This window comes from Elephas maximus, chromosome 19 (assembly GCF_024166365.1).
Source record: "Elephas maximus indicus isolate mEleMax1 chromosome 19, mEleMax1 primary haplotype, whole genome shotgun sequence".
In the NCBI taxonomy this organism is placed as follows: domain Eukaryota; kingdom Metazoa; phylum Chordata; class Mammalia; order Proboscidea; family Elephantidae; genus Elephas; species Elephas maximus.
The window spans coordinates 79,103,209-79,247,387 of record NC_064837.1 but is presented as its reverse complement, the minus strand read 5'-3'; the positions used below and the strand labels follow the sequence as shown (position 1 = coordinate 79,247,387).

At 41.8% G+C, this 144,179-nt stretch overlaps 1 long non-coding RNA gene and 1 other non-coding gene across 4 annotated transcripts; both read right to left on the bottom strand.

The window, feature by feature from the left end:
• Positions 1 to 64,954: 64,954 nt before the first annotated feature.
• Positions 64,955 to 135,183, bottom strand: LOC126062691 (uncharacterized). 3 transcript variants are annotated; one of them, XR_007514116.1, is made up of 6 exons: positions 135,063 to 135,183; positions 129,935 to 130,047; positions 97,601 to 97,786; positions 95,931 to 95,996; positions 85,492 to 85,623; positions 65,349 to 65,375 (listed from the first exon to the last, which is right to left on the bottom strand). It is a non-coding gene; the product is annotated as an uncharacterized LOC126062691 (long non-coding RNA). The 3 variants fall into 3 exon arrangements; XR_007514115.1 differs by lacking the exons at positions 65,349 to 65,375; positions 85,492 to 85,623 and adding an exon at positions 64,955 to 65,038; XR_007514117.1 differs by lacking the exons at positions 65,349 to 65,375; positions 85,492 to 85,623; positions 95,931 to 95,996 and adding an exon at positions 96,211 to 96,976.
• A 4,079-nt stretch (positions 135,184 to 139,262) lies between these two features.
• On the bottom strand, positions 139,263 to 139,380 carry LOC126063425 (small nucleolar RNA U3). The gene has a single exon (XR_007514365.1). It is a non-coding gene; the product is annotated as a small nucleolar RNA U3 (small nucleolar RNA).
• Positions 139,381 to 144,179: the final 4,799 nt, after the last annotated feature.

Sequence of the window (144,179 nt, the reverse complement as noted above, 5' to 3'; positions counted from 1 at the left end):
TGCATGAAGTTTTTATGCTAAAGATGGCTTCGATGAATTTATCTAAGATTAACTGTTAATCCTAACCAGGGCTGAGGAGTGCTCCATCACGTCAAGCAGGGAATGAATCTCATAAATGTCAGAAAATATTTAGAAGTCAGGGGTGAACATAGTTTGACAAAATAAAAATTGACGAAAAGGGCCTTAAATGGTTATGAAAAAAAGATTCAAAAGGCTCTCTGGACATCAAATAATTCTTTTTAAAAGAAAAAAATTGTGGCAAAAATATACATAACAAAACAGACGCCATCTCAACCATTCCAATTCACAATTCAGCGACATCGATCACCTTCTTCAAGTTGTGCGACAATTCTCGCTCCCCATTGCCAAATCCTTCCACCACCATTAACATAACCTCAATGTCCTCTAAGAAAAACTCCCCCTTTCCCTCTCCCTCCCACCTCTGGTAACCACTAATAACCTTTGATTTGTATGTATTTGTTTATTTCATCTAAGTGAGATCATACAGTATTTGTCTTTTTGTAACTGACTTATTTCTTTCAACATGAGGTTTTCAAGGTTCATCCATATGGTGAAGCGCATCAGGACTTCATTTCTCTTTCTGGCTGAGTCATATTCCATTGTATGAATATGCCATGTTTTGTTTATCCAGGGACATCAGATAACTCTTACAGTCAGTCCTCGAGCTGTGACTCTGAAACCCTGAGCTCACCTCTTTCTTTCACCACTTTGTCTAGTGAAAGTAGGACCAACCAACCAGCTTCCTTATGCTTCTCATTCTGACAAAACTGTAGAAAAGTATCAAATATGCAGTCACCTATTTTTTTTTTAGAGCCTAGTCTCATAAATATTTGACCCATTGATGGTGATATTTTGTGGATTTCTATTGCCACCTCATGCCAGGGATTAGTAGTGCCCTCTTTACTGCTGGAGGCAGAGTCATCAGCACCTTTAAGACTAGTCAGACTTGGGAACCAATTTAGAAAACTCATCCTTACAATTTTGTTCCTCTAGAACCTCTCTCAGTACCAGATGTCTTAGGCTGGATTCTCTAGAGAAGGAAAACCAGTGAAACATATATAAATAGATATAAAACATGCAGACCCATTGCTGTTGAGTTGATTCTGTCTCATAGTGATCCTATAGGACAGAGTAGAACTGCCCCATAGGGTTTCCAAGGAGTGTCTGGTGGATTCCAGCTGTCGACCTTTTAGTTAACAGCTGAATGTTTAACTACTGTGATACTAAAAAGGTCTCCATAATTATATAGAGAGACATTTAATTCAAAGGAACAGCTCACATAGTTGTGGAAGCTGGAAAGTCCCCAAATCTGTGGGTCAGGTGTCAGGCTGGAAGCTTCTCTTTACTGACAAAGTTGCAGGGGTTGATGAACACAAAATTGGCAGGTCAGACAGCACGCTACTGGCTCATGTCCCAAGAACTGGGGGTCAGATGATGACGAGTCCGATGCAGGATTCAGAGTGAGCATAAGCCTTGCTGAATCATCCATTTATATACTGAAGGTAGGTCACACCCCCAAGGAAACTCTCTTTTCAACTGATTGGCTGCTCATAGTAGATCTCATTATGGAGGTGATTATATTATAGCAGATCTCATTATGGGAGTGATTATATTATACTACATTATGTAAGAGCAATCAGTGCAATGTCTGCCAAACCACTGAAAATCACAGCCTATCCAAGTTGACACATAAAATTAACCATCACAATCCATATTGTTGCTTGCAGCTCATCCTTGCTAGTTTTTATTGCTTTATCGTATTAGTAAGACCAGAATTTTCCTTAGAAATGATGATGATGAGACTTCAAATCAATTACTTTGGACATGTCATCAGGAAAGACTGATTGCTAGATAAGGATGTCAAGTAGAGGGTCAGCAAAAATGAGAGAAACTCTCAACAAGATGAATTGACACAATGATGGTCTCAAACACGCCAGTGATCACAAAGGTAGCACAGAACAAAACAATCTTTTGTTCTGTTATACATAAGGTCACCATGAGTTGGAGCCAACTCGATGGTAACTAACAACAACATAGTATTCCATTGCATAGGTGTGTCACAGTTTATTTATCTCTTCTATTTTTACTTAAACTTGTTTCCAATTTTGGCTGTTACAAATGGTGCTTCTACAAACATCCTTAGATATCTTTTGATTCTTCTTTGTGTGCATTTCTGTTGGGTAGATATCCAGGAGTATAATTGGTGGCTCATAGTTTTTTTGTATGTTCAAATTCTGTGTATTAGTGTTTCTCAAAGTGTGGTTCACAGATCCTGTGTCCCTGAAACATTTTCAGTTGTCCATGAGGACTATTTTTATAATAAGTATTATTATAAAACTATTTTCTTAATAATACTAAGAAAATTCAGGCCTTTTTTCACTGTGATGACATTTGCACAGATGTTAGAAAATCACGGTGGGTAAAACTAGTAGTTGCTCAGCATGGCTCAAGACAGTGGCACTAGACTTTACTAGTGGTCATTGTATTTTTCACTGCTATGCACTTGCAGAAAAAAAAAAAAAGCCAGTTTCACCAAAGGATGTCTGTGAGAAGCAATAAAAAGTATTCATTTTATTAAGTCTCAATCCTTGGGTACACATCTTTTTAACATTCTGTGTCATGAAATGAGAAGTATACAAAAAGCTACGCACCAAAGCATGGTGGTTCTCTTGAGAAAAAGTTTGTTAGAATCTGGAGAACTTGTATCCACCGCCATGAGTTTGGTCAACTTCCTAATAATGGAAGACCTTTTGATAACATCAGTGATGGTAGTAGCAAAGGTGATTTTTTAATAATATGTGATGGAATGTATCAATATTTGGAAGACCTATATAAGTTAGTGAACCAATATTTTCCTAATGAATGATGTACAACATTACAAAATCATGTATGGTTAAATGATCCATTCAAAGTGCAAACTAGACCAGTGGATTTTAATGTAACAGAGTACAAAAGTTTCATCAATATGGCTTCTGATTCCACATTTTGACTAATCTTTAAGAAACTGCCTGCTTGTCAAGTTTTGATGTAGCATCACAGAAGATAGCCTGATTATCTGAGGAGGCTTTTAAAATACTCTCCACTTTTCCAATGACATATCTGTGTGAGGTTCGATTTTCTTTACTTACTTCAGTCAAAACAACATGTTGCAGAAATTTTCAAGATGGCGTATGTTTTGTTATATATATTTTCACCACAATTAAAAAAAAAAGCCACCGGGGACTATAGTTTCAGAGGATATCTATGTTGACTGGCATAACATAGTTTAAAAAGAAAATGTTCTACATCCCACTTCAGTGAGTAGTGTCTGGGGTCTTAAAAGCTTGCAAGTGGCCATCTAAGATACATTTATTGGTCCTATCCCACATGAAGCAAAGGAGAAAGAAGAAAACCAAAGACACAAGGAAAATACTAACCCAAAGGACCGAAGGACCAAATGAACAAGAGACTCTACCAGCCTGAGACCAGAAGAACTAGATCGTGCCCAGCTACCACCAATGACCACCCTGACAGGCAACACAACAAAGAGTCCTGGACAGAGCAGGAGAAAAACGTAGAACAGAATTCAAATTCCCATAAAAAGACCAGATTTAATGGTCTGACAGAGACTGGAGGAATCCCTGAAACTATGGCCGCTAGAAAAAAGAAAGGAAAAAAAAAAGAGGAAAAAAACAAAAGCCAAAGAAAATCCCAACAACATATTGCTAAATGGATGGGCAGATACTTCGAGTGGTCCATATGATTCTCACCTCTTGATATTCACATCCTTGTGTGATCCTTTTTCCTCAAGTGTGGACGGGACCTATGACTTGCTTCAAACCAATAGAATATGTCAAAGATGAAAGGATGTACACAATTGTGTGTACATGATTACGTGATTATATCACATGAGATTTAGAGCCCATTTCTGGGGCCTCTCTCCCTTGTTGGCTGTGAGGAAGCAAGTGTTCACCTTGCAGAACACCAGATGTCTAGCAATTGCAGGTGGCCTCTAGGAGCTGAGAATGGCCTATGGTCAACAGCTGGCAAAAAGCTGAAGCTCTCAGTCTGACCTTAAAAGTAAATCCTTAATAAATATATATTTTTAAAATGTCTGAGTTTTAATTTCTAATGTGGTAAATACTGATGGATAAACTCACAGAAAAAAATGTCCTTTTGAGTAGCTAATAATTCTTAAGAGTGTAAAACATTTAAGGACTGCTGTGATGGACAATGCCAAGTTGTTTTCTAAAGAGTTGTGACACTTTACACTCCCACCTGTAGTGTGTGAGTATCCCAAGGGTTCCACAGCCTCAGCAAAACTTGGTATTGCCAGTCTTTTCAGTTTAAACCATGCTTATTTTAATTTGCATTTCCCTAATTACTTATGAGGTTGGGTACTTTTTTCATTCTTCTTATTGGCCATCTGTTTGGAAAGTGCCTGTCAAATATCTTGACCATTTTTCTATTGGGTTATTTTTATTTTTCTAATTGCTTTGGAATTGATCATATTCTTGATACAGGCCCTTTGTTGTTTGTATATGTTGCAAGTTTCTTCTTCTACTTTCTGGCTTATGTTTTCATTAACTTATTGGTGTCTTTAGATAAGGAGAAATTCTTATTTTTAATGTAGCTCAATATATAAAACATTTCTTTGTGGTTTGTATTCTTTGTGTATTAAAAAAAAATTCCTTACTACAAGGTCAGGAAGTGATTCTCCGATACTACATTCTAGAAATTTTATTGTTTTTCCTTTTGCATTTTGGTCTGGAGTTAAGTTTTTTGTATGTCCAATTGTCCAGGCAGAATATAGTGGAAAGACTGCTCTTTCCCCCTGCTCTGCTGTGCCCTCCTTGCAATGTACCAGATGTCTGGGCATGTGAGGGTCTTCTATTTATTTATTTTTGTCATTTTTTTATTGTAGTAAAAACACACATAACAAAACATTTGCCAATTAACAATTTTTGCATGTACAATTTGGTGACATTGATTACAATCTCCATGTTGTACAATCCTTGTCACTATATTGTTCCAATTTGTTCCACCGCCATTAGTATAACTCAGGGTCTCCTAACCAGTGACTCATCCTCTCCTCTCCCTCCCATCCCTCTTAAAAAAAAAAAATCCTCTTAACCACTAGTAAACTTTGATGTCTATATACTTGGTGAGATCCTCTTTTTGACTGCTCTGTTGACCTGTTTTTCTCTCCTTATGTCACTATCGCATAGCCTTAGTATTTTAGTCTCAAGATACCTCTGATACCTGGTAAAGCAAGTCATTTTTTCTCTTCTTCAAGATGTCTTGGCTCTTCTTAGTCCTTTGCATTTCCATTTTAGTTAGTTTCTCAAGTCACACACACACACACACACACACACACACCCCATTGGGATTTTGATAGGCATTGTATTTAATCTACAGATGATTTGGAGGGAGAATTGACATTTTACGGTATTGAGTTTTCCTATCTACAAACATAATAGGTTCCTCCACTTATTTATGTCTTTTTTAACTTCCCTGAATAATGTTTTACAGTCTTTTGTGTAGTTTTATGCATTTTTATTAGATTTATACCTAGCTGTTTGATGTTTTGATATCATTGTAAGTGGTGTATTAAAAATATTTTCTAACTCCTTCTTACTGATTTATGGGGATAAAATTGATCTTTGTATATTGACCTTGTATCCAGAAAAAAAAAAAACTCACTAATTTTTAAAAACATTTTTATTATAAAAACTTCAAAAATATACAAAAGTAGTCACAGTAGCATAGCAGAATCTCATTACCTAGCTTCAACATGCATCAAATCATGGAATCCTATTTCATTTATAACCGTACCAACTTCCCCTTTCCAAAATACACAATGGGTATTGTGGAAAGAGCACCCTGATATCCTGTTATTTCCTCTATATCTATGTCAATATTCATTAAATTTATTAAAATATATTACAATATATATGTAATCCCTGTGGCTTTTCTTTATGTAAAATCATTATTTGTGAATAATGAAGTTTGTATTTCTTACTTTCCAATGTGTATACATTTGACTTATTTTTTTTTTTGCCTTACCACTACACAGGTTTGATCATCTTTACAGTGTTAAACAGAAGTAGTGATAGCAAATATCCTTGTCTCATTTCAATTACAAAAGGTGAGCTTTCAACATTTCACTATTATGTATGCTGCTTGCTGTAGAATTTTTATTAATACTTGCCTTAGTTATCTAGTGCTGCTATAAAAGAAATACTACAAGTAGATGTCTTTAACAAACAGAAATTTATTCTCTCACAGTTTAGAAGGTTAGAAGTCTGAATTCAGGATGCCAGTTCCAGGGAAAGACTTTCTCTGTTGGCTCTGGGGGAAGGTCCTTGTCATTAATCTTCCCTTGGGTCTAGAAGTTTCTCAGCACAGGGACTCCAGGTCCAAAGGATGAGCTCTTCTCCTGGCTCTTCTTTCTTAGTGGTATGAGGTCCTTCATCTTCTCTGCTCAATTCTCCCTTTTATATTTCAAAAGAGATTGTCTCAAGATACAGCCTGATCCTGTAAATTGAGTCCTGGCTCATAAACATAACTGCCACTAATCCTGCTGCATTAACATCATAGAGGTTAGGATTTACAACACATAGGATAATCACATCAGATCACAAAATTGTAGACAACCATACAATACTGGGAATCACGGCCTAGCCAAGTTGACATGCATTTTGGTGAGACACAATACAATTCATAACAATGTCCTTTGACAGTAAAGAAAATTCTTTTCTATTTTTAGTTTGCTAAGGGTTTTTATCAAGAATAAATATTGAATTTTATCAAATGATTTTTTTATACATCTATTGAGATATTCATATAGCTTTCTTCTATGCTGTTAATTTAATCAATTGATTGATTTTTTTGAATATTAAATAAACCTTGCATTTTTGGAAGATACTCAACTAAAATGCAACTTACTATTTTATTTTATCAGGAATAGGTGTGCTAACCTTTGGTTTAGAAAGTTATGAGTGAGACAGCTCCATAATTTCCCTTTTTGATAAAATCTCTGTCATAGTTTTCGCATTGAAGTTATACTGGCCTCCTAAAAAGAGTTAGGGGAGTGGAAGAGTTTATGTCTAGAAGAATTTTTCAAGATGTGAAAGAACACAATTCAAAACATTTTCATTTCTTTCCAAAACGTTTATTGTTGCTGTTATTAGATAACGTTGAGTAGATTTTTGACTCACAGTGTCCCCATGGTGACAGAGTAGAACTGCCCCATAGGGTTTTCTAGGCTGTAGTCCTTATGGAAGGAGCCCTGGTAATGCAATGGCTAAGTGCTGGGCTGCTAACCAAAAGGTTGGTAGTTGGAAACCAGCAGCTGCTCCACGGGAGAAAGATGTGACAGTCTGCTTCCATAAAGATTACAGCCTTGGAAACCCTAGGAGGCAGTTCTACTCATCCTTTAGGATTGCTATGAGTTGGAATTGACTTGATGGCAATAGGTTAATCTTTACAGGAACAGATTGCCAGGTCTTTCTCCCGTGAAGCTGCTGGGCAGGCTCAAACTGCAAACCCTATCAGTTAGTAGCCGAGTGCTTAACCATTTGCACCAGGCAAAAATAAGTTTTTGTTATTGTTCTTTGTCTTTTAAATAAAATCATAAGAATTACTAGCTCATTGTGTCCCTAATCTATGAAACAGACCTCTTGGGAGTGTTCTAAAATCTTCAGAAAAATGAATTTGTTAAGTTCCTAGTGCAATTGTCCTAGACCTCACCTTAAAGTTCAGGTCTGATGATAATAACAGGTTGAATATGTCCTTATCATTAGCTTCTATTCATCGAATAAGTTGAACACTCCAAGAACACTGGGAAAGATATCAGCATAATTTAGTATATTCTCCCTCAGCCAGGACTGAATACAGACACACTAGACAGTTAAATATCTGTACCAAGTTAAGCCATGTGGAAAATACAAATGAAAAATAGGAGAAGATTACAAGTTTGATGAAGAAGAATTATTCAAAATAATATTGAATGTTATTGTTATATATGGCATTAGTTTTCATTTAGCATGTTCTCTAGGAAGTAGACCCTACATCAGCATGAATTCTGAATTCTTATTTTTCTGATGTAGCTGAAAAGTCCAACTATAGAGTTAGACACTGCTGAGATTGCACTTAGCTCTGTTGCTTAATCGTGTTACCCAGGGCCAGTGACTTACCTCTCTGTAGAATGGGCTTGATTCTACAGTGTTAATGCTGAATGATTACATGGGGTGGGGTGGGGGTGGTCTGTGAGGGTCCCTTGCAGTGTCCTGAACACCCACCCCAGAAGGACTAACCCTGACCACCCACACACATAACAACATGGAGGCCCTGAGCTTCGGGATTCCTGGCCCTCTCTCTCCATGGTCTCCCTCTTAGAGCCAAAGAAGGGGACCTGTTCCTGTCCACTGCAGGAGCTGGCCTGGGGGTGGGGAGACTAGACATTTGCAGTATCAGTGCTCAACAAGGGTTGTTATTTTTCCTGTCATGTTTGTTGGGGTCCAGCTCAAGTTTGTTTTTATTGCAGAAAGACAGGAAGGCCAGCTTGGAACACACACGGCTCACATGTCATCGATGAGGACTTGGCCCAGCCCTGGGCATTGGCTCCCTGACAGTTAAAAGGCACAGGGTGGGTGAGACCCTGTGGCCAGCCCTGAGGAACAAGGAAAAGGAGAGAGAAAGCCAGATCCTTATCTGCTCAGGCCTCACCAGCCCCTCCATTCTTTTCCCTGCTCACTCCTCCCTCCAGGGACTTCTGGCTTCAGCTCACACAATCTGCCGCCTGGAGGGGCCCTGCTGTTCTGTGGCCGCCTCCACTGTCTGTTCACATCTTCCTCTGACTGAATGCATGAGGAAGCATCCCACCCTAAGGAGGGGAACAGTCTGGTGAGCAGAGATCCCTTCAGTGGCCTTGTGGGAGGTACAGGCAGGAAGGCTGGAAAAGAGCATTTTCAAATTTGGTCCCAAGAGAATCATGGGGCTGTTTGAGAAAAACTTGGTGTTTTTCCATGCAGACTTGAGTGGCATTGGCAGTCACAATATAGAAGTTATCACAGGTTTGAATGTCTGGGTGCTGTATGAGGTCATGTGCTTTTGAATACATCTGCGGATACTTGATGAACGTGGCCCAGTCTTAGCATGTAAGGCATCAGGGGTTCCGAAGATGGAGTCACAACCTCACAGGCGAGTGAGGGGTGCTCTCACCCCAGTGAACCCTGATGTGGCAAAATGTGAAATTAAAAAATGTAAACTAACATCTCTGAAGCATGTTCTGATGTTCTTGGTAACTAAGGCTTCCTCAGTCGATCTATTAACAACTATTTCAGGAAGCTGATGTTGCTTTGAGCAAGTATTTACCCCTCAAAGCATCAGTTTCCTCACCTGTAAAGTGAGTAATAACGGGACCACCTTACAGGGCTTTGAAAGGACTCAGAGATAATGTGCTTGGCATGGTTCCTAACACAGAGTAATCTCCCCGAAAAAATTAAGCTGATTTTGTGATTGCAATGTGTTCATCACTTCTCCTTTATAAATTATGGTGGTGGTAGCTAGAAAGCAAGCAGCCACATGTGTCACCACTGGCAAGACCAGCAGAAATACAACCCAGCAGAGCCCAGCCCAGGTTGCAGAATCATGAGCACATAAATAGTTACTGTCTTAAGCTTCTAAGCTTTGGGGTGTTTTGTTATGCAGCAGCAGACAGCCAAATCGCCAGATAAACTAATGTTGAATCTTGGTTGAATTATTTTCAAATGTTTAGTGAAAACGGTCTGTAATAGTTTTTTTTCCCCTGATTCGTACAAAGTAAGATCTTGTAAAGACATTGTACTTGACATTTTTACAAGTTCTTATAGATTTTATAGATTTACCAATTAGATGTGTCTTTCTTGTATACCTACTCCTCACTTGTCAACATGGTTAGGTTCCAAAGACCAGGTCATTGTGTAAAAGTTGGCGTTACGTGAAAATGGAGGATGACCACATCAGATCACAAAATTGAGGATGAGTATGTCATTATGTAATTGCCAAACTACATCCTTGCATAAGTGCCAAGCCACTGAGAATTATGGCCCAGCCAAATTGACACGTAACCTTACCCTTCACAACCAGTGATATTCTTGCCTTGCACCTAGTTTATTACTAAGCAAAATAGTCAGGTAGTAGATTTTTTGCTATTGTTGTAAATGTGAAATGTCAGATAGAGACACAAATTTAAAAAATAAGTGAGAAGTGAGTATATTTTTAATTGTCCATTTTTTCTGGTCATTGTACAATGCAGTGCAAAGTACTTTCAAAGTGTGGGTCCTAATTTTTCACAGTAAATATTGACCATTTTGAGATTTCTTAATGATTTTTTCCTCTATTTAAATTATTCTGGATATTTAGTGTACCCTTAAAACACACCCAAGTAGAAGATGAACTTGCTTTGTAATTTTTCCTTAGAAGTTGGACGTTAACATGAGCTATTAACTTAGTAAATGTTCCATTTTAAATGTTGATGGAAATAGCCACATTAAAAAGAAAAATGAAGTTAAAAAAGAGCTCATGAAAATGTTTTGAACTCCCAAGAAGCAAAATAAATATAAATGCAACATAGAATACAATTCTTGTTATTATTTTTCCTTTTTTAAGAAAAAAAAAAAACCTTGGTATCATCTTTCCGTTAAACTATCATTGGTTTTTTAGCTTGAGAGAACTCCCCATTCTGCTATAATTTACCCCTTCTAAGCTCAGAGATGCCATTTGGATAAATTCAACTTGCAGTTTACAAGAGGAATTTTCTTTATCATTACTACAGCTCCCATTAAGCCTATTAAACCACCTATTTAACTTCTTGCTAAAATCGTGATTTTTATCTCACTTTAGTTTCCTTCTCCCCTGCAAAAAGTTGATTGTGAAGCTGAGAATATTAATACAGAGGTAACTATAAAAAGCAAAACAAAATAAAACAAAAAACCAGTTGCCATTGAGTTGATTCTATCAGAACTGTGCTCCACTGCTGACCAAAAGGTTGTCAGTTTGAGTTTACCCAAGGGTGCCTTGGAAGAAAGGCCTGGTTATCTACTTCCAAAAAAATCAGACACTGAATACCTTATGAAGCACAGTTTTACTCTGACTCACGTGGGGTTGTCATGAGTTGGAATTGACTCAACAGTATCTAATTTGGTTTTTTGGTTTCCTTCTTAGAATGTCTAGTAATTTTTTATCGTATCTTGGGCATTAAGGATGATATATTGAGGGGCATGTGGATTATGCTGTCTTCTTTGAAATGTTGTTGAGTTTTTTCATAGCAGCTAAAGAGCTAGTAGGTCTTATTGCTCCTATCAGGTGGGTCTGTTTCTGTTTTGTCTGTAGTCCTAAGGTCTGGCCCTTAAACTAGGGCATGTTCTTTACTTATAAATCCTGGTCTTTCTGGGATCTGAATTGAATGTTCAGAAAAATTTCTCTACTTTGATTGGGCTGGAAATCCAATGTCTTCCAGCCCTGTTTGACCTCTGGAATCTCTGTGCAGCCCTCAACCCTGAAGCAGTTGTTCTCTTCTACCTCTTAGAACTTTGCTTTGCACCTGTACAGCCAGCCCTCAGCTCAAGACCCATGGAGAACCACAATCACCCCCAGAATTCTGCCACTCCCTTCTCCCCAGTACCTTTCCCCATAATTCCAGCTGCTTCGCCTACCCCAACTGCAGTATCTGTTTCCTCAAGTCATAGATATTAGAACTGTCTGCTTGGGCTCCATCTCGTGTACTGCTGTATGGAAATTGCCCCCAGGCTGAAAACCAGGGTGCTTAAGGGCTCATTTCAGAACTTCCCTTTTCTCTAGGATTGCCATCCTGGGCATCCTGTTGTCCAGTACTTCAAAATTCTTGCTTTATATATTGAATACAGTTTTATCGTTGTTTATGATGGAAAGCTAAGGCTAGTACAAGCTACTCTGTCATGGTTTGAAGCTGAGTCTGAGTGAATAATTTCTAAATCATACCAACTGATGTTTGGGAGAAGTAGCAAAGATGTGAGAAAAGGACCACTCAAGTTTAATTTAATTCTTTGGTACATATGATTTTTACAATTTTTGTATTGTCTTATGGTCTTCTGTTTACATAAAATGATAAGCTTTTATAGTTCGAAGCGATCTTAAATATCTTTTCAGCTCTTGCTTTTATTTTATTTTTTTAAATTGTGCTTAAGGTGAACGTTTGCAGCTCAAGTTAATTTCTCATTTGAAAATTTATACACATATTGTTTTGCAACATTGGTTGCAATCTCTACAATGTAATGGCATGCTCCCCCTTTCCACCCCAGGTTCCCTGTGTCCATTCAGCCAGTTCCTGTCCCTTCGTGCTTTCTCATCCAGATTTTGAACAGGAGCTGCCCATTTGGTCTTGTATATTTAATTGAACTAAGAAGCACATACCACATGTGTGTTATTTTTTGTTTTATCGGCCTGCCTAATCTTTGTCTGAAAAGTGGGCTTTGGAAATGGTTTCAGTTCTGGGTTAGCAGAGTGTCTGGGGGCCATAGTTTCAGGAGCTTCTTCAGTCACTGTCAGACCACTTAGTTCTTTTCATGTGATCGGGTCTTACTTTTAGAGATGAAAAAACTGAGATCCAGTAGGTAAAGATTTGTCAAGGTCAGAAGTTAGAGGATGGCAGTGGTGGCTTTATTCGATTCTCTTGGGTTTTGAATATAGTACTTCCTATGGAAGACAGATGCAGACAGTGGTAAAATTCTCACCCTTCATCTAGGAGATCTGGTTTCAATTCCCAGCCAATGTACCTACCCCATGTGCAGCCACCACTCATTTGTCATTGGAGGTTTGCATGTTGCTACGAGGCTGGACAGGTTTCAGTGGAGCTTTCCTACTAAGATGGACTAGGAAAAGCTTGAAAATCTACCTCCTAAAGCCAGCCAGTGTAAATCCTATGGATTTAAACAGTCTGATACCCAGCTGATCATGGGGATGGTGCAGGACTAGGCAGTATTTCATTCCATTGTACATGAGGTCACCATGAGTCAGGGGCCCACTCAGTGGCAGCTAACAACAACATGGAAGACAGAATTGCTTCTCTTCTACACACACCCATTGTCCCTTATTCTCTTTATTTTCTCCTTTCCTTTCTCCTCATCTCTACAAACTTTTAACCCCACCCACTCACCCGATTGCTGTCGAGTCAGTTCTGACTCATAGCAATCCTATATGACAGAGTAGAACTGCCCAATAGAGTTTCCAAGGAGCACTTGGTGGATTCAAACTGCCGACCTTTTGGTTAGCAGCCGTAGCTCTTAATCACTGTTATTTTTTTCTAAGACTTGGGAAACAAATGCCAACAGGGTCTGGATTCCAGTGAAGTCTTGGAGGAACAGAATTTGTATTTAAATAAAAAAGAGCAGTATCTGCTTGTATATTAAACTTGCAAACTCTGAGAACGCGAAAGCAAGTCAAGCAAAGACGACAAGCTTATTCTATAGGCTGTGCGAGCACTTCTAAATTCAAACTCTCCTAGCTAAAACAATGAAAATGTCACTAGAGATTAATTAAACATTAAATATTAGGTGGCTCTATCAGTCAGGAACCAGTCATGAAAACAGGAACCATGCCAGCTGTCTCAAAGAGAGGGATTTAATACAGGAAATTTGTTACACAGGTGTTGGAAGCCTGAGAGAGCAAAGTGGCCATGCTGAAGGAACCCAAATATTAGAAACACATCCTTAGAACCTGGGGAACACAAGAGAAGAGATGATGCTGCCAAGATATTGGAGCTCAGAGGAGGGGTCCCCCGTGACTGATGCTTGCACCTTTGAGGCAGCCCTTGTGGGGCTAGTGCTCAGATCACTGAGGGGGATGGCAGCTTGTGCTGGTAGCTCTGGAGGGCACAGAGAAGTTGCTGCTGGCTGCCAAGAGCACTGAAGTTGTCATTTTCCTCTGCTGCTGGGAATCTGAACAACACTAGAAAGAGAAAGAAAGTCCCTTCTGCTTTCTTGCTAATTTCCAGGTTCTTGTCTTGACTTCATTGGTAAGTAAACAAAAGTCAGCTGGTGAGGTAGCCTGGAAAATAGAGTTTGCAGAGTCTCTACCAGCAGAGCAAAGAATCACAGACCAGAGTATTGGGGGATGGGAGTGTCTTAGGTTGGGTTCTCTAGAAAAGCAAAACCAGTAAAGTATATAAATATAAAAAACCAAACCCATTGCTGCCGAGATGATTCCGACTCAAAGTGACCCTATAGGACAGAGTAGAACTGCCCCATAGAGTTTCCAAGGAGCGCCTGGTGGATTTGAACTGCTGACCCTTTAGGTTAGTAGCCATAGCACTTAACCGCTATGCCACCAGGGTTTCCAACTATATATAGAGAGAGATTTATATCAAGGAAACGACCCACGTGATTCTAGAGGCTGGAACATATCAAGTGGATCAGGATAGAGTCTTCTCTAGATTCACATACCCTCAAGGGCTGGTGAACCCAAGATCGGCAGGTTGGAGGGCAGGGCTCTTGCTCACAGGCTGTGAAGATCCCAAGAGTAGCAGGCAAGACCACGAGGCTTCTCCTCATTCACATAGCTGCAGGGGCTGATGAATTCAAGATCGGTAGGTAGGAAGGCAGGGATCCCCATCACAGGCTGTGAAGATCAACAAATCCTAAGATTGGCAGATAAACTGATAGCTCAAGTCCCAAGAACTAAAGGTCAGATGAACAGGAGGCAGCCTCAGGATCCAGAGTGAGCAAAAAGCCAGAACATCTGCTTATATTCGAAGGCAGGCCACACCCCCAGGAAACACCCCCTCAACTGACTGGCTATTCACCACATGGGAGTGATCACATATCATGGCCCAGCCAAGTTGGCACACAATCTTAACCATCACAGGGAGATAGATGGATTAAAAAAACAGATAGATAGAGCTGTTGTCAATTTGACTCTGACTCATGGTGACCTTATGTGCAACAGAACAAAATATTGCCTGGTCTTGCATCATCCTCATGATCACAAACATATTTGAGTCCACCATTACGGCTATCGTGCCAATCCATCTCACTGAGGACTTTCCTCAGTCTTGTTGGCCCTCTTCTTGACCAAACATGATGTCCTCTTCCATCGATTGTTCCCTCCTGATGATGTGTCCAAAGCAAGTGAGTCAAACAATGTTCTGTTGTGATCCATAAGGTTTTCATTGGCTAATTTTTATAAGTAGATTGCCAGGCCTTTCTTCCTAGTCTTTCTTAGTCTGGAAGTTCTCCTGAAACCTCTTCACTATGGGTGACTGTGCTTGTATTTAAAATGTCAGTGGCATAGCTTTCAGCATAACAGTAGCATTCAAGAGATCATGGTACAACAAACTAACAGATCGTGGTAGAAGCTGAGAGGCAATGGGTAAATAACAAGATAGTTGCTAATAACTGTAATTCTTACTTAAGCCTACTATTGCTTAGGATGTAATCATACTGTAGTAATGTTGATTTGTTATAGTTTCCTCATTTTAAGGCCTTTGCTCTTGGTGTATGGTACTGAGTTATAGCATATTAGCAAATCAATATATACCCTCACATACCATATTGTCATATGTGAAAACGTGGTGCTTTCATGTCAGGTCCTAGATCTGTTCTACGGAAGTGATCCTGCTTTCTTCTTGTTATTGTTAGTTGCCGTCAAGTCGATACCAACTCATGGCAACCACATGTATTACAGAGAACTGCTAGGGTTTTCTTGGCTGTAATCTTAATCGAAACAGATCACCAGGCCTTTTCTTCTTTGGTACCACTGAGTGGGTTCAGACTGCCAACCTTTATGTTAACAATTAAGTACAAACCGTTTGTGCCACTAAGGACCTTTCCTGCTTTCTAGGGGATGTTATAACAGTAAACCCCATTTAAACACACAGGGTTAGAGCATATGCAAATATCATCATCCTTTTGTCAATCAATATTTATGTAACACTTGCCATGTGCCAAGAACTGTTCCAGGGAAGCAGTGAACAGTGAGACAGCAAAAATGCCTGTCTTCTTAGCACTTCCATTCTAGTGGGGGAGAAAGAAGTGTAGCACCATGTAGGAAAATAAAGCTGGGAAGTGGATAAGGGTGTGTGTGGGGGGGAGGGGTGATGCAATTGTAAAGAAAGCAGTTGGGGATGATTTTACTGAGTGATATTCCAGCAAAGAATGCAAGGGGCTGCCAGGTGGAAAAGCATTTCAGGCAGAGGGAATGAAACCAGACTAGTGGGTCCACACCCGGTGTGCAAGAAGCCAAACTCTCAGACACTGGTTTTGAGAGGCAGAAAGAGTTTATTTCATAGGCTAGCAAGCAGGAACTCAGAGGTATCGACCTCAGATTGAGTTCCTAAATTTGAGGAAACATTCACATTTTATAATTATACATATTTCTATAGGGGTGGAGAAAGGTGGTGGGCAGGATCAAGGAGTTTTAACCACTCACGGTTTCTATTGATTTTTTGTTATGAGCTGGGGCTAAGACTCGGCACAGAAGTGGCCTATGGACTCTTTGCTTTTGACATAGGCTCAGCTACTGAAGATGACATATGTCCAGTGGTTTTGGTTCCTTGACATGAGTTCTCTTGTGTTATTGTGCATACATGGCAGCCCGGGGTTGTCCGTTGGTTATCTTTGTTCTGTGCATGTCTGACCACTGTGAGCTGGTTAGACTTGGACCCATCTGGGGCTCTCCAGCAGATCTGCAAAACAGCTGAAAGGAAGTGAGTGACACAGTGGGGAGGTGACTGAGAGTGGCCTGATAACTTGTGGAGTACTAATTAATTAGATGTCTTCAGTCTCTAAGGCCTCCTAACAGGAACCGTGAGTACCAAGGCCTGATTCCCTTCTGGTCACAGGTGAGGAACCAACCAATTGCTCTCTAGTCTATTCTGACTCATGGTGACCCCATGTGTATCAGAGTAGAACGATGCTCCATGGGGTTTTCAATGGCTGATTTTTCAGAAGTAGGTGGCCAGGCCTTTCTTTTGAGGTGCCTCTTCTGTGGACTCAAATCTTCAACCTATTTTTACCACTCAGAGACTCCATGTAAGAACAACAACAACAACAAAGTATGAAACCAGTTGCCCTCAGTCCATTCTGACTCATAGCAACCCTATAGGACAGAGTAGAACTGTCCCATAGAGTTTCCAAGGAGCGGCTGGGGGATTCGAACTGCCGACCATTTGGTTAGCAGCTGTGATGGTTAAGATAGTGTGTCAACTTGGCTGGTCCATGATTTTCAGTGTTTTGGCAGTTATATAATGTTGTGATCACTTCCCTGTCCAAATTTGATATGTGATCACCCCCATGATAGAATCTGCTGAGTGGTACTGGCAGGGGTGGTGCCTGTGGTGCTCAGCACCCCCTCAGCCTTCATCTCTCCACCTTCTGTTGCCCACTTCCTTTCTGCTTGCCTTGTAAAGGTTGTTGGCTTGCTCTGCATCCAGTAGCTGTCTCCTGTCTGACCTCTGGCTCTTGGGACTTGAGCTAGCAGCTTACCTATCCCTCTTGAGATTTGCCAATCTTGGCCTACTAGCAAGAGTCCTCCTCTCTGACCTGCCTATCTTGGGTTCTCCAGCCCCTGCAGCTAAGTGACTCAGGAGAAACCTTGCAGTCTTGCTTGCCGACCTCGGGGATTCCTTGACCCCTCACAGCCTGTGAGCAGGAGCCCCGCTCTATGACCTGCTCATCTTGGGTTTACCGACTTCTGCCACTCTGTGATTTGGGAAAGGCCTCTATCCTGATCCAAGGACTTGGGACGTTCCAACCCCCATAATCCCCTGAACTGTTTCCTTGATATAAACTTCTCTGTATATATTTATATGCTTTACTGGCTTTGCTTTTCTAGAGAATCCAGCCTAAAACAGCAGCCAAGTTCTTTGAGCACTGTGGCTGGGTGTGGAGAATAGAGGGGGGCAGAGGGAGCCTCAGGGCCAGCCTGCAGATGGGAAAATGGGGTCAGAGGCCCGGAGTGAGAGAGAGAAGCCATTTCCTGCTGGCTGGGATGAAGGAGCTGCCATTTTCCTAAGAAAGGGACGAGTAAGTAGGTTGGTGAGCAAGTTGGGTTTGGACACAGGGATATTGCATGGCAAATAAAACCGGTGCGGAGGTGCACTTGGGCCTTTAAACAGAACAGCTGAAGTCAGAGTTTAGGTTGCGATGGACTGGACGGAGAGATCGCATCTCAGAGGGAATGAGGAGGGTGGCGAAACAACTGAAAGGGAAGCCGTAGCACCCCTCCTAACTGCCCTTCCCTCCTGGCACAGGCTGGGAATTTACAGTCCCCTAGGTGCCTCCAGTACTGCACGCGCGGGCTCTGTGTCCTCTGGCACGTGGCTGGACCTCTCGGAACCTTGTTTCAATCCGTAAGAGGATAGCATACTCGGCTCGCGGGCTGTTAAGATGAAGGAGTACCTGGGTGCTGCTAACCCTAGGTACTGGCTCTCCTCCATCTCTCCTAGCGTGGGAGACACAGCAGGGCGCGGAAACGATGCCAAAACCATCGCTTTGAAAACAGTTTTTATAAGAAGCCAGGAGAGTTGTGGGGGAGACATTTTCACTTTGCTGCGCCTTTTCTGAGCCTTCATTTTTTGCACTCTGAGGCGAGGGTTGGGGTGGTGGTGGGTGGGGTTGGGGGGCATTTCTCTCCCTCCATCTTTCAGAAACGCATGCCAGAACGCCCTAGACCACGTTCGTGCCCTTAGCTGATTTCCTGCCCCTTCCCTTCCCCCGTTTCAAAACGTACCGGGTTTTTGTTCCAGTTTTCCAAGCACTAGTCTCACCTGGGAGCCCTGGTGGCTCAGTGGGTAAAGTGCTCCCTGCAAACGGAAAAGGTCGGTGGTTGGAACCCACCAGCCTCTCTGTGGGAGAAAGATTTGGCGGTCTGCTTCCCTAAAGACTCCAGCTTTGGAAACCCTGGGTGGGGGGCAGTTCCATTCTGTTCTGTATGTTCCCTACGAGTCCCAATCCACTCAATGGCAATGGGTTATTCTCACCTAGGTGCCAAGATCAACTGGCTAGTGGGTTAATGTGTTAGTGGCATTGGTAGGTATTTGGTTAAACTTCTGCAACAGCAGCTACTGGACCACTCCCTAAGCTTAAAGTAGGAGCTGCCAGAACCCTGCTGTTCTCAGGTGGGGTGGGGAAGGAGGTGACAAACAAGGAAGCCAGTCTTCTGGGAGCCTGTAGAAAAAGAGCAAAGATAGTCTATGTGCTGTGAAGTGGTTTTCACATACAACTGATAAAACCATGCTACTCTTGAAATTAAGACGTTGGCATTGAATAAGCACGAATCTAGACACATATGTGATTTCCTCACCCTGAGGAACAACCTAAGGGCCCTAACAATGGGGCCTGTGTACCAAGGACTGTGGACAGCTTGGTTTTGTTGCTGTGTTACAGTCAGGAATATCATAAGACATAGTCCAATTAATGCAAGAAAAACACCTTGAAGGTGAAGTGCTTTCTGATAGTATTTAAAACATTCTTCCAATGAAAAGAGGAAAAGTTTAGTGACGATGACACCATCACTTAAAAACAAAACCTATTTCTGGGGGAGCAGGAATCTCTTCTGTTTTAGCGGAGCAGAATGTTACAATGAACTTTGAGGATTTTACTCCTTGAGCTCAATTTACCAGTCAGGAGTTGGGCAAGCTACATTTTTGGGGGCAGATTTAAATTAATTCAGAAGCACATTCTTGGGAAAGCTATGCATGCTGAGGTAATAGATTTTTGCTGCTCAAAATCTCAAATTTTCTAAATTATTTTCCTGTGAAAGTCTTTGTTTTTTATTTTTATAAAAGGAACAGATGCTCATACTCCCCAAAATTTCAGAAAACACCAAAAACCAGAACCAAGCCTGCTGTTGTTGAGTCGATTCCGACTCACAGTGACCCTATGGGACAGAGTAGAACTGCCCCACAGAGTTTCCAAGGAGCGTCTGGTGGATTCAAAGTGCTGACCTCTTGGTTAGCAGCCACAGCACTTAACCACTACGCCACCAGGGTTTCCTCAGAAAACACAGGTAAACAAAACCAAAGCCAGAAAAGATGGATGGCCCCACCCCTTCAGGAGGTTGACTATTTACCTGAGACAATTCAGTGGTCACTGTGGTATTTGTCCTTTGAGAATTTTTTTTTTTTTTTTGGTAATAGTGTCCTCCTCCACAGAGTGGGATGAGTCCAGGCGTGTTGTGTAGGATCCTCCTTTCTCACTGTCCGCGTGCCCTGAGCTTGTTTCCAGACCTACAGGTGTGCTGGAGCTTCTAAGCCAGGCTGATGGACCAGTTTCTCAACATCGGACGAGACTGACACAGTCCCTGCTGTGACAGATCTTATAGCTTAATAAAGAACAAAGAGAACAGGAAATGATAAAATGCTACAGCATGGTGCGAAAGAACAGGTAGATGAAGGAAGGGGGGATATTTAAGTGGAGACTTGAGGGAGAAGTCTGAATTAACCAGACTGAGCGAGAGCAGAGGGCAACGGTGCCAGGTTAAGCTGCAAATGTGCCCAGTTCAGAAGGTATAAAGTTTCCAAGAGAGAAAAGTTGCAGTGGGCTTGAAGAGAAACCAAGCGGCGGTCAGTGTGGGCGCGGTCAAGGTATGGAGTTGGGGAGGCAGCAAGGGCAAAGGGCTGAGCCATGGCCAGATGTGAGGCGAGCACCATAGATGTTACGGAGCTGGGACTTTATCCTAAGTGCATTGAGAAGCCATTAAAGAGCTTTGAGCAGGGGAGCGACAATCAGATGTGAGTTTGGAAAGGTAAGAGATATGGAGAGAGGAGCCCTTGATAGAGAGAAGATCAATTCAAGAAAGGACGTCCCTGTGACCAGAGGGGCTGCTGGCCACTTAAGAGATTGTTTCAACTTCAAAGAGCCACTATTCCAAGGTCTTACCTTCCAGGGTAGCTCACATTTGATGATCAAGTGATGTGGAGCTTTATATAAGGCCCAGGCTGGATGTAGGACAACTTTCACAGACCAATTTAGTCCAGCTTTCCTGGTGGGGTGCTTACTGGGCCCACCTGACTACTTGACTTCACCCTCTGTCCATCCTGCTTCCTCCCTCTCCTTCACAGGTGTGGACCTCAGAGGTACCCCCCAACACACACCTGAGCTTCTGCCTCAGACTCTGCTTCCTGTGACAGTGACTATGATGGGGGGAAGGGAAAGAAACACGAGGAGCTCGGGGCTTCCAGGTTTCTGGTTCATGGTGATGAGAACTCAGGAGAACAGGTTGAAGAGGACGCAGATAGGGAGCTTAGTGTGGGACGTGGTTGACTGGGGTGCTTGTAGCCTCTTCCCGTGGAGACACCCATAGGTCAGTCAGCTCGGTACTTGGTTTTGAAACTAAGTTGCATCTGCCTGGAAGCTATGGTCCCAGATGAATTTCTTGCCATCCTTTCCTGGCATTTCTCTGCTCAAGCTATTCTGAGGTACTTCCAGTTTCTTAACCATACTTTGCTCTCTTTTACAAGCTATTATCTCTGCCTAGAACATTCTTTTCTCCTTACTTTCTTCCCCTCCTTAATTTCTACTCATCTGGAAGATGTGATTTCTTCCAGGAAGTCCTCCCTGCTGCACCTGGGTCTGGCTTAGGTGCCCGACCAAATATGCCCCAAACATCTACATTTCCCACACCCGGGCACTTACCACATGATGTCATACTTGCCCATTTACTTCTTCGAGTTCTCCCCAAGTTTATAAACTTCCTGAGAAAAGACACTGAGTTGTTGAAAGAGTTATCTGTACACCTAATGCAGTTCCTGACACAGAGGAGGTGTCGGTAAGTATTTGCTGAGTGAAGGAATGAAAAAATGAATTTGCATCAGGGAGTTAACAATAGTAGTTAAAAGAAAGACTTAAAAAGAAGCAGAGGAATGCCCAGATTTAGTGTAAACAAAGATGCAAGAGGGGAAGAAAAGGCAACTCAAAAAAAAAAAAAAAAAAAGAAACTGGGGAGGAGTGGCCAAGAGGTAATGGTAATTTATTTACTAAATTTAACTAGAATTTATTACACTAATATCACTGGACATTTAGGTCCATTTCCATTTTCTTAACAATTTGCTGTTACAAACATTCTTTTACATCTGATTTTGTGTACCACCTTGATCAGGTCCTTAGGATAAATTGATAGAAGTGGAATTCTGTGTCAAAGGAATTTACATGATTAGAGTTTTGATATCTATTATTGCCAACATATCCTCTAGAAAGTTTGTTTCATTTTTGTGCTTACTTCCCAACACAGAATTATTTTAAAATTTTAATATGAAGCTCTTGTTTCTTTTTGGGAATTTATTGCATGTTTTTGGAGGGAATTTTGTGTTTAATCACATTTTTGTGCAACAAAGGGAATATTAAGAGACTTAAAAAATTCTGATTCTGCATTTGGACAATTACTGTGAACAATGGTTAATAATTATATCTTCATAACAAGGAATGGAGCTTTGAGAAAATAGCCTGTGGCTTCAGACCATAGGATAAATAGCCTTTAGGGTTTCACAGACCCAGTAGGGCATCCTTTAGCAATATTCAAGAGCTCCTCAGTCAATCCTAGGGATTTTTCACCTAATAATTTTTATAAAATCAGCAAAGACTAACACGTTTAGGAATTTGGAAGTCCATCCCAAACTAGAAATAAGATACAGATGTTCTCTTTGCTTTTGAGCTGAAACACAGAAATATCAATGAGGTGTAATGTATCTAAGTGGTAACCATCTAAGAAAATTGTAAAGAAAAATTAACTGTTTGCTTTGAAATGGCTTCCCAGAGAAGGAAGATTCATCCTGAAGATTGTGTTGATTTTTTTTTATTTCCACAACACCCCTGGTGTTCCCGTGGAAAGTTGGAATAACCTGAGGATGAGACACTGAGATCAAGAGGAGAAGGTATTTGAGACTTGATAGAACTCCTGAGATTAAGGTGTATCGGGAGACCCATCCAACACAATAGCAATTTGCAGCTCAGCTAATTGTGGGCACTTTCCTATCAGTCCGCTAGAATTACTAAGCAAAAAAGCATTGTGTTGAACCCTGGGTATAACAAGAGGGAGGATTTATGGAGGATTAACAGTCTTTCATCTTTTTACCTTTTAAAAAGGGGAACATTTTAAGAAACTGAATTAAGGGGAGGTGCCTCCCCATAGGCTTTGAAGTTTTTTCTTTGCAGAGTTGAAGTGTTTTGAGCCCTTTCCCTTCAAAGTAAAGGCCCTGCAAGCAAACTTTCCTTTATGCATTTCCTGCTGTGTGTGAATTAAAAGAAGCTTTTAATACAGTAACAGGGTCTGATCGGAGTGGGGGCAAGCCAGCCCCTTCAGAATATAAATATACGTTGACGAGCACATATAAATAATAGAATGATCTTTTCTTAATGATGAAAAAGTTTTCCTTCTGCGCTCTGGAAGCATTAAAGCCTAAGTATAGGGATAAGGTTACCAGAGAAAACATCCAAACGATAATATCATCCTAGCGTTTCTGTGCTATTGAAATTCAGCTAAATACTGTCTGATAGTAGTGCTTTCTATGCTTCAGTCTTCACAAAAATAAACAAAACCACATGTAAAATGTTCCACCCTGGCCAAAGTTGGCGTCTTAGGTAAGTTCACAGTTTCCAGGGCCACGCTAGCCTCAGGATAAGGTCTCAATGAAGAGCGCTCCCTATGCACCCCTATGCAGGCTCTGTCAGCTCTTCCACTATAGGGCCTCTCTGGGACTCAGTTTCCTCTTCTGTAAAACGGGGGTAATTTGAGTAGCTACTTCTGTGGGTGGTGGCGTGGATTGTAAGAGACATTCCCTTTATGTGCTTTTGATATGCTTCGCACCAATTTTATTAAAAAAAAAAAAAAGAGAGATCATTTGTGTTGAATATTAACACAGTAGGCTCCCCCATGGGAAGCTGTTGAGGAGGATGTGAAGCCACGTGCTAAGCCGATTGGCCCACAGCTGTGGGAAGAAGTTGGAAGGGCTCTGGCCTGGGACGGTGACACCTGGGTCAGCTGTCTGCTTGGCCTGGATGAGCAACCAGACCTCCTGGGACTAAACATCTTCACAGATGCCAGTATTCAAATCCTGAAAAGCAAACTGCTTCTTCACTTGAGTTGGGCCCGGGAAAGCAGGAAAAAGTTGGGAATTTTTTGTTGTTGACTGGGACCAGAAGGGGGAATCTGATACACGTTGAAAAGGTAAGCATTTCTCATGTGTCTGTGTGCTCCATAGGAGCCTGGGTGGCAAAACTGGTTTGTGGCTGGCTGTTAACCTAAAGGCTGGTGGTTGGAACCCCCCCACTGGCTCAAGGAGAAACGCTTGGTGAAGTGCTTCCGTAAAGATTATCGTTGTTAGTTTCCACTGAGTTGATTCTGACTCATGGCGACCGCGTGTGTGTAGAGTAGGGTTTTCAAGGGTGTGACCTTTTGGAAGCAGATGGCCAGGTCTGTCTTCTGAGGTGCCTCTGGTTGGATTCGAACCAACCTTTCAGCTAGTAGCCCAACACTTAACCATTTGCGCCACCCGTGGCCTCCTGTAAGGATTACGCCAAGAAAACCCTGTGAACCAGTTATTCTCTGTAATACTCAGGGTCGCTGTGAGTTGGGGACCAAACAGATAGCAGCTGAACAACAACAATAGTGTGCTCCATTGATTGGATGCCCTATGCATGCATTGTCATGACGGCTAGGTAAACTGAGGCAGCAACTGCTTTTGCTGAAGCTTAAGCATGGCTCCGCTAGGCCTTTCGGTGGGTGGGCTTTCATTCCTGGATTTTTTCTTCACCTGTATCTTTCCCCTCTGTTTCTCTTTTCTCTCTCCCCCATACCCATACACATACACAAATATATGTTTATCTATGTTACATTTTGTCTTAACTTTTTCTGTGTATAACATTATTTTTTAATAAATGTTTTAAGTTTTGGAATAATTTTAGACTTACTGAAAAGGTGCAAAGATAATACAAAATATTCCCATGTACTCCTCACCCAGTTTTCCCCACTATTAATATCTATATTATACTTATTTTTTCTTTTCGCTTAGTTTTTTGTTTACTTAATAGTAGCTCAACCCCTTGCCAGCTATATAAATCTTCTCTCAAGATGTTCAGACACACTAAGTAATCTATTAATTTGATATTTCTCAGGAATTTTCTCCAGATCCTTCTGGTCTACTCCAACCCCAATGGCTGCCCTTCATGCCTGAGTATCTCCTTCACCTCTCTTTGTTGGATTTCCTATTCCTAAAATGCTGATTTTCCTCTTTCTTGATTTATTCATTCATACGGTTTTTAAATAGCTCTCTGAGAAAGAATGCATGTGAAATAAAACTTTGCATGTCTAAAAATATTTTATCCTCACACTTGATTGTTAAGTTGACTATATAACAAATTTTCCTTCCAATTCTAGCGTTGCTAACAAATTTTCCTTCCAATTCTAGCGTTGCTGTCGGACACCTGAGGCCATTCTAATCACTGATTGATTGTGACCTGCTTGGCCCGTTTATTTTTCACTTTCTGAAAGCTTATGGGATCTCTTCTTTGTCTCCAGTCCTTTTCTCTCCATGTATGTTCATTTTTTATAGTACCTGTTCATGTTTCATAGTTGCAGTGTCTTCTCTTAATCTGTTGTTTCCTCCAAGTTGTTTTATCCATTTGTTTTCCTCTCTTTCTCTTCTTTTTTGTTTTTTAATGATAGATCATTCCCCCAGATGTTTGGTAATCTTGGTTGTGTGTTCATACTGAAGGAAGATAAAAAGTAAAGAAGTTGACTGGAAGCTCTGATGCATGAAGTCTTTGCTATTGGGTGGTGAATTTTGGCAGATGAGTTGTATAACCTCTGATATAAATATTTTCAGGTGTTTCCTCCTGAGCTGGCTGTATTCTTTACAGGAGAATACACAGAACCCAGTCTCCTGCCTGGAGGCTGAAACCTGCTGGCCAGTGTCTGGAGAGGACGAGGGGCCTCAGCAGCCAGGATTTTTTTTTTTTTTCCCCTCAGTTCCCAGTTCCAATGTTGTGTTGCCATCTTCAGCTGAGACTGGTACACCCAGTCCAGAGACTCTGTTGTAATTCTCTGCAGAAAATAAAGCTCCAGGATTTCATTCTGGTGGGGGAGGGTAATGGACGTTTTTATAGTTGCTTATGTAGATTTTCAATCCGTCCTCTACATTTAGGTCACCTCTTCACCCCTACTTTTAGAGGCCCCTGATGTGGCCAGCCCAGAGGCTTTGTTGGACTCATTAATCAGCTGGGTTCTCAACTCTGCCCATAGAGTTTAGTTGTCTTGGTTCTACTGATTCATTTGTGCTTCATCCATGTGTTTTCTAGCATCAAAAATTACTGTTATCTCTTCTCTGTTCACCCCTCTCTTGTGGGTTTATGCCTTAACAAAATCTGTTCCTGTCATTTTGGTGGGATTTCAATAGAACTGAGAGTAGATGCCTGTACTCCACCTGCTGTCTTTGCCGTCAATGGCCTCCCTATTAATGAGGATGATGACGATGATAATTATGATGACTTTCTTCTCTGGATGTCTTCATCTTTATTCTTGTTACGTGCCTAAGCGGGCAGGAGAGAGTTCTCTCAAATAATTCTAGATGAACAGTCTTCAAATTATAGATTTCAAGGCATTCAAAAATTATTTTGACTTTCATCATTTTAAGGATATCGAGACCAAGGAAAAGAAAGTAAGTGATTTATAGCAGAGCTGAGAAGGCGGTAAGTCAAATGTAATTAGACTATTCAATAAATTTCCACATAACAGCAAATTTTTGACATACTTATGTTCCAAATGAATGATGTTTGCTGTCAATAGATTCCACAGCAAAAATGCTTTGGGGTAATTATTTGCCTAGTGGAATAATACAGCATAAATCCTATACAGCTACGAATTGGCTATAGTTTTCTGACTTGTATTTTCAAAAATACCCTACCTCTGAAAGCTGTGATAAGGTGGTGATAAAAAAAAGTATTTAGAAAGTATTATAAAAGATAAGATCATCCTACAGTCTTACCCCTTGTGATACTATTTTAATCAGATTAATGCTTCGCCTAGGATACATACCTTTTGGCACACAGTTAATAAGAACTGATGTGTTTGAATTATGATGTTGGTGAAAAATACTGACTATATCATGGACTGCCAGAAGAATGAATAAATCTGTCCTGAAGGACATACAGCCAGAATGCTCCTTAGAAGCGAGGATGGTGAGGCTTTGTTTTCTCACTTTGGACATGTTATTAGGAGGGACAAGTCCCTGGAGAAGGATATCATGCTTGGTAAAGCAGAGAGGGTTATCAAAAAAGAGGAAGACACTCAATGAGATGGATTGACACGGTGGCTGCAACAGTGGACTCAAACATAACTACTATCATGAGGATGGCACAGGACTGGGCAGTGTTTCATTCTGTTACATGTAAGACTGATAGGAGTAGAAGCCCACCTGAAGGCACCTGACAACAACAACATGATACATATCAAAACCTATAAATAATTTTGTATTCTTGGACATTTGGAACTGCTGTTTACATTTTGGCATTAAAAAAAAAATTAAATGTGTTTTATGGTTTCATTTTCTCTTGAAACTTAAAAACATTTTGAGGACTTGAGGAAAACTAAGACAGCGCCAGAAATACAGGGGTTGTAACCGGAGCCCAGCACAACTAGATGGTGCCTGGCTACCATCACTGACCGCTCTGACAGGGATCACGATAGAGGGTGCTGGACAGAGTGGGAGCAAAATGTAGAACAAAGATCAAATTAAAAAAAAAAGACTTACTGGTCTGACAGAGACTGGGAGGAAGCCCTGATACTTTGACCCTCGGACACTCGGCTAGCTCAGAACTGAAACCACTCCCAAACCCACTTTTCAGACAGAGATTTGACAGGCCTATAAACCAAATAGGTTCTGGTGATGCGGTGGTTAAGAGCTCAGCTGCTAACCAAAAGGTCAGCAGTTCGTATCTACCAGCCACTGTTTGGAAACCCTATGGGGCAGTTCTACTCTGTCCTATAGGGTTGCTATGAGTCAAAATCAACTTGACAGCAATGGGTTTATTTATATATAAAGTATAATAGCAATTACCTGCAATAAAGATTAATCTGTAATCTGCACTTGGTGTGAGCAGCATACTCGTTAGGGGCTTGCTGTGAAGAGATATATGTACACACACACACGCGCACACACACACACACAAAACTACCCTCAAGGAAAACAAATCTAACTGGGAAGATAAAATATACAAATAAGTAAAGACAGTATGAATAGAAGCATTTGAGTGATTTGACTTAAAGAGACCAACTAAAATGAATGGGCAGCTAAACGGAAAATGAGTTAAACTATTAAATTCTCCATATTCAAGCAAAACTCTCCTGCCAATTAAATGAAGCCACGACAACCACTGGTTGGCTGTGTTCTGCTTATTTTTCAGTGCAAACAAAGCTGTATTCAGAATAAGGATAAACATATCCATGCTGATTTTATATAAGACTCTTCCTCATAGAGTCACTTTCCTCATTTTCCTCACGTAGCAAAGAGTGTGCTTCTTTGATCTCTTCCTGCCATCTAGGCACTGCAATTAAAACTGCCGCTTAATGTTCTTTGTGCTGGCTTATGTTCCCTGAAAGTGATGGATTACTCTGTCTGTAATCTACATCTCATCTGTATTTCTGCCAAGTCTCAACTCTTGTTTTTCCTACTTAGAGGTGAACCAAAGTGTTAAAGTGAAGAGTTTGATTAAAATCAAAGAGTTTAGAATTCCTGGGTAAAAAAAGTTCATTTAATGGCTGTTCTTGGAGGAGAGAAACTTGTCTCAATCTGACTTTTTCTACCATTTAGAATGATGTCAAATGCTGGAAGCAATCTCAGTAATTCTGGCATGATTTCAGCCAAGGACTGGTTCCTCTTGGCACCTCCCTGCACCTTCCCTCTTCCTCATTTTCTCATGCCTGAGACCCAGAGTAGAGAGAGTCCAAAACTTAGCCATAATTATACATTAATTTCTACCATTCCTAGGGACTTGATCAGTGATCCACAGGCATCGTTCATGAGGGACCTTTAAATTATTATTTTTTCTTTTCTGCATCTTCTTTCCTATCTCAGGCCCTTATGCTATTTCTCCAGAAGCATATTTTAGCCCACATTTTGGCTGACTTCCTCTACTCTCCTCTCATATCCTCTCTCCCCTCCCCCCCACCCCAGTGGGCTGATTATTTTGGTATCTTTACACTGGAACACCCCCACATGTCTGTCAGTTTGTCGTACTGTGGGGGCTTGTATGTTCCTGTCATACTGGAAGCTATGCCACTGGTATTCAGATATCAGCAGGGTCACCCATGATGGGCACGTTTCAGCTAAGCTAACCAGACTAAGACAGACTAGGAAGAAGAACCTGGCAATCTACCGAAAAGCATTAGCTAGTGAAAACCTTATGAATAGCAGCAGAACATTGTCTGATATAATGCCAGAAGATGAGCCCCTCAGGTTGGAAGGCACTCAAAAGATGACTGGCGAGGAGCTGCCTCCCCAAAGTGCAGTCGACCTTAATGACGTGGATGGAGTCAAGCTTTTGGGACCTTCATTTGCTGATGTGACATGTCTCAAAATGAGAAGAAACTGCTGCAAACATCCATCAATAATTGGAATGTGGAATGTATAAAGTATGAATCTAGGACTATTAGAAATCATCAAAAATGAAATGGAACACATAAACATCAGTATCCTAGGCGTTTGTGAGCTGAAATGGACTGGTATTGGTCATTTTGAATCAGACAACCATATGGTCTACAATGATGGGAACGACAACTTGAAGAGGACTGGCGTTGCATTCATCATCAAAAAGAACATTTCAAGATCTATCCTGAAGTACAACGCTGTCAGTGATAGGATAATATCCATACACCTACGAGGAAGACCAGTTAATATGACTATTATTCAAATTTATGCACCAACCACTAAGGCCAAAGATGAAGAAATTGAAGATTTTTACCAGCTTCTGTAGTCTGAAATTGATCAAACATGCAATCAGGATGATAATTACTGGTGATTGGAATTTGAAAGTTGGAAACAAAGAAGGATTGGTAAATGGAAAATATGGCCTTTGTGCTAGAAATGATGCTGGAGATCACTTGACAGAATTTTGCAAGACCAACGACTTCTTCACAGCAAATACCTTTTTTCACCAACATAAGTGGTGACTATACACATGGACCTCGACAGATGGAATACACAGGAATCAAATTGACTACATCTGTAGAAACAGACAATGGAAAAGCTCAACATCATCAGTCAGAACAAGGCCAGGGACCTACTGCAGGACAGACCATCAATTGCTCATATGTAATTTCAAGTTGAAACTGAAGAAAATTAGAACAAGTCCGTGAGAGTCAAAGTACGACCTTAAGCATATCCCACCTGAATTTAGAGACCATCTCAAGAATAGACTTGACCTGTAGAACACTCATGACCAAAGACCTGAGAAGTTGTGGAATGACATCAAGGACATCATACATGAAGAAAGCAAGATGTCATTAAGAAGACAGGAAAGAAAGAAAAGACCAAAATGGACTCCAGAAGAGACTCTGAAACTTGTTCTTGAATGTCAAGCAGCTAAAGCAAAAGGAAGAAATGATGAAGTAAAAGAAGTGAACAGAAGATTTCAAAGGGTGGCTCAAGAAGACTAAGTAAAGTATCATGCTGACATGTGCAAAGAGCTGGAGATGGAAAACCAAAAGGGAAGAACATGCTCGGCATTTCTCAAGCTGAAAGAACTGAAGAAAAAATTCAAACCTCGAGTTGCAATAGTGAAGGATTCTATGGGAAAAATATTAAACGAAGCAGGAAGCATCAAAAGAAGATGAAAGGAATACACAGAGTCATTATACCAAAAAGAATTGGTTGACGTTCAACCATTTCAAGAGGTAGCATATGATCAGGAACCGATGGTAGTGAAGGAAGTCCAAGCTACACTGAAGGCATTCGCGAAAAACAAGATTCCAGGAATTGATGGAATATCAACGGATGCAGTACTAAAAGTGCTCACTCGTGTATGCCAAGAAATTTGGAAGACAGCAGCCTGGCCAACCGACTGGAAGAGATCCATATTTATGCCTATAAATTACCGAACAATATCATTAATATTACACGCAAGTAAAATTTTGCTGAAGATCATTCAAAAGTGGCTGCGGCAGGATATCAACAGGCAACTGCCAGAAACTCAGGCCGGATTAAGAAGAGGACGTGGAACCAGGGATTTCACTGCTGATGTCAGATTGGTCCTGGCTGAGAGCAGAGAATACCAGAAAGTTGTTTAACTGTGTTTTATTGACTATGCAAAGGCACTGGACTGTGTGGATCATAACCAATTATGGTTAACATTGCAAAGAATGGGAATTTCAGAACACTTAATTGCACTCATGAGGAACCTGTACATAGATCAAGAGGCAGTTGTTCGGACAGAACAAGGAGATACTTCATGATTTAAAGTCAGGAAAGGTGTGCGTCAAGGTTGTATCCTTTCACCATACCTATTCAATCTGTATGATGAGCAAATAATCCCAGAAGCTGGGCTGTATGAAGAAAACAGGGCATCAGGATTGAAGAAAGACTCATTAACAACCTGTGTTATGCAGATGACACAACCCTGTTTGCCGAAAGTGAAGAGGAGTTGAAGCACTTATTGATGAAGATCAAAGATCACAGCCTTCAGTATGGATTACACCTCAACATAAAGAAAACAAAAATCCTCACAGCTAGACCAATAAGCAATATCACGATAAATGGAGAAAAGATTGAAGTTGTCCAGGATTTCATTTTACTTGGCTCCATAATCAACACCCACGGAAGCAGCAGTCAAGAAATCAAAAGAAGCATTGCATTGGGTAAATTGGCTGCAAAAGACCTCTTGAAAATGTTGGAAAGCAAAGATGTCACCTTGAAAAGTAAGGTGTGCCTGACCCAAGCCTTGGTATTTTCAATCGCATCACATGTATGCAAAAGCTGGACAATGAATAAGGAAGACTGAAGAATTGACTCCTTTGAATTGTGGTGTTGGTGAAGAATACTGAACATGATCCATGGACTGCCAAAAGGACAAACAAATCTGTCTTGGAGGAAGTACAACCAAAATATTCCTGGGGAGGATGGTGAGACTGCACCTCACATACTTTGGACATGTTGTCAGGATGCATCAGTCCCTGGAGAAGGACAACATGCTTGGTAAAGTAGAGGGTCAGCGAAAAAGAAGAAGACCCTCAGTGTGGCTGCAACAATGAGGTTAAGATTAACAATGATTGTGAGGATGGCGCCGGCTCGGGCAGTGTTTTGTTCTGTGGCACATAAGGAACTGACTCAACGGCACCTAACAACACCACCACCACACTGGAAAAATTAATCCAGGTTTTCTCTCTGCCCCTAATTTCTCTACTTCGACTCCTGAGCTCTTTCCAATCAATTCCCAAAGCCATTTTTCTAGCTGATCTGGGATCTAGGATTACCAGGTCTTAGATTTGAGCCACATGTTTGTCCTGCCAAAGCCATAGAGGCAGTATAAAAAGAATTTAGAACAGTGTATTGAAGTTCGGTTATTGTTATATGCCCTTGGACTTACAGGCATAGCAGAGAGAAGAGGAAGCCCGTAAGTCACTAGAGAATGAGCAGGTGGCCTTGGGCATTAGTGGCCTACACAGTTGTCAACAACTCATCTGGGAATTCTAAACTCTTCACTTTCACACTTTGGCCCCCCGCTGACTGAAAAAAACAAGAGTTGAAACTTGACTTTAGAGAGATCCTGTACATGGACTGAGGGAGCTTCCCTGCCTTTGTTCTTAAGATCTGATGTTTGCAGAAACTAGGTTCATTGGTTCATTCCGTCATTCTTTTCTTTCAAAGAACATTCTACAAAGTTGGGTTGTTCAGTGTGGTAGCCACTTGCCTCATGTGACAATTGAAATTTAATTGAAATTAAAAAACATTAAAAAGTCCTCAGGCACATTAGCCACATAGCAAGTGCTCAAAAGCCACGTGTACCTATTGGCTACCATATTGCACAGTATAGATTCTGAAACATTTTTATCATTCCAGAAATTTCTATTGGACAGCACTGCTGTAAAGAATTTAAGCAGGTAGAAGGCACTCTGCTAGGCACAGAAGTGAAAGAAGCCGTTTCTAACACTAAGCAGCTTACAGGGCAGAAGGTGGTTTGGGGAATGAGGAAAGGGATGGATGGTGGGAGATGAGGCTCAAGAGGTAGACAGGGTTCTTGAAAGCCTTTTAAGGAGTTTGGACTTTTTCCTAGAGGAACAGGTGAACCATTGTAGAATTTTAGTCAGGTGTGTGCAAGGTGGATGAGAAAAGGTATTGGATGGGAGGGAACCTGTTATCTCACATGATTAGGATTTGCACTGAAACAGCAGTGGCGTGGGTGGGGGGGCGGATAAGAAAGGGCAGGTTCAAGATGTTGAGGAGGTTCCATTGAGAAAATTTGGTGAGTGGTATACCTAGAGGGTGACAGGTGACTTTGAGGATAAGGTTGCTGTTTGGAGTGAACAAAGATGGTGAATTCAGAAGAGGGTTTCAGATTCTTCCCTGACTTCAACTTCTACAGCTAGTATTAGGGGACATGCAAGTGCAGATAGGGAGTACGTCAACTTGTCTATCTGCATTGCACATGCAGACAGGCTGTGCCTCAAATTCCAGGCAGCCATAAAACTGCTCGGAATGAGAAGATACACCACTGGCATTAACTATCCCATGAGTGCTATGTTCATTTGTTATCCAAGCCAGACACACTGAGACACTTGCATGGTGTTGGCAAAATGAAAGCCATTATTATTATTTATAGAAAACAAACAGTAAACAATAACAACAGATTCCCAAAGGGGGAAAAATGCTTACCCTTCCCCAAATGACCCATGTCCATTCCTTTGTCACTAGGCTCTTATTTCTCTAGCATGTATTCCTAGGAGTGGGATTGCTTGGATCGTATGGTATTACTATTTCTAGCTTTTTAAGGAGGCATCGTATCATTTTCCATCGTGGTTGTACCATTTTACATTCCCAACAGTGGTGCGTAAAAGCTCCAATCTCCCTGAAACCTCTCCAACATTTGCTGTTTTCTGACTAGTGCCAGTAATGTCTGGGTGAGATAGTATCTCACTGAAGTTTTGATTTGCATTAATTTTTTTTTTTTTTTAGTGTCTAATGATTGCAAGTATTTCCTCATGTGTCTGTTAGCTGCCTGAATGTCTTCTTTGGTGAAGTGTGTGTTCATATCTCTGTCCATTTTTAATTGGGTTATTTGTTTTTTTGTTGTAGAAGTGTTGAAGTATTCTATAGATTTTAGAGATTAGACCCTTGTCAGATATGTCATAGACAATTTTTTTTTCCCAGTCTGTAGGTTCTGTTTTTACTCTTTTGGTGATATCTTTTGATGAGCATAAGTGTTTAATTTTTACGAGCTCCAAGTTATCTAGTTTATCTTCTGGTGTTTGTGCATTGTTAGTTATGGTTTGTATACCTTTATGCCATGTTTTAGGGCCCCTAGAGTTGTCTCTATTTTTTCTTCCATAATCTATCATTTTAGGTTTTATATTTAAGTCTTTGATCCATTTTGAGTTAGTTTTTGTGTATGGCGTGTGGTAAAAAGGAAGGGAAAAAAAAAGGCACAGTAGGAGCTGATGGGTGGGGGGTGAGGGCACCCAGGGTTGTGGCAAGCTGTTAACTCTCTACTTGCAGTGTTGTGGCATGGCATGGCCCAGGAGGAAAAGTTACAAGCAGGGCTAGGTGGGAGGGAGGAAGTAAAAGAAGAAAAGGAAAAAAAATGGTATGGCAGGAGACAGCAGGTGGGGATGGGGCTGACTCGGGCTAGCACTCGGCTGGTAGCTCTCTAGCCAAGGCAGCATGGCATGGCCTGTTGGGAAGTGGTAGAGGCGGCATATGGGGCAGAAGGGTGAAGGGTGGGAAAGCATGTTTCTCTGGTTTCCAGGTGGTCTGTCTCCTGTTGAGAGCTCTGTGAAGTTGCTTTCTATACTCCCTGTCTGTGGTTGTTGCTGGCTGTGCTCCAAGATGGTGATGCTCTTTATAATAGTTGGCAGTGGGCCTCTACTCCATATTTCTCTTTGTTCTCTGTTTTCCTTCAGTTTCGTCTTCCACCATTGTTTGATCTAGTCCTTTATCCCTTCGTTTGATGCTTAGGATTCCAGGATTGATATTTGTATCTGTTTTACTTAGTTTTTCACGTCTCTGTCACAGGGGGGATGGCATGATGCATCTGTCTAGGGCCCCTATGAGGCTCCACCTCCCTTATATCTTCTTTTGATGGACTCTCATAGATTACTGTCCTTCATTGCCTGATGGCAAATGTCTTGAAAACCATTGTTTCGCATATTTTGTCCAGTTTTTTAGTTGTTTCAGGTGGAAGGCTAAATCTGGTCCCTGTTACTCCAACTTGGCTGGAAGTAGAACTCTCACACCTGCCTATACATGTCTTTGAACCAGTTACTCATAATCACATAATAACCTACTTCTGTTATCTTTCTCTCTCTTTCTCAATTTCAAATCCTTACACTTTTGCTTTTCTAGTTTTTTTTTTTTTTTTTTGGCTTTGAAATACTTAATGAAGGGTTTATATTGTATGTTTTCTTATCCTGTTTTGTTGCCTATGTCACTGCATCTTTGAAAATTGCCCTGGTACCTAAATGATGCTCACAAATTTTAGTTTAGCAACCAGGCTACACAAAAGGATTAAGAAGACAAATGGGAAGGATAGATTGAGATTGGGACAGAACATTTGCAACACATATGACTTTATATAACCTTAATAATAACATTCAAAAGATTTGAACGAACACTTTACAACAGGAGATATACGAATCACCAATAAGCACATAAAATGATGCCCATCATCCTAGTTAGCAGGGAAATGAAAAAACTACAAGGATACCAGTATACATCCACTAGAATGGCTATTATTTAAAAAAGACTAACAATGCAAAGTGTTGGGTAAGATATGGAGGAACTGGAATTCTCATTTATCACTGATGGGAATGCAAAATTGTACAGCCACTTTGGAAAACAGTATGGTAGTGTCTTATGTTGTTAAACATTCACTTACTCTATGACCTGCCAAACTCAGTCCTAGATATTTTCCCAAGAGAAATCAAAACATATGTCTACACAAAGACGTTTATGGAAATAGTCTTAAAAGCATTATCCAGAATAGCTCAGAACAGAAAACCCAAATATTCATCAACAGGTGAGTGTATAAATTGTGGTATGTCCAAAATACAGAATCTGCTCAACAATAAAGAAGAATGAAATAATGATATATGCAACAACATGGAAGAATTCCAAAATACTATGCTAAATGAAGGAAGTCAAGCACAAAAGAGTGTATGATGTATGGTTTAATTTGCCAAAACTATAGTGACAGAAGACAGAACAGTCATCCTGGGGTCAGGGAAAGAAACTGACAGAAGAAAATTGCAAAAAACAGAAAAGAAACTTTCAGGGTGATGAAAATGTTTTATATCTTGATTTTGTCATTAGTTATAGAAATGTTATGTCCTTGTCAAAATTCATCAAAACTTACTCTTAAAAGAGGTGAGTTTTTTGTATGTATATTACATCTCATAGTGACCCTATATTACATCTCAATAAAGCTTGGTGGGGGGAGGTAAACTGGTGATATTTACATCAGAAAGATAAATGGGGGAATAATTATTCCTTATAGCAAATGGGGACCAATGGATCACAACGATCAGAGCTGTAACCAATCAATTATGGGGATTCATAGCCTTGGGAACTCCGTGGGGCAGTTATACTCTGTCTTATAGGGTTGATATGAATCAGAATCAACTCCATGGCAGTGGGTTTGGTTTGGTTTAATGGTACCACGTGGAAATGGAGGCGCATTTGCCTGGATTTGAGTATTAGAATAATATCTAACTTTTGCTCCTAGTTTCTCCTCTTAAGCTTCCTTTGACTTCAGAGCCTCCTACCTGCCTTTCTCTGATTTAAGTATAGAACATATTTTTCTTTTTTAAACTAGATGTGTCAATTCCTCCAGAATCAGATATTTTCTTCTTTAAACATTCTCATAAATATTAATAAAAATTTTGGTAAAAACCAGCCTATGACAAATGCATGATGATACTTGTGTCCGGAAGCATTTGCTGAATATAGATATAAGGGCCTCGGGGAGACGAGCATCTTGGCTGTTGGGAGCACGGGGATCGAAGTCAGTCTGGATCTGAACATTGACCCTGCTATGGCTTCTGCTCTTGCTAGGTGCATGACTTTGAAGACAGCCTCTCGGCCTCTCTGGACCTCAGGTTCCTCATCTCTAAAATAGGATTAATACCTTGTGAGGTTGTAGGGTTAAATGAGATATTGTATTCAAAACTCAAATGTCCCTTAAATGTATCACTAAATCTATAACATCATCATCTCCTATCTGCCATATGAAAAGACCATCACCCTTACCTTTCCAGTGTCACTGATTTCACATACAGGCTAAGCAGCAGACTAGGTTCTGCCTTGTGTCCTCGGTCACCCTGCTTGCCTGGATTGAAGCTGTGCTGGGCTGGATGCCTGGAAAATAGTACCTTAGCCCACATAAGCCTTGGGAGCTGCTGTCTGGAGCATCCCTACATGTGCCTCTACTGCCCTACTGCTCCTCTTAGTCTCTGAACAGGCAGAGAATGTCTTCTGTTTGTGTCCCTTGCGTTTAGAGGCTCCTCACCCCACAATTACAGGAAACATTCCACCTTCTACCACTTGATCCCTGTCACTGATTCTGGCCTGAGTGCCCAGCCTTTCCTCCTCCTCTGTGGCACTTTGACTCTCAGGGGCTCCTTCTTGTTCCTCTTACTTTGTTCCTTCTTCTCCTGATCCCCTGGCCCATGAGACAGACCTATAGATGCTGGGACCAAAGTGTGGATGAGGTTTATGCATATGTTCTCCCCCAAATCAGGAGATGAACTAGACTTGCTTGTTTATGCATTCGTTCTACAGATACTGGTCAGTGCGCTGAAAGCTGGGGACTGGTGGTAAAGACGGATTTGAGAACTACCCTTACTTAGCTGACACATGCAGTTCATCGACAATGAAAATGATGTGCTGCAGGTTGGTAAGGACAAAGTGTAATGAAGTCTACGTGGACTTTGTCAGTGAGGGTGTGAGGGAAGCCTTCCTACCGGGTCATGAAATGGTAGTTAGGTGCTACCCTGACCAAGTGGTAGAAATTCAGGCCCAAGGAACGGCATGGCCAGAGGCTTAGATATGAAAAAAAAAACAGGTGAGAGAGTAGGGGCAAGACAAGCAGGACTTTCTCTCCCAGCTGGACAAAATGGAGCATCCCCTAAACAGGAGAGCAGGTGTAAAAGAGTGGAAGCTGGATGCTGGTCAGGGGCAGAAAGCCGTGAAGTCAGTGATCCAGCAAGGATCAGCTCAGGAACAGAAGCTGGATGGGAGATGGCTCGAGTCCCTCTGTGGAGGTAAGCACATTCGACCAGGTTGTTCCAGCGGTCTTGGGGGTTCAAGTCCTTTGGGGAACTAGGCAAGAAGAGGGTGGCAAAGTGCAGTCCTAAGACCAGACCCCAAGGGTTCAAGTCCCTTCACAAAATGAGTGTTAAGGGTCACGACCCCTGGGATCCACTCTTGCCTAGTTAGGGGACCCTCAACCCATCGGTGACCTGGGGGTTCAAGTCCCTCTGTGGCGGCCCTATTGGTTGGAGGGTTTGAGTCTCTCTGTGGTCTTTTGGAACAATCCTCTCTCTCTCTCTCTATTCTCTCTCTCCCTTTGCTCTGAGTCCTTTATTTCCTTTTTCTTTCCTCTCCACATGGAAAAGGGTGGCTTTTCACCCCTGGGTAAACTGTAACCCCAAGAATTACCAACTTGGGTTAGGAATCGTGGCACCCACTCACTTAATTGAACACATAGAACCGAAAACCTGGTAGTGGTAAATACTTAGAGGGAATGGGGGACAAAACTTTGATACCTTGTGACTCCCCTCTAGGATGTGTCATAAAGAATTGTGATTTTTTCGAATCTGAGGGAATGAAGAAGAAAAAGTTAATTTTCCTTTGTAATATAGCTTGGCCCCAGTACCAACTAGGGGACCAAGAAATTTGGCTCAGTGTTGGGTCCATAGCTTACAGTACCATTTTACAGCTGGACCTATTTTGCAAGAGGGAAGAAAAGTGGGATGAGATGTGTGCACACTGGTGCATAGACCTTTATGGCTGTTTATAACAAGGGTTTACAAAAGCAAAATAAGATTATGATTCAAAAGGGGAGAAAGCAGAAACATGAAGGAGGAAACCCCACATCTTAATGCAGCCAGGAGGGGATCCTGTTCTCACACCCTCAGCCCCTCCTGCATATCTACCCATATACCCCCAGGTTGCCCAGATAGCCCCTGCTGATTCGAGGTCAGGGGCTGGAGAGTCAGAGGGTGGAGCTTAGGCTAAGAGAATGGTCCCCACTTCCCACACTAGGAGTGAGGCATCTTTTGGTCAGGAGCCACTGTACCCTCACCCAGTGGAGGCCAATTCCCATTGAGACAGATGCCAGGTGGGATTAAACAAGAGGGGCAGCTGTGAGGGTACACTCTTATTTACCCTTCACCACTTGAGACCTGTTCAGTTAGAAAATCAATTTGCCTGCCTATAGAGATGACCCTCAAAAGATGCACGACATGTTCTCTTACATTTTCAACACTCATCAGCCCACCTGGGCAGACTGTCCGGCCCTAATGGAGGTTGTCCTCACTGCCGAGGAGAGGAGGATGGTATTAGAGAAAGCTAGAAGCAGGTTGAGGGAGAACATACGGAAAATTCACAGGTCCCTGTTAAACAAGAGGCTTTTTTAGCTGTGCCAGGGCAGGACCCCAATTGGGACCCCAATCGGGAATTGAGACAAAGCAGGCTGAGATGCTATGACATTGCCTGCTAACAGATCTAAAAGAGGGGGCTCCAAAACAGAAAAATCTAAAATATATGAAGTAGTTCAAAAACCTAAGGAAAATCCTTCTGAGTTTCTTGAAATAATTTTTCAGGTTTTCTGACAGCACATGAATATGAACCCGGAAGCACAAGAGAACCAGTGGACGCTTAATGTGATTTTCATCGAGCAGATATCAAGAAGAATCTCCAAAAGGTAGAAAGGGGGCTGGGCATGCCAATATCCCAGTTGGTAGAAATTGCATTCTGGGTTTTTAACAACAAGGATCAGGACCACGAGCAGAAAGAGGACCAGAAAATGAGATGGCAGGCTACATTCCTGGTGGCAGCCCTCACCCAGCCCGCACCTGCAGGCCAGCCCCAAGCTTCCTGACACTGGGAAAAAGAGCCAACCTCAGCCAGGAAGTCACAGAGGGCAGGAAGACCACCCTCCTTTGGGCCCAAATCAAAGCACATACTGTAAACAGGTGGGCCAGTAGCAATGTGAATGACCCCAGCAAAAAAGGTACAAGAGGAATGGGAAAGGGTAGTGTCAAACAGTGAGTCAAAACCCAAGCCAGCAGTGATGGGGCCCGGGGCATATAGCTGACCTCCTCCAGGGGTCAATAAAAATCTCCCCCAAAGAGCCCTGGGTAACCTTGCAAGGGGGGGGGATAAAAAGTTGAGTTCTTACTGGACACTGGCACCAACGGTCCTGAACCAGGCCCCTGCTCCTTTATCTAAAAAAAAAAAAAAAAAACTCAAGTTGTAGGGATCACAGGGCCACCAGAAAAAAGAAATTTTCTGAAACCTCTCACCTGCAAAGCAGGGGCTCACCATTTAGTGCACAGCTTTTTCTATATCCCAGAATGCCCTATTCTCTTGCTCGGGCAAAACATTCTAACTAAATTGAAGGCCCAGGTGATATTTGCCTCCCCAACGATTGAGGTGAGTGTACCCCCAGAGCAAGCATGGACCTTACAAGCATTTCTTGCCAATGCCCAAGAATCCCAAATGGGAACCCCTCTCACAGAGGATGCTGGGAGAAGTTGGTGGATCCCTGAGTATGGGCCAATGAACTACCAGGACAAGCAGTCTCTGCTCAACCAATTAAGATCGTGCTCAAAGAGGGTGCTCCCATCCCCCATCTACATCAATATCCTATCAGGCAAGAAGCTAAAAGTGGGCTCCAAGGGGTAGTAGACAAGTTTCTACAGCATGGATTGATTAGACCGTGCCACTATCTTTACGACACTCCAATCTTTCCAGTGAAGAAGCTGACTGGAGAATACCAGTTCATACAGGATCTAAGAGCCATCAACCAAATGGTAAGTGACATCCATCCGGTGGTCCCCAATCCATACACCCCACTGTCTGTCCTCCCTAGGAACAGCAAATGGTTCACTTGTTTTGGACTTAAAGGATGCCTTTTACTGCATTCCCCTTGAGAAAGATGCACAAAAGATTTTTGCATTTGAGTGGGAAGACAAAACTGGGCAAAAATTCCTATATTGCTGGACCGTGCTTCCCCAAGGGTATAAGAATAGCCCCACCATTTTTGGAGAAATCCTGGGGAAATATCTCCAACAGTTACAATTAGAGGAGGGGGTCCTGCTCTAATATGTTAATGACCTGTTAATTGCCAGCACCAGTAAAGAGGCCTTGAATCACCTGGCTGCCTCAGGGTATAAGGTTTCAAGGAAAAATTCCCAAATCTCACGCTGAGAGGGCAAGTACCTAAGCTTCTCCCTCTCAGAGGAACAGAGAACTCTACTCCCAGCCTGTAAGGAGGCCATTTGCCAAACCCAGGTCCCTTCTACAAAGTGGCAACTCCGAGGATTTTTGAGGATGGTAGGTTTCTGCCAGATTTGGATCCATAACTTTAGGCTCATTGCAAAGCCCCTGTATGAAGTCACAAAGGGAGCAGACAGCAATCCCTTTGTATGGATGCCAGAGCCAAAAGGCTTTCCAAGAGCTAAAAACCCACCTTATGAGGGTCCCTGTTCTTGGCCTCCCATACTTAACTAAACCTTTTGAGTTTTATATGCATGAAAGACAAGGAGTTGCTCTCGGGATCCTCACAAAAATGTTGGGATCTCTGAAGAGACCAGTAGGGTATTTTTCAAAGCAATTAGACCCTGTAGCCCCAGGGTGGCCCCCGTGTCTTAGGGCAGTTGCAGCCACTTGTGATCTAATCTTAGAAGCAGAAAAGCTGACTGTGCGGCAGCTGATGGAGGTGTACCCTCCTCATGAGGTCAGAAGGAGGGCTCTGGTTGACTACTGGCTGGGTGGGCCATTTTGTTTGACAACCTCTTGATCACATTGAAGGTATGTACCTTTAAATCCAGCCACCCTGCTCCCCATGCCATCACCAGACAGGGACCTACAACATGACTGCATTGAGATAATTGAAGAGGTCTTCTCAAGTTGTCCCAACCTACGAGACCCACCCTTAGAGGCTCCAGACCTAGAATTGTTCACCGATGGCAGCAGCTTCATAGGAGAGAGAGTGCAGTGTGCAGGATATGCAGTTGTCACCATCAAACCCACTCTAGGAGTGATCAAGGCTGAGCCCCTACTCATCAGGACGTCAGCTCAAAAGGCAGAAATAATAGCACTAACAGAAGCCCTCCAAATTGTCGCAGGTAAGAGGGTCACGATTGGAACTGACTCGCATTATGCCTTTTCTGTAGTGCACGCTCAAGGTGCCATTTGGTGAGAAAGAGGATTGTTGACAGCCAACAACAAGGAAATCAAGCAGGCTCCTGCCTGCTGAGGTAGCAGTTGTGTACTGTCCTGAACATCAAAAAGGGACCTCTCCAGAGGCCTAAGGTAACAACCTCGCTGACCAGGCCACCAAACAGGCAGCACAAAAGGTGGGTCTGCCTTCAAACAGACCGACCCAGACATACCCCCTTATTCCTATGGACCCCCTAAGGGACCTCCAGTGTGTTTAAACTTCTGAAGACGAAAAGAGGAGAAAAGAATGGGAGTTCACTAGGGAAGAAGGACACTCGTATAAAAACCCTGAAGGCAAGGTATATGTTTGTGACGGTCAATTATGCGTAATCTTTAAAACCCTCCATGAAGGCACCCACTGGGGAGTGGAGGCCACTCAGGACTGGGTGGGGCCCATTGTGGCAGGACCTTGGATAACCCATGTCATCCAAGAAATAGCTCGTTGGTGCAAGACTTGTGCTCGGAACAATCCACGACACACCCAGCTGCCCTCCTTACAAGGAATACAATATAGAGGCCAATATCCAGGGCAAGATTGGTAAGTGGACTTTAGAGTCATGCTCCCTGCCCCCAGATTGTCTAAGATATTTACCCATCTTAGTTGATACCTTCACCAATTGGATTGAAGCATTCCCCTGCAAGACAGATAAAGGTAATGAGGTGGCAAAAGCCTTGCTAGAACAAGTCATCCTGAGGTTTGAACTTCCCACTTCCATCCAATCAGATAATGGGCCAGCCTTCGTGGTCAAGATAACTCAATTCATCTCCAGTCACCGAGAATCAAGTGGGAGTTACATGCAGCATGGAGACCTCAATCTTCAGGAAAAGTGGAAAAGATGAACCATACCTTAAAGAAGGCCATTGCTAAACTGTGTCAAGAAACACACCTGCCCTGGGTAAAGGTTCTGCCGCTGGCTCTCTTGAGGATAAGGGTTGCCCCTAGAAGTGGGCTTAAGTTAAGCCCTTTTGAAATGTCATATGGGAGACCCTTCCTCAGGTGTGCGGGTGGGGACCCTCATTTAGAACAAACAGTCTTGATCTGTGGCTACCTAAGGGCTTTGCAGGCAGTCCAGTTGTCAATAACCCAATATGCTGAGGAAACCCTGTCGTTCCCTTCTGACACCCCTCTCCATTTTTCCTGAACAGGAGATCAAGTTCTCCTAAAACACTGGGAGGCTAACTGTGGCTTGCAGGAGACCTTGGTTGGCCCTTAAAAAATTCTTTTAACTATTCACTCTTCTGTTAAACTAAAAAAAAAACAAACAGACCCATTGCTGTCTAGTCAATTCAGACCCATAGCGACCCTATTAAATTAGCAGGTGTTAAACCTTTTGGTAAACCTTGGATCCACTATTCCAGGATTAAGGCAGCTCCACCTCCAGAACCTGAAGGAGAAGAACCTCACACGCCAGAGACTGAACAATGGCGATGTTTTCTGATAGGTGACTTGAGGTACTTGTTTAAGAAAACCCCGCCACACAGTGATCAAGACCTCACCAAAAGCTGAGGAGAAAGACTCTCGTTCTCCACCTTCCTGTGACCTCTGCCCCGCCCTCCAAATCTCCTTCTACCTGATCTGGATGGCTATCGAGAGACACAATGAGAAAGGGAAAGCTTTCTCCTATTCCTAAACAACCTCTCTCCGATAAGAAGAGAAAAGGGTGTGGCAGGACAAGCTGTCAAAGCATCCCTCCCCAGGTTAACATGGTCCCTTCCTCTCCTTGGCCCCTTGGCGGCAATTTTTCTCTTGCTCTTGTTTACTCCTTGTACTTTTAACACTCTAGTAAAGTTTGTTTCCTCCAGGCTTCAGGATTTCAGCCCATCCCTCAAGAAGAAGCAAGACACAGGTTCCATGATGGTCCCTAATGCTGCCCTGTCTCAGCGTGAAGAAGCTACTGCAGATGAGACCTCCACCCCTAGACCCCTTTTCAGAACAAAAGGAACCTGTTAGATGAGGGATTGAAAGCCCAGTTCTCCATGGCTCACCCCAGCTCTGCAGCGGCTATCCCCCACTTTGTCCACCCTGCTTTCAACTGTGGCTTCTAACCCCAGTTTGTCCCGCTGGTGCCAAATCTTTGCACACACACATACCAAGATCTTGGTGTGTGCGCAGAACAAGAGTCTGGTGTCCTTACCTGACCCTGGACCTGAGCATTGCCAGAAGGAATGTGTTCTCCAGCCCACAGTTCCATCTCAACTCCTTTGGAAAGCAAGAGGTCCCACAACGCGAACATCCTCTGAAGAGTGAGTAAACATGACTCAAACCCCGATCTCCAAATTTGGGCATGGGAAGGCACCGGTGCAGGGTTTCAGGCACAAATCTCCACCACCTGGGGACTCAAGGACATAAAAGGTCTCCAATCCCGTCGGGCAGGGAGTGCATGGTCCTTTGGCCACTGGGCCCCACGTTGCTCCTTGTCTGCTTGGACAATAAATTTGACACTTTCTGTTTCCCTTGCAATTAGCCTCCATCTTATTTTGATCAGCTAATAGGAAAAGAACTCGAGAGGCATTCAGTTACAATAGCAGAAACACCTTACCCCCTTTTGTGAGGCTGCCTCAGTCAGGCACCTTTCATATTTGTGGTGCCTCAGAATGTCATTATAAGCCTCTTGGCTCCCCCTTGGACTTGAGCCTGGGAGCAAGTGCCTCTCTCTGCCCACCCCTCATGCCTCTGCTGCACTCTGTTACTCCTCTTGCAAAGCCTGCAATCCTCCCCAAGCCCAAGGAAGCAGGTGGTCACCTCAAGATAGTTTGGCTAGCTACAAAATAACCAAAACGGAGTGCATGGTACTGCACAAATGAAATGCTCTATTACACTCCACTACTGCAGTCTCTGGTTCTCGTCCTCATACATGATAGAGATGTTTCCAGCCTTCCTGGATTCTGCTGTTGCACCGCCGCTGCCCTCAGATTTCCCTCTCCGCTGTACAGTGTGAGAGAAGCACACACAAGAGGAAGAGGCGAGTGTCCTGGTCACACTTTGCATCTCCTGCGGCAGGTCCACAGGAAGATTCTGGATGTAGAAACTTTGATTTCAAGCCCTGAAGCAAGATGAACAAATCTAGATAAAGAGCAGAGCTAACTTGGTGGCTCTCCTGTGTCTTCCAACTGCTGACACACTGAAGTCTGCCCAGACCCCATGGGCCATCTGTTTCCGGCTTTTGACCTCTGGAAAATTATTTTCATCTTGAATCCCATAATTTAAAAAAACCTAGTGCCATTCTATTTTAAAAACATTTTTTATTGTAAAATAGAAAATATGTATTAAAAAGTACATAAGACCTATGCGGGCAGTTTAACAAATGTTTATCTACAGGCTTGCAGTGAGTTGGAATTGACACAATGTCAGCGGACATATACAGTGTCGCTGTCAGTTGTTAGGTGCCATCAAGTCGATTCCGACTCACAGCGACCCTGCGCACAACAGAATGAAACCCTGCGCGGTCCTGCGCCGTCCTCACAGTTGTTGCTGTCCATGAGCCCATTGTTGCAGCCACTGTGTCGAGCCACCTACTTGAGGGTCTTTCTCGTCTTTGCTGACCCTCTACTTTACCAAGCGTGATGTCCTTCTCCAGGGACTGATCCGTCCTGACAACATGTCTGAAATATATGAGACATAGTCTTGCCATCCTTGCTTCCAGGAATTATGCTGGTAGTACTTCTTCCAAGACAGATCTGTTCGTTCTTTTGGCAGTCCATGGTATAGTCAATATTCTTCGCCAACACCGCGATTCACAGGCGTCAACTCTTCTTCGGTCTTCCTTATTCACTGTCCAGCTTTCCCATTCACATGAGGTGATGGAAAACGCCATGGCTGGAGTCAGGCGCACCTTAGTCCTCAAGGTGACATCTTTGCTTTCCAGCACTTGAAAGAGGTCTTTTGCAGCCAGTTTACCCAATGCAATGCTTCTTTTGATTTCTTGACTGCTGCTTCCATGGGTGTTGATTGTGGATCCAAGTAAAATGAAATCCTTGACAACTTCAATCTTTTCTCCATTTATCATGATGTTGCTCATTGGTCCAGTTGTGAGGATTTTTGTTTTCTTTATGTTGAGGCGTAATCCATACTGAAGGCTGTGATCTTTGATTTTCATCAGTAATGAAGTCCTCTTCACTTTCAGCAAGCAAGGATGTGCCATCTGCATAACACAGGTTGTTAATGAGTCATCGTCCAATCTTGATGCCACATTCTTCTTCATATCGTCCAGTTTCTAGAATTATTTGGTCATCATACAGATTGAATAGGTATGGTGAAAGGATACAACCCTGACGCACACCTTTATGACTTTAAACCATGCAATATCTCCTTGTTCTGTTCAAACAGCTGCTTTTTGATCCATGTACAGATTCCTCATGAGCACAATTAAGTGTTCCGGAATTCCCATCCTCTGTAACGTTATCCATAATTTGTTACGATCCACACAGTCGAATGCCTTTGCATAGTCAATAAAACACAGGTAAACATCCTTGTGGTGTTCTCCGCTTTCAGCCAGGATCCATTTGACATCAGCAATGATATCCCTGGTTCCATGTCCTCTTCTGAATACGGCTTGAAATTTCTGGCAGTTCCCTGTTGAAATGCTACTGCAGCCACTTTTGAATGATCTTCAGCAAAATTTTGCTTGCATGTGATATATAGTGAACACCATGAAAATACACCTGAGGCTAGCCAGAGAAAATTGTTGCTTCCCCAGAGCCTGTGTCTTCTCCCCCAGAGGTAAAGACTGGATTTTGTGGTAAGAAAGTCCTGGATTTTTTTCCTTCAGTTTTGTTCCTTTTTTTTTTCAGTCTTTTAAAAAAATTGTGGTAAATATAAATAAAAAATAAAATTTTTTTAATTTATAAATTGCAGTAAATATATGCAGTATAAATGTTTTCCATTTTAACTAGTCTTAAGCATACAATTCTGTGGCATTAATTATATTCACAGCGTCGCACAGCCATCTCCACTGGCTCCCAAACAGAAACTCTGTACCCATTGAGTGATAACTGGCCAGTCCTCCAGTCCCTCAGTCCCTGATAACCACTAATTACTTTCTGTCTGTATGCATTTTCCTGCTCTAGATATTTGATTTAAGTGGGATCATACAATACTTGTTCTTTTGTGTCTGACTTATTTCACTCAGAATGTTTTCAAGGTTCATTCAGTTTGTAGCATGTATCAGGACTTCATTTCTCTTTATGACTGAGTAATATTACATTGTATGGATATACCACATTTTGTTCATTCATCTGTTGATGGCCACTTGGGTTGTTTCCACCTTTTGGTTATTGTGAATAGGGCTGCAATGACCATTTTAAGTATCTGTTTCAGTCCCTGCTTTCAAGACTCTTGGGTGTATACCCAGGGGTGGGATTTGCTGGATTATATGGTAATTCTGTATTTAAATTTAAGGGACTGTCAAACTCTTCATAAAATTTTTACCACATAAGATTGCCTCCAGTTTAGTTTGGTCTTTTTGAAATTTAAATAAATAGAATAATTTGTATGCGTTCGTTTATGTCTTTGTTTCTTTTGCTCACTGTCATGTTAGTAAGATTCATCCACATTGTGAGAAGCGATGGCTGTTTATTCCATTGCTATAGTCTGTTCTATCATAGGAACACACCACCGTCTTTGAGCATCCACTCCAGCATTGTAGCAGTTGGCCTGTTTCTAATTTTTGGTTATCATAAACAATGCTGTGATGAACATTCTTATGCATGACCCCTATGCACAGTGGAGTATCTCCAAGCTGTATCCTTAGGAGTATCCTTAGGAGTACCGATGGGCACAGCCTATATCTAACTTTGCAGGATAACGCCAAAGCTTTTCCCAAAGAGGTGTTATTAATTTACACTCCCACCAAATTAATATTTATGGATCACTGGCTGTGTGATTTAGGTTGGCGGGGGGAGGCAATGAATAAAATAGACCAAATTCCTGCTCTTGTTAAGTTTACCTTCTGCTGGTGGTGTCTAGAGTGAGTATCTATATAATAATTCAGGTAGTAGTAAGTGGAAGAAGAAAGGGAGCAGAGTGTGAGAGTGGGGTGCCTGCCTCTCCGAAGAGGTCAATGTCAGACTTAAATATTTGTGCCAGTATGTTGGCTTTAATTTCCATTTCCTCGATTACTAATGATACGACCACCTTCACATATTTTCTTGGCTATTTCAATTTGCCTTTTGTGAAGCTCTGTTCAAGTCTTTTGTCCATTTTTGTATCGATTTCCCTTATTTTCTTACTGATTTGTGGGAGTGTTTCACTCTTTTAATGGTATCTTTTGATGAGCAAAATTAAAATTATGTAGTGAAACTATCACCTTTTTCTGCATGAAACGGTGCTTCTTGATTAGTTCTCCTGTGACTCAGTTTCCTCATTGTAATCCCAGTGAGTGGCCTCCCAATAGGATGTACCAGCCTTGTCTAGTATGTGGTACCCCATCAGGATGTCAGGCCTGGCTTCCGGGGTGGACCTAGGCAGCTGAACCATACCCTTTCTTCTGCCTTATTTTCCAACCCCAGGGGCTATTTGCCCCTCAAAACAACAGGAAAGTGCAGCGTGGCCCCATTCTTGCTTTTTGAGATGTTGTATGATCCTGCAGCATGCTGTTTCTGAAACACCAAACCCATTGCTCTTGAGTCCGACTCATAGTGACCCCATAGGACAGAGCAGCACTGCCTCACAGGGTTTCCAAGGCTATAATCTTTATGAAAGCCAACTGCCACGTCTTCCTTCCACAGAGGGGTTGGTGAATTAGAACCACCAACCTTTCAGTTAGTAGCTGAGCACTTAACCACCGTGCCACCAGGGATCCTTGGACAACTCCCACTCCCCCTGAATTCTGTCTTGGTCTTTGCTTCGGCCCTAAGCTTGGATTAGGATCTTCTCATTGGTCTTCCTGTTCGTGCCCATTCTATACCATTTAAACCCGTTGCCATCAAGTCAATTTAGACTCATAGCCACCCTATACCATTATAGCTGTCCTTATCATAATGCATAAAAAGAGGTTTTTAAAAAACTATTAAATGTACTAGTACATGACACTATGTGCTCCATGTGGACAAGAGTAGCGGACTAATAGTCTTGAGCCCAATGCTCAGTACGGTGCCTACATTTCATGTGCAGTCAACAAATGCTTGTTGATCTGATAATTAACTCGAAAAGCATTATCAAAGTTGTCAGCCTAAGACGGTTTAGTTGGCTGACTGCGTTTTTGACATGTTTGTTGGCTCATTACTAAGATTCCAAGGACTTTCTCTTCTTACCATTGACTCATGCTAGGATTTCTTTTCCAGCCTAGAGACGTTGGCAGCGGGTTGAGGGTGGATGGGAGAAACCAGGCCATTTGAGAATCTGCTAGGATGAGCAGGGGCACTGGAAGCCTGCTGTGGATGTGGGTAAAGTACCTCATCAAATGAATATTTAAAGCAATCTCTGCTCTGCGTCCAGAACAAGTGTTTGGGAGAAACAGTTACTTCTCATTTGGGTGAAGCTTGCAAGGACTGGCACAAGGTAAGAGTGATTGCCATGTATGGCTGGATAAACTTGAAGCAGCCACTGTGCTGATTTGGTGCTATTAATGCTGTTTATCTTTTAAGACTAGGGCAATGGTTCACCGAAGACCTGGGCCTGCACGGCTGCCTGCACCCGCCACTCCAGGCCGGATAGCACTTCCTTCCTGACCCAGCTTCCTGCTTTGCCTTATCTTGCAGAAAACTCTGCATTGCACTGGAATGCTCTTACTGTCCATAAATGGACATCTCTTGCCTTTTTACATTTACAAACAACTGCCATCTACAAAACACTTTATTTCCAGACTTACACTTTCTTTACACTAGTAGGGTGGGATTAATAAAAGGACAAAAGAAAAAAAAAAAGCGTTTTCCATCTCCATTCCTTGAATTTTAATCTTTTGTTTTATGAGCCATGGAAATAAATAATAAATATGGCATATAGATACATGTGTATATATATAATGTGCCAGAGAAGTGGCAGGAGACTGCAGCGTTTTTAAGAGATTTGAGAAATGGCTTCCCACATAGAGTGAATTATACTGTGTATGATTTCCTTCATTTTATTATGCCTCTGCCTTTAAGGGTAGAGAAATGGGTTGTGAATAATGTTAGGGGAACAAATATGCTTTCAGTACTGATATCTTTGGCTTCTCCTGAAAATTTTAAAAGTTTTAGTAATTCAGAAGGCTTTGTGCTTCTCGTCAGTGAGATCCCTATTGTGCTGTTTTCCTTCTCCCAGAAACTTTCAAGGTGGATACTAGATAAGGCTCACACTGAGAAGTGAAATTCGGAGTGCCAAATCCATCCAAGACAAAATGGGGCTCACAAAATTTTTAAGGTTTAATTACATAAGCTATTTAATATCAACAAGGATAATCCAACAGAAAGTGTGTCAGGGAAGTGAAGCGTGAACCGCTGCTTGGCAATGCGATGATTAAATGCTACCCTGAAAATAATGAAACAGTCAGTATGGTGCTGATCTGGAAAATTCAAGGGATTAATGAAGGAAAAAGTAGCTTAAAGGTTTCTGGGAGTGTCTTGCCTTTTAAAATTCAATTGCTTTCATGAGCTCATCAACCGTCTTAAGATATTATGATCTTTTACCCAGGCTGAGGGAATTTCCTCAGCTGTGATTAAAGAGTGGGCGGGCCTGTGTCCTCAGAAGGCGGAAGACTCACTATTGGAAACATGAGCACTCTGGAAGACATTCCCTGTTTTCTTCCAGAGGAATTCCCCCTTGGAGAATGACCACGATGGAAGGCAGGGGTTGGAGGAAGCCTTTTGAAATGTATTTATTTTTTAATTTTAAAAGAGAAGAGCCTCCCCCCATGCCCATTCCCACCCCCATGGAAATTACTAAAATAAGGGTCAGGGAAAGCAGTTTGAAGCTGCCTTTTTAGGATAAGCTAATTAAATTAGTGAAGAGTACTCAGAAATACCAACTGCTTTAATAGAACACAGTCTGCGTTACCGTTTCCAAAAGAATCTTAACCACTTGGGAAGCCGTATGTACCCTACTGGCCAGTGTAACTTGAGGTTTTTATCTGCTCTTGAAGAAGGAAGCGGCTCTAATTTAGCTCCTAAATGCGAATCTGAACTCTCCTGTGATCTAGTATGAGGAGGAGAATATGACAGAAAAGAACAGGGGGTTGAACTGTGAGGCCAGGCTTCTCTGGGGAGACACTAAGCTGAGCCCTGCAGGGAGAGAGGAAGCCCAAGGGGTGTGTGTGTGTGTGTGCGTGTGCATTGTGTGTGTGTGTGTTGTGTGTGTGTGTGTGTGCGCATGTGTGTAGGGAATGGCAGCAGTTGGAGGTCTCGAAAGCCACGGCAGGTTCAAAGCATGGTAGCAGTGCAGTGCCTCCAGAGAGCAGTGGGTGTGAGAATAACAGGAGCGATGTCAGGGAGAGAGGCAGGGCTGGGTCCTGCGAGTCCTCCTATGCCCCAAGAGAGTTGGGATTTTTAAGTTAGAGGCCCTTTGTTTTTAAAAAGCTCACCCTGGCTACTTGATGGAGAATGGCTTGATGAGGAGGAGAGGAACAAGCGTGCAGACTAATTATAAGGATATTCTGGTGCCCAGGAAAGGGATGATGGTGAATTGGACAAGGGTAGTAGTGTTGAAGAACAGAGGTGCATTGATTCAAGACAGACTTCAGAAGTAAACGGTACTGGTGTTGGAGATGGTATTATGTGACGGATGTAAGGGTGACAGAGAGAGGCGGATCAAGAATGGCTTCAGGTTTTTGGCATAAACAAGTAGTAAGTGGAAGTACTATTTTTAGAGATGAGGAGGACTGGGGGAGTATCAGGTTCAGAAAACAAGTGCTTTTTACAGGAGGCAAGAGTTGTGTTTTAACCATGCTTTACAAGAATGCCATAGCCTCTGGTACTGGATCAGGTATTCAATACAGGGATACTTGTACAGGTATTGGGGTACTAACACGATGATAATGATGGACCAGAAGTGAAGAGTCTACAGCATAAAGGTTAAGAACAGAAATTCTGGAATTGGAAAGAAATGAGTTCAAACCCACTTACTAGCTGTGTGTTCTTGGGCTACTTATATAACCTCTCAAAGCTACAGTTTAGCTTAAGTTACGCCATCTGTAAAAAGAAAAACAATACCTGTATCTCAGTAAAAAAAAAAAAAATCTCAGTAGTATTGAAAAACCCACTGCTGTCAATTCTGACTCATAGCAACCCTATAGGACAGAATAGAACTGACCCATATGGTTTCCAAGGAGCAGCTGGAATTCAAACAGCCAACTTTTTGGTTAGCAGCCAAACTCTAACCACCGTGCCACCAGGGCTGCATTAGTAGCATTGTGAGCTTAAATTAAACATTGCATGCAAAGGGCTTCTCTTAATAAATGCTAGTTATTTTTATCATTATTATGGTGACTGTTGAGTATAGTCTAAACAGTAGGCTGTGAGAGATAGGTTGATGAATTAGTACAGGGGGTGGGAGGGGAAGTTGTTTAAGGGATAGCGAAATAACTTGCACTAAATTTATATCTAAGGAATATAACGATGCCTTTGTTCCTAAATGCCAAGTTCTCTTGACAATTGTGACTTTTCATCCATTGCTGTTTTATAGAATTAGGTATATAACATGATTGGAACAATTTAGGAAAACACTCTAAATGTTTTTATATTATGTGTATTACCCACATAATTAATGACTTCTGAAGCACCAGTTAATAACTTTCTAGTTTTAAAGGCTAGAATTCTTTAGTAAGCACAGATGGCATGTTTTTTGGAATCATTCTTCTCAGGAACAGTGGAGGAATATAGGCCAAAAAAGCACTAAATTTGCCCCTGGAGAAGACTTCGATTTGAATCCTAGCTTTGGCTCTTAGTTAGCCATATAAGCCTAGGAAAATTACTGAACTTCTTTCTCCCTTTGTAAATAGGGATGATGATATCTCATTTGTGCTGTTTTGTGAGGCTACAAAGTGCTTAGTTAGAGCCTGGGTTCCTCCTAGGTTATCAAGAAATGGTGATGTTGTTATGTGCTGTCAAGTCGGTTCCAACTCATAGTGACCCGATGGACAACAGAATGAAACATTGCCTGATCCTGCCCTGCCTTCACAATCATTGTTATGCCTGAGCCCATTGTTGCAGCCACTGTGCCAATCCATGTCGTTGAGAGTCTTTCTCTTTTTCTCTGACCCTCTACTTTACCAAGCATGATGTCTTTCTCCAGGGATTGATCCCTCCTGATAACGTGTCCAAAGTATGTGCTTCTAGGGAGTATCCTGGCTGTACTTCTTCCAAAACAGATTTGTTAGTTATTTTGGCAGTCCATGATATATTCAATATTCTTCGCCAATACCATAACTCATAGACATCTATTCTTCTTTGGTCTTCCCTTATTCATTGTCCAGCTTTCGCATGTATATGAGGCAATTGAAAATACCATGACTTGGGTCAGGTACACCTTTGTCTTCAAGGTGACAACTTTGTTTTTTTTTTTTTTTTTTTAACACTTTAGGGAGGTCTTTTGCAGCAGATTTGCCCAGTGCAATTCGTTGTTTCATTTCTTGACTGCTGCTTCCATGGATGTTGATAAATAAATGGTAAAAACCACAATAAATGGTAGCTATTATTAACTGTGAGGAGACCCTGGTGGCGTAGTGGTTAAGTGCTACGGTGCTAGCCAAAGGGTCGGCAGTTCGAATTCGCCAGGTGCTCCTTGGAAACTCTATGGGGCAGTTCTACCCTGTCCTATAGGGTCGCTATGAATCGGAATCAACTCGGCGGCACTGGGTTTGGTTTGGTTTTTTTGATTATTAATTGTAGCTATCTTTAATTTTTCCCTTTTCCTCTTGTAAAGTGCTTTTCTACAAGGCAAAAGGATACAGTAAAAAAAAAAAAAATTACTGAACACAGGGCATCAAAGTTCACATGGAATCTTTGAGAAATTTTAGACCACTTTCTAAAATAACTTTTGACCATCTATAACCCTCCTTGATAGAAGTTACAGACGGAAATACTAATGAGCTCAATTTGTTTATATGAATGCCTGCTTTCTTGGCTTTCTTCAGCTTGCTAACTGGTTTGCTTTTAAAGAACTACCACAACTATGGGGTTTCCCACTGCCTCTAACAGAGGTCAGTCCACATCTAATTTTCTTTTGTTCAACTGGTAGCAGCTTGATCTTTTCCAATTCTCCCTTCTCTAGGGAACCTATCTCTGTGCCTGGTTTTTTAAATAAAAAACGCAAAGAGAAACACAAAGGAGAAATTGGCACAATTTGGATACTGATGGAGTGCTGTGTAATTGGGAGGGAAATGTCAAAGGTGAAACATCAGTGGCTCAAAGGAGTAGTGACTAGTCTGGGAAGTAAATGACTAGTTTGAGGTCACCAAGGGATCAGCCAGTGGGCATATTCAGCAGGTGCATACAGTGTGGACCAGAGCTGATGAAAGCATTCTGGGATTGAAATAGATTATAGGTGAGCATTTATACAGAGGTGAGAGAGTAGTGGGGACAGAGGAAATCACCCATGTGGAGAGAGAGTGTAAGCATATATTAGAGAGAGCTGTGGAGGAGAAACTTTAGAGAGTGGCTGTATTTTGCAGTAGTAGAAGAGCGAGCACCAATAACACAAGTAGAAAGGGAGTTACTAGGATACAGGAATCCAACAGGAAAAGTGCCAAGACAGCCAGAGTCCCAAGTATAGGAGCCAGGCACTAGAGAGTACGAGGAGGCTAGGGATGGAGCACGGGTCACCATGTTGGTTAACCGTGCAGCAACTAGTGACGACTGAAGTAACAGTTTTAGAAGACTGATGAAAGGAAGCCGAAGAAGTCGAGGCAGTTGTTCCTTGCTCCTTCAGTCTCATGGTCCAATAAAAGGGAGAAAGTACCTTAACTTGAGGAATTATGGGGTGAAGGAACTTTTAGAATAGTTTACTTTTAGAAAAGAATCCATAGCAAATTAAATTTTCCCAAATAATTTTGCTTTTGACACTTGTCTCAAATAAAGGCACTGTCTTGAGCAGATTACATAGTTTCAGAGATATGGAATATTTCTTATGCCATAAAAGCTTCAAAACTACTAAAATGCTTAAAAAGTAATATTGAAATGTCTCCTAATGTTTTAATTGACCTAATATGTCCTAAGTAAAATGCTTTTAAACTGGTTTCCACCAACTTTTTGAGTCTTTTGTATTTACTGTTTTAAAATTCATTTTGGTTTTTAATTTAAAATTAATTTAAATATGTATTTAGAACTTGGGTTTGTAGTGCCTCTTAATTTTGCTGCATCTAAATGAGTGCTATCTTTCCTGCGTACTGATAATTTACCTTTCTTACAGCTTTTTACCCAGCTCATTGAGAGAGCTGGTGACCTGCCCTGGGTGACATGGAGTCAAATTCTATTAGTATCAGTTTATTCCTTGATAGGAATCTAAATTCTGGGGGGTAGCATATTAATACTTGAAGGTGATATATATTATACATGAAACCAAAGGCTAAACCCATTGCCATTAAGTCAATTCCGACTCACGATGACCCTATAGGATAGAGCAGAACTGCCTCATAGGGTTTCCAAGGCTACAATCTTTACAGAAGCAGACTGCCAAATCTTTCTCCAGTGGAGTGGCTGGTGAATTTGGATCAGTTAACAGCCAAGCGCTTAACCACTGTGCCACCAGGGCTCCCCATATTATATGTAGTAAATGTTAAAAATTAATATAAAAGTCTGAAATGTATTTTATCATTAATCTTTATTGTCCGGTTTTTGTCTTCCAAGTCTAGTGTTGTATAAGTAAAGAACCAAATGCTCTAAGCCATTGGTTCCCAGATTTTTAGATTTTATGAACTAGTAAAATAAAAGACAAACAAACTGGGGAGCGGAGTAGGCTCAGGGAGTGGAATGTATTGGGCACATGCAGAAACAGGACTAAATTTTTATGTTGCCAAATAAGAGCATTTTTTTTTTTTAAGTCTCTGTCTATTGCCACCAACATTGGATCAGAGAAAGGGAATGGTGATACAAGAATATGTGACTACCTTTATCTTTACAGGATGATGCAGCTCTAGATATATTAATAAAGACCTCCAGGATAAATTAAGTTTTAAAACAAAAAGGCAAAAGGCAAGGTGCAGAGCAACATGTAGAATATCAGAAGAAAAAAAAAGGAAATATGCTCATGTGTTATCATGAGTGGGTACATGAGAAAGCATAAGAATAGATGCTTGTGGGAAGGAGTGGAGGAGAGGGCGGCTTACTTTTCTCCAAATCACCGTTTTGAAGTTTGCACCATGTACATTGTCTTCTCTTAAAAAATAAACAAGTATAATTTTAAAAATTAGTTTTGTGAAAAATTCTTCCCAGTGCCCTTGCTCTTTATTCTGTCTTGGATCAGCCCAAACTCTGTCCTGTGACTGGACTAGGCCGCAGGTAGCTTTCTGAAACCTCCACCCCAACTCACTTCCCAGCTACGTTTGCGTTCCAGGAAGCTGCCAGGCCGCAGAGTAGTGTCCACTGTGCACTTGTCGTCCCTCCCTTAGAGAAAGGACATGTTATGGAAACTGTTAGCTTCTAAGAGGGGAGTGGTTACTTCCAAGATGGAAGAAGAGATGCACTCTTTCAAAAGATTCACCTCCGTCCCTTTCACCCCTCCCTGTTTACACTGATGCTAAGATGCAGACCAGGAAGCCTAGCCACACAGCACTTTCCTTTGGAGGGCACTTGTCATGTGTGCCAGGAGGCCTGAGTTTATTAATACGCACTAGGCATTGTGTTTATTTCTGTTTCATCAAGTGTTTGCCAGCTGATGGCCTGTCTGTGCCTGATAGTGGTTGTGTTTGTATATGAGCACAGGGTCATCTGATAACAAATTGTCACATCATGGGATTAAGTGCTGTTTAAAATGGGTGAAAGCCAGAAGGGTTGGACCCCCAGCACACTTCTAGAAGGTCCTATCAACAAAAGAAAGTTCAAGGTATTTTGGAAGAGGTCATTGATTACATCCAACTTCTCGATCATTCTGGACTTGTTCCTTCCTGCAGAGACACAATTAAAATAACACAATCACAATACTACTTTCAGTTATGGTTATACAGTAGAAACTTTTCCTTGCTGGAGGAAGGACACTATTTTCACAAGGAAATCAATGTAAAATCTATCTCCTTTCCAGAAAGATAAAAACTGATAATTTTAGAAATTCACCCAATGATGATTGAAGGGCCAATGCTTTACTATATGCATCAATTCCTAATTGCTACTTATCTTGTCTTCTGCCAGGTCCAAGGTCATGTTTGCATACTGTGAGCATTCTGAGGGCAGGAATACTTTTATTCACTCTTGTATCCTTGGTACCATTATGGCACACAGTAAGTGCTTTAGTGAATTTTTGCCGACCAAATGAATGGATGCTGCCATTAAATCCAGTTACTAAGCAGGAATATTAACTAAAATTTAAGTTTTGACTTGCAGTACTTGTACTATATTTTTTGTATTGATATCTAATTTATCAGTGCTATAATCAGCTACAAAACTGAATTAATCTTGAAAATATTGGAAGAAAGTTTTGTCTTATAGCTAAAGCTCAGGAATAACGGTGCCCTTATCACTGTTGGTTTGGTGTTCTGGGGAAAATTCCTCAAATTAAAGTTTTTCCTTTTCTTGGCCTTGGACTCTTTGAAACTTAAGAAAAAATGTTCAAAGTAAATGATTTACTGTTCTCTTCTTTAAAAAGTCTGGTAATTTTAGTAATCCATTGCCTTATGAGAGACAAGGCAACTCTGTTTCCTCTGTAGTCTGTTTTTTCTTCCTTTCTTTCAAAATAACCTGCCATCTTTCCAAAATAAACATGAAGGGGAAATGCATGAGTGGGTATGTAATTGGCCAGATATCTGGGGCAGCGTGCCTTGAAAAAAAAAAGTAAAAATAAAAGAGTTGTAAGAAATGTATTCTGCTTTTACAAGACTTGTTAGTGTTCTTGTCTTGTTGTTATAAGATTTTTTAAAAAACACATTTATCTTCATATACAATGTTTGTCAAAAGAACAATTAAATAGTTATCTGCCTAGAGTTTAATTTCTTATGTAAGGATAATCTTAGATTTCTGAGGTTACAATTTTGAGAGAACTCATGAAAATAATTATTTTATAGATTTTTAGCATTCTAGAATTACAGTATCATGTCCTATTTCTATTCAATGTTTATGAAGGCTCATTTTGATGATCTTATCTGATAACTGTGTTAACTGTATAATAATGTGGTATGTCTTTATCATAATACCTGTATTTAATGTTTATTTTTAGATGCCTTGAATTCAAAGATACTTTTAAGATTCCTGATAATCATGAAGGGTCTATGATCTTTAAGAAACATTTGGAAAACTGACTTGGTCAAAAGACTTCATCTGATCTCTTAAGTTTGGTGAATATTTTTATTATTTTCAATTTATGGTTCAGAAGATACAATAATCACTTTCTTCTTCCTTCTTTGCCTTGTTCTCCTTATCGTACTTCTTCTTCATCTACGTCATTTTTATCATCAGTCAATACTTATTTAGAGCTACTCTCTATACTGTGCAATGAATGGTCAAAGCTTTCAATGACTGCTCTCAGATGGCAGAGTTAAGTAGCTGACCTAAAGCTCAAATCCTCTTCTCATTCTATGCCATTACCATGACCAGAGACGGATGGCTAGATGCATAATACATATTTATTAATAAATATCCTACTCATTTGGAGTCTGAGATAATTTGTAGGGTGCTAAGCCAAGCTTGGATCCCCGATAGTGCAGTGGTTAAGAGCTACAGCTGCTAACCAAAAGGTAGGCAGTTCAAATCCACCAGCTGTTCCTTGGAAACCCTATGGGGTCATTCTACTCTGTCCTATGGGGTCACTATGAGTCAGATTCAACGGCAACGGGTTTGGTTTTTTGGTCTCAAGCAAAACTTTATCTGCGTATGACCTACCAATCTAAGGAGAGAGGTTTGCTAAGCAATGTAACAGCATCAATAAAACAGTACTGTTTACTCCTCTCAGGCAGGTCACTGTTTTTGCCCAGACACTTCTTATCTCTTCACTAAAGTTTCAAGAAGACTTACTTTCAGGAAGATCTTAATAACTATGGGAATATTCCAGCAAAAAACCTAATTATAAAAAAATTCTATTTAGATTTATTGCATATGCAAATTTCACATTACACTGATGTTAATCTATAGTGTGTATAGACCTTGTCTTTCTTTGAATGTTGATTTATTGCCATTCTATATTCAAAAAAGGTACTATTTCTTGTTCTTCTATAAGTTAGGCATCCAGCAGGGCCCATGAGGTCACAGCTAGGCCCAACATGTTGGGTTCAGTTCTGAGACTGTTGGCCTTTACATCATGGGCATGGTGCTAGCTACCACTCTTAGTGGTTCTATCTGAAATGGATGAGCCTTCTGACTACAGGGCTTGGGGCTTGGTTGGGGCTAGAGATGGGGTGTTGTGGTGGCTGTTAGTTGCTGTTCAGTTGGCTTCAACTCATGGCAATGCCATGTACACCAGAACGAATGGTGCCCAGTCCTGCATCATCTTCATGATCACAGGTATGCTTGAATCTATTGTAGTGGCCAATGTGTGTTTTGAATGTGTTCCAACCTAGGGGGCTCATATTTCAGGACTATAGCAGACAATATTCTGTTGTTATCTACAGGGTTTTTATTGACTAATTTTCAGAAGTAGATTGCCAGGCCCTTTTTCCTAGCTTGTTGTATTCTGGAAGCTCTGCTGAAACCTGTCCACCATCAGTGACCTTGATAGTATTTGAAATAGCTTTCAGCATCACAGCAACACGCAAGCCACCAGAGTATGACAAACTCACAGGTGGGTGGTGGAGAGATGGGGTAGGGAGGACAAATATTGTGTGCCTGGGACCAGGAACTCCAAGTCATAGTTCTTTCTCAGAATGGACTCATCTAGCTCAGTAGAGCCTGCACAAAAAGCTGTTCAGTTCACAAAAGGAAGAAAGAGAGAAAAAGCACACAGTGCCTGCTTTGCACCCATCAGTTTTTGCCTTACGAAGCCAACAAGGACCCAGACCTGCAATGCTTCCTGTTGATGGGCGACCTGTTGCTTCCAACTCACCATTCTGGGGTTCTTTGGCTGGTCCTTGAGCCATCAGACTCAATCTCCAGGAAATGAGCACATTCACAATCACTGTAATGTTAGTCCCAGGATTAGGAATGATGCTTTTGGAGATAAATAGGAAAAATTAAATCAAAAAGTGTAACTACCCTTCTTCAGGGCAGAGCTATGTCACATTTCTGACTGTATCTCCAGCAGATACAGAAAAGGGAGGGGTTGGCATTGACGGAGATAATCCTTTTCTCTTAAATTGCCATGTGTTCCTTGTAGGGAATGTTCAGTGTTGGAACTGGAATCTCAGGCTAAGAGGTGAGACTTGGGCAGGTTGCTGACCATCTGCTCCAGTTTTGGCATACTTACAGAAACAAGGATAAGAATAGTGACACTTCAAAAATTTCTTAGGAGGTTCTTAACGATTAAGTGAATTAATATGTGTAAAGTGCTTACAACGGTTCCATCTCCCAAGTCCTTTCTACTAAAAGTTCTGCTCAGACACTCCATCCAGGGAATAAAGCTCTTTAAACGTAGAAAAGCAGAAAGTACTGGATGGTTCTCTGTCAGTCTGGACACAGCAGCAGAGTATTCCTTGCATACTTGATGGAGTCTGAGTATTGGCACCCCTTGATTGTTTGCATTTGTACAGGTGTGTACTGAAGAAATGTCTGGGGATTGGGTGGGGTGGGGAGCTTGAACCTTCCCTGAGTTGTTGCAGTATCTTTCCACAGGGACTAGAATTTCTATATTTCCCGCCCTGTGGGCAAAGGGGGAGTCCCTGGGTGGTGCAAATGGTGAAGGTACTCTGCTGCTACCTGAAAGGTTAATGATTCCAGTCCACCCAGAGGAGCCTCGGACAAAAGGTCTGGCAATCTATTCTGCAAAAGCAGCCACAGAAAACCCTAAGGAGCACAGTTCTACTCTGCCACACATGGGGTCACCGTGAGTCGGAACTGTCTCGATGGCAACTGGTACTGGTGGGCCAAGGCCAGAGCAGTCCTTCGTTCTTTTCTGGGCCAGCTGCTCCACTGGGATGCTGTGTCAGAAGGAGGAGAAGGAGCATTGCTCCCCTGGCTTGGTGTTGCTCCTCCTGGGAAAGGCTTTATCTCTGTCATTTCTAGCACGTAGGCTTTGTAAATAAACCCCGAGTCCCGACTTCCCTGCTTTGTTAGTGTGAGCTATCATCAGGGCCTGGAGCCACTTGGCCTTTCTGTCAAAGACACTTGTTTATGTGTCGTCTAGAAAGCTGCCTGCTGCCCGTGAGGGAGGCCAGCCGGCCTGGGGACACGTGTTCAGGGGAGACCAGAGGGTGTCTTGTTTCCATTTTTGATTTTTTGGCCTGATGAGAGCTCAATGTTTTAAATCAAAGTTAATATTATAAGCGAAATTGCCACAGATACAGGGATGCTAAATCACTCCCAGTCTTCCAGTAAATTACTGTTATGGACTGAATTATGTCCCCTCAAAAAAAAAAAAAAAAAAATACGTCCTGTAAATCCTAAACCTCTAGCTCTGGTGGCACAGTGGTTAAGAGCTTGGCTGCTAACCTAAAAGGTCAGCAGTTCAAATCCACCAGCCGCTTCTTGGGGGCAGTTCTACTTTGTCCTACAGGGTCTCTCTGAGTCAGAATTGACTCAATGAAAAAATTTTTTTTTTTTTTTTATGCCTGTGGTCATAATCTTATTTGAGAATGGGTTGTCTTTGTTATGTTAAAGAGACAGGATTAGTGTAGGGTGTGTCTTTTGAGATATAAAAGAAACTAAACAAGCAAGAAAGAGAAGCAGACAAGGCGGAAGAAGATGCCAAGCCACATGAAGATCGCCCAGGAGCAGAGGCTCTGAAGAGACAAGGACCTTCCCCCAGAGTGGACAGAGAGAGAAAGGCTTCCCCTAGAGCTGGCACCCTGAATTTGGACTTCTAGCTTCCTAAACTATGAGAGAGTAAATTTCTGCTTGTTAGAGCTATCTGCTTGTGGTATTTCTGTTATACCAGCACTAGATGACTAAGAAAGTTACCAAATCTCCCATTCCTCTTGAATAACCTTCTAAACTATGTTCTATAATTAGAATTTAAACTAGGTGTTATCCATCTCAGAGAGACTGAAACATTGAACAGTGTCCTCTACAAGAACAAAATAAGTACTTGAAAAAATTGGTAAAATACAGATGACAAAATCCACCATTTCAAAGTGTGCAACTCAATTCAGGGGCATTTTTAAATTCACCATGTTGTTGTGAGCCATCACTTCTATCTAGTTCCAGAACAGTTTCATCCCTCCAAATACCCCTTCCTTTTTATTTATTTACTTTTCTTTCTTTCTGTCTTTCTTTTTTATTGTGATTTAGATGAAGGTTTACAAAGCACATTAGTTTCTCATTAAATAACTAGTAAACATATTGTTTTGTGACATTGGTTGCCAACCCTGCAACATATCCACAGTCTCCCCTTCTTGATCTTGGGCTCCCCATTTCCATTTGTCCAAGTTTCCTGTCCTCTCCTGCCTTCCCATACTTGTCTCCGGGCTAGCATACACGTTTAGTCTCATACACATGGCTGAGCTGCACGTATTATTGTTTGTTTCATGGGCCTGTCTAACCTTTGGCTGAAGGGTGCTGCTTTTTAAAATCTAAGATTCTTTGCCTAATAAAAATACCCAAACAATTTCTCAACCAGTGATGGAGGTGACAGAGGAAGTCACTTCATAAAATACCTATATTATATCTACAAGAAATCCATAATCTGGTTGGATTCTTTGGTAGGGACCAATATGCAGGGATTTTAAAATATATGTATCTATATAGGTATAGATATGGATAAACATATTCAATGAAGGTATTCGACAAATGCTTATGTGGATAAAAATATATTTGGAATATTATTTGTAATAAGATGAGTAGATTTTATTTACTATATTAATTTTCAGAACTTTTCCTTAATTGGAGGAAAGGTCACTTAAGTTTAATGAAAGATATGTAGAATATTTTGGAGATATGCAATTTTATTACTTTCATGTTCATAGAATAACCCTACTAATAGAAAAGGGAAGACAGGAATCTGACCTTCTTCTCACATTTGATTATTTCACTTAGTAAATATAAAGATGCAGATAGATAGATACTAATATTCTTTATTAGTATTACCCAATAAGAAGAAATAAATTACTAGTGGTCATCACATTCATAGTTTCACAGCAGTATTTGTTTTCTAGGAGCATTCCCTGCTTGTTGACTCCACTCTTTAGCAGGCTAAACCTTTCCTTTGTTCACTTCTTAAAATCTCCCTAGCAAATACTCTCACAGGAAATACAAATTTAAATTTCAGTAAGTCATTAGAAATTCTAAATGATGAGAGTCCGAACGTGTCTATCAGCAAGTCATCTGCAGCCATCTGGCTAACTGCAGCTCTATAACCAGATAACCTCATTTAATAAAGAGACTGCAATTATCTCTTCCTTTATAGACTCACTGCAGTTGAAGTTGTAAGGTGTGTCAATATTTTTAACAAAGCTTATGTTAAAGGAATTTCTATAAATTAAGTTCTGTATTAGATATGCCTTTGCAAAGTAACCTTGCATCTCTCAGAGATCATTCTTTTATAATTCATGGACCACTGGCCATATTTTCCTTCTATGCTCTTTTCAAAGTGGTAGGATCTCTTCTTCAAATCCCCCTTATCTTATCTGGGGACTCTAAATTCCCCCTCTGTTGGTTATTCAGATCTGATACAGTTGAACTGCAGCATGGTATTTTGTCAGTGGAGACAGCCTACAATAGTATTAAAATATATATTTATAACTGAAGCAAATGTGGCAAATGAAAGAATTGAGTAAACCAGGTAGTGGGTACAAGGGTGTTTCTTATATTATTTTCTATTTTTGTGTTTATGTTATCTTCATAATTTTAAATATATGAAAAAATGTAACTAAGTCTAAGTACATGAGTCAGAGACTCCAGATTTTTAAATAGAAGTAAGACTCAGCTTCATTATTTCTGAAGCTGAAATTTTACCTTCTTTCATATTCATAGTTGGCCAGTAGTATTAGCATGCAAAATAATTTCCCAAGTTCTCATAATTAGGTTGTGACTTCAACTTTTAAGTAGGTTAAACATATGCATTATCTTTTTTTCTCTCATTTCTTCCTGGAAATTATACTCACCCTTCAAAATCCATTCCCCTTTAAGAAGGCTTCCATTCTGACCCTGAACATTTCTTACCTTGCACAGTATTTTGCTCTTGATTCTCTTTTAGCTTTAGCAGTTATTTGTTCTGTGACCACTGCTCCCTGCTACCTGCTATAAAAAAAATATAGAGTGTGGTTATTGTTGAACTTACAACTTACATGCTACTAAATCACTTGAGGGGAGGCATTATATTACTTTAGAAATAAGTTCTTAATGGGAGATTTGGTAACTTAGTTGGTATATAATTTACAAAACAATGATAATGAAAAGGAAAGTTAGGGTGGTTACCAGATAAAATCTCTGCTCATCAAGTCTTCACACTGAGATAGCCCAGAAAGACAGGAGAGAGACTTCAGGAAGAGGTGGCTACGAACCTCCTCTAACAAGCTGTTGTGATTTTGACAAGTCTTTTGACTTCTAAGTGTCTCCGGTATATGAATAATGGCTCCTAAAAGAGATTTATGAATGATAATTTTTAACATGTTAGATGTAATGTAAAAAATTATCAGTGGGTCCAGGGACACAATGAAAAGTCCCAGATAGAATGGGAGAAAAAATGTAGAACAAAACTCAAATTCATAAAAAAGGCCAAATTTAGGAGAAGTGGAGCCAACACGGTGCTACAGACAGAGGCTCCACGCCACCTGTCCACAGCAAAGACCCAAAAAACTAAGTAAAACAGAGACAAACATCAATCCTGGAACCCTAAGCATCAAATGAAGAGATAAAAACTCAGCCAAGCACCGAATAGAAAAAGAAACTGACAGAGCACAGAGAGCGAGGAGAACTACATGCAGAGGTCCCCTATCAGTTAACGTAGGACAGATTCATTATCTTCGACTCCTGTCAGAGATCCATGGGCAAGGTGTACAGGAAAGCAGCTTCACAGAGCTCCCAGCAGGAGACAGAGCACCTGGTAACCAGCGATATATGCTTTCCCACCCCTCATCCTTCTCCCCCCTGCTCTACTTCTACTACTTCCTAGCTGGCTGCAGTAGCTCAGCTGGCTGGGAAGTGCAGGGTCCATGCCACATGGATTTTCCCCACCCACACTGGAGTTTGGTGGACAGGGAAAGCAGCTTCACAGAGGTCCCTACAGGAGACAGAGGCCCCAGTAACCAGTGATATATGCTTTTCCACACCCCATCCTTCTTCCCCCTGCTCAACCTCCCTTGCTTCCTAGCTGGCTGTGATCACTGGGCCAGCCAGGAAGTGTAGGTTCCATGTGACTTGGATTTTCCCCACGCACATCGGAGTTCAGTGGACAGAGATTATGGGAAAACAGCTTCACGGAGCTCCCAGCAGGAGACAGAGCACTAAGTAACCAGCACTTTCCCACCCCTGACACTTCTTCCCCCTACTCAGCCTCCTCTGCTTCCTACTGGCCAGTTTCTTGACCAGGTGGCACTGACTTTGGCCCTCTGCCACTTGGATTCACCCTGCCCACGCTGGCTGGCCTCCTGAGTGCCATTTGTTTGATGCTGGTATTGCTTTTTTCTACTTCTTTTGGTTTCTTCCGTGTGTCTCACCACATCCCCACTCTTTCTCTTGAACACCTGGCTCCATGTGCCATCTTTGCTTCTTCTTGAAAGGCTGTGAAGCCCTGCTTGACTGGGGAACTGCTTCCCTGGCCTAAGCGGCCACATTGGTGAAATCCCTGGGGCTTTTGTTTTGGTTTTTGTTCAGTTTTGTTTTGTTTGTTTTCTTTTTCTTTTTGTGACTTGGGAGCTCTTTTTAGCTGAGCTATACTGTGCAGCTTGGGAGCCACTTCCCAGATCTGCGGAGCCATGCTGGTGGGTTCTCTGGGAGCATTTCTTTTTTCTTTTTTCCTTTCTTTCTTCAGTTCTCAGTTTCTCATATCTCTCTACTTACCTTATTTTCCTGTCTCCTACATACCTGGCTCTGTGTGACATCTTTACTGCACAGCCTGGGAGCCACTTCTCCAGCCTTCACAGCCACACCTTTGGAATCCTTGGAGGCTTTTCTATCCTTTTTTGTTTGTTTGTTTCAAATTTTTATTTATTTGTTATTATTTTTTCTTTTTCCCTTTTTCTTTTTCTCCATTTCTTGATTTCTCATCTCTCTATTCCAATGGCAAGCTTCCTTAGCACTTTTTTGTTTGTTTTTGGCCCCTGTATCTCTCTCCCCTCTTTCCTCTTTTCCATATCCATCTTTGCTCCACACATCATAACCTCCGCCTTCCCTCCTGCTTACCTGCACTGTGCACTGAACATCACACCCCTGAAAACCACAGGCATGGCCTACTGAAACCTGCCCTACACTGATTCCTGGCCTGCCCTGTCGGCCCTAGTATATGCCACAAACAACCAATCCCAGCCCCTCCCCTTCAGCTGGACCTGTCCTGCTGCACCATAGCTGAGCGACTGGCCCTGCCCATTGGACAAGGAGGTGAAAATAATTGCGACCACAGATGAGCAAACAACAAAGAATGCACAGCCTACCTACGCAGACATAACCAAATAAAACACAAAAACAGGATGAAACAAACAAATCTACAATCAAAAAATGAAGAAAATAACTACTGAATGTCCTGAAGACAGCAGACAATATCAAAATATATGAAAAAAACAGGATAAGATGGTTCCAGTAGGTGTCCAAAATAAAACACCAGATGACTTTCCATTAGGAGAAAAGGGACTAGAACTACCTGATAGGGAATTCAAATCTCTAATATTCAGATCTATCTAAGTGTTGAAGCAAAAAGCAGACAAAAATGAGGAAAAAATAGACAAATTCATGGAAAATACACACAAAAAATGGAAGAATTCAGGAAAATAATGTGGGGACAAAATGCCAAAATAAATTCACAACTAGAAATCATTAAAAAAAAATTAGGAATCCAAAAGATAAAGAAGAAGCTTTCAGGAATGGACAGTTTCATAGAAGGGCTGAAGAGCAGGTTTAAAATGATGGAAGACAGGATCAGTGAAATTGAAGACAAACACTTGGATACAAATCTGTTTGAGGAAATATCAAAGAAAAATGAAGAAACCCTGAGAATTACGTGAGACACAATCAAAAGCAAAAAGTTGTGTGATTGGAGTTCCAGAACAGGGGGAGAAAACGGAAAACACAGAAAGAATCATTGAAGAATTGCTGACAGAAAACTTCCCTGATATCATGAAAGATGAAAAGCTAACCATCCAAGAAACTCAACGAACCCCATATAGGGTAGCCCCCAAAAGAAAATCACCAACACATATCATAATCACACTTGCTAAAATCAAAGACAAAAAAAGAACCCTCAGAGCAGCTCGAGAAAAATGAAAAGTCACATACAGAGCAGAAATAATAAGACTAAGCTCTGATCATTCAGCAGAAACCATGCAGGCAAGAAGGCAATGGGATGACATGTATAAACCTTGAAAGAAACAAATTGCCAACCAAGAATAATATATCCTGTAAGACTCTCATTCAAATACGATGGTGAAATTAGGACATTTCCAGATAAACAGAAGTTAAGGGAATATGTAAAAATCAAACCAGACTCACAAGAATTATTAAAGGGAGTTCTTCTGTCTGAGAACAAACAACATCAGATCACAGCCTGAATCTAGGACACAGGATTGTACCAGCCAGATAACCAATGTAGGAAATAAACGCTCAAGAAGTATCCAAAACCAAAAGAATTACAACAGGGAACCAGAGAGGTTAATCTGTAAATGACAACAACATCAGAACAGTAACAGAGGGAATAAACCGTGTAGGTATAGAACTCTCTAATGGAGAGGAAGGCAAGGCGATACCAAGTAATAGTAGGCTGGCTCAAACCTGGGAAGATAAGGATAAATTTTGAGGTAGACACAAAGAAAGTTAACAAAACTACTCATCAAAATAAAGAAGAACAACATAAAAGTCTCAGAAAAACAAAATCTACAAAAACAAAAGAAATGTAAAAAAAAAAAAATCCACAAACAAAAGGAATTCAGCACTGAAGAATAACAGGAACAAAGAAAACATCAGCATCACATAAAAAAAAAAAAAAAAAAAAAACCACTACAAAATGACAGCAATAAACTCACAACCTATCAATAATTACATTGAATGTAAATGGCCTAAATGCACCCATAAAGACACAGAGAGTGACAGAATGGATTAAAAAAAAACAGGATCCATCAATATGCTGTCTACAAGAGATGCACCTTAGAAAAAAAGATGTAAACTTATTAAAAATCAAAGGATGGAAAAAATATGTATCAAGCAAACAGCTACCAAAAAAGAGCAGGAGTGGCAATACTAATTCCAGATAAAATAGGCTTTAAAACAAAATCCACCATAAAAGATAAAGAAGGGCACTACACAATGATTAAAGGATGATCCATCATGAAGATATAATGATAATAAACACCTATACACCCAATGACAGGGCTCTAAAATACATAAAACAAACTCTAACAGCACTGAAAAGAGAAATTGACAGTTCCACAATAACAGGAAACTTTAAAATACCACTCGCAGTAAAGGACAGAACATCTAGAAAGAAATTCAACAAAGATACAGAAGAGCTAAAGGGCACAATCAGCCAACTTGAACTCACAGACATATACAGAACACTCCACTCAACAGCTGCAAAGTACACGTTCTTTTTCAGTGCACATGGAACATTTTCTGGAATAGACTACATCTTAGGCCACAGAGCAACCCTCAACAAAATCCAAAACACAGAGATAATACGATGTATCTTCTTTGACCACAATACCATTAAGGTAGAAATTAAAAACAGTAAGAGCAAGGAAAAAGGATCATTTACATGAAAACTGAATAACATCCTGCTTAAAAACCACTGAGTAATAGAAGAAATCAGAGATGTAATAAAAAACAAAAAAACTCCTAGAATCAAACGAGAATGAAAACACATCATATCAAATCCTTTGGAAAACAGCAAAGGCAGTCCACAAAGGTCAATTTATTGAAATAGATGCACACATCGAGAAAGAAGGGCCAAAATCAAAACATTAGCTATACAACTCAAACAAACAAAAAAAAAGCTCACGGCACCAGAAGAAAGGAAATAATAAAGATCAGAGCAGAAATAAAAGAAATAGAGAATAGAAAAACAAGAGGAAGAATTAACAAAACCAAAAGTTGGTTCTTTGAAAGGATCGACAAAATCCACAAACCACTGGCCAAATTGACAAAAGAAAAACACAAGAGGACACAAATAACCCAAATAAGAAATGAAATGGGGAACATTACAACAGATCCAACTGAAATAAAAAGGATCATAACAGAGTATTATGAAAAACTATACTCCAGCAAATTTGAAAACCTATAGGAAATGGACAAATTTCTAGAAACACACTACTTACCCAAACTAACACAAAATGATGTTGAAAATCTGAACAGACCCATGACAAGAGAAGAGTTTGAAAAGGTGATTAAAAAAAAAAAAAAAAAAAAGTCCAATAACAACAACAAAAAAGCCCTGGCCCAGATGGCGTCACTGGAGAATTCTACCAAACATTCAGAATAGAGCTTACACCAGTAGTACTCAAACTATTTTAGAACATAGAAAAGGAAGCAACACCTCCAAATTCATTCTAGGAAGCCAGCATAACCCTGATATCAAAACCAAAGACACCACAAAAAAAGAAAATTAGACCAATATCTGTCATGACCATACACGCAAAAATTCTCAAGAAACTTCTAGCCAATAGAATTCAGCATCATATCAAAAAAAATAATACACCACGACCCAATAGGATTCATACCAGGAATGCAAGTATGGTTCAACATTAGAAAAGCAATCGACATAATCCACCACATAAATAAAACAAAAGAAAAGAATTACATGATAATCTCAATCGATGCAGAAAGTCCAACACCCCTTGCTGATAAAAACTCTCAATAAAATGGGTATAGAAGGGAAATTTCTCAACATAATAAAGTGCATCTATGCAAAAACAAGGAAACCCTGGTGACGTAGTGGTTAAGAGCTATGGCTGCTAACCAAAAGGTTGGCAGTTTGAATGAACCAGGTGCTCTTTGGAAACCCTATGGGGCAGCTGTACACTGTCCTATAGGGTCTCCATGAGTTGGAATCAACTTGATGGCAGTGGGTTTAGTCTGGTGGTTTTGGATGCAAAACCAATGGCCAACATCATTCTTAATGGAGACAGGGTGAAAACATTCCCCTAGAGAACAGGAACAAGACAAGGATGCCTTCATCACCACTTCCGTTTAACATTGTGCTGGAAGTCCTAGTTAGAGCAATAAGGCAAGAAAAAGGAATAAAGGGCATCCAAATTGGTAAGGAAGTTAAACTGTCCCATTTGTATTATACTATATATAAAAAACCCAAAAGACTCCAAGAGACAACTACTGGAACTAATGGAAAGATTCAGCAGAGTAGCAGGAAACAAGATAAGCATATGGAAATCAGTTGGATTCCTATATACCAATAAAGAGAACAATGAAAAGGAAATCAGGAAAACAATATAATAGCCCCTAAAAAAATAAAGTACTTAGGAATAAATCTAACTAGGGATGTAAAAGACCTATACAAAGAAAACTACAAAACACAACTGCAAGAAACCAAAAGAGATCAAAATGGAAAAACATACCATGCTCATGGATAGGTGGACTCAACATTGTGAAAATGGCAATTCTACCCAAAGTGATTACAAATACAACCCAATCCCAATCCAGACACCAACAACATTTTTTAAAGAGATGGAAAAACTAATCATTAACTTTATATGGAAAGGGAAGAAGCCCAGATAAGTAAAGCACTATTGAAGAAGAAGAATAAAGTAGGAGGATTTGCACTACCTGACCTCAGAACCTACTATACAGCTATATTAGTCAAAACAGCCTGGTACTGGTAAAACAGATACATTGACCAATGGAACAGAATTGAGAACCCAGATGTAAATCCATCCACCTACAGTCACCTGATCTATGACAAGGAGCCAAGGTACATCAAAAAACTGGATGTCCATCTGCAAAAAACTGAAACGGGACCCACACCTCATACCATATACAAAAACTAATTCAGAATGGATCAAAGACCTAAATATAAAGCCAAGAACAACAAAGTTCATAGAAGAAAAAATAGGATCAATGATAGAGACCCTAATACATGGCATTAACAGGATACAAACCATAACCAACAACACACAAACTCCAGAAGATAAGCTAGATAACTGGGATCTTCTAAAAATTAAACACTTACATTCATCAAATGATTCACCAAAAGAGTAAAAAGAGAACTTACAGACTGGGAAAAAAAATTTGGCTATTACAAATCAGGCAAAGGTCTAATCTCTAAAATCTACAGAAAATCCAACACCTCTACAACAAAAAGACAAGTAATCCAACTGAAAAATGGGCAAAGGGAATGAACAGACACTTCACCAAAGAAGACATTCAAGCAGCCAACAGACACATGAGGAAATGCTTGTGATCACTAACCATTAGAGAAATGCAAATCAAAACTGCAATGAGATACCATCTCACCCCAGCATTAGTGGTATGAATGAAAAAAAAAAAAAAAACAGGAAATAACATAGATTGGAGAGGCTGCAGGGAGATCGGGACTCTTATGCACTGCTGGTGGGAATGCAAAATGATACAACCATTTTGAAAAACGATATGGTGTTTCCTTAGAAACTTAGAAATAGAAATACCATATGATCCAGCAATCCCACTCCTGGGACTATATCCTAGAGAAATAAGAGTCGTCCCAGGAATAGACATATGCATATTCATGTTCATTGCAGCATTGTTCACAATAACAAAAAGATGGGAACAACCTAGATGCCCATCAACAGATGAATGGATAAACAAACTATGGTACATACACACAATGGAGTATTAAGCAATCATAAAGGACAATGATGACCCTGCAAAGCATCTCATAACATGTATGAATCTGGAGGGCATTATGCTGAATGAAATAAGTCAATCACAAAAGTACAAGTATTGTATGAGACCACTACTGTAAAAACTCACAAAAAGGTTTACACACAAAAACAATCTTTGATGGTTACAAGGCAGGGCAGGGGTAGGGATGGAAAAACATTAACTAGACAGTAGATAAGTGGTAACTTTGGTGAAGAGTAAGACAGTACACAATACTGGGGATGCCAGCATGACTTGTACGAGACAAGGTCATGGAAGCTCCATAGACACCTCGGAATGCCCTGAGAGACTGAATTGTTGGGCTGAGGGCTGCGGGGACCGTGGTCTTGGGGAACATCTAGCTCAATTGGCATAACACAGTTTATAAAGAAAATGTTCTACATTCTGCTTTGGTGAATAGCGTCTGGGGTCTTAAAAGCCTGTGAGTCGCCATCTAAGATACTCTACTGGTCTCACCCCTTTGGGAGCAAGGGAGAATGAAGAAAACTAAAGACATAAGGCAAACATTAGTCCAAAGGACTAATGGTCCACTACCACAGCCTCCACCAGACTAAATCCAGCATGACTAGATGGTGCCCAGGTACCACCACTGACTGCTTTGACAGGGATCACAATAGAGGGTCCCAGATAGGGCTGGAGAAAAATGTACAACAAAATCCCAACCCACAAAAAAGACCAGACTTACTGGCCTGACAGAGACTGGAGAAACTCCAAGAGTATAACTCAGTAATGAAGTCACTCCTGAGGTTCACTCGTCAGCCAAAGATTAGAAAGGCCCATAAAATAAAATGAGACTGAAGGGGCATTCCAGCCCAGGGGCAAGGACTAGAAGGCAGGAGGGGACAGGAAAAGTGGTAATAGGGAGCCCAAGGTTGAGAAGGGAGAATGTTGACATGTCATGGGATTGTTAACCAATGTCATAAAACAATATGTACTAACTGTTTAATGAGAAACTAGTTTGTTCTGTAAACCTTCATCTGAAGCAGAACACCACCACCAAAAAGGCCAAATTTATTGGACCTATAGAGGAAAAAAATTTTTTTTTTTATAGAGGCTAGAGAAACCCCTGAGATTATTGCCCTAAGATGCCTTTGAACTTGGGATAGAAGCCACTTCCGGAGGACACCTTTCAGCCAAATAATAGATTGACTTATAAAATAAACAATGTCACGCATGCGTACTGTGCTCCCTTAAATAATGAACTGCATGAGACCGGTCAACATTTATACTAAAGCAAAGATGAGAAGATAAGGAGAGGCAGAGAAAATAGATTAACTAGAAACAGAACAAACAGAATGGAAACGAGAATGCTGACACATTGTGAAAAATATAAACAATGTCATGGAACAATTTATATAAAAATTGTTAAATAGGAAACTAATTTGCTGTGTATTCTTTCACCTAAAACAGAATAAAATGTTATTTAAAAAAAAAAAACCGTTCTGAACTTTCAGCTTCCCTCTTAAGTGTAGCTTTATGTCATATCTACTTTCATGTATCTATAGTTTTGAATGAATTAACTGGTAGGAATATTCTGTATTGTGAGATCATAATGAAGTATAATTTAGGGGAGAATTTATTCTATAATAATAAAAGGAGAATAAAATAGATCATGTTTTCTCGGTTTTTTGATTTCTAAATTGTGAAAAGGGCAGTTAATATTGATTATTGAGACGTGTGAATATGCTCATAGAAAACATGTCACCAGAGGAGTTAGATTCTTACTTGAAAATGTTTTGGGGGTTTTTAATTTGTAATACAAGGGAACTTTGGTGAGTGATAAATATCTTCATAGTCTTCATTGTGGTGATGGTTTCACAGATTCACACATCAAAACCTCTCAAATTATTCATTTTAAATATGTACAGTGTATTTTTATTATATAGCAGTTATACCTTAATAAAGCTATTTAAAGTCATTAAAAATTATCAATGGTAGCTTGATAATTATCAAAGAGATAACAAGGAAAGCAGCAGATTACTGTGGTTCTAAGCCAGACTTTGTAATACAATCAGATCTGGATTTGAATCCTGGTTTTTCATCTGCTAGCTGTGTAAACTTGGGCAAGTGAAATGAATTTTCTGCAATTCAGTTGGCTTACTTATAAATCATGGATAACAACGCTTAGTTTGTAGGGTTTGTCATGGGGCTTAGATGAGATAAACATTGTGAAGTACCACACAGAGCTGTTCACATGTTATTGTGTAGTTGTCCTGGAATTGATTCCGACTCATGTGACCTCTTAGGTACTATCTATGAAAGGGTTTTTCCTTCTTAAGAAAACAACTAATCGAGAATGTACTCTTTTGCTAGTTCAATTAGTATATATTTCATTTCCATTTTTGAAATGTTCCTCCACTCTACAAGAAGTTCAAAGAAACGCCAAATATTTATTTTTGATCTGATCTGGAAGATGAGAACCTAATATAAGGTAAGAGGAGGTCCTGGAAATGAGCTAACTGGAGAGAAGCTATTTTCTGTGTTGTGAATAGTGGAAAGATGGCGTGGAGGTAAGACCCTTGACAGGTGGGCGATCCAACCAGGAGGGGACCATCTACAAGACGAAAGCCTGGGCTGAGGATCAGGGGCCTAATTCCATACCAAATAACAACACAGGCTGACCAGAGTCTTTGGGATATTTACTTTCCTGGGCCCCAATTTAACCACCTTTAAAATAGCTATGGAGCCCTGGTGGTGCAGTGGTTGAGAGCTTGGCTGCCAACCAAAATGTCAGCAATTTGAATCCACCAGCTGCTGCTTGGGAGCCCTCTGGGGCAGTTCTACTCTGTCTAGGGTCGCTATAAATCAGAATCGACTCAACAGCAACGGGTTTGGGTTTTTTTGGATTAAAATGGTTTTAGAAACATTTATTCCCCTTTTACATTACATTGCTTCTCAGGAAATGAACAAAAGTTATTGTATAATGGAGTGTTAAATATGGCCACAACACTGTCAAAAGTTCTGAACCTGCCCATGATATCAGGTTTTCAATATTTTGTCTTTCGTTGGATAGTAGGATGTCAGTAAGACCTGTACTGCTGACCTCCAAGCTACCCCCCTTAGTGGAACTGGGAATGTCAAAACACATTTAGAGAGGAATTACATATTCTTATGCTTTATAGCAAAATACTAGTGCTTACCTTTCTTCTGGAGTCCCTGAGTGGTGCAAATGGTTAAGTGCTTGGCTGCTAACTGAAAGGTTAGAGGTTTGAGTCGCTCAGAGGCACCTTGGAAGAAAGGCATGGTGATCTACTTCCAAAAAATCAGCCTTTGAAAATCCTGTGGAGCAAAGTTCTATTCTAACACACATGGAATCACTTGATGACAGCTGGTTTACCTATCTTCTTCTTCACTTCTTCTTCCCTTCCTTTCTTCTTCCCCCAGCTTGTTTTTTTGTTTTAAGGCATCACAAAATAGCAAATTGAATTAGTGTCAGGTAGAGCTATCTCCAAGGTGCCCTGGTGGCAGAGTGGTTAAGTGTTCAGCTGCTAACTGAAAGATAGGCCACTCAAACCCATCAGTCACTCTGAGGGAGAAAGGTGTGGCAATCTGTTTCCATGAAAATTACAGCCTTGGCACACTAACTGACCTAAACTGACTCAAGAGAAAATAGAAAGTCTCAGCAGACTAATAACAAGTAAAGAAATAGAATTGGTGATCAAAAACCTCCTAACAACAACAAAAAAAAACTCCTGGACCAGACTGCTTCACTGGGGATTTCTACCAAACGTTTAGAAAAAAAAATTGACACCAATACTGTTTAAACACTTCCAAAAAATAGAAAAGGAAGGCATACTACCTAATATGTTCTACAAAGCAAACGCAACCTTCATACCCGAACCAAAGACAGCAAAAGAAAATTACAACAAATATCTCTTATGAATATAGAAGAAAAAAATCCTCAACAAATACTAGCAAACAAAATCCAACAGCGTATGGAATGGCGAGAGGTCCCAAACAGCTAAAGCAAGGTTGAAAGAGAAGAACAAAGTAGGAGGACTCACACTTCCTGATTTTAAAACATATAGGGTTGCTGTGAGTCATAATCGACACAACAGCAACAGGTATTTTTGCATGTGAGCAACTGGTGGTCTGTTCCACAGTCAGCCCCTGGCCTAGTTCTGACTGATGATATAGAGCTTCTCCATCTTCTCTTTCCACAGATGCAGTCCATTTGATTCCTGTGTATTCCATCCCACAAGGTCCACATGTACAGTCACCATTTATGTTGATGAAAAAAGATATTTACTTGAATAAACCATTGGTCTTGTGATCTCCTTCGTTGTTTCTATCACCAAGACCATATTTTCCAAACAAAGATCCTTCTTTATTTTGAACTTTCACATTCCAATCACCAGTAAGTCAATGCATCCTGATTGCACATTAGATCAATTTCAGACTGCAGGAGTTGGTAAAAGTCTTCAACTTCTTCATCTTTGGCCTTAGTGGTTGGTGCACAAATTTGTATAATAGTCATTAGTAAGTGGTCTTCCTCGTAGGTGTATGGATATTATCATATCACAGACAGCACTGTGCTTCAGGATAGATCCTGAAAAAAAATTTTTTTTTGGTGATGAATTTCTCACCGTTCCTCTTCAATTTGTCATTCTTGCCATAGTAGACCACATGATTGTCAGATTCAAAATGGCCAATACCAGTCCGTTTCGGATCACTAATACCATTTCAGTCACTGTACCAAAAAGAAAAACAAGGCATGACAAATTGACATGCAAGTTCAAGTGGAAGTGGAAGAAAATTAAAACAAGTCTGTGAGAGCCAAATACAGCCCTTGTCTACAACCCACCTGAATTTAGAGATCATCCCAAGAAAAGATTTGACTTATGGAGTATTAACGAACGAAGGCCAGACGAGTTATGGAATGATATCAAGGACATCATATTTGAAGAGAGCAAACTGTCATTAAAAAGACAGGAAACAAAGGACAAAAATGGGTGTCAGAAGAGGCTCTGAAACTTGCTTTTGAATGTAGAGTAGCTAAAACCAATGGCAGAAATGATGAAGTAAAAAAGCTAAGAGAAGATGTCAAAGGGCAGCTCGAGAAGACAGGGTAAAGTATTATAACGAAATGCACAAGACCCGGAGTTAGAAAACCAAAAGGGAAGTACACGCTCAGCATTTCTTAGGCAGAGAGAGCTGAAGAAAAAATTCAAGACCTGTGTTGCAATATTGAAGGATTCTATGGGAAAAATAGTGAACAGCTCAGGAAGCATCAAAAGAAGATGGAAGGAATACACAGAGTCACTGTACTAAAAAGAACTGGTCGACATACAACCATTTCAGGAGGTAGCACATGATCAATAACTGATGGTATTGAAGGAAGGTATTGAAGGTATTGGCTAAAAACAAGGCTCCAGGAATTGATGGAACACCAATTGAGATGTTTCAACAAATACAGGGCTAGAAGCACTCACTCATCTATGCCATGAAATATGGGAAACAGCTATGTGGTCAACTGACTGGTAGAGATCCACATTTGTGCCCATTCCAAATAAAGGTGGTTTGACAGAATGTGGAAATTATCGAACAATATCACTGATATCACACTCAAATAAAATTTTGCTGAAGATCATCATTCAAAAGTGGTTGCAGCAGTACATCGACAGGAAACTGCAAGAAGTTCAAGCCACATTCAGAAGAGAATGAGGGATACCAATGCTGAGGTAAGATGGATCCTGGCTGAAAGAAGAGAACACCAGGATGATGTTTATCTGTGTTTTATTGACTATGCAAAGGCATTTGACTGTGCAGATAATAACAAAATATGGATAACACTGGAAAGAATGGGAATTCCAGAACACTTAATTGTGCTTATGAGGATCTGTACATAGATCAAGAGGTAGTCATTCAAACTAATCTAGGGGATACTGCATGGTTTAAAGTCAGGAAAGGTGTACATCAGGCTTGTATCCTTTCACCATACTTGTTCAATCTGTATGCTGAGCAAATAATCAGAGATGCTGGACTGCATGAAGAAGAATATGGTGTAAGGGTTGGAGGAAGACTCATTAACAACCTGTGTTATGCAGATGACACAACCTTGCTTGCTGAAAGTGAAACGGACTTCAAGCACTTACTGATGAAGATCAAAGACTACAGCCTTCATTATGGATTACACCTCAACACTTTGTTATTGTTGTTAAGCGCCGTTGAGTCGGTTCTGATTCATAGTGACCCTATACACAACAGAATGAAACACTGTCCAGTCCTGAGCCATCCTTACAATTGTTGTTATGCTTGAGCTCATTGTTGCAGCCACTGTGCCAATCCACCTCGTTGACGGTCTTCCTCTTTTCCACTGACCCTGTACTCTGCCAAGCATGATGTCCTTCTCCATGGACTGATCCCTCCTGACAACCTGTCCAAAATATGTAAGACGCAGTCTCGCCATCCTTGCTTCTAAGGAGCATTCTGGTTGTATTTCTTCTAAGACGGGTTTGTTTGTTCTTTTGACAGTCCATGGTATATTCGATATTCTTCACCAACACCACAATTCAAAGGCATCAACTCTTCTTCGGTCTTCCTGATTCATTGTCCAGCTTTCACATGCATATGATTGCGATTGAAAATACCATGGCTTGGGTCAGGCGCACCTTAGTCTTCAAGGTGACATCTTTGCTTTTCAACACTTTAAGGAGGTCCTTTGCATCAGATTTACCCAATGCAATGTGTCTTTTGATTTCTTGACTGCTGCTTCCATGGCTGTTGATTGTGGGTCAAAGTAAAATGAAATCTTTGACAACTTCAATCTTTTCTCCGTTTATCATGATGTTACTCATTTGTCCAGTTGTGAGGATTTTAAACCTCAACACTAGAAAACAAAAATCCTCACAATTGAACCAATAAGCAACATCATGATAAATGGAGAAAAGATTGAAGTTATCAAGGATTTCATTTTACTTGGTTCCACAATCAACAGCCATGGAAGCAGCAGTCAAGAAATCAAACGATGCATTGTATTAAGCAAATCTGCTGCAAAAGTGTTAAAAACCAAAGATGTTGTTTTCAGAATTAATATACTTTTGACCCAAGCCATGATGTGTTCAATCTCCTCATATGCATGAGGGAGCTGGGCAGTGAATGAGGAAGACTGAAGAAGAATTGATGCCTTTGCATCATGGTGTCCAAAGAAGAATGTTGAATATACCATGGACTACCAAAAGAATGAACAAATCTGTCTTGGAAGAGGCACAGCCAGAATGCTTCTTAGAAGTGAGGATGGCGAGACTTTGTCTCACATACTTTGGACATTTTATCAAGGAGGGACAAGCCTCTGGAGAAGGACATCATGCTTGGTAAAGTGAAAGGTCAGCAAAGGAGTGGAAGACCCTCAATGAGACAGATTGACACAGTGGCTGCAACTATGGGCTCAAGCAAAACAATAATCATGAAGATGGTGCAGGACCAGGCAGTGTTTTGTTCTGTTGTACATAGGGTTGCTATGAGTTGGAATTAACTAGATGGTAGCTAAGAACAACAACGACAATACCTACGATATTGCTTTTTATGCATTCCATTTCATTTTTGACAACTTCCTATTTTCCTAGATTGATATTTCACACTTTCCACTTTCCTATTTTTAAAGGATGTTTGCAGCTGTTTCTTCTCACTTTCAGTAATGCCATATCAGCAAAAGAAGGTCTCGAAATCTTGACTCCATCCATATCTCTAAGGTTGACTCTACTTCGAGAAGGTAGCTCTTCCCCAGTCATACTTTGAGTGTCTTCCAACCAGAGCAGCTCATCTTCTGGCAGTGTATCAGACAATGTTTCCCTGCTAAACGTATGGTTTTCACCGTCCAATTTTTTTCAGAAGTAGATTGCCAGGTCCTCCTTCCTAGCATGTCTTAGTCTGGAAGGTCCACTGAAACCTGTCTGCCAGCGGTGACCCTGCTGGTATTGGAAATACCCGTGGCATAACTTCCAGTATCACAGCAACATGCAACCCAATGTGGTATGACAAACTGACAGACAAGTGGTGGAGAACCATATGACCCGGCAATTCCACTCCTAGGTATACACCCAAAAGATTTGAAAGGAGGGTCAAGAAGAGGCTTATACACCAGTGTTCATTGCAGCACTGTTTACAATAGCAAAAATGTGGGAACAACCTAAATGCCCATCAACAGATGAATGGATAAACAAAATGTGGTACATGCATACAGTGAATTCTACTCAGCCAGTAGAAGAAATGAAGTCTTGATACATGCTACAATATGGATGGAACTGGAAGACATTATGCTGAGTGAAATAAGTCACTCACAAAAAGGACAAATATTGTATGACCTCACTTACATAAAAAAAAAAAAACAAGAGAAGACAAATGTATAGAGAACAAAGCTTCTTAGTGGTTACCGGGGTGGAATGAAGAGGTAAAGTGGGGTTAACAGTGGTGAGAATTATGCTTTGATTAAGGGTAGGGCTGCACAGGATATTATTGTAATTGTTGTCAAGTTGTACACCTGTAAAAAGGTGAACTGATGAAAGTTACATGATAGATATATTTACAATGACCAAAATGACAAAGAGTAGCTGCTGAGGCTGATTGTGTATAACCAAAAACTTCACTGGATTTGGTTTGTTGGTTTGGAGGTTTAGAGTCATGTTTTCATGGGACATGTCAGATAATTAATTGGCCTAATAGTCTGTTTAGTGTTTCTGTTTTACTCTCTATTTCAATGTGTACTGCCCGGTGTTTTAAAAGCTTGCAAGCAGCCATCCAAGACACAACAATTGGTCTCTATTTGCCTAGAGCAACAAAGGAATGAGAAGAGTCAGGAATAGGAGGAAGAAATGGAATGTGTACCTAATTGCCTCATGAACAACTGCTATCTTTGCTATGAAAGAAGAACTGGATGGTGCCCAGCTACCATTACTGAATATTCTGATGAAAGATTCCATAGAAGAATTCTCATCAAAAGGGGGAAAATGTAGAATAGAATTTCAAATAGTCATGGACTCCAGACTTCCTGGAGCCATGAAGGTTGAATGAACCCCTGAAACTATTGCCCTGAGATAACCTTAAAACCTTAAACCAAAAATATCTTCTGAAGTCTTCCCTTAAGGGAATCATCTTACTGGGGGAGGAACAACTCAGAAAAAGAAAGTGAGAATGGCTACACAATTGGAAGAATGTAATCAATGTCACTCAATGGTACATGTAGAAACTGTTGAACTGGTATATGTTTTGCTGTATATCTTTTCAACAACAGCAACAAAACAAATAAAATTATATTTAAAAATATTATGGCCTTGTAAACCCTATGGAGCAGTTCTACTGTCCTATATGGTCACTATGAGTTAGAATCTATTCCATGGCACACAACAACAGAGGTAGCCCCAAGGGACATATTTTCTGCAGAGTCCTTATGAGGAAGCACTCAGTGCTGGGCCCGTGTCCTTTGCTCCTTGGAAACAGACCTTCAGTCATTCCCTCTGGATTGTTGATTAAGATGCAGCCAGGTTGGACTTTGATAACCAAGTTGGACTATGGTTCTTGTGTTCCTATCTGTGAGACTTTAATGGCATTGTAGGAAGCGATGGTGAAAGTTGTGCGTCATCTTGGCTGGGCCATGATTCTCAGTGGTTTGGCAGTTATGTAATGATGCAGTCTGGTAGTTGTGTAATCATGTAATTGGGCAGTTACGTAATGTTGCAGTCATCCTCCATGATATGATCTGATGTGATGAGCCAATCAACTGTAAGGGGAGCTTTCTATGGGATGCGTGTATATATATATATATATATATATATATATATATACACACACATATGTATGTGTATATATGTATTGGAAACCCTGGTGACGTCGTGGTTAAGTGCTATGGCTGCTAACCAAAAGGTCGGTAGTTCGAATCTGCCAGGCACTCCTTGGAAACTCTATGGGGCAGTTCTACCCTGTCCTATACGGTTGCTATGAGTCGGAATTGACTCAATGGCAACGGGTTTGGTTTGGTTTTGGGTATATATGTATATATGCATCTATGTATATATATAATGTATATATATGTGTGTATATATATGCTTTCTGGCAAAGCTTGATCCCTTGCTCAGGACTCTGCATCTGGCTTGTCATCATTTGACCTACAGTTCTTGGGACTTGTGCCAACAGCCTCTCTATTGCCTGCCGATCTTGGGATTCGTTGGCCTCCACAGTCTCTGAAATGGCTGCCTGCCGTATTACCTGTCAATCTTGGATTCATCATCCCCCACAGCCTAACTGACCAATCTTGGGTTCATCAGTCCCTGCAACTATGTGAGTCAGGAAAAGCCTCTAGCCGGATGCCTGACTCATGGGCTTGGGACATGCCAGTCTCTACAACTGCATAGTGCCATTTCGATGAGATAAATGTCTCTCTATGTATATGTGCTTCACTGTTTTGCGGCTCTGGAGAACCCAGCCTAAGATATTTGATATTGAAAGTGATTCTGCAGAAACAAAATCATAAGGATAAGTTTTCTAGATTGATTCTCAAATCTTACTAGTCTTAAAGGCACTGACAACTCTACATCCGGTAGTAAAGAGGATGCTGATAATCCATGGCATGAGATGGCAATGTTAATATGCAAAATATCACCACCAATAGATCAAGTATTTGTGAGAAGCAAGACTCTGGATGATCACATGTTTGATACTTTTCTACAATTTTGTCAGAATAAGAAGTATAGGGAAGCTGGTAGGTTGGTCCTACTTTCTCTAGAAAAAGTAGTGAAAGAAAGAGATAATCCCAGGGCTTCAGAGTTGCAGCTCAAGTGCTGAATAAAAGACCTGAAAGTAGCCACTTTTTCCCTGAAAGAAAGCTTCATGTCTCATAGTAAAAGAGCTGATATTGCTGAAAACAAAACTCAGAGTCTGATTGTAAGATGGCTGAATTACAATACAAACTGAATTCTCAAACTCAAGTGATGTCTGAATTAAAGTAAAGGCATTGATTGGGAAGAAATGAGGTCCTGAAACTTGGGATGGGGACATATGGGAAGATAATCAGTAAGTTGGGGACACTGAGCCTCTAAATTCTGTTCACTCACTCCTGTCAACAGAATGAGCCATCTTACTCCCATCTGAATAGACTACTCCTTCTTTGTATGCAAAGTTACCATCCCCAGTAAAACCATTATCCCCTCCACCCCCATCTGATGAGATTAACCCAACTGTGTCTGAAGAGCCTTTGTCTGAGATGTTGCCTGGGGCAGGAAATGAGTCATTGTCTGAGCACTGTCTAGGGTCGGTGCCTTACAAGACATTGTTTAAAATTCCCAGGACTCACCTGTACCACCCACTTTTGCTTCTAGACCTATAACTAGACTTAAGTGCCAGTGAGCCCCATATGGTGAAGTACCCAGGAAGAGGCATGCTGCACTCGAAAAGAACTGCTTGACTTTTCTAACACGTACAAACAGAAACCTAGGGAATATGTGTGGGAGGCTATTGAGGGTGTGGGATAATGTTGCAAGGACCATAAAGTTGGATCAGCCTGAGTTTATTGATATGGGCCCACTAAGCACAGATTCTTCATTCACTGTTTCTGTTTGAGAGGTTAAGAAAGGATTTAAAGTTCATTTTTTTGGTTCACTGAAGCACGGATTGCACGTCGGCCTACACCAAATCAAGTTGAAGTACCAGACCTGCCTTGATATGCTGTAGAAAAAGGTATTCAAAGGCTTAGAAAAATTGGCATGTTAGTGTGGATTTATCAGGTTAGACTAACAAACCCACACATGGAGTGCCCAGAGGACACACCTTTTTACCATAAGGTTGAGCAACAAATTTGTGAAGAGATACCCATCATCCTTGAAGACTGCTGTGATTGCTATCTTATGTAAGTCAAATTTGACAGTGGTAACTGCCATGACTGAATTAAGAACCTGAGTACAATGGGACTGATTTTACCATGTAGTGGTAGGGCCCAAGTAGTGCCACAAAATCAACAAAAACAAGGCAAGCATAGTTACCATAATAGACAGTAGAGTCAAAACAGTAAACAGAATAGTCTGACTCTTACGAGCTCACGTTATTGGCTACTTAGTCCTGTTGCCTCTAGGAAATAGATTGGCAATCTCTTAAGTATTTACTTGATCTGTACAAGCAGAAGAATTCTAGGTCAGGTGAATGGCAGTCTAACTTGAACCACCAGAATAGAGAGTCATGGCCCCTCAATCAATTCCCGGACTAGAGACAGTTTACAGACTCACAGCCCCTTAAATGAAGAGGGGGGCTGTGTTCCCTTGAGGAAGAATCCCACTACAATTCCAAATATTTATGCTGTTATCCTTTTTTCCAGCCTTCCCCCAATGTAAGTTACAGCCTTTTATGAGAGTGGCTGTTCGTTGGGGAAAAGGAAGTAATCAGACTCCTTGGGGATTACTGGATAATGGCTCTGAGTTGACAATAATTCCAGGACATTCAAAACATGACTGTGGCCCACCAGTCAGACTGGGGGCATATGAAGATCAGCTTATTTATGGAGTCTTCACTCAGGTTCATCTCAAATTGGGCCCAGTGGGTCCCTGAACCTATCCTGTAGTTTTCCTCAGTTCCAGAATGCATAACTGGAATAGATTTACTCAGCAACCAGTAGATGCCCCACATTGGATCTCCGACAAGTGAAGTAAGAGCTATTATGGTAGGAAAAGCCAAATGGGAACCATTAGAACTTCTCTTACCTAGGAAAATAGTAAAGCAAAAGCAATACCACATTCCTGGAGGGACTGTAGAGATTACTGCCACCATTAAGAACTTGAAGGAAGCAAGGGTGGTGATTCCCAACACATCTCCATTCAACTTGCCTATTTGGTCTGTGGAAAAAAACAGATGGATCATAGGTAATGACAGTGGATTATTCTAATTTATCCAGGTGGTGACTCCAATTGCAGCTGCTATACCAGATGTGGTTTCATTGCTTGAATGAATTAATACATCTCCTGCTACCTGGCATGCAGCTATTGGTTTGGACCATGACTTTATCTTGATTCTGATTTCAAAGGGACACCAGAAGCACTTCACCTTCAGCTTGCAAGCCCAGCAGTACATTTTTACTGGCCTACCTCAGTGGTATATCAACTCTTCAGCCCTGTGTCATAATTTAGCCCACAGAGAGCCTGCTTGCCTTTCCCTCTCACAAGGCATCATACTGGTCCATTACATTGTTGACGTTATGATGATAGGACCTAGTAAGGAAGAAGTGTCAATGACTCTGGACTTATTGGTAATACATTTGCATGCTAAAAATCTAGAGGGTGGGAAATTAATCCCACAGAAATTCAGGTGCTTTCCACCTAAGTAGTGAAACTTCTAGGAGTCCAGTGGTGTGGGGCATGTAGAGATATTCTTTCTAAAGTGAAGGATAAGTTGTTATATCTGGCCCCTTCTACAGCTAAAAGGACCCACATTGCCTGGTGGGCCTCTGGATTTCAGAGGCAACATATCCCTCATTTGGCTGTGTTACTCTGGCCTATTTTTCAAGTGACTTGAAAAGATGCTAGTTTTGAGAGGGTCCCAGAAAAGGAAAAGGCTCTGCAATAGGTTCAGGCTGCTGTACAAGTGTCTCTGCCACTTGGGCCACATGGCCCAGCTGATCCCATGGTGTATGAAGTGGCAGTAGCAGATAGAGAAGCTGTGTGGTGACTTTGGCAGGCCCCTATTGGTGAATCACAGTGCAGTCCCTTAGGATTTGAGAGTAAAGCCCTGCCATCCTCTGCGAATAACTACTGTCCTTTTAAGAAACAGATTTTGGTTTGTTTCTGGGCCTTAATAAAAAATAGAGAGACTTAATGCTTAACCATGCCACCAAGTCACCATGTGACCTGAGATGCCCATCATGAACTGGGTGTTTTCTGACCCACAGAGCCATGAAGTTGCACGTGCACTGCAGTACTCCGTCATTAAATGGAATTGGTATGTATGAGATTGGGCCCGAACAGGACCTGAAGGCACAAAAAAGTTGCACGAGGAAGTGTTCCAAATATCCATGGTCTCTACTCCTGTCACATTACCTTCTATCTCTCAGTCTGTACCTATGGCCTCAAGGGGGTTCCTTGTGGTTAGTTGACTGAGGGAGAGAAAACTCATGCCTGGCTTACAGATGGTTCTGTGCAATATGCAGGCACCACTCGAAAGTGGACAGCGGCAGCTCTACAGCCCCTTTCTGGGACCTCCCTGAAGGACAGTGGTGAAGGGAAATCCTCACTATGGACAGAACTTCAAGCAGTGCACCTGGTTGTTCACTTTGCCTTGGTTGGAAGGAGAAATGCCCAGATGTGTGATTGTATACTGATTCATGGGCTATGGCCAATGGTTTGTCTAGATGGTCAGGGACTTGGAAGGAACAAGATTAGAAAATTGGTGACAAGGAGGTATGGGGAAGATGTATGTGGCTAGACCTCTCTGAACGGGCCAAAGAAGTGGAGATATTTGTGTCTCATGTGAATGCTCAGCAAAGGGTGACCTGGGCAAAGGAGGATTTTAACAGTCAAGTAGACATGATGATGGGTTCTGTGGCAACTGTCATCTTCTTTCCCCGGCCCAATGGACTCATGAGCAAAGTGGCCATGGTGGCAGGGATGGAGGTTATGTATGGGCTCAGCAACATGGACTTCCACTCTTCAAGGACGACTTGGTTACAGCCACTGCAGTGTGCTCAATCTGCCAGCAACAGAGAACAGCACTGAATCCCTGAGATGGTACCATCCCTTGAGGCTATTAGCCAGAAACCTGGTGGTGGATTGATTACATTGGACAGCTTCCATCATGGAAAGGGAAGCTTTTTGTTCTTACTGGGATAGACACTTACTCGCTGGATACGGATTTATCTTCCTTGGATCCAATGCTTCCAAAACTACCACTGTGGACTTACAGAATGCCTTATCCACTGTTATGGGATCCCACACAGCATTGTCTTCAATCAGGGGACTCACTTCACAGCAAATGAAGTGTGGTAATGGGCCCATGCTCATGGAATTCACTGGTCTTACCATGTTCCACATCATCCTGAAGCAGCTGGCTTGATGGAATGATGGAATGGCCTCCTAAGGACAGAATTACTGTGCCAGGTAGGTGGCAATGCTTCACAGCGTTGGGGCAATGCTCTCCTGGAAGCTATTTATGCTCTAAACAAGCATCCAGTATATGGTACTATTTCTCCAATAGCCAGGATTCACAGCTGCAGGAATCAATAGGTGGAAATGGGAGTGGCATCATTCACTATTACCCCCAGTGACCAACTCACAAAATTTTTCTTCCTATTCCCCTGAAGCAATGCTCTGCCTCTCTAGAGGTCTTAATTCCAAAGGAAAGAATGATCTCTTCTGGAGACATAACACAGATTCCATTGAAACTGGAAGTTAAGAAGGCCACCCAGCCACTTTGGCTCCTCAAGACTCCAGACCAACAGGCAAAGAAGGAAGTTCGCATATTGGCTGGTGTGATTGATCCTGACTATCAAGGGCAAGTCAGATTGGCGTTGCATAATGAAGGTAAAGAAGATTATGTCTGGAATGCAGAAGATCCCTTAGGGCATCTCTTAGTACCACCATGTCCTGTGATTAAAGTCTACGGGAAAGTAGAGCAACTCAATTCTGACATGACTACTAATTGCCCAGATCCTTCAGTAATGAAGGTTTGGGTCACCCCACCAAGCAAAGAACCACAACCAGCTGAGGTGCTTGCTGAGGGCAAAAGGAGTACAGAATGGATGGTGGAAAAGGTAGTTCTAAATACCAATAATGACTAAGTGACTAGCTGCAGAAATGAGGACGGTAATTGTTACGAGTATTTCTTCTTTATATGTCTGCATCAAATATTTTTGTTTTCTTCACTTATAAGATGTAAGATGTAAATGGGGCTAGTGTGTTTTTGGTTGTATGTATTTTACTTGTATCATGTTAGATACAAGTTTGACTTTGTAATTATCTTTATTTAGAGATTGTGTATGGTTTAAGGAGATATGTACAGGTGGCAAGTGATGGTTAGGGTTGTGTGTCAACTGGTTGGGATGTGATTCTCAGTGGTTTGGCAGTTATGTAATAATGTAGTCTGGCAGTTACAAAATGATGTAATTTGGCAGTTATGTAATGATGTAGTCATCCTCTGTGATGTGATCTGATGATGACCAGGCAATCAGTTGTAAGTGGAGTTTTCCTTGGGGGTGTGACCTGCATCCAATACATATATATAGATGTTCTGGCAAGGCTTACTTATTTACTCTGGATCCTGCAGCCTACTTGTCATCATCTGACTTGGATTCTTGGGATTTGAGCCAGCAGCCTATCATATTGCCGATCTTGGGATTCATCAGCTTCCACAGCCTGTGAGGCAGCAGCTTGCTGTCTTACCTGCCAATCTTGGATTCCTCAGCCTCCGCAGCCTGTGAGCCAGGAACCTGCCATCTGACCTACCGATCTTGGGTTCATCAGCCCTTGCAGGTACAAGAGTCAGGAGAAGCCTCCAACCTGATGTCTGACCCATGGACTTGCCAGCCTCTACAATCCCATGAGTCATTTCCGTGAGGTAAATCTCTCTCTCTCTCTATATATATATGTATATGCTTCACTGGTTTTGCTTCTCTCTAGAGAACCCAGACTAAGACATAGAAATAGTGGAGGCAGATAGCAGGAATCACTCAGTAAGACCTGGATTAACTGCCTTCTCCATTTCCTCTTCCCTTCCTTTGTCATTGATGACAATGAAAGTAAACATGGGACTCCTCACTTTCAGACAAAATGTTCCATCCCTCCTTGGTGGAAGAAGTTAAGATGATCTAAAGGTAGAAAGTATGACATATTTAGAGAAGCTAGGTAGATGGAATATTATTCAACAATAGTGATTTGGAAGCCTAGACAAAAATCTATGAGGACCCTTTTTTTAGTCAACATTCTACAGAGAAACAGAACCAATAAGATAGGTAGGCAGGTAAATAGATAGGTAGGTAGTAGGTAGGTAGATAGATAGATATTTGTTTTAAGGAACTGACTCTCATGATTGTGGAGGATGGCAAATCCAAAATCTGTAGATCAGGTGGGGGATTGGAAACTCTGGCAGGATTTCTATGTTACAGTCTTGAAGCAGAATCCTTCCTTGAGAAATCTCTGTTTCAATTGATTGAATGAGATGCACTCACGTTATTCAGGCCTGCTTTATTTAGAGTCAACTGATTTAAATGTTAATCATGTCTACAAAATACCTTCAGAGCAATGCCTAGACTAGAGTTTGGCCAAACAACTGGGTACCATAACCCAGCCAAGTGGATACATAAAATTCACCCTAACAACCATAGAGAAGAACTGGATTTATATGGGAGGAAGAGTTCATGAAGCCCAAACTCAAGGCAACTTGATCGAAGGACTAAAACATAAAATAAAACAAAAAACAAACCCATTGCCATCGAGTTGATGCCAACTCATAGAGACCCTATTGGACAGAGTAGAGCTGCCCCCTTAGGGTTTCCAAGGAGTGGCTGATGGATTCTAACTGCTGACCTTTTGGTTAGCAGCCTGCCTAAGCTCCTAACCACGATACCACCAGGGCTCCAGCCTGATGGGCTGATGGAGGGACAGCCACTTTAAACTCCAATGGAAAGAAAACTGAAAATTCTTGAATCAGAGAACAGAATGTTAATCTCCCTTTCTTAAGACAATTGTTAGTTTTCCACATCTTAGAATAATGAATTACACATGGAGAAATGGAGGCAATGATAACCAAATTATATTTCTAAGTGGTAAATTATAGGCCTGGCTTAAGAAATCAAATTTCTATTCCCAGTGTAAATTTGGCCCCGTTGTTGCTATTGCCCTTTGATGGGGGACAAGCAGACAGTGTTTTCTACAGTGTAGAACTGATCACTAATAATATATTTTATGTAGTGCTTACGAATTATGTATTTAAGTAAAATAAAATACCATTTCTAACTTAGCTAATATTATGGAAGATAGCTATGTTATTTATATACTCAAACACTTATTTGCATTCACACACATATATAGTTCACACATATGTGAAAGAAAGACATATAATATAATATGAAAGACTTATAACACCAACATCTCCAGAGTGTTTGATTTCATCTTGAATTTTGGAAATGCTTTGTTTCTATTTTCTCTGTTGGGTACCACAGAAAGTACAGAATGAAATTGTTTTACTAGACCCAAATAAGTTTTTTTTTTCCTCTTCAAAGCAGGGCTTATACCTCCAAAAGTTACCTGAATTTTGTCTAGAAAGACCAAGATAGAGAATTTTCACGACATTCGTTCCTGAAAGCTACTTTAAGCAATCTCTGAGTCTAGCCCTTTGTGACCTGAAGTATATCTGCCCTCACTTGAGGTCTCACTGACCCACTGGAAAACTACAGATTGTTAGTTCTTTTGTTGACCAGCCCATAATTTCATTGACAGCAATTCTGGGTTGGATTTATGGAGGCCACAGAGTGAAGTCAGTGGACCGTGGGAAATGTCAGCCTGCCCACTTGGGTCTCTGCCGGCCCCCACCCTTATGTTTGCTCTGGCAGGTAGCTTTCTTCTCATCGAATTTATAGCGCTTCAAAGTGTAGGCATGGCCTCACTTGAGCGTTTCTCTGACAGCCCGGGGAGGCTCTCTAATTCCCCCTGCACCAAGCGGCAGGAATGCTTCACTGCTGACGGTTTGTTCTCCACGTAGGCATCACACCAGAAAAAGGTGTCTTGGAGGCAGCGCCTACTAACCGCTTAAGTTTTACATTAGGTGGACTCTTTTAAGCCTTGTATTATACTGAACAATTGCTTTTTTCTGACCATTATCTATTTCCCTGTCTTTTAATAGAGCCGTGGTGGTGCGGTTCTCATAGAGACCCTATAGAACAGAGTAGAACTGCCCCATAGAATTTCCAAGGAGTGCCTGGTGGATTTGAACTGTTGACGTTTTGGTTAGCAGCCGTAACACTTAACCACTACGCCACCAGGGTTTCCATTGCCATGAGTTGGAATTACCTCAAGAGCAACGGGTTTTTGGTGCTGCAGCATTTAAGAGGATGGCTGCTAACCAAAAGGTCAGCAGTTCGAATCCACCAGCCTCTCTCTGGAAACCTTACTAGGCAGTTCTACTGTGTCCTATAGGGTCGCTATGAGTCGTAATCACTCTACAGCAACAGGTTTGTTTTTTGTCTTTTAATAAAACAGCACCGCCCCCATTTCCCTGTCCCATTTTCAGTCTCTCTCGCTGGATCTTCCAGCCAGGGATAGGTTCACCTAAGCTAAGGGGTCTCAGCCTGGGGCTGTTGAGAGAAAAGCATGCTTTTTCAGCTAGGTTTGGAGTGGCAAGGCCTAATCTTGGAGTTGTTGGCAGTGACCCTGCCGCCCCCAGGGGAGCGCCGATTTGGGAGTGGAGCCAACAGGGCGGAAAGAAGGGCTGTGAAGGGGAGACAGGACCACAGGGCCTGGTTCCTCCTGCCCTCCCATTCCGTAAGCCTTAAGCTTCGTTTTTGCTTGAAATTTTAAAAGAGTAATGATCACGATAGAGCACTACCAAGAACTGCCATTAATATACCTCAAAAACAAACAAACAAAAACCATTACCATTGGGTCAATTCTGACTCATAGCAACCCTATAGGACAGAGTAAAACTGCCCCATAGAGTTTCCAAGGAGTGCCTGGTGGATTTGAACTGCCAACCTTTTGGTTAGCAGACATAGCACTTAACCACTATGCCACCAGGGTTTCCACCATTAATATACAACATCATTATATCTGTAGTTTCAGTTTTTCAGTGTCTGTGGAGGGTATTATGTACAAATATTTATTTTGTACTTTAAAAAGTTATCAAATTCAGAAAAATAATGTATTTTATTAACTAGTTTTCTGACATATCTCTATAGTGCTTTTTTTTTTTTTTTTTACATTTTTTGGTGGTATACTTTAAAGTGCCTCTCTAGTTTGCAATATAATTTTCTATAGAGAGAATACAAAGATGAATCAGTCTTTCCTCTAGCATGGCTGGCAGATAAACTTGAGATAAATTTGCTTTGGGCAACATTGAAACTTGGAATGAGTTGTACTAACTCTCAGCTGTCCTTTGCAAGTTAGAAAATAAGGTATCCTTCTTAGCTAAAGTATCATTTTAGAATCCCTGGGGGAAGGACAATTAGTTTGTATGAGTACAATAATCAAAGTCATTGCCTAGCCGTTTCACATACACTTTGGCCACCTCTGAAACTGAAGTAGTACTGATACCATTTTTGTTCCGTTGGTTTCATGAGTTGCAACTGGGTGGTTAGCTTCTTTTTTTGCTGTTGTGAAAGCTGAACTGAATATGCCAAGTGTTCCTGGGAGCATATGGTCTTCTAAAGCCTTCTTGAATGAACAGATCAAGCCTCCCAGGAAATCTCTAGAATTCTGTTTCCTTACTCATCCACCTAATCGTCAGTGTTTTGAGTACAGCTAAGTACTCTAGGGGATATAGAGTATAGCAGACTGGTCCCTATGTTGTCTCATGATTTGTCACTTATTTGATTAAAATATGGAAGTTTATCTCTTTGAGTTATCTTGCTTGGGGAGAAGCCAGCCCCATATATTGAGGATACTCAAGCAACCTATGGAGAGGCCCATGTGGGGACGAAGTGAGGTTTTCCACTGATAACCAGGACCCGTCTGCCAGTTGTGTGATGAGCCACCTGGAAGTGAATCCTCTAACATTAGCCAAGCCTTCAGATGACAGCTGCCCCGGCTGACACCTTGACTACTACCTCCTGAGAAACTCCCAAGTCAGAGCCAACCTCTCTTGGATTTCTGATCCACAGAAATTGCAAAATACAGGCGTACCTTGTTTTATTGAGCTTCATTTTATTGTGCTTTGCAGATACTGTGTTTTTTATATATTGAAGGTTTGTGGCATCCCTGCTTCGAGCAAGTCTATCGGTGTCATTTTTCCAACAGCATGTGCTCACTTCATGTCTTTGTGTCACATTTTGGTAATTCTCACAATATTTCAAACTTTTTCATTATTATTATTATATTTGTTATGGTGATCTGTGATCAGTGATCCTTGATGTTACTATTGTAATTGTTTTGGGGTAGCATGAACCACGCCCATATGAGACAGCAAACTTAACTGGTAAATGTGTGTGTTCTGACTACTCCACCCACTGGCCGTTCTCCTGTCTCTCTCCCTCTCCTCAGGCCTCCGTATTCCCTGAGACATGACAATATTGAAATTAGGCCAGTTAATAACCCTACAATGTCCTGTCAGTGTTCAAGTGAAGGAAGAGTTGCACACCTCTCAGTTTAAATCAAAAACTAGAAATGATTGAGCTTAGTGAGGAAGGCATGTGGAAAGCCAAGACAGGCCAAAACTAGGCCTCTTGTGCCAGTTAGCCAAGTTGTGAATGTGAAGGAAAAGTTCTTGAAGAAAATTAAAAGTGCTACTCCAGTGTTTTCACAAAAGATAAGAAAGCAAAACAGCCTTATTGCTGATATGGAGAAAGTTTTAGTAGACTGGATAGAAGATAAAACCAGCCACAACATTCCCTTAAGCCAAAGCCTAATTCAGAGCAAGGCCCTAACTCTCTTCAGTTCTATGAAGGTTGAGAGAGGTGAGGAAGCTGCAGAAGAAAAGTTTGAAGCTAGCAGAGGCTGGTTCATGAGGTTTAAGGGAAGAGGCCTTCTCTATAACGTAAATGTGCAAGGGGAAGCAGCAAGCACTGACGTACATGTTCCAGGAAGTTATCCAGAAGATCTAGTCAAAGATAATTGACGAAGGTGGTTACACTAAACAACAGTTTTCAATATAGACAAAACAGCCTTATATTGGAAGAAGATGCCATCTATGACTTTCACAGCTAGAGAAGTCAATGTCTCCTTCAAAGCTTCAAAGTTCAGGCTGACTCTCTTGTTAGGGGCTAATGCAGCTGGTGGTTTTAAGCTGAAGCCAATGCTCATTTACCATTCCAAAAATCCTAGGGCCCTTAAGAATTACGCTAGATCTACTCTTCACGTGCTGTATAAATGGAACAGCCAAACCTGGATGACAGCACATCTGTTTACAAATGGTTTCCTGAATATTTTAAGACCACTGTTGAGACCTACTGCTCAGAAAGGAAGATTCCTTTCAAAATATTACTGCTCATTGATAATGTATCTGGTCACCCACAAGGTCTGATGGACATGTACAAGGAGATTAATGTTGTTTTCATGCCTGCTAACACAACATCCATTCTGCAGCCCATGGATGAAGGAGTAGTTTTGACTTTCAAGTCTTATGATTTAAGAAATACATTTTGTAAGGTTATAGCTGCCATAGAAAGTGATTCCTCTGGTGGACCTGGGCAACGTAAATTCCTGAAAACCTTCTGGAAAGAATGCCCCGTTCTAGATGCCATTAAAAATGTTAGTGATTCGTGGGAACAGGTCAAAATACCAACATTAACAGGAGTTTGGAAGAAGTTAATTCTAGCCCTCATGGATGACTTTGAGGGGTCCAAGATGTCAGTGGAGGAAGTAACTATGGTTGTAGTGAAAATAGCAAGAGAATTAGAATTGGAGCCTGAAGATATGACTGAGTTGCTGCAATCTCATGATAAAACTTCTAACAGATAAGTAGTTGCTTCTTATGAATGAGCAAACAATGTGGTGTCTTAAGATGGAATCTACTCCTGGTGAAGACGCTGTGAACACTGTTGACATGACAACAAAAGACTTAGAATATTACATAAACTTACTTGATAAATTAGCATAGGGGTTGAGAGGATTGACTTCAATTTTGAAAGAAGTTCTAATGTGGATCAAACGCTATCAAACAGCATCACAGGCTACAGAGAAATCTTTTGTTAAAGGAAGAGTCAAATGATGAGGCAAACTTAATTGTTGTCTTCTTTAAAGAAATTGCCACAGCCACCCCAACCTTCAGCAACCACCGCTCTGATCAGTCAGCAACCATCCAGGCAAGGCCCTCTACCAACGAAGAGATTATGACTAGCTGAAAGCTCAGATGATGGTTAGCATTTTTTAGAAATAAAGTGTTTTTTCATTAAGGCATATAAGTTATTTTTTTTAGGCGTAATGCTATTGCACACCTAATAGACTACAGCATAGTGTAAACATAACTTTTATATGCACTGGGGAACCAAAAATTTCATGTGACTTACTTTATTGTGATATTTACTTCATTGCCGTGGTCTGGAACTGAACCCACAATATCTCTTGAGTTATACCTGCAATGATTTTAATGACGGATTTTAAAAATCTTTTTTAAACAACGTTATTGAGACATATTTCACATTATATAGTTGACCCACTTAAAGTGTACAGTTCAACAGTATTTAATATACCATCGAGTGAATTATGGGTTTTTAAACTGTAGATGGTCTTATGTAAAACATACATAAACAGCCTACTCTGGTAAGTGCAGTTCCACATTTGGACCTTCTTCCTTGAGTATGTACAGGTATAGGGTGAATCTTGTGAAAATTTCTGACGAAACCTGTCTGAGTCATCTGGAGCTGCTATAACAGAAATACCACAAGTGGATGGCTTTAATAAAGCGAAAATTATTCTCTCACTGTCGAGTAGGCTACAAGTCCAAATTCAGGGTGTCAGCTCCAAGGGAAGGCTTTCTCTCTCTGTCGGCCCTAGAGGAAGTTCCTTGTCATCAGTCTTCCCTTAGTCTGGAAGCATCTCAGTGCAGGAACCTTAGGTCCAAAGGACGTGCTCTGCTCCTGGTGCCACTTTCTTGGTGGATGGGGTTCCCACTCTCCGCTTGCTTCCCTTTCCTTTTTATCTCTTGAGAGATAAAAGGTGGTGCAGGCCATACCCCAGGGAAACTCCCTTTACACTGGATCAGGAATGTGACTCGAGTAAGAGTGTTATAATCCCACCCTAGTCCTAATATAAAATTACAGTCACAAAATGGAGGACCACCACACAGTACTGGAAATCATGGCTTAACCAAGTTGATACACACATTTTTGGGGCGACATAATTCAATCCATGACAAAATCCATCAGAAAAAGTTATCAATTGCTGGTTGTTTAGTACACTATTGAAGTGGCTCAGTTTATCACAAACAACCTAGAAGTCTTACAACTTGTGAAATCTTCTGAAATGTACTTTCCTGCCTTCCGTCACTTTATGATGACTGTATCTACTGGAGATCAATCAACTGGTATAGATTTCTTTATCTGCAGTCTGGGTCCTTAGGAGGAAAATACAAAGTTCAGAAAAAGTAGAACAAAACTATTTTATTTCAGTATATATGAATGAAAGTACATCCTCAAGCTTAAATTCTTTTTTTTCCCCCATTATTTTTTTTTTTTTTACAAATGCAAGAAAATTGAGGATGCCCTAAAACAGACTCCAGGAACCCAAAACAATGTGTTGAGGGGACTTATTTGTCAGAGGGGGAAGTTCAGGCTCCACAGCCAGCCTCGGTTTCCCAGACCTGGAAAATCCTGCTGAAAATAGAAGGCAATATTCTGCCGAGCTGAACCGGTGACAGCTCCTCCCCATGTGACAGAACAAAAGCTTATTCTCTCACATGAGCTGGAAAAGGAAGTGCTCTGGGCTTCTGCGAAATGGCCAGATTTGAAAAGGGCTCTGGGGGAGCATCTGGCTGAATGTGACCCCTGTATGCCCATCCTCCAGGGGACCTAGTGTCCTCGCCACTGCAGAGCTTTCATGTTTGGTGGGTCTATGTGAGAAGCAAGGGCTTCTAGGGGATCGGGAAGGCATTGTTGATGGAGGAAGGAGCTGCCTGGCCCCATGGAGCCCTTGTGTTCCAGGGAAGAAAGCAGTGATCTAGAGAATGTAAAAAACCCACGTCTTAGTGGTGCAGAGGAATCCACGATTGGAGACATGTCAGAAAGCCGGCAACATGGACTCAAGGATCTGGAGCTTCTTGATTGGTTTGGGTTGCATTGTTGACTTGTGTCTTTCGATTCCAGAAGTTTGCTCATCACCTCCTGTCCTGAAAGATGAAATTGTTCAAATGCAGCTTCCATGTTCTCTGTTAGGAAAAACATAGGCTACATTCAGGTGAAGAATATTCTCTTATGAGAGCCCCCTATACCGATGTGGAGAACATTTAAAGTGACTCAAATACTTTTCCAGAAAATAGCCTGCTTTCTAGCCCTCCTACGTGGTGGTGACAGGAAAAACCAGTTGCCAGTCAACTCTGCCTCGTGGAGACCCCACAAGTGTCTGAGCAGAACTGTGCTCTATGGGGTTTTCAGTGGCTGGTTTTTCCTAAGTAAATCGCCAGGCTTTTACTGTGGAGAGAGTTTCCCACTTGCACCCCCAAGGACTCTGTGGTGAGAGGAGGATCTTTCATTTTCAGATGGCCTGTGTTGTACATTAAATTGTGGCCCCTCAAAATATGTGGCTGTGATCCCGTTTGGAAAGAATGTTTTCCTGGGAATGTTAATTATGTTTTCACCTGAACAGGGTGGGTTTTCATCTAATCACTTCTGAGTAATAAAGTGAGCGCAGCGAACACAGGCATGCCCACCCAGGGGAAGATAGAGGCCATATGAGGATCACCAAGAATCAAGCAACACCTGGAAGGAACCAACATGGCTGACACCCTTATTTGGACTTTTAGCCTCGAGAACCGTGAGAAACTGTATTTCCGTTCTTTAAAATCACTCACTTGTGGTATTTGTGTTATAGCAGCACTAGTAAACTAAGAGAGCCAGTCTCTGGAAGGTCTTCCTGTGAGTCTGTGTAGTCCTGAGAGAAAGAACACATAATATGTGCAAAAAGCAGCCCCTGCAGTATGAGAAAGCCAAAAAACCAAACCCACTGCTGTCCAGTCAATTTCGACTCATAGTGACCTTGTAGGACAGAGTAGAACTGCCCCATTGGGTTTCCAAGGCTGTAAATCTTTACAGAAGCAGACTGCCACATCTTTCTCCCAAGGAGTGGCTGGCAGGTTTGAACTACAGACCTTTGAGTTAGCAGCTGAGCACTTGAACCACTGCACCACCAGGGCTCCCTACTGTATGGGCAATGCCTGCGAATAAGTGCTGGGAAAAGCTACAGAATTGCCCAGGTGTTTGCAAAATGCCCTTGGCATGCGGCTCAGACCACTGAGCAGCAAAAGGGTGTGAGGAAGGTGGGTTTGGCATTTGGAAAGGAGATGATGGCAAATGTGAGGCCGGCACTGTGGGGCCAGCTCAGGGCACCTCTGTCCTCAGCACACCTGCACTCCCAACACTGGGAGGCCTGCAGTGGCTCAGACCTGCAGGGAACCCAAACCTGTTCTCTCAGGGGTAATCTGTTCTCCCTCTCTTACACAGCTGCCTCACCAGGGAGCCCGTGAACTTCCTGGGACAAAAGATTGTGCCTTCTCATATTTGAAGCCCCCCAGACTTTCACAGGACATGGTATCAAATACATGCTCAGTGAGTGTCCCTTGGATTTTAATAATAATAATAAGAGAGTAAATTATGATGGGTTGTATCTTTGCCTTGGGCTCCAGGCACACTCCCCGACGAGCCTGTCAGTTTGTTGTACTACAGGAGCTTGCGTGTTACTGTGATGCTGGAAGCTATGCCACTGGTATTCAAATATCAGCAGGGACACCCACGGTGGTTTCATGGAGCTTCCAGACTAAGACGGACTAGGAAGAAGGATCCAGCGGTCTACTGAAAAGAATTAGCCAGTGAAAACCTTATGAATAGCAGCGGAACATTGTCTGATATAGTGCCAAAAGATGAGCCCCTCAAGTTGGAAGGCACTCAAAATATGACTGTGGAAGAGCTGCCTCCTTGCTTGCTGAAAGTGAGGAGGACCTGAAGATCAAAGACCACAGCCTTCAGTATGGATTACACCTCAACATTAAAAATACAAAAATCCTCACAACTGGACCAATAAGCAACATCTTGATAAATGGAGAAAAGATTGAAGTTGTCAAGGATTTCATTTTACTTGGATCCACATCAACACCCATGGAAGCAGTAGTCAATAAATCAAAAGACAAATTGCATTAGGCAAATCTGCTGCAAAGGACCTCTTTAAAGTGTTGGAAAGCAAAGATGTTACCTTGAAGACTAAGGTGCACTTGACCCAAGCCTTGGTGTTTTCAATCACCTCGTATGCATGCAAAAGCTGGACGATGAATAAGGAAGACTCAAGAAGAATTGATGCCTTTGAATTGTGGTGTCGGTGAAGAATATTTAACATACTATGGACTGACAAAAGAACGAACAAATCTGCCTTGGAAGAAGTACAACCAGAGTGCTCCTTAGAAGCAAGGATGGCGAGACTACATCTGACATACTTTGGACATGTTATCAGAAGGGATCAGTTCCTAGAGAAGGACATCATGCTTGGTAAAGTAGGGGGCCATTGAAAAAGAGGAAGACCTTCAACAAGATGGACTGACACAGTGGCTGCTGCAATGTTTCCAATTTATGTGTGTGTATTAAAATAGATATTTCAAGGATCAAATGAAGATTATTAACCAATACTGTATATTGACTTTTATATATGTTATTATAAAATATAGGAATCCCTGAGTGGCAGAAATGGTTAAGTTCTTGATTAAGTACTTAACTACAATCCAAAAGTTTGGAGGTTTGAATCTATCAAAAGCCATCTCAGAAGACAAGCCTGGTGATCTGTTTCTGAGAAGTCACAGCCTTGAAAAGCCTACGGAGCTCAGTTCTGCTATGCACACATGGGTTCACCACGAGTCTGTGCACATATATTTATCATATATAATAAAACACATAGGAAGGCACAGTTACGGATATTTCTTACACATAACCAAACACCTCATGGGATTGGATTTCTGCATTTGAAGGAATAGGACGATAGTCTCACGGGACATCTCAGTCAATCGGCATAATACAGTTCATAAAGTTAGGTTCTACATCCTAGTTTGGTGAGTAGTATCTGGGGTCTTAAAAGCTTGGAAGTGACCATCTAAGATACAACTATTTGCCTCTACTTGTCCAGAGCAGAAGAGAAAGAAAGACACCAAAGACTCAAAGAAGAAACTAGTCTACAGGACAAATGTTTATACAAGCCACAGCCTCATCAACCCTGAGACCAGAACTAGATGGTGACCAGCTGCCACTACCGACTGTTCTAATCAGGGTCTCAATAGATGGATTTTCATAGAATGAGAGAAAAATGTGGAACAGAACCTCAAATTTCTTTAGAAAAAAAAATCAGACCTACTGGACTGGTTGAGACTGGAGGACTCCCGGAGGCTACTGCCCTGAGATACTCTCAAACCTTGAATCAAAACTAGCCCCTGAGGTTACCTTGTAGCTAAGTAACAGATTGGCTCACAAAATAACATCACCTGTGAGTACTGTGCTCCTTTAAAAAAATCACCTACATGAGACCAAACGGTCAACAATTATAAAACAAAGATGAGAATGTAAGAGGACAGGGAGACTAGATTAACAGAAACAAAACAACCAGAGTGGAAATAATGAAAATGTTCACACATTGTGAAGAATGTAACCAATGTCACTGAACAACTTGCACAGAAATTGTTGAATATGAACCTGAACTGCTGTGTAAACCTTCTCTGAAAACATTAATCATTAAAAAACAAACAAAAAAAAGGTTAATGGGTAATTTTATATCATTTAAATTTTACCTCAATAAAAACAAAACAACAAACAAACCCAAACAAGGCACAACCGACGTTCTCTATTCTTTTTCTTTGGCTCGCTTTAGTTCCTGTACCTCTTACGACTGGGAAGCTGCTTTTGGCATAGTGCACAAAGTATATCTCAGTACATACAGCTCTGAGTAGCTGGAATTTTGACAGCCAAGGCAGACCATGTAGAAAGATACAAGGCCCTGAAAGCTGGCAGGAGTGTGCCTCACTTGTTTGGGCCACCTTTTGCAGTACATCTCAGAGAACTCAAACTACCCATTTTAGACAGTGACAGTTGCACCTGGAGACTAGTCTTTAGGACTATGTTATAGTTACCCTAGTGCTGCTATAACAGAAATACCATAAGTGGGTGGCTTTAACAAACAGAAATTTATTTTCTCACAGTTTAGAAGGCTGGAAGCCCAAATTTAGGGTGCTAGCTCTGCGGGAATCCTTTCTCTCTCTGTCAGCTCTGGAGGAAGATCCTCCTCTCTTCTGAGCTTCTGTTCCTGGGCAATCGTCATGTGGCTTGGCATCTCTCTTCCCTGTCTCTGCTTGCTAGTTTGCTTTAATCTCTTTTACATCTCAAAAGAGATTGACTCAAGATACACCCTACACTAATCCTGTCTCATTAACTTAACAAAGAAAACCCATTCCCAAATGGGATTATAACTACAGATATAAAAACCAAAAACCAAACTTGTTGCCATCCAGTCGATTCCAACTCACAGTGACTCTAAAGCACAGAGTAGGACTGCTCCACAGGGTTTCCAAGGAGCTGCTGGTGGATTGGAACTGCCCACCTTTTAGCTAGCGGCCCTAGCTCATAACCACTGTACCACCAGGGCTCAGACCACAGATACAGGAGTTAGGATTTACAACACACATTTGGGGGGACATGATTTAATCCATAACAGGCTGCAAAGCCATGTCTGTCCTCTTCTTGATCTTGAAACAATTTTAATAAATCAGAAGGGACTTCTAATCCGTCACCGAGTTGAGTGCCTCTGTGTGTTTTCAACAGGAAAGGTTCTTCCAGCTTGGGTTTGAACAGAGCATTCCAAAGGGACAACTTTGTTCCTTGAAATTCCATCATGTCTCTTAAGTAGGGGTTGTCTTTCCTGCTTTTTACCTTGACTGGATTCTGTCTGGAGCAGGCTTCCTTCGCTTCAGCTAGCATCTACCGTTCCTTCTGCCTCATCTCCGCAAGGCGGCATCAGACCACTCGGGCTGACTGAGCTGTGTGCTTCCCTGGACCTGGGCTTAGTAACAGCTGGAGTTGGTATTGTTTATTCTTTCCATGTTGAAACTTCCCAAAGACGACCCCAAAGGGCAGGGGCCTTCTGACGACCCGTGGATCCTAAAGCCTCGTAGAGCAGTGCCCGGCGCAGCCAGGCTCGCGACTTTTACTTGCAGGACAGACAGACGGTACTCGGGCTGTTTGCCGAACATCACAGGCACAGCGGCCAGGGGCAGCCGTGCAACGAGTGGTCATCTGTTTGAATGGCCTAACTCGACAGCCCCAAGGCAAGGAGCATGCACCATGTGGCTGCAGGTTTCTTTGCAGGATCTGGCTTGGCATTCAGAGAGTCATCCTTATACCAGTGCGTGTCCCTCGTGGATAACCGAGGCGGTTCGGAAGGGGCTGCGGCACGGAAGGTTCCGGGAGTCCATGTCCTATACTCAAACAGCGCGTGTGCTCCGGCCTGACGCCGGGGCCACGTCCTTCCCCAGCTTTCTCTCACCCAGACCTGCCCCCATAGACAAGGAAGTTCATTTTACTATGGTACATTGCCTAAGGTATAAAAACCTTAAAAAAAAAAAAAAAAAGAAATATCACCTCCTTTGACCAATGTGACATCTCACACCTCCACATTTCATGGAGATACATTTCCAATTAAGTTTTACCTTCATATTTAATAATAGTGCACCAAAATTTGGAAGTGTGTTGTTTTGCGCAATTATATAGTAACATTTGTATTGATTATTCAATCCAGAATAATTTTTTTTTTTTAACACTTTGAGCGTTTGGTCATGAGAATTATTAAAAACATCAAGTTTTGGTTTAAACCAAAGCCTTTGCCGTAGAGTCAATTACGACTCATAGCTACCCTATAGGACAGAATAGAACTGCCCCATAGTGTTTCCAAGGAGTGTCCGGTGGATTTGAACTGCTGACCTTTTTGGTTAGCAGCTGTAGCTCTTAACCACTACGTCACCAGGGTTTCCTTTAGTTTCAGGTCAGGTACATGATTTCCCCCCAAGGGACATGTGATGGGTGATCTATAAAATAACTTCAAACATATATTAGGATTTAAATTCTGAGAAGGACATGGCATGGAAATACAGCTTTTCAGGTGAAAATAGATCGATGTAAAATTTCTCATTGTTATTGAAAATCTTGTTCCAGTATTTCAAGCAGATAACGATAGGCAACAAGTGATTGTGGTACTTATATCCCACTGGATGGATTTACAAGTGAAATAAAGAGTATTATTTACAAAGCTGAATATTTCCAAAACACTAGATATAACATGCTTTCCAGCCATTTAAATTTAAGATAAAAATTTTTGGATGGTGATGTATCCATCCATGTATCCATGGCAATGTGTACAAAACTACCTTGAAGGAAGTTTTTCAGAATTCTTAAAGGGATTTTGTAGTGACATTGCATATAAAGCCATATTATTAAGCAAAGGAAACATCCCCTGACATTCGATGTACCATGAAATTGTAGCAGGTTTGCACCGAAGAACTGAAAATAGAAGTGGCGCTGTACTCAGGTTGCCAGAGCGTGGATGCTATTTCGAGGCAGGAAAAGTGGAGCTTGGTTGCCGCACAAAAGGCCTCCCTAATTGTGTATTGCTGATTTCCTCACATTGTGGTCCTCCAGGATCTGCTGGCAAAAGTGGGTGTGAGTCAAGCCTGTGCCGCTGATTCTCTGGCCCAGATAAGGCATCTGGAAACCTCTCTGTGAGCCCAAAGGAATGGGGAGGTGACCACCCACTTTAGCAAGGCTGCTTAGGATGGTGCCAATGGGATGACCGGGCTGGGCTCTATGGTGTCTGAGTGAAGTGGTGTCTCGAGCTCAGCTGGGTGACCATGGCCAGTGCAGACACACAGGCTGCACAGCCCACGTACCTCATGAGGGAGGAACTCAGCACTTAGAAGGAACAGATAAATGTTCTTCTGTGCAAGAATTCATTCCAAACAGCCTTAAAGGTACACCTCCAGAGGCTACAGCTCAGACATCTTAATAGTCTGTTATTTCCCCTAGAAGCATGCAGTGATAAATAATGAATTCTGCCCCCTCCCTGGGCCTCTGGTACGGGTCTGTTGCCTGAGTCCCTCAGCCTGACTGCCCTGTGGATGCCTCCCTCCAGACATTTTCCTCCCTCAAGGCCAGGAATGATGACCTAATACCTGCTGGCATTTCAACTGGAGTGTTCACAAATCTGAAAAACCAAACCGGTTGCCGTTGAGTCGATTCCAGCTCATGGTGACCCTGTGTGTGCAGAGAAGAACTGTGCTCCACAGGGTTTTCAAGGCTTGACCTTCTGGAAGCAGATCACCAAGGCCTTTCTTCCAAGGCACCTGTAGGCAGACTTGAACTGCCTACTGAAAGTGGAGCACTTAACCCTTTCCACCACCCAGGGACCCCTGGAGTGTTCACAGGCACCTTCAAATCAACTGGCCCAATGCCCCATCAATCCCCAGTCCTCTGTCCAGCCAACCTCCTGACATCAGTCACCCTCTTCCCTGTCATTTATTCAAGTTCAAAATTCAGAGCCATCTTTCATCTCTCGCTTTTCTCCCTCTCTCCTTTCCTTCCTTTCTTTCTCTTTGAACAAAACACATCAGCTGCCTGCCCTGTGCTGATGCCACCCCAAACTTTGGGCATTCTACAGTCATTAGGACAGAGACACTCTCTGGGGCTCGTTCTAGCTAATGAAGAGACAATAAGTGCCCCAGCAAAGAAATGATGTGATTTAAGAGAGTAACATATGGGAAAAAAATGAAGCGTGATGAGGATGACAAGTGTCGTTTGGTGCAGCTCAGGCCGGGAAGACCCCTCTGAGGAGGTGACCCTGAGCCGAGTCCTGAAGGAGAGAAGGAGTCAGCCTGCATCCCAGGCAGAGGGGCTGACCCAGGACAGGGGTGGGCTGGGTGTGTCTGAAGCACTGCAAGACAGAGGCAGAGGGAGGTGAAGCAGGAAACAATGTTCGGGGGTAGGCAGGGGCAGGTTTGGGGGTCCTGCTTGTTCTTGCAGGTGTGGTGACAGCCTTGGGTTTTAGCTCAAGTAGGATGGGAAACAGGAATCCCTGGGTGCAAACGGATGTTTGGCTGCCAACCAAAAGGTTGGGGGTTTGAGTCTACCAGAGGTGCCTTGGGGAGAAAGGCCTGGTGACCTAGCTCTGAAAATCAGCCATTGAAAACACTTCGGAGCACAGTTCTACTCTGTCTCACGTGGAGTCGCCATGAGTCAGAGCCGAACTTGATAGCAACTGGATGATGGGAAGCCACTTAGAGAGACTGGAGCTGATGAATGATGTGATGACTCGATACTTCCAAAATCTTCCTGTGATGTGGGAAATGCCCATGTAAGTGTCAGAGAAGTGGGGGGTGGGGGGATGGGAGGTGACTGCTGAACAGAGAGCATGCTCCATAATACCTGCCGAGCTGGGTGCTGCCCGCCATGACACAGTGCCTGCCAAGCACCAGCCCCTCGGCTTATGCTTTTAATATTTTTTAAACTCAAATAAGAGCAAAGTAGATATTGTGTTGCCAGAATCAGACCAAAAATAATATTAACTTAATTTGGTGTAAATTAAAAGAGGCAATGTATTACATTTCTAGGTCCATTACACAAATAAACTTTAAAAAAGTTTTAAACATCTTGACTGTAAAAAGTGATATTTTATAAACTGGAGATGGAAGAGACAAATCCAGTCCTTTCCTCGGTATCTGGTACAACCTACACTTTGATGTCTTTTTAAATATCTCATGGGGTGAGTTTTCATTGCTTCTGAAAGCAATTGTTTTCATATTTCAAACATCCTTCTATTAAGAATTTAAATTGTAATTTTTTTTCTATTTTAAGCTAACAAAGAGCCAGTGAGTGTATAGTCAGTGTAAGAAGTAACAAGAGTTGACTGGGGCAGTGGGGGAGGGGCACAGAGGGTTGTGACAAAAATATTTTTTGAATTAATTTCAAAGATAGTTTTAGATCTATTCAATTACATTGGTTTTTAGAGGGATTCCTCTCTGTTCTGCAAAGTTATTTATTTTAAATATTTGTTGACTACTAATCTTAATTCTTTACTCATCTCCTGTCTCCTAATCCAAGCCAAAAAGGAAAAAAAGAACCATTGATTGTCCAAGCTAAACATCAAAGGAATGATCTTTCCCCCATAAATCAATCCCTCCATTCTCTTAATTGCTTTGTTGATTTCTCCCAAACATCCCCCATTTATCTATTGAGCTGCTCATTCCTAAAGCCACAGGTATGTTGTCAGAAAGTCTTCCCTTTTATGTTTTTCTGCTACAAGTTACTGTCCAACTAGCGACACCCCTGGAAGCGAATGGAGGAATGCCACAGCCGTGACAGGTGCAGAGAATGTAAAAGCTCAGAAGCTCAGCAGCAACATCTCGTCTTGGGCGATAAGAGGATACAAACATGAGGCGCTTGACTCTTCACTCCCTTAGAAATCACATTCATTTCTCAACACACCCAAAAGCCATCTGTTGCCCTTGTTTTCTTCTTTTTGTAGAAATGAAATGAATATAACAATAACCGCCTTCTCTCCAGCCCTGAATATTGATTTCTGCTTCATTTTCTGACCTCTCTTCCAAATTCTGAGGCCACTACCAAAGGGGGATATTGATCAGCAGGCAGCTTGTCACTTCTTTGGGCGCAAAGGACACCACCTTGTCACCTTCATGCCCTAGAACAGACCTAAAGGTAAAGGGTCAGAGATGAAAGGCTTCTGATTAGTTATTCTTTGTAATTGGCTTACCAGGAAGTGCCGAGCCTCTGTTTACACCTGTCCTTGGAGTTTAAGATGGAAAACTTTTACTCCCAGGTCCACGCATCAACAACGTAAGTGAAGCAGAACTCTTATCTTTCTCGGTTTCTTATTGGGAGAGACAGATTGTTTGTTAAACCAGTTTGTGTTTTTAGGTCAAAAGCTTATGCTTTCTGGGCCTTTCATTCTAGTGCTTGCACGGCTGGGCCTTCATGCATTATAGGTGGAAGTCAGTGCTTTTAGACATTGACTGAAGAAACCCAAATCAATTTCCTCTGAGAAAAAGAACATGGAAAACCTGTGCAACTCCTTTTTCTTCCCTTAAGTTGTGAAGATGCCATTGATTTCACTGTTACTCCAGAGCAGAGAGGGTCAAGGGGATTTCACAAAGCCAAGAGGAAGAACACAAGAAAAAGGTCATTCCTTATCTGAGTACATGGAAAGGCCTGGTGAAATTCAGATGGTCTCTGAGCCCAGCACCTGGAGAACAGAAGTTTTCTAAAAGTGGCCTTGGCTTAACCCACCCTCCTCATGGTTAGCTCAGTAATTAGCCTTTAAAAACAAGGTCATGCCACAAAATTCTGGCAATCTTTGTTAATATTTTATATATATTCTCTCCTCTCCACTCCTAGTCAATTGCCTTAAAGCAGGCATGCATTTTTCACCTAAATTATGACAATGTTCTTTTCGTTTGCCCTCCTTGCCTCCACTTAAACACTTTCAGTATTCCCACTTATCTTTAGGGTACCATCCAAAATCTACCATACGGTGGACAACAGCCTGCATTTTCAGGCCCTGCAAATAGTGGCTGTCCCTTAATAGCTAACGCCTGTCCTGTTCCTCTCCTAACCAGAGGCGGGTTTGCCAGGAAACTACTGCAGCTTGAGGGTTAGGGCCTCTCAGTTCGCAGCTCCTTCTAGAGTCCAAGACATTATTTCAGTGTCACGATGGGTCCTTTTTTTAAGAGCTTGGCTGGTTGACAGTTGCTGTGGAGTTGACTCCAACTCATGGCGACCCCATGTGGGTCAGAGTAGAGCTGCTCCATAGAGCTTTCAATGACTGATTTTTCAGAAGCAAATCTCCAGTTCTTCTTCCAAGGCACCTCTGGGTAGACTTGAACCTCTATCCTTCTGGTTAGCAGTGAAGATTGTTAACCATTTGTACCACCCAGAAACCCCATGTTAAGAAGTTGTCAAGTTGATTCCAACTCATAGCAACCCTATGTGACAGAGTAGAGAACCTCATGGATGACAACAGCTTCAGGTACTACCACATATTATATCCTCAGTGCATAGATGAGATACAGGTGAAATGTGTGTAGGATGAATAAATGAATGAAATCCAGAATGTTGCCATCTAATTTATCTAGTCATAACAATACCCAAAAGACCCACTGCCATTGAGTCGATTCCGACTCATAGCGACCCTATGGGACAGAGTAGAACTGCCCCATAGAGTTTCCAAGGAGCGCCTGGTGGATTTGAACTGCTGACCTCTTGGTTAGTAGCCATAGCACTTAGCCACTATGCCACCAGGGTTTCTGTCATAACAATAGCTAACATAAACTGAATGCTGATTACATGCAACTGACTATGATAAACAAGTTGTGTATAATATTTGATTTAAATCTCTCAATCTTAAGAATCTGAGTTTGTAGCTAAGAATGTTGAGGCACAAAGAAATTAAATTGCCCATCCAAGTCCCCCAGTGAGCAAGCAGTGGGACCAGGGTTTTAAATAGGTAGACTGACTCTTGGGCACTGTGTTACACTGCTGCTTCCAAGGATGAGCCCAGCTCGCCTGAACTCTGAGTTTTCTTCCAGGCACTTAAGGAGCACTGAAACCTAGCTAAAGAATCCTTAATGCAAATGAGAATACCTAGAAAGGACAGAAAAGAGGCTGTTATGTTGTGACCAATTACGACGCCTCAACAATGTGGTCCCGACACCTGGGCCATCACAGAGGAAAGTGCTTTATGCTTTCATTGATCAAATAAGAAAGCTTAATTTTATGCATATCTCATAAGCTCTCTCGTGATTTTAGAGTTGTGAGCATATGGCTAAGCAGCATGTATAATAAGCTATGAGGCATTGGGGGTTCAGTGGGAGAATTCTTGCCTTTTGTGTGGGAGACTCAAGGGCACTTAACAACAACACAATAAGCTACAAAGGAATAAATGAGCAGAGTTGAGTGTAATATAAAGGCTAGTCTTCATGCTCTGTGTGGGCATTGGTGTTGAACATGAGTGGGTTCTATGCTCTTGCGATCAGCGCAAGAACAGCCCCTCCTTTGTCTTTTTCTTCCTCTGGGTTCTCTCTCTCTCCTGTTCCTTTTCCTATGTATCTTTCAGTCTCCCTCACTTTCTGGAATCTGCCAAGCAGCCCTCCCAAGTCCTACCTGATCTACTTCCTGATCCTGCTCCCCACCCCCCTCCTTCTTATCCTCCTCCCAGGCACCAATTCTAAAACAAAAGCAGGTGTGCTTGGGGCTGTGTGTAGCCACACCTGCACCTAGTTCAGTAGGGGGCTTTCACAGCATTGCTGGGCATCCAGGTTAGAATTCCTGTGTGCAGGAAATAGAATTGAGAATGCACTTCCCACAGCTAGCTGGGTATGACTAACTATAAATACCAGGCACCTCATTTAGTGAAGCTCAGATGTGATATAACTCTATGGACTAGGATGGCCATCAAGTGGCCCTGGTGGGAAAGAGAATGTCATAGATTTGCTGAGAAACAAAAGCTTCAATTTCCTTATCAAGTTTTTTTTTAATTGTTCATCCAACATTCCTGAATATTTCAATCGTTAAAACCCATTTTTGGGATTTTACCCATTGTAACTCTTTTTTTTTTTTAAAGTCCATATAAAAAGATTGGCATGGGAGCTCTGTTGTTCGTATTTTAGATTCTGACAATCTGGCTTTGCCTGATATAAACCAAAACCAAACCTACTGCCGTCGAGTCGATTCCGACTCATAGCGACCCTATAGGACAGAGTAGAACTGCCCTGTAGAGTTTCCAAGGAGCACCTGGCGGATTCGAACTACCGACCTTTTGGTTAGCATAGGAGCTACTAAAGTCCATGGACTCAAGACTCACGGAGGCAACGTTTCCTTCTATTACCCGGGCGTCGTGAAAAAAGATAGGGTAGTGTTCAGGAGTCTATCTGCAGATGCTAATCTTATCATGATACCAAGAAATCTAAGTGCTATTTGTTTTAAGGTTTTCCATCATCATCAAGACCAGTGAGTAACTCAACTTGCCTCATAAAACAATTCACATAGATACTAGGACTAGTGGGTCTTTGAAGACACTGTCAATCACGATATGGCCACTTTGTATCCAACTGCTCCTAAATCCTGCTGAAGGTTGGCTCCTCCTAGCTGTCCAGCAATTCTTTGAGATCACTAATTAACACTGGGGCGTAGACCTCTGCTTGCCCAATGGCTATATGATGAAATGTCAGCTCACTCCACTAGACCATGTCACAAGTAAAAGGTCCCCTTTAGAATTAATCTGATGTGGTTAAGTCAATACCATGTTTATCACTTGCTTGTTTAATTTTTGTTTGATCTTCACTACAGATGAGATGTGGTGGTTTCTTAAGTCTCATGTCCAAAAACGAGCTCAGCAAGGAAGATGTCCTTGGGGAGACCAGGGCAAGAAAGAAAGAAATAGGTCTTCGAAGGCACTGAAGAAAGATCACTTCCCACCTCCAAGGAGAGTTTAGTTAGTGCTACTTGTCTCATTAACTACTTATGTGACATAGACAAGCACCCATGACTCCTGGAGCACGCTTACCCCCTTATTTAATAAAGGGGTTGAAATGGATTATTTTCTTTATGTCTCTTTCATTAATTAGTCAATATGTTAATTAATCAACTGGCCTTCAGCTGCTCCTCCAGCCCCAGATTGGCTCCCTACCCTCTTGCTCTCCCATACTGGGGAGCTCACCCTGATCTTCCCACGGCTGTTCCTTCTCATCCACAGGAGTCCCCCAGTGGCAGCATCCCCAGAGGCTTTCCCCACAGCCTGGCCACCTGCAGAGATTCCCGGCTCTTCACCTACTGCATTTGGATAGCAGGTGAAGACTTTTAGTGTACTGCGTTGCAGGTTTTGCACATTTGTGTTTTTTCTCTCCCACTGTCAGCTCCGTAAGAGCAGGGCTTCCCTCTGGTTCACAGTCATGTCCCCAGCTTCCCCTTCTCCCTTTTCTCCTTCCTTGTCCACCTCTTCTTCCTTCCCTCCCTCTTTTCCTTTCCATTACCAGTATGACCTCATACGTTCTTATTCTATTCAATGGGTTATAATCTATTACTGTCCTTATTTATTTTGGTGCCAAAATTATTCAATATTTGGCCACTGGGAGTCTTGAAAATGTGTTTGGATGTAGAATAGTTCAGTAGATTTTCAACCAAAAGTCCTGTTTTTCCTGATATGAATTATATAGTTTAAATAAAGCTGAGAATATTTCTATGGCTTATTTGGAAAATGGTTACTCTTCCTGACGCAGTTTTATGTTACAATTTCACCCCTCCTACCCTATGGAGCTAAGTTCTACTCTGCAACACATGGGGTTGCCATGAGTTGAAATTGGCAGCTAACAACAACATTATAATCATACCCTTCTAGAATTGCAAGTTGTCGCAGATACGAAGTGCTACAATTCCCCTTGCACTGTCTTTTTTCTCTATATGTAGATGTTCTACTATCCTGTGTGAATATCTCCTGTAATGAAAAGCTCACTACCTTATGAGGTAGCCCGCTTGATTCAATAACAGTTCTATTCATTCATTTATTAAAAAATTTATTGTATGCCCATAATAAAGTACACATAACAGAAAGATGAACAATGGTATAAGGCTACGTGGATTTTCATTATAATCTTAAGAGAACCATAGAATCGGAACTTTTTACACACCTACAAATTTTTGTTTTGAAGTCTTCAATTTAAATTGTTTGCTCCTATGCACACATATTGCAAATTCTTCTCTCAGAATCAAGATAATGCTAAAATGACTTCAGGGGAAATTCAGAGAAGAGAATAAAGCATTTGGAATTTCAAAACATGTTCAGACCACATTACTTTATGTCTCACTCATTTTTACTGTACGGGACCTCATCATCTGATGCATAATAGTCTCTGAACTATTTCTTGCTGAAGCTCTTCAGAAAAGGGGTGTGTTCTACTTTTATCTGCTTAGTCTATGCCCTATTGTATTCTGCAATGGCCAGGTCACTCCTGAAATCCTTGACACTAAAATTAAACTCTAGGGGGTTTAAGAAGGCATTGATAAATGACTTCAGACTGAGTGCTCAGAAAGTGAGGGTTTAGAAATCTTGGGACTCCAAGAACTGATGATGCTTAGTATAGAGAAGGAAAGGCGGAGAGGGGGCAAGACAGTTACTCTCATTTAAAGGGCTAACTTATATAAAAGGGACTAAAATTTTTCTTTATTGATCTAGGAGAAACAGGGAAAACTTAGATCCAATGGATATAACTACAGAGAAGCAGATTCTGACTAAATACAGTATGAACATCCTAACCCTACACTGACTAGCCCAAGCCCAGCCATCATTCAGACACTGCACGTTCTCCAGCTTTGGTCTCACCTGCCCCCTTCTGTGCCATGCGCTGAGTCAATACTGCTGACTTCCAGCCTGTGTCTTTGCTACAGCGCTCCCTTCTCCTCCAGCCTCTTCCTTTCACAGCTTCATCTCAACGTGTACTCGCCCTTCAAATACATCATCTATGGACTTGTTCCTGACTTAAACCAGTTGCTGTCCGGTCAGTTCCTATGTGTGGCAACCTCACGTATGTCACGGTAGAACTGCGCCCCACAGGGTTTTCAATGGCTGATTTTTCAGATGCAGATCACCAGGTCTTCCTTGCTAGGTGCTTCAGTGAGCAGCTGAGCATGTTAACTGTACCATCCAGAGACTGCTAGCTCCTCATAGCACTGCTGAAGCAATTTATTTGTATGCTCCAGAAGTGACACCTTTATTCTTTGAACATTCATTCAACCAATAATAAGTGAGCCTCACTTGGAGCCAGACTCTTACACAGCTGGGAAATTGGCTTTGAGCCAGAGGGAACCCCGCTCCCACGAAGCTGACACTTAGTGGGAGAGAAACAACGCAAGTGTGCAAAACCTGCAATGCAGTACACTAAAAGTCCAGATGGAAATGCGTGCTATCCAAATGCAGCAGGTGAAGAGATGGGAATCTGCAGGCTGTCAGGCTGTGGGGATGTTGCCACTGGAGGATTCCTGTGGATGAGAAGGTGAAGCCCCAGCCTGGGGGAAGTGAGAGTGTAGGAGCCAGCCAGGGCTGGAAGAGCAACTGGAGTGGGGGGTGGGATGGAGTGGTAAGGCAGGGTGTGCCAGAGGGCAAAGGTACAAGGTGTGCTTAGAAATGGATGCAGGGCTGGTTCTTACCCTAGAAGGCTTCCATGAGGAGCTTGGATGCCATACTTGGTATAATGGGAGCTGTTGAGGGCTTTGTGCAGGGAAGTGAGGAGGCTTATTTGAGAAGTAAGATGGATAGTTCGGTGGTTAAAGTATGGGTTCTGGGGACACTGTGCTTATATTTGAATCCCAGCTCTGCTGTTTACAAGATATTTGATCTTGGGCAGACTATTGAACTTTTCTGGGCCCTGGGCTGCAAAAAAGAGAATAGTAACTTCCTAAATGATATTTTAAGGATTAAATGGCTTAGTATAGGTAAATAATAAGTGTAGTCCCTAGGTGGTACAAATGTAGCATGTTCAGCTGTTAACTGAAAGGCTGGCAGTTCAAGTCCACCCAGAAGTGCCTCAGAAGAAAGGCCTGGCAATCTACTTCCCAAAAACTCAGCCATTGAAAATCCTGTGGTGCACAATTCTACTCTGGCACACGTGGGGTCTTCATGAGTTGGTGTCCAGCTATATTTATGTTCAAACCACATCATTCAGACTGCTGGGTGGAGAATAAAGGAGAAGCTTCAAGGGGCTGCAAACAGAGCAGGTAGGGCCTCTTGCCACCATCCAGGTAGGGGATGATGGCCGTAGCAGTAGAGCTGCAAAGAAGATGCAGTTGGACATGTTTTGAAGGAGATATGCCTTAAAGGTAAGAATGTGTTGGTGGACTGGATACGGGGTTGAGTAACAGAAAGTGAAAAAGGACAGCTTTCCTGGCTTTAAAGATGGATAATTTGAGCAGCCATTATCTGGAAATGAGAAGAGTGGATAAGGAGAGGTTTGTGAGGGTTTGAAAGACCAGCTAATCATTCAAATGGAGATATACTGAGTCAGGAGGATGTACAAGTTATTTCCTGAACTGTGTGTATTTTCATTGAATATGCTTTAAATACTTGGTGCCTCCCTTAATTCAAAATGACTTAGTTTCTTGTTAAGTGCCATGGAGTCGGTCCTGACTCATAGTTACCATATGTACCACAGAACGAAACACTGCCCAGTCCTTTGCCATCCTCACAATTGTTGTTATGCTTGAGCACATTGAAACAGCCACTGTGTCAATCCACCTTGTTGAGGGTCTTCCTCTTTTTCGCTGAACCTCTACCAAGCATGATGTCCTTCTCCAGGGACTGATCCCTCCTAACAACATGTCCAAAGTATGTAAGACGCAGTCTCACCATCCTTGCTCCTAAGGAGCATTCTGGCTGTACTTCCTCCAAGACAGATTTATTTGTTCATTCTCCTGGCACTCTGTGGTATATGCAATATTCTTCACCAATACCACAATTCAAAGGCATCAATTCTTTGGTCTTACTTATTCACTGTCCAGCTTTTGCATGCACAGAGGTGACTGCGAACTCCATGGCTTGGGTCAGGCACACATTAGTCCTCAAAATGACACTGTTCTGAACCCGAGAAGGTGGGTCCTTGTCCTGTGTGCTCAGACTTGCCAATTATCTGGACAGTCTTTGAGAAAGAGAAAGTAACTCTGTTGCAATACACACAGCAAGGAGCCGGGAGGAAGTTCCTCAGATCCGGCTCCCCGAGCTATGGGGGAACAGGGCTTACATGTGATTTGGGCAGCAAGATGATGGCCATGCAGGCATACTTAAAAAAAAAAAAAAAAAAAAAAAGGCATACTAGGGAGGGAAAATTCTAGAAAGTGGCCAGGAAACAGGAGGTGACGTGGTTCTCATTGGACCTCTTGCTTTGGAATAGGGTCTGACTGATGATTTTCCTTCTGATTCATTCCACCTCTTGCTGCGTTCTCTGTTGAAGTCTGCTGGCCCTTCTGGGCACGCAGGGTGGCCCAAATCTGGCTTGGGCTAGTTTAAGGACTAATGGAAATTTACTGGCATTCATAGGATCAGGTTACAAGCTCCCTTTGAGTTCTAGCAATTCCTTAATCTTAACGGATAAGAGTCAGTGACTCATCGGCTACTTCCTGCTGACAAGGGGTAGAGTTTTAGAGACCTAGGAACAGGCAAGGAATGATTAGCTCCTGGAGGTAGTAGGCAAAAAGGCTTACTAGATGGTGCCCAGCTACCAGCACCGACTGCTCTGACAGGGATCACCATAGAGGGTCCCCGACAGAGCTGGAGAAAAACATGTTACTCCTGAGGTTCACCCTTCAGCCAAAGATTAGACAGGCCTACAAAACAAAACGAGAGACAATAGATAAGTGGTAACTCTGGTGAAGGGTAAGATAGCCAAGGTCACGGAAGCTCCATAGACACATCCAAACTCCGAGGGACCAAACTACATAGGGTGAGGGCTGTGGTGTCCATGGTCTTAGGGAACATCTACCTCAATTGGCAAATCACAGTATAAAGAATCTATGCCAGGCAATGAGCTAAGTAGTTTTCAGTTTTATCTGATTTAATTTTCACAATAATCCTAGAAAGCTGCCATTCTTGTTTACTGCCATTTTGCAGATAAGCAAACTGAGCCACCTGGAAGTGAAGCCCCTTGACCCAAAATCAAAAGCTAGCAGAGCCAAGATTTGAACCCAGGCAGATGGTCTCCAGGACCCTTCTCTTATACTGCCACCAGAAGCTTTACTAGCTTTCTCCTGTCTCCAAGCCCTTTCATATACTCAGAGGTTTCCTTTCAATCCAATTAACAATCTCTCTGTAAACACCGCTGATGGCTTCCAACTTCTAGGCACCAGTACTATTCACCAGCTTCTGTCACCGTGCTCCACCCCTAAGATTTAGGAGGGCGAAGAGAATGGCCGATCTTAGGTGCTAAGAGAAGCAGAAGAAATTGCCTCGTATAAGCAGAACACACAGCAATAAGCACTGAAATGCAAGTCAGCCTCACCCCAGCCCAGCAGAAATGGAGCAGGGGATGGGGAGCCCAGATGCTAACGTGTTTAAGCTAATGTTACCTAAGATACCTGGAAACACTAAGTTCCTGGACTACTTGATCAGCTGAAGCACTACTTCCCCAGACTGCCTTAAGGAAAGGTCTCCCACAGAGCATTTCACAGCAGCTCAATCGGAGCCTGCTTCTAGGGGGTCACCCGGACTCTCAACAGCCAGGTTGGTCTCTCAGAATACACGTATTCACCCACATTGCCCGCACTAGCTGAGGTTTCTAATTAGAACTCTTAAGCACGCAGTCAGTGCAGTAGTTACTGTGGTCTCCAGGGAGCACGTAAAAAAAAAAAAGCTTCCACCAAATCCCTAAATGTCCTGACTTTGGATAGGCTCCTCTGTTATTGCTTTGCGAAGTCAAGGAGTAATTTCATTGAGGAGAGCTTTGCTTAACTTAGATGCCTTTTCCTTTCGGAAGGGGAAGGCTTCTGAACCTCTGGTCAAGGTTATCTACAAACACTAAAGAATACTTTAAATCTCCTGTCATAACTGTTAAGTCCACTTGCCAGTCTTCTCTGGGTCTGGTCCTACAGGCTTGCACCCCAGGCATAGGAGATAGGGGCCTGATTTCGGATTGTTCACTACCTTCTAGATATTTTGTATATTAGGCTCTTTTATCAGTTTGAGTAGCCAGTGAAACATTAGCATCCCGACATAATGTCTGCTCTCATGAGCTGCCTTTATTATCGGGTGCCATCAGGTGTCCTGGTATTAACAATTGTCCTTGGGAACTGTAGTACATTATTCAAGAAAGGCATCTCTAGCAGGCTTTCTTTCCTCTTTGCTGTCACAGGCCTGCCAGGATTTGGGGCGAGGTAAGAATGGTGACTGTCTCGCCAGGCTCTGAAGCTGTGTGCTGCCTGTACTTGGCAGCTCACCACCACCGATGAAGCTGGCCAAGGGCTGGGACTGCAGACTCATCCCTGCCTGGGGTGGCTGGAGGGACCCTGTGTGCCTGGGACAGAAGCAGAGGCCATGTTCAACTGTCTAGTCTGTTGGCTCAGTAAGTTGTCCTCTCACTGTTATTCCAACCCTGGGCTCCTCATGGATTGCAGGAGTCTCTGGGCCCCATCAGTCTGAGTCATTGGCTGACAGCTGTGGGAGCCGTATTATGGATTTCCTGCTTGGACTTGGTTGGCCAAGAGGGGCACTCTGGTTTCCAGTGGCCTTCTTGTTTGCAATAGGCACGCTGTCCGGGGCCTAGATTTACGGGGCGTTGAGTTGGCCACCGGCTCTTTTGGGGCCCACAAGGACTTACCCTACACGAGGCCTGCCAGGATGGTGGGTTACCTCTCAGAGCTGCTGCCAAGAGCATGGCCTTTTTCCTCGTACCGGTTCCAGTTATTGAAGACTTTAAAAGCAATGTCAGCAAGTTGTGAAGTATTCATTCCTAGACCTTCTTCTAACTTTTGAAGTTTCCACTTGATGTCAGGGGCACTCTGGCTAATGAATGCCATATTTATTAACCTGGTCTTCAGGGTTTATATCAGTAAAATGTCGGTATGCTTCGTTCACCCATTCTAGGAGGCTGGAGGGATTTTCCTTGGGGCCTTATACATCCTAAACTTTCCTAAGGCTCTTCTGTTTTGGTGCCCCTTGCTGTCAAACAGTTTTTATATTGCTCTAGTTGTCCTGCCCCAGCTGGTATATATGGCAGATACGGCCTGGGCTGCCGGGAGTCTAGTACCATCCTGAGGGTTGAGGTTTTGCAACCTGTTGCCCTCTTGGCATGCCTTTTCTAAGACCATCTTCTGTTCCTCTAAAGTTAAAAGAACATTTGGAAGTGACTGACAGCCCAACTCAGGTGATGCTTGGCAAAGATGGACACAAACGAAGCTTCTGTGCATTTTGAGTCATCTCTGTTCTTTTAATTACACAGATCAGAGGTGGAGAATGGTAAACCCTCTAGGCTGGCCGTTGTAATCCAATCTGGCAGGCATTTGTCTCAGCAGAAATTGCCCTAAGGAGACTTGGGTGCATTCCTGGCCAAATTGTACCCCACTATGGGTGTGTGCTGGGGAGACTATTCCTTGGGCAGGACAGGGAGTTTCTGACTCTGCAGGGACTGGCAAGCTATTCATCTGAGGGATGGCGGATGATTTCCCTGGAGGGAACGGAGGGGTATGGCTACCTGGGTGAGGCTCAGGTTTTTGACCTAAACCCCTGCTCGATAAACAAAAAGTCTGTGTTTCTCCCAGGAAATCCTAGTTCCCCTTTTAGCATATCCAATTAAGTATTGGCTGAAGGTGGAATTACATGCTCTCTATAGTACATTCAGATAAACGCATAATCCTAAACACATAACCATTTTTAAGAAGATTCCAAACTTGTCTTCTCTTCACACCTTATCTTCCCATTTATATGGATATGACCTTTGGCCTCTGGCTGGATGTAACCAGAAGACCCTGGCCCCCTACAAATCATCCTGTTTATCTGGCCTATTTTGCCCACAGGACTCTTCAGGTGGGGCTTTTCTCCCCTTCCTTTTTCCCTGCACCATTAGCTTACACTGTTTTTGTAGGTTTTTATTTTGTCAGAGAGACAGAAAGTCTTGTATGTAGGGGATTTCATTCTATTTTTTCCCTCTTTTGTCATAGTTAAGTGGCCCCAAACAGCAATTAGAATCCACATGAAAAAACAAAGAATACCAGTAAAGGTACACCATGTTGATTTCCTGTATTTCACTCACTCACTCAGAAACAGAACCAGCACCTGAACTTAACCAAAGTCAGCAACCATAAACTAGGCTGCCCACTCTCTGCCCCCGGCTAGGGGGAGTGGCGGGGCAAGATAAGGAGGATGCTTTTAACGGGGCTTCCATCCTCCCTAATTGTGTTGTCTTAGTCCTACCTCAATTCTCCAGATAATGCCCCCCGCCTCCAATCTTAACCACTTATATTTAACAAGAGAAATTCCTAGGGCACTTACCTAGTGGATGTCCATACTAGAGTTAGGTTCTAATTCTCATAGTAAAAGTGCCTCAGGCTGGTCACCACCTGGGTCAAGGTTAGGAGACCCACCCGATCCTCCCGAACAAGAGGATCGTGCATGCTGATGGTTGGTGGAATTTCTGTTTGTGGTAGAGGGGGTGCTGGGTTCTGGATGGAGGCCCCACGTTGGGTGCCAAAATTGTTACCGAACTCTAGAAGGTGGGTCCTTGTCCAGAGTGCTCAGACTGGCCAATTATCTGGACACCATGTTTGAGAAACAGAAAGTAACTTATTGCAATGCTCAGAGCAAGGAGCCGGGAGGAAGTTCCTCAGATCTGGCTCCCCAAGCTATGGAGAAGCAGGGCTTATATGTGATTTGGGCAGCAAGATGATGGCCACACACACATAGCCGGGAAGGAAAAATCTAGAAGGTGGTCAGGAAACAGGAGGTGATGTGGTTCTTGTTGGATCTCACACTTTGGAATAGGGTCCAGGTGATGATTTTCCTTCTGATTCATTCCACCTGTTTCTGCATCCTCTGTTGAGGTCAATTAGTGGTTACAGTTGGCCCTTCTTCAATGCGGGGCAGGCCAAATCTAGCTTGGGCTGGGTTTAAGGACTAATGGAAATTTACTGGCATGGATTCATAGGGTCAGGTTATAACATCTTTGCTTTTGAACACTTTAAAGAGCTCTTTTGCAGCAGATTTGCCCAATGCAATACATCGTTTGATTTCTTCATTGCTGTTTCCATAGGCATTGATTGTGGATCCAAATAAATGAAATCCTTGACAACTTCAATCTTTTCTCCTTTCATCATGGTGTTGCTTATTGGTACAGTTGTGAGGATTTTTATTTTCTTTATGTTAAAATGTAATCCATACTGAGGGCTGTAGTCTTTGTTCTTCATCAGTAAGTCCTTCAAGTCCTCTTCGCTTTCAGCAAGCAAGGTTGTGTCATCTGCATATTGCAGGTTGTTAATGAGTCTTCAATCCTGATGCCACATTCTTCTTCACATAGTCAATTTTCTCAGATTTATTTGCTCAGCATACAGGTTGAATAAGTATGGTCAAAGGATACAACCAGTGCTGCTATAACAGAAATGCCACAAGTGAGTAGCTATAACAAACAGAAATTTATTTTCTCACAGTTTAGGAGGCTAGAAGTTCTAATTCAAGGCACTGGCTCTAGGAAAAAGCTGTCTGTTGGCTCTTGGTAAAGGTCCTTCTCTCTTTTCAGATTCTGTTCCTGGGGTCCTTGGCATGGCATCTATCAATCTTCTAATAGGCTCCTTTTGTATCTCAAAAGTGATTGGCTTAAGACATACCATAAACTGATTTGGCCTCATTAACACAACAAAGAAAACCCTTTTCCCACAGGTATAGGGGTTACTCTAAACTCCAGAGCAAGCTTCAGAGTATCTTCCGACATCCATTTTGGTCTTTTCTTTCTTTCCTGTCTTTTTAATGACCTTTTGCTTTCTTCATATGTGATACCCTTGATGTCATCCCACAACTTGTCTGGTCTTGGTCATTAATGTGCAATGCATCAAATCTATTCTTGAGATGGTGTCTAAATTCATGTGGGATATACTCAGTGTCATACTTTAGTGGACTTATTTTAATTTTCCTTAGTTTTTTTTTTTTTTCAGCTTCAACTTGAACTTGCCTGTGAGCAATCCATGGTCTGTTCCAAAGTCGGCCCCAGCCCTTGTTCTGATTGATGATATGGAGTTTTCCATTGTCTTTTGCCACAGATGTAGTCAGTTTGATTCCTGTGTATTCTATCTGGGGAGGTCCATGTGTATAGTTGCCGTTTATGTTGTTGAAAAAAGGTATTTGGAATAAACGAGTCATTCGTCTTGGAAAATTCTATCATGCAATCTCTAGCATTGTTTCTATCACCAAGGTCATATTTTCCAACTATTGATCCTTCTTCTTTGTTTCCAACTTTTGCATTCCGATCATCAGTAATTATCAATGCATCTTGATTGAATGTTTAATTAATTTCAGACTGAAGACGCCAGTAAAAATCTTCAATTTCTTCATCTTTGGTGTTAGTGGTTTGAATAATAGTTGTATTAACTGGTCTTCCTTGTAGGCATATGGATATTATCCTATAAATGGCAGCATTGTACTTCAGGATAGATCTCAAATGTTCTTTTTGATGATGAATGTGACACATTCATCTTCAATTTGTCATTCCTGGCATGGTAGACCCTATAATTGTCTGAAACTTGCTCTTGAACATAGAGTAGCTAAAGCAAATGGAAGAAATTATGAAGTCAAAGAGCTGAACAGGTGATTCAAAGAGTGGCTTGAGAAGACAAAGTATTATAATGAACTCTGCAAAGACCTGGAGTTAGAAAACCAAAAAGGAAGAACATACTTGGCATTTCTTCAGCTGCAAGAATTGAAGAAAAAATTCAAGCCTCAAGTTGCAGTATTGAAGGATTCTACAGGCAAAATACTGAATGACACAGGAAGCTTCAAAAGGAGATTGAAAGAATACACAGTAACTGTACCAAAAAGAACTGGTAAATGTTCAGACATTTCAGGAGGTAGCATATGGTCAAGAACCAATGGTACTGAAGAAAGAGGTCCAAGTTGCACTGAAGACATTGACAAAAAACAGGGCCCCAGGAATCTATGGAATAGCAATTGCAATGTTCCAACAAATGTATGCAATACTGGAAGTGCTTACTCCTATATGCCAAGAAATTTGGAAGATAGTTTCCTGGCCAACTGATGGGAAGACATTCGTATTTGTACCCTTTCCAAGGAAATGTAATCCAACAGAATGCAGAAACTTTCAAGTAATATTATTAATATCACAAGCAGGTAAAATTTCGCTGAAGATCATTCAAAAATGGTTATAGCAGTACCTTGACAGGAAACCACCAGAAATTCAAGCCAGATTCAGAAGAGGATGTAGAATGAGGGGTATCTTTGCTGATGTCAGATGGATCTTGGTTGAAAGCAGAGAATACGAGAAAGATGATGACCCGTGTTTTATCGACTATGCAAAGGTATTTGACCGTGTGGATCATAACAAATTATGGATAATACAGCAAAGAATGGGAATTTCAGAACACATAATTGTGCTCATGTAAAACCTGTACATAGACCAAGAAGCAGTTTGAACAGAACAAGGGGATACTGAGTGGTTTAAAATCAGGAAAGGTGTGCGTCAGGACTGTATCCTTTCACCATATTTATTCAACCAGTATGATGAACAAATAATCAGAGAAGATAGACGATATGAAAAAAAAAAAAAAACATGGCATCAGGATTGGATGAAGACTCATTATCAACCTGCAATATGCAGATGACACCACCTTGCTTGCTGAAAGTGAAGAGGACTTGAGGCACTTAATGATGAAGATCAAAGACTACAGCCTTCAGTATGGATTACACCTCAACATAAAAAAAAAAAAAATCCTCACAACTGGACCAATAAGCAACATCATGATAAAAGGAGAAAGACTGATGTTATCAAGGATTTCATTTTACTTGGATCCACAATCGATGCCTATAGAAGCAGCAACGAAGAAATCAAACAATGTATTGCATTGGGTAAATCTGCCGCAAAAAACCTCTTTAAACCGTTCAAAAGTACAGATGTCACTTTGAGGACTAAGGTGAGCCTGACTCAAGCCATGGTATTTTCAGTCCCCTCATATGCATGTGAAAGCTGGACAATGAATAAGTAAGACTGAAGAATTGGTGCCTTTGAATTACGGTGTTGGTGAAGAATATTAAATACACCGTGGACTGTCAGAGGAACAAAGAAATCTCCCCTGAAGGAAGCACAGCGAGAATGCTCCTTAGAAGGGAGAATGGTAAGACTTTGTCTCACATACTTTGGACATGTCATCAGGAGGGACCAGTCCCTGGAAAAGGCCGTCATGCTTGGTAAAATAAAGGGTTAGCAAAAAAGAGGAATATCCTCGACAAGACAGATTAACACAGTGGCTGCAACCATGTGCTCAAACACAGCAACGATTGTGAGGATGATGCAGGACTGTTGTACACAGGGTTGCTGTGAGTCAGAATCAACTCAACGGTCCCTGACAACAACAGCAACAATATTTATTGAGAATTTACTCTAAGCCAGGCAATTTTCCTGGGCTCTGCGTTTTTAAATACATGATCTCTTTTAATCCCCATATCCAGTTTATGAAGCAGATACACTTATCATTTACATATTACAGATGTTGAACTTGAACCAATCAACCAACCAAACAACCCTTTGCTGTTGACTTGATTCTGACAGGGTAAAACTGTTCCATAGCGTTTTCAAGACTGTAGATCCTTACAGAAGCAGACTGCCACATCTTTCTCCCTTGGAGCAGCAGGTGGCTTTGAACTGACCATTTCTGTTAGCAGCTGAGCACTTTAACTATTGTGCTGCCAGGGCTCCTTGAATTTGAACCAAGCCCATTGCCATCGAGTGGATTTCAACTCGTAACAACTGCATAGGACAGAGTAGAACTGCCCCATAGGGTTTTCAAGGAGCGGCTGGTGGATTCGAACTGCTTGAACTTGAACCAGGTAGAGCTAAAATAACTTTCTAAGGGCTCAGAGTTCATAAATGGCAAACTCAGGGTTTAGACACAGTCAGTGTGGTGCTGGAGACACTGGTATGAAGCAGAATGCCACACCGCTTACCCTCGTTTATTTAGGATAAAAGCTCACTACACTATTAAGGGAAAAGGAACCTTGAGGTGACTTTATCATTCCAGGTGTTATCTAATTAGCCTAGGTTTTACTTATTTCGAAATGGAAATAGTCCATCTCCTAACTTATTTGTACGCCTGTACCTTGGACACTAGGAGCCCTGGTGGCAGAGTGGTTAAGGGCTATGGCTGCTAACTGAAAAGTTGGTGGTTTGAGCCCACCAGCTGCTCTGCAGGAGAAAGATATAGCAGTGTGTTCCCTTAAAAATTACAGCCTTGGAAACCGTTTGGAGCCATTCTACCCTGTCCTATAGGGCAGCTATGAGTTGGAATCAACATGGGTTTGGGTTTTTTTTTTTTTTTTTTTTGGTTTTTACCTTGGATACTACCTTACACGTAGTAAGTGCTCAATAAATTTTACTAATAATCTTTATAAATATACCTGATGCATATGGAATTGTACACTTTATAAGGCATGTTCATTTAAATGACTCCATTCAATTGTACGATATTATCATTCAGGTTTACTGTCTCCTATACAACAAGTACTGTGCTCAAAGCTTGTCCTGGATTCTTGTCCCTCTTTCTTGTAGCTACTCTATGAGGGAGGTGCTATTACTCATTCCATCTCATATTGGGAGAAACCAAGGCACAGAGAGATCAAATAACCTGCCCAAAGCCACACAGTGAGCCAGTGGCAGAGCCTGTATTCAAACCAGGCAGTCGGACGACACAGCCCATAGGCTAAATCACTATTCTGACTGCTTCCTCCAAGCCCTGCTACCTTCCGCGAGGACATGTTGAGTTGAAGACAGGTAACACAAGTATAATGGTGATCCCGCTATAGAAATGATAATTAAAATCAATCAATTTGGGCTTCTGATGAGTTCTTAATTAGAACAGATCTAATACTTGCATTTAAATGCTATCTCAGTCGGTTCTTTCATTACCCTCTCCCTCTAGTTAAAGTTGCAAAATGAGAACACCTTTGTTGTTTTGTTGTTAGGTGCCATCGAGTTGGTTCCGACTCATAGCGACCCCATGGCGCAACAGAACAAAACACTGCCCTGTCCTGAGCCATCCTTACAATCGTTGTTATGCTTGAGCTCATTGTTGCAGCCACTGTGTCAATACACCTCGTTGAGTGTCTTCCTCTTTTCCACTGACCCTGTACTCTGCCAAGCATGATGTCCTTCTCCAGAGACTGATCCCTCCTGACAACATGTCCAAAGTATGTAAGATGGAGTCTCGCCATCCTTGCCTCTAAGGAGCATTCTGGCTGTACTTATTCTAAGACAGATTTGTTCGTTCTTTTGGCAGTCCCTGGCATATTCAATATTCTTCACCAACGCCACAATTCAAAGGTGTCAATTCTTCTTTGGTCTTCCTTAGTTGTTGTCCAGATTTCATGTGTATATGATGCGATTGAAAATACCATGGCTTGGGTCAGGCGCACCTTAGTCTTCAAGGTGACATTTTTGCCCTTCAACACTTTAAAGAGGTCCTTTGCAGCAGATTTACCCAATGCAACTCGTCTTTGGATTTCTTGACTGCTGTTGATTGTGGGTCCAAGTAAAATGAAATCCTGGACAACTTCAATCTTTTCTCCATTTATCATGATGTTGCTTATTGGTCCAGTTGTGAGGATTTTTGTTTTCTTTATGTTGAGGTACAATCCATACTAAAGGCTGTGGTCTTGGATCTTCATTAGCAAGTGCTTCAAGCCCTCTTCACTTTCAGCAAGCAAGGTGGTGTCATCTGCATAATGCAGGTTCTTAATGAGTCTTCCTCCAATCCTGATGCCCCATTCTTCTGCATATAGTCCAGCTTCTCATATTATCTGCTCAGCATACAGATTGAATAGGTATGATGAAACAATACAACTCTGACTCACACCTTTCCTGACTTTAAACCAATCAGTATCCCCTTGTTCTGTATGAACAACGCCTCTTGATCTATGTAAAGGTTTCTCATGAGCACAATTAAGTGTTCTGGAATTCCCATTCTTCTCAGTGTTATCCATAATTTGTTATGATCCACATAGTTGAATGCCTTTGCAAAGTCAATAAAACACAGGTAAACATCCTTCTGGTATTCTCTGTTTTCAACCAGGATCCATATGACATCAGCAATGATATCCCTGGTTCCACATCCTCTTCTGAAACTGGCCTGAGTTTCTGGCAGTTCCCTGTCAATATACTGCTACAGCCATTTTTGAATGATCTTCAGCAGAATTTTGCTTGCGTGTGATATTAATGATATTGTTCTATAATTTCCACATTCGGTTGGATCACCTTTCTTGGAAATAGGCATAAATATGGATCTCTTCCAGTCAGTTGGCCAGGAAGCTGTCTTCCATATTTCTTGGCATAGATGAGTGAGCACCTCCAGCGCTGCATCTGTTTGTTGAAACATCTCAATCGATATTCCATCAATTCCTGGAGCCTTGTTTTTTGCCAATGCCTTCAGAGCAGCTTGGACTTCTTCCTTCAGTACCATCGGTTCCTGATCATATGCCACCTCTTGAAATGGTTGAACATCGACTAATTCTTTTTGGTATAATGACTCTGTGTATTTCTTCCATCTTTTTTTGATGCTTCCTGCATCATTTAATATTTTTTCCCCATAGATTCCTTAACTATTGCAACTCGAGGCTTGAATTTTTTCTTCAGTTCTTTCAGCTTGAGAAACTCCAAGCTTGTTCGTCCCTTTTGGTTTTCCATCTCCAGTTCTTTGCACATGTCATTATAATACTTTACTTTGTCTTCTCGAGATGTCCTTTGAAATCTTCTGTTCAGTTCTTTTACTTCATCAATTGTTCCTTTTGCTTTAGCTGCTCGATGTTCAAGAGCAAGTTTCAGAGTCTCCTCTGACATCCATCTTGGTCTTTTCTTTCTTTCCTGTCTTTTTAATGACCACTTGTTTCTTCACGTCTGATGCTCTTGATGTCATTCCACAACTCATCTGGTCTTTGGTCACTAGTGTTCAATGCATCAATTCTATTCTTGAGATGGTCTCTAAAGTCAGGTGGGATATATTCAAGGTCATATTTTGGCTCTCGTGGACTTGCTCTGATTTTCTTCAGTTTCAGCTTGAACTTGCATATGAGCAATTGATGGTCTGTTCCACAGTCGGCCCCTGGCCTTGTTCTGACTGATGATATTGAGCTTTTCCATCATCTCTTTCCACAGATGTAGTCAATTTGATTTCTATGTGTTCCATCTGGCGAGGTCCATGTGTATAGTCACCGTTTATGTTGGTGAAGGAAGGTATTTGCTGTGAAGAAGTCGTTGGTCTTGCAAAATTCTATCATTCAATCTCCGGCATTATTTCTATCACCAAGGCCATATTTTCCAACTACTGATCCTTCTTCTTTGTTTCCAACTTTCACATTCCAATCGCCAGTAATTATCAATACATCTTGATTGCATGTTCAATCAATTTCAGACTGCAGCAGCTGATAAAAAGCTTCTATTTCTTCATCTTTGGCCCTAGTGGTTGGTGCGTAAATTTGAATAACAATCGTATTAACTGGTCTTCCTTGTAGGCATATGGATATTATCCTATCACTGACAGCACTGTACTTCAGGATAGATCTTGAAATGTTCTTTTTGACGATGAATGCAACACCATTCCTCTTTAAGCTGTCATTCCCAGCATAGTAGACTATATGATTGTCCGATTCAAAATGGCCAATACCAGTCCATTTCAGCTCACTAATGGCTAGAATGTTGATGTTTATGTGTTCCATTTCATTTTTGATGATTTCCAATTTTCCTAGATTCATACTTCGTACATTCTAGGTTCTGATTATTAATGGATGTTTGCAGGTGTTTCTTCTCATTTTGAGTCGTGCCACATCAGCAGATGAATTTCCTGAAAGCTTTACCCCATCCTCGTCATTAAGGTCGACTCTACTTTGAGGAGGCAGCTCTTCCCCAGTCGTCTTCTGAGTGCCTTCCAACCTGGGGGGCTCATCTTCCAGCGCTATATCAGACAGTGTTCCACTGCTATTCATAAGGTTTTCACTGGCTAATGCTTTTCAGAAGTAGACTGCCAGGTCCTTCTTCCTAGTCTGTCTTAGTCTGGAAGCTCAGCTGAAACCTGTCCTCCATGGGTGACCCTGCTGGTATCTGAATACCGGTGGCATAGCTTCTAGCATCGCAGCAACACACAAGCCCCCACAGTATGACAAACTGACAGACACATAGGGGGAGAACACCTTTACATACTAGTAATTATAAAACAAGTGCATCTGTGTAATATCATACCATTCTGGTTGCTATATCATGCCATTACTTATTTTAGTTTTACATTGTTAGAGTGTATTTCGCATTAGTAGTACCTAGTAACGCTAGCTTATTATTCCCTTTCATCAGAAGTCATCTTACTATAAACTAATGTTGCAGTGTCCTGGAAAGGTGAATAATTTCCTCACAGTTACTGCAGGTTCAGTTTGTCAATTCCATTTACATTGTGAGGCTCTATTTACCCAAACTGAAACCAAGAGTGGATCAGAAATCTGGATAGCTCAACAATTTAGAAAACTATTCTAGTTTATATGGGTTGGCTACTTTTACTTTTCTTTAATAGCAGTTCTCCCCCTCCCCGCCGCCCCCCTTTCTCAGACGTACCATTTTTGAACAATTCCCTAACCTTTGTTTTTAATACTCCTGGTATTTGCTGGCGTACTTGCTTCCTTATCTATTCATCTTACCATTTCTTCTCCCCATCACTTTTCTCTTCTTTAGCTGGGAGTTAGGGGTTGTAGGTAAGAAGCCGACTGAGAATACAGCAAGTCCTTACATTCTTACTTGCCTTTTATTTTTATGTAAATTTGCCCTCACTTTGAAACCATTGAACCAACCCCTACTGCCAACAAATTCGTCATCACAGTCGCCTTCACTTGCTGCATGTGCAGCTTTAAATCATTGAAAAGGCTTCGAGCCTTTTCTCGCACTAGCCTGTAAAGACCTATTGCCTTCCAGTTGATTCCAACTCATAGCGGCCCAATAGCGCAGAGTAGAACTGCCCCATAGGGTTTCCAGTGGCTGGTGGATTAGATTTGAACTGTTGACCTTTTGGTTAGCAGCCGCAGCTCTTGACCACTGCTGCCACCAGGGCTCCTAAAGTGCAGCTAAATAAGAACCGTATGCACCTGTTCTGACTTACCTACAAATTCTTAAAGATACACTTAGGAATGAATCTCCTTTGTAACCCAGGGACTGCCTCTAATGATAAAGCACGAGTATGTTTAATTTTTAGATCCCTTTGGGAAAACTGAAATGTCCCTGCAGCAATCTCCAGGTTGAGCTCCTGGGGGTGTGGAGGGCAACAGAATTGAAACAGAGACAGCAGGACACCACCTGCTCTGTGTTGGTCACTCGGAGAGGCATGGAAGGGAGTCTGGAGGTCACGGCCATCAGTAGCTCCCTTCTCTGAGCCCAACAGAGAGTGTACCATCATTCACACCTCATTGTTTGTCTTGCACTATTAACACAGAGCAACGAGCAGCCTCATCACTTATCCTGCACAGAAACCATTTCTTCCCTTCTGCACAGGCAAATATTTACCGGTCTATGGGCTTCCAGGTGTATCAGCATTAGGGAGGCCCACCGTGACATGCAGCCAAGTCAACCTGGGGTCAGACGCCAAGGGGCACAGGGCTGGGTTTCACTTTGCTGCCCTGGAAACAAGAGCAGAGAGGGCAAGAGGGATTGAATTCTGGGCATTGAAATACTGTTGTCATTTTGCCCAAAGATCGTATTGAAAATAATCTTGGTCCCAGGTATAAGTTTGTAGCTTCCACAGTTACCTCATTGTCAATCAACATCAAGGCTTAGAAATGAGGAAAGAAGAAAAAAGGAGAAGAAAAAGAAAAGAAAAAAGAAGAAAGGTGCTTGCAGCCGGTGCGTGGCTGAGTAAGGACACAGTTCCTTTCCGTGACTTTCCCTGCACTGGGGTCATGGCTTGATTGCCTGACCCAAACCACAGTATGTGAATGGCAGGGTCCATCAACAGAATTAAAAACCCAACAAAACAAATTATCAGATTATTTTGGGAAGCATAACTTACCTTGTAATAAGGGTCCGGGACCCAGAAAAGTCCCAGAGCTGGAGAAGTTGTGACATTATCAACAAATAAAACACTTACTGAACTATGCATTATAACAGTTTTTTTTTTTTTTAATATTATTGTGGTAAGCGTGTATGTGACATACTTTTTTGCGGGGGGGCGTTTATGTAACAAATTGTTTGCCTTTCAACACTGGTCATATCTACAGTTCAGTGACATCAGTTATGTTTATCGTGTAGTACAACCGTCACCATTATCTGTTTCCAAATTTTCCCAACACGCTTAACAGAAGCTCACTGTTCCCTAAGCAACGAGTCCCCTCTTCCCCTGCCTCCTTCCTGCCCCTGGTAACCACTAATAAACTTTGGTCTCTATACCCTTGCCTCTTACAGATATTTCATATAAGTAGGACCTTTTTTTTTAGGACCATACAATATTCGTCTTTTTCTGCCTGACTTACTTCACTCAGCATCATGTTTTCAAGGTTCGTCCATGCTGCAGCATGTGTCAGACTTCATTTCTCTTTCTGGCTGAGTAACATTCCATTGTGTTTGTACCATATTTTTTTTTTATCCATTAATCCAGCATTACAGAAGGTTTTGACTATTTATCCTCAACTAGTCCTAAGAGGATAGTACTTTGGTCCCCATTTGATGAAAGAGGATCTCTAAGTCAGAAGGGCCCATGGGTCGTCTTATCCACAAGAGAAGATGGCAGAGCCAGGAGTCACTTCTTGTTCTGACTCCAAAGCCTGCCCTCACTTCTCCACAGACTATTTACTGCCACTTTAGCCCCAGAAAAAAAAAAAAAAAAACAGCCACGGCTCTGGAAACAAGTCTAAAAGCAAACAGATTCCGTCGAGTGCGCTTTGGGGAGAAGCCCCAGCTTGTAGAGGGCTAGGGAGAAGGAACCCAGGACTGAGAAAACTGAGGAGGAAGTGGCCATGGTGCTCAGAGCCTCGCCCCACTCCCACGCACCCCAGACCTTGCACTTAGAGCAGATGGTGGCCCACGTTTCCTCACAGGTCCCACACCCATTGTTCTGCCTCTATTACGCGGCCTGACTGTCTATCATAGAAGGAAGTGAAATTGGTCTGGAATGGTTTCCTCTTCCCACAGTCTTCTTGGTTGTTATGAGGACTGTGTTATTGATATATGACTTTTTAAATATAATATCTTTGCAGATATGAAAATTAAGCTGATTTATCTATTTAATGTCCAGAACTGTCAGGATTGTTTTTTGTTTTTGTTTTTTTTTCTTTCTATTCTAACAGGAGAGACAATGCATTTGCCTTTTTTTTAAGTTCTGTAAGACTTCCTTCTCATACCGTAGTCTGTCCAAAAAAAAAAAAAGTGACTTAATTTCTCAGGGTCATCAAACAAGATTGGTTGGAATACATCTGGAGTCAACAGTTTTCTCACTGACAGAGCTTGATTTCCCTTCTTCCCAGTCCCGAGCCCTAGGCCAGCTGAGCCCAGTTAAGTGCTTTTATAAAGGTAGGTGAAGGAGGCGAAGAAAACAGGTGAGGGTCTGCTTCCTCCCTCAGCCTGGTGTTTTACTTGGCTTTCTGGGACTCACCGATTTTTTCTGCTGCCTTCTGTGTCCTATAGAAGGCCTATCCCTTCTCGAGCTCTGGATTTTTTATTTGACTTACAAACAACGTATCGTTTTTTTTGTTTGTTTTCTTTATTCTTCTGGAGGAGTCCCTGGGTGGTGCAAACAGTTAAGCACTTGACTACTAGCCAAGAGGCTGGCAGTTTGAAGCCACCCAGAGGTGCCTCAGAAGACACGCCTGGCGATCTGCTTCCAAAAGGTCACAGCCTTGAAAACCCTATGGAGCAGTTCCACTCTGACACACATGGGGTCGTCATGAGTCAGAATCAACTGGATGGCAACTAACAACAGCATTCTTCTGGAACCCCATTTGTCTTTCAGGCCTTTGGCTCTTGTAGGTTGATATTTTCCTATTTTTTTCTGTCAGTATTACTAGTTATTCCTGTGGCTCTTGAAATGTCTGTTAAAAAAAAGTTCCATATGTTTCTTGTAGAAATTTGTGCTGAAGATTTTCTTCTCATCGAGTTCCTTTTGCTCACATCCAAACCAGGAGTGAGGAGAAGCTCATGCCGATTGTGCTTATTTTCCCCTTTCTTTAACACCATGAGTGGTATTACCTAGATGACCCTTGCAGTGCTAATGTTTACAAAGGCATTTTTATATGCACTTTCTTATGCTAACATGCATTATCTCATTTAATCTCACACAACCCGTGAGGTAGGTACTGTTATTGCTCCCCACTTTATAGGTAAGGAATCTGAGTCTTAAATGATTAAATAATTTACCCTCACCCCACAGCTTGCATCAACAGGGCTGGGATTGGAGAACAGAGGCTCCCACTTCAAAGCCAGGCCACAGCTGATGAGAGGCCTAGGTTGGTAGAAATGCTGAGAACAAATTGACACATGTAGCCCAGAAAGTCTTCGTTTCTTCCCAATCCTCATTCCCCCTCAGGAGCCCCTGAGTTACTGAGTAGATGCTGCCACTTTTTCACTTGTTTTTATCTCAGTGGCGTCACTAGGGTTGGAGTCACCCGGTGCAGTAACTTAATGGTGTCACCCTCCCCAGGGATCTCCTCCCCTAACAGACCATACGGAATGCTTAGTAATGTTTTTTGTACTGTTACTTAGTAAATTGTAATTCCTGTACATCACTCCTTCTTTTCCTTTAATTACTACTTCATTCTCAAAAAAGTTATTGATATAAGTTCACAGATACTAATTAGGGCAATACTGTAGCTAAACCTGCTGCCGTCCAGTCGATTCTGACTCCTAGTGACCCTAAGGGACAGAGTAAAGCTTCCCCATAGGGTTTCCAAGGAGTGGCTGGTAGATTCAAACTGCCGACCTTTTGGTTAGCAGTCTGACCTCTTAACTGCTGTGCCACCAGGGCTCCACTGTAGCTAAAGCACCAGAAAATTTGACAAAGCCAACAACTATAAAAACACCGGTAGCACGTGCGGACAAAACCACAATATTTGAAGCATCCTTGTAATTGGGTAATAATGACAGCTCTGACTGGAATGCACTAGAAGGTTCAAAAAGTAAATTAGCATAGAGTTTTAGCCTTGTAGGTATACTGATACATGCAAGTTCAGCTTATTAAAAATGTTTTTGTTGTTGTAACTAACTAAAAAAAACCAAACCCGTTGCCATTGAGTCGATTCCTACCCTATAGGTCGATTCTGACCCTATAGGACAGAGTAGAACTGCCCCGTGGGGTTTCCAAGGAGTGCCTGGTGGATTTGAACTGCCAGCCTTTTGGTTAGCAGCCACAGCTCTTAACCACTACGCTACCAAGGCTTCCTATAACTAACTACAGGGATATTTTTTATAAAAAATAATAAATTTCTGCCGAAACACTGCACAAAAATTTTATAGACAATCATTTTGGTGTCGCCCCTTGACAGTGTCACTGGGTGTGGTCCATGCCCCCTGTGCCCCCCTAGTGATGCCACTATTTCATCTTTAAATATAACTGCTTTCATTTGTAAAAATTAAATCAAGAACCCAACCTGAATTATGTCATCTTCTATATTAGGAAGTAATTTAGAAAAATTATTGACCTGAAAGATTATATTTGCTTCCTAAAGGGCCATTCTTTCTCTCTGAAGCAGAACTGTCCAAAGCACCTCTTCACTGGAGAATCCAGCCCCTTGTCTCATACGTGGAACTCTGAAGTTGGGAAAGAATTTTCACACTGTTTTATCATCTGGTGAGAGTTTTAAGGGGAAAGTTCAACATGAATTTGGCATTTCCTGATTTCTGCAGATTTGAGTTATAAGCTTGACATGACTAGAAAGGAAATCTCAAAAAAAAATTTTTTTTTGGAGTGTTTTATTGTGAAAATGTCCCCAAACATTTTCATCCCATTTTCCCAGAGAAACCTGACAGCACGGGGAGGGGCGGGGAAGGGGGGAGATGAACAAAACCCAATGCCACATCCTTGAACTCCTTTGTGTATTCAGAACAATGTCCAGTTAAAACCAAACAATATTGCTGCTAAATAAGTCTAAAATAGTCCTTGGTGAGTGCTCTTGCCCGTCGGAACAGCTCTAGGAGAAAGAAGGGCCGTTTGTAGAAGTGATAAGAGCCATTGCCTCTCCGAAGAGCAGGGTCCGAAGGCCCTCGAGATACATTATCTTCCCAATAACCATGGCCTCAGCTCATTTGTGGCTGGGGGCCGAGCGTGGAGTGGACACCACCACTGCACCCAAAAGGAAAAGAGAAGGCCTTGCAGGGGCCGGGGGTGGGGTCAGCCTCGTAAAGGCGAAGTCACGAAGTCTGGCTTTCTGGCCAGATTTCCTCTGAAGGTGAGGTGTGGCCGGCGCTGTGTGTGTGGACCGCCGGGGAGGGGACGCGCGCCCTGCCTTCAGGCGGCAGGACCTGGGCGCTGGCCGGCCGCCAAGCAGCCCGACGCCAGGCCGGGCTCTCAGGAGTGGGAGCGGTCGCGGGCCTGGTTACACAATGGTATTATCTCAAGCCAACCCCTGCAGCAGAAACACACAAGGCTTCCTGTCCTCGCTTTGCAGCACAAACTGTCCCATTTCCAGCTACCTATGGACACACTCACCCACACTTGGTCGCCAGGCTTGGCATATGAAGGTCTAAAGCCACTTCTTCCTTGGGAATTGCAGACGCTGCAATGCCTAATCCATTGTATTTTTTATCCCCTCTGGAAGGACCTGCGCGGTCATGAGTCACACAGGGAAAGGGATTAACTCTCAAAACAATTTCTGTAATGCAGGCAAATGCCTGGAGCTTCCAAAAGCAGGGGGAAAAAAGTCTTTAAAGCGACAACACCATATACAACACAGTTTGTGTTGGTTCATCTCATTCTCTTTCCTATTTTTTTTAACCCCCAGGTTCTTTTTATACAAGGAAAGCAGAATAGAAGAGGAAGCTGAGTGACTGTTCGAGAAATCTTGCTTTTACTAATAACCACTTCCAATAAATTTTGACTGAATTCAATACTCTTAAACAGAGCAGAGATTCACTTAAAAAAAAAAAGAAAAAGCCATAAAACCTGTACTACCATTGTTTTCAAAGCAACAAGCAAGACTGATGAGATGGTTATTATTATTTTTTAAGATACCTGTTTAATGTTCTTGGCTTTGCAACATTGCAATTAGGTTATTCAGCATCTGACCAAGTCTTTCAAACTACTTACCCATGCCAGAACTTTTAAAATATTAAACAACCTGCTACCAGAAATCAGGGGTCTATTTCAACAGTTACCAGAAGTGCTCTCAACCTTCTGCTTCAAGGTCAAGAAGTTTTGGCAGGACAGTTTTCAGAGGAAGCGTAGACTCCGTTACACGCAGTGCAGTGACCTCAGCAGTGTGAGCAGGTGGGTTTCAGGGAGAAAGCCAGGCTTGCCAGCAGAAACCCTCTGCTCTGCACTTAGTATGACTTCCTGCTAGTGTGTTCAGACCCAGTTTTCTATAGAATTAGAAGGCCATTGTTCAAAGTGCTGTGGCTCTTGGCTTACCTTTTGAGGGATCCAGATAGATTCACTCCCTCCTAATTAAACAAGAGGGTCCTTCCTGGTCCTTGCTGCTGTGGCGATGGGCAGGTTCTTTTGGACTGGACTCATAGTGTGCTGGCAAGTGTTTAACAACAGCTCCCTGGAAAACAAACAGCCCTGAGCAGTGCCTAGAAATGTAGAATTTTTTAAAACTATGAAATATTTCCAGTACACCAAAATATGTAAAGCATAATGTAATAAATGTTCACTTACTCATCAGCCAGGTTTTGTCAAATCTGAATGTTTTGTGATATTGACATTAGATTTTTCTTTTAAAGAGACAGCGCTTTTGTGTGCTGTTTCCTACCCAGAGCTGATCGCCGTCTTGACCTTGGCGCTTACCTTGCCCCTGAGGTAGAGTGATGCCCTTCCAGCTCTCACCGTGGTATAAGGAACAGCCCCCATTTATTCTGGTCTGTCAGCACCAGGTTCTCAATATTGGGAGCACCACACTTGCCTGCATGTCTCCAAACCTGTGTTTGCTTGTATACCCAATACGTAATATTGTTTTGCATCTTTGACAATTTGACTATATGTCATGTTATAATATACATAACCATTTTTAATAACAGTTTTGTTGGAATATAATTCACATACTCTACAATTCACCTATTTAAAGTGTACAATTAAATGACTTTTATTATATTCACAGAGTTGTGCAACCACAATCAATTTTAGAACATTTTCATCATCCCAGAACACTGTATCCATTAGAGGTCACTCCCTTTCCCCACCCACCCTACCAGCCCCTGGCAACGGCTACTCTACGTTCAGTCTATGGATCTGCCTATTCCGGACATTTCATATAAATGGAACCGTAGAACATACAGTCTTTGTGAGTGGCTGCTTTCACCTAGCATAGGTCCATCCACGTTGCAGCATGTATCAGTATTTCATTCCTTTTAACTGCTAGATAATATTCTATTGTATGGATATAAACCAAAAAACCAAACACAGTGCTGTTGAGTAGATTCCGACTCGTAGCGACCCTATAGGACAGAGTAGAACCGCCCCATAGAGTTTCCAAGGAGCATCGGGTAGATTCGAACTGCCGACCCTTTGGTTAGCAGCCATAGCACTTAACCACTACACTACCAGGGTTTCCTTGTATGGATATATCACATTTTATTTATCCATTGATCGACATATGGATTATTTCCACTTTTTGGCTATTGCTGCTGTGAACATTCACATACAAGTTTTGGGTGGACATAGCTGTTTTAAACATTAAAAAAAAAAAACAAACCTTATTGACTGTCAAGCTAGGGCAGCCTTTGAAGGACAGATAAACTCCTAGGGCTGCTTTTTGTTTGTGACACAGGGTTAAGAAATTGTTGCAATAAGATATTCTTGTGTATCAATAGCTGTGGAGACCCTCAAGTAAATATAACAATATAAATAACTGTACCAAGTGTTTGCATGGCAGAGTTGACTGTGTGACTGTGTTTATTATTTAGAACTATATTTAGTATGGATCATATTAAATCTGCAATATAAACTTTTTGCTATTGACTAATAAAAAATTCTAGAATTTGTTAGTATAAGTCGTTCACAAATTCTCTAGCCGCCCGGGAACCCCTGGAAAAGTGGGGTGCATTCACGTTCACTTTACTGGTCCCAAGTCTTCCCTTAGTCTTGCTTCTAATCGTTCTAAAAATTCTTCAGCATTTTCTCATATAGTTTAACTCAACTCTTTAATCTTTTTTAAAAGTAATGTCTTCTGTAGCACATACATAATATATACTTTGATTGTGATGCTTTCAAAAAATGAACTCCACTTTATGGGCAAAGATTAAATAACTGAGACCAGTATATTTCCATTTGACATTTTTAGCAGAGTAAAATTCACCAGTCTATATTCTAGATATCTCATTTAAGTTATAATTAAATGAATATAATATAACATTTTCCAATATAACATTTACATAAGGAAGAAACTTTTAGTGGCAAATAGAGTTGTTTTTCTTTCTTTTTTTTTTTTTTTAATCTGACTAGAGTTTGATTAAACAAAAAACTCTGACAAAATATGGAGTCTTTGGATATTTCCCTCTAGAAAGTTTCAAGAATTTACTTAGTCAATCCTTTTTGCTGTACACACAGAGCATTCCCCTTCAGAGTAAAAGGAAATCCTGAAATGTTCTGTCTCAACTCCACTGAGCTGAGGTGATGACAGATTAAAGCTCAAGCATCAAAATTATTCTCCCCTGAAAATTGGGTAGATTCCAGCTTGCCCCAGACCCTCTTGGCCCCGACTCTCTCTTTTCAGTGGGCAGAGCTCAGGGCTCTTGGTGTAGTTGGTAGAAGCTGGCCAATGGGATGTTCCCACACTGAGTGATGTAGGGTGTGGAGGGGGCAGTTCTGAGCCCTTTTCCCATGCCAGTGGCCCTCCAGTGGGTCATAAGCTTCATAAGGAAACAACTTCTGGTGTGGTATTGGCCAGGGCAAAATCATGACACCACTGAGGAAAAGATCCAGCTGACAACGAGGGAAAATGTCCACGTCACAGGCAATGCGAATCATACTTACTTCCCAGTTGCTGTCGAGTCAGTTGTGACTCATGGCGACCCCATGTGTGTCAGAGTAGAACTGTGCTCCGTAAAGTTTTCAATGGCTGATTTTTCAGAAGTAGATCACCAGCCCTTTCTTCCAAGGTGCCTCTGGGTGGACTTGAACCTCCAACCTTTGGGTTAGCAGTGGACTGATTAACCGTTTTTTGCACCACCCAGGGACTCTCTGCTGATCACACCTGTCTCTTAAATAGTTAATATAACATTAAGGAGTAACGTGTGTTAGATCTGTTCAATATTTTAGCTTTGTCACATATTAACTCTTTTACTTCTCTGTGCTTCAGTTCCTCATCTGTAAACTGGGGATAATAATAGTACTACCCCACAGGACTAAAGAATTAAATGAGATTATACATGTAAAGTACAGAAATAAATTGTATCTGTAAAATAGGAAATGCTCAGTATGTTAGTTAGGACTGTTATCATTATTAAAACATCAGATAAAGTCAGGGGAAAATAAATTAACCCCTGATGAGGACAAAAAAAAAAAAAAAATTGTTAGGCCAGATCTTTAGAATTTTTAGAGATATTTAGGTGCCTTCAGATAGATCCAGAAATCAGTGTAAGTCAGCTCAACTCATGGTCAAATTGAACTTAAATATAAAGAAGAATTTTACATGCCATGTAAAAATGGAGACATACTAGGTGGTCTTGTAAGTCTGAGTAGTTTTGCACCGCTTCAGAACATATTCATTAACACAGAAATAGTCTGTGGCTTCATTTTAATGGTGCTCTACACGGGCAGAGAAACTTCTCCAGTAACGAACTATAGAAATGATCCCTGAAAGTATAGTCTTGCTATGCGTCGGAATCGACTCGACGGCAGTGGGTTTGGGTTTGTTTGTTTTTTTTTTTTTTTTGTCATTTTAATATTAAAAATGAGAAAGCATATGTGCTACTATTTCAACGTGGTACATTTTTTAAATGTCAAGAAAAATTAAAGTATAAACCCACAAAAATTATTTTCCCAAATATGTACTGCAGAGGGAGTTCATTTTTAAACCACCTGGATTTTAACTCCCTGGCTATTTTTGACTTACACATTTTAGAAACAACAAAGTAAATATTTAAGTAAATAGGGTTTAAACAACTTACAATTAATTTTTTTTCTATTTTTTTATCATCGAAGAGAATTAGGAACAAACACACACACAACTTCCCAAAATTAAAATCTGTTTAGACAGTGCCATTTCATGACATAATTGTGCCATACACAAGTTCTTTTCTAAATAAATAATTCTTTATAATTCATTTAATCATTACATAATAATAAACCTTCACTAAAATTCACATTGTTCAAGAATAAGGGAATTTTCTTTTAAAAAAAGTGGCTCAGCAGTGTTCTCTTAAGGAATAAATTAGGGAAAATCTAGCTCAACTGGCATAACAGTTTATAAAGAAAATGTTCTCCATTCTACTTTGGTGAGTAGCGTCTGGGGCCTTAAAAGCCTGTGAGCAGCCATCTAGGATACTCCACTGTTCTCACCCCTTCGGGAGCAAGAAGAATGAAGAAAACTAAAGATACAAGGGAAAGATTAGTCCAGAGGACTAATGGACCACATCTACCACAGCCTCCACCAGACTGAGTCCAGAACAACGAGATGGTGCCCGGCTACCACCGCTGAGTGGTCTGACAGGGATCACAATAGAGGGTCCCAGACAGAGCTGGGTAAAATATAGAACAAAATTCTAACTCAGAGAATGACCAGACTTGCTGGCCTGACAGAGACTGGAGAAACCCTGAGAGTACGGCCCGCGGACAACCTTTCAGCTCAGTAATGAAGTCACTCCTGAGGTTCACCCTTCAGCCAAAGATTGGACCAGCCCATAAAACAAAATGATACTCAAGGGGCACACCAGCCTGGGGGCAAGGACTAGAAGGCAGGAGGGGACAGAAAAGCTTGTAATAGGGAACCCAAGGTTGAGAAGGGAGAGTGTTGACATGTCATGGGGTTGTTAACCAATGTCATAAAACAATATGTGTACTAATTGTTTCATGAGAAACTAGTTTGTTCTGTAAACCTTCATCTAAAGTACAATAAAAAGACAAATTATAATGACAAATTAGCAATACTAGTTTGTTCTGTAAACCTTCATCTAAAGTACAATAAAAAGACAAATTATAATGACAAATTAGCAATAGTATCTTAAATATTCCCTTGATTTCCAAGTACAGAGTGAAAAATTTATTTCAGAATTATTTCTGCTACCAGGGAAGTTAAAAAAAAAAAAAATCACCCAGCTGAAGAAGACTTCCTGATAATCAAGGAATCTTTGAAAGTTTGCCACTGAACATCACTGTATCACTGTTTAACCCTGGGGTTTCCTTAGAGAGGAAACTGGTGAGAGCTGAACCTCTCTATAGCTGGAGGGAATGCCTGAAAGCAAAGACCATTCTGGAAGAAGAAGGTATAAATAGCACAAATAGTCAAAGACAAATTTCAGGAAATTATGGCAAATGTCCTCATAAGGGGAGTTGCTAAGGTTTTTTAAATCTTGGAAATTTTTTTTTTTTGGAGGTGAGAAGAAAAAGCTGGCACTATGCCTTTAGTCCTTCATACAGTAGAAATATTTCCCAGCCCAGTAATGGAAAAACACCATGCTTCAAAAAGTCCCAGAAAGTGATGGCCATGATTAGCTGAGTATTTGTGTCCTAGAGCTGCTATAACAGAGGTCACTTAAAACAAGAAAAATTTATTCTCTCACAATCCTGAAGGCTAGGAGTCCAAACAAGGTGTCAGCGGGACCACGCTATCTATGAAATTTCTAGGGGAGAATCGGTCCTTGAACCTTCCAGCTTCTGGTGGTCCCAGGCATCCCTGGGCCTTGAGGCAGCCTAACTCCAGACTCTGCCTTCTCTTCACACGGCGCTTTTCCCCCTATGTCTTCCCCCTTTTAGAAGGACAGCAGTCATTGGATCAGGACCCACGCTACTGCAGTATGGCTTCATGCTAACCTAGTAACATCTGCGGAGACGCTATTCCTAAATAAGGTCCCACTCCCAGATACCTGGGTTAGATCGTGGACGGATCTTTTAGGGGAACGCAATTCAGTTCATGATGACTTGGCTAGTTTTTTTTTTTTTTTTTTCTGTACCGAAAGATTTACAAAACATAAATATAGAGCTTGGTGAATTTTATCAAACTGAACACACCTGTGTAACCAGCACCCTGATCAAGATCAAGAAACACATACTCAGCATCAAAGAACCCGCTCTGTTCCCGGTACCCAGTCACTGCGCACTAACTTGTGTATTGCAGGGTAACCGTGTCCTCAGTCCGTGAGGGGTTGGGTAGAAGGCGGAAGGCCAAGGTCGGTGCCTCTCTCTTCCCAGCAGTAGCTGCACATTTCGCCTATTTTATATACTGAGCTTTAGCCTTACTAAAAAAAATTGGAAACTGCTGCCTCAGAAAATGCTCCTCTTTTCACTTCCACATTACCTAGACGAATGTCTGGAGCCTACCCTTCTGCGATTCCGTTTTTAGCCGTTAGGGCAGCCTCTCTGGCAGGAAGCCTCTCCACGTGCCAGCACCCTGTGGATTCCACGCGCTAGTGCTACATTCCTGCGTGACTCCCTGAGCAAAGGAGCCTTGGAGGGTGGGCCCTTAACATCTGCATGCCCTCCAGGCCCAGCACCACCTCTGGCTCTGAAGGTTTTCTGTAAATGCTGGCTGAATTCAGTGGACCTAAACCAGTGGCCTCAGGTAATTCTGGAGCTCTTTGCGCTTCCAGAAGTCGTGGAACTTCTCTGCCTGGGGCACTTTAGCAAAATGAGGGAATGTGACCATATTAACCTGCCTTCAAGGGTTTCCATAGACAAATGCCTGGGCCCCTCTCCTTGTCAGACATAGTATGCACACTTCAGTCCCTTATTTCCCTGAGAGAAAAAAAATTTTTTAAAAGCTCCCATTTAACAGAATCAAATTTCTTGATCTACATACAAAAGATCTCCCAGTTTAATTAGACAAAAGTATACAATATTGCATGAAGATTTACCAAGAAATAAGACAAGGTTTTTCTTTTTAAAGTAAGATTAGGTAGTAACGTTGAGTCAACCATGTAGTTTTATTTATACCTTCTCTTTGCCTTGCAGACACCAGGGGATTAGCAGATATGTCTTTCATTTTCTCAGATATAAGACAAACGGGAAATGACACAGAAGTCCTACAAATGAATTTAAATAACTCAACCTGAAGTTGTTGTTGTTAAGTGCCCTTGAGTCGGTCCCAACTCATAGCCACGCTATGTACAACAGAACAAAATACTGCCCCATCCTACACCATCCTCACAATCATTGTTATGCTTGAACTCATTGTTACAGCCACAGTGTCAAGCCATCTCATTAAGGTTCTTACTCTTTTTCACTGACCAACTGTCCTACCAAGCATGATGTCCTTCTCCAGGGACTGGTCCCTCCTGATAACATGTCGAAAGTATGTGAGACGAAGTCTTGCCATCCTTGTTTCTTAGGAGCATTCTGGCTGTACTTCTACCAAGACAGATTTGTTTGTTCTGGCGGTTCATGGTGTATTAAATATTCTTTGCCAGCACCGTAGTTCAAAGGCATCGATTCTTCTTCTGTCTTCCTTATTCATTGTCCAGCTTCTGCATGCATATGAGGTGACTGAAAATACCAGGGCTTGGGCCAGGTGCATCTTAGTGCTCAAGGTGACATCATTGCTTTTCAACACTTTAAAGAGGTCTTTTGCAGGAGATTTGCCCAATGCAATGCATCATTTGATTTCTTGACTGCTGCTTCCATTGGGTGTTGATTGTGGATCCAAGTAAAATGAAATCCTTCAATCTTTTCTCTTTTTATCTTGGTGTTGCTTATTGGTCCAGTCATGAGGATTTTTGTTTTCTTTATGTTGAGATGAACAAATGAACAAATTCTCTGGCGGAAGGCAGGTAGAGGGGAGCGAACTACAGTAGGAACCAAGTCCACCTGGTTCAAACCTGACTTCCCCCACAGCCCAGTGATGGAGAAAAGCATCACAGGAGACAGATCATGGCTGTGATGTGGGTGAGCACAGAGGGTGTCAGGGTCCAGAAGAAGGGCACCTAGCCCCAACTTGGGTTTGGGGGACAAGGATTAGATGAATTGTGCTGAACAAGGACATGCCCAACTGACTGGAGAAAGGCTTTCCAGGCAGAGGGAACAGCAAGAGAAAGTCTCAAAGGCAAGAGGGAGCCAGGCATGGTCAGGGAGTTCCCAGTGGTCCAGTGTGCATGGAGGTGTAAGTTGTGAGCACAATGGACCAGGGCTGAGGGGAGGAGGGAGCTGGCCCTGGACACTGTGCTGTGGTGGGAGTTGGCCTTTCTGCCAAGGCTGCAGGGTGACCTTGGCTCATGTTACGCAGGGAGGCAACACAAGCAGAGACATGAGATAAATCACCCTGGCAGTGACGAGGAGCACGGGCAGCAAGGCCTGGCTGGCAGGAGGGAAACTGGTCATGGCTGAGGCCATAGTCCTGATGGCACATCCAGTGGAGACTTATCTGCTTGATAGCAGAGCAACTGTAGGGCGGGGGTTGTCAGGATTCACTGTTTGGATGAGACCCTGAGGATGAGGGAATAAAAGAGCACTTCCAAGGCG